Raw genomic sequence first — 144,179 nt, 5'->3', positions numbered from 1 at the left:
CTAAAATTACCACTCATAGTGGATATTTACACCTACATGCCTATCTAAACACACATGTCTGACTTGTATTCAAGTTTCAAGGAGAAATATTGAACGGTGGCTGAGTCATGCTACAGTAGCAAGAGTGACATACCATGTGTGAGGCTGGTAACAGGTGTAAAATACCAAGTGTGAGACCTTTTTAAGGTGCAAAAAACCAAGTGTGAGGCTGGTAATATGTGCAACAGGCCAAGTGTGAGGCTGGTAACATGTGCAACAAACCAACTGTGAGGCTGGTAACATGTGCAACAAACCAAATGTGAGACTGGTAACGTGCAAAAAAACAAGTGTGAGGCTGGTAACAAGCGCGCTATACCAAGTATGATACTGGTAAAATGCAACAAACCAAGTGTGAGGTTGATAATAAGTGTACTATACCAAGTATGAGTCTAGTGACAACTGAGCTATACCAAGTGTGAGGCTGGTAACAAGTGCACTATACCAAGTGTGAGGCTGGTATCAGGTGCGATATAGTAAGTGCATGGCTTTCAACAGGTGCAACAAACCAAGTGTGAGGCTGGTAACGTGCGCTATACCAAGTGTGAGGCTGGCAGCAGGTGTGACATACCAAGTGTATCGGGTGCAGTGGGAGCCAGGTGCCCCCACACAAGGGTCTTCTCCAGGATGTCCAGGTCATTCTCCAGGGTGCTGTATCGCCAGATATCTTGTACTGGCTGCCCTGAGGTCCCCAGAAATCTGTTGGGATACCCACAAGTTTACTTATGCTCACATTTTCTGCTGCCTGAACACCCTCATACTGAGATTGTCACATTTCAACCTCATGTGGTACCCATATATCGACATTCTCAGATTTTCAACCTCTTGTAATACACTCATACTGAGATTCTCACATTATCAAAGTCTTGGGATACCCTTCTGTCAACCCTCTGACATTTTCAAACAGGTAATAAAACAATGCCAAGAGGTCAATGAATGGGGAACGTCCATGGAGCAGCAATTACATCTACATAGTTGTCAGAACCACTGGACATACAAGGTGCCATGAGTTATCTCCCTTCTGGTGATTTCCACGTTATTGACTATGACATGAAACGTAGCAACACTTCCAACGTAGCAACACTTCCAACACGTAAAACAGGCAGCATCCAGTCTACTGATCATATGGCAGAACGTAAGTGGAAGCAATAAGAGAAGGCCACAAAGGGATAAAGAAAAACAGACGATAATTTGAGACCATAAACTTCAACATGAATATGCTATACCTTGAATCGATTTTGGTTCATAGATTGTTATGCTTGCATTCAAGAAGTTAGGGGAAGGTTATATGACAACAGCATCTTGTCCTGCAAACAAAATGCCACCATTATGAGAAGTCTATACCCGAAGAAATATTTTGAACCATAATGCTGGTGTGATGACCTTTTTTCTATATTTTTATACTTATACTTCTTTTCTTACACCTAAATATGTAATGAAAGCAAGCTGAACACACTAAAGAAACAAACAGTAACTATTTTAACATCCTCAGCATACCTGACACCGTCCACGCTGAGATCCACAGGGTTGGTCACAGAGTTCATAGTGGGGTATGCTGCGGACTGGGGAAACATACATCTGTGTAAGGGCTGTTGTGGCAGCACATGATTTGTAGGATCAGTTGCCCCAGGGAGAATGTCCACATCAACGCAGGACTGAAATAGCATATCACACACGTATGAAACTTATTGATGTTTGGCACATCTCAAATTACATTACCTCCGTGAAGATCCGAGTTAAAATTGATCTTCAGGAATCCATGCTTGTCGTAATGGTCAACCAACGGGATTGGGACTTGATTATTTAGTGACTGCTGCCATACAGGTGGAATATTGCTGAGGGCGGTGTAAAACTATCCTCACTCACTCATATTACATTACAGGTTCATAACATGCATCATACACAATTAAACGTCTGTCAGGTGCACTTGGCTTACAATGCCACTCACAATGGGCAAACTGAAACAATGGTGACTGCAGTAAAACACCAGACTGAATCAAATCATACAGAAATAAATGTGAACTGAATTTTGCAAATGTGAGTGTCAACAAATGGATTCTACTGCTTATTACTCACAGCGAGCTGTGTGACAATGTCGTCAAAACTTTTCATTGCCTCTACAGTTCCTGCTGTTGTTTTCTTGGTCAGATATTTTGCCTGAAATGTCCAACATGAGAGAATCAGCTTTCAGGGCTGCAGACCCAACTGAAAGTGATACACAGTGAACAAGTGAGCCTTCTTTCATGGTAATGACAGTTAGAAAGAATTTGCAGGGATGACAGTCAAGCTGCAGCTGGAAACATAATGCATGATAAGATGTTTTTTTAATCAATAACTCTCCAAAAAGTATGCAGGATAAATGTTGTGAGGTCAATGACATTTCAACCAAACATTTTAAAATACTAGTATCACTGTTTGATAAATGAGAGATGAAAGGTCAGAGTGATGACAATTGGAATTTGGAGTGATGTGATGAGTGATGACATTTACCACTAAGCAAATAAAGGATTAAGGCACACAAAGCAACAGTGATAATGGCACATTATGTACATCTTAAAACACTTGGAGTGGGACTCTTTCAAACCATGTGAAATATGCTACAGCTACACATCCTGAAGGGCAACCTGGGTTCCTGGGCAAGGAATATCCATGAGACATCACCGAAATACATCTCTGAATACCTTGTTCAAACTCTCCTTATCCTGTAGAGAGCCACTGAGACTGTTCCCAGCAAAGATGACGTGAACAATATTTGCTGATGCTTCTTGCTGCCCTTCATCCCCCAACTGCCCGGTCACCAGGTCAATAAACATCTGAAGCTGGAACAGCTTCTCCGACTTGGCCCCGATGTCCAAACCAGACAGTAGTGCCACGTAACTGCAAAATGCATCCAAGGTATTATATTTATTTTACTTGCTTAACTCATAAAACACAACCAAACCTTTTAAATAAAATGACTTCTGACAAGAGAGGAGCAGGGAGACTTACATCCTGCATCATTCACTCAAACTATACCTGTCTTTTGACAGTTTGGGCCTATCCACCTGAGCAGGCAGGAGCTGGAAGGTCCAGTCTTCCACATGGAACTTCCCCTTGTCATCTTCAGGCTCAATGCCATATACAGCCACGATCACACCTGTCACAGAGGAAGGGTTACTTGTTCTAAAATCGGACACTGACTACTCAAACAGTGATCGTATTAGTGGTAAATCTTACAACTGTATCACTTGAAACAGTTCAACATTCATACTCTGTTGTATCCAGTAGAATTAAAAGTGGACAGTATTGGCTTCATTCCTAAATTCATGCATACAGCCTGCAACAATGTTTCCAATAAAACCCTAAGGAGACAAGTTTCCTCCCTGACCTACTGATCAAGTCGAAAGACATCGTGAATACCTGTGACTGATGTGTCAACCTTCATGTTTCCAAGCAGATAAATTCTCTGTAGTTCATCCTCCAGAAGCAACTTGTCAGCTCCATCAGTGTAGCGGGAATGGACTGGCTGTGGCATCAAGTTATGCTGCAACATCAAGTTGACCATAACGTGAATAACATCCCAATCTGTACACAGACTCACTAGAGTTGACATTTTCCCTCTGATATCCGGTCTTTTATAATGTATTTTAGTCTATTTCCTGTTATGCTTATGTTCTAATGGAATCTAGCACAATACAAAACTACATTAGTATTTTAAATATTTATTCTTACCATAAATCAGGAGGGCCAAACAATATCAGGGAGTGCTGTAGATTATCCCTGATAGTAGATACAATAACCCTTTATTCATAACACTAAATGACACACTCTGCCCTATGGTCCTCACTGTACCTACATATCTGACTGGCTCACTTCTTGAAATATTACAAAAAATACCCAATACTACTAATATCCATCTCTACCATAGATGTGAAACGCAGATTAGATATGGAAACTAATGATCAACACAAATGGAGAAAGTAAACACTGACATACAAAATCATAATAAGAAAGCATAAAAATGTATTCGTCACTATCAGACTGATCACAATAAGAAGTCAGCCTATTGCCGAAGTGTATAGTTGTGGTGGTTCATGAGTGTACAGTATACCTCTTCACTAATTTCCTTGAGGATACTTGGCTTCAGTTCCATGTGTTTGAAGAGTGTTCCAATTACCACACACTTCTCGTCACTCTTCAGTTCATGGAGTTTCCTAATTTTGATGTCAGCACCTAGAAAAATACACAATATATATTTCAAACCCTGAACAATAGTGACGAGTGGTTTACATAAGACATGCTGTAAACAACATTAAAGCACTTTTACCCCATTTATCTTTAGCAGCTTCGATCAGTTTCGGTCGCATCGTCAACAGCCTTTCCGCGTACAGATGAGCATACTGCCGACCGAAGTTTCTATCTTTCACGCGAAACCTTTCGCTGTGATCTACCAATTTCGTAGCCGCTCTTACATACGAATGTGTCTCAGAAGGTTCGGACAGCAGCTTCCCAACACCTTCAGGTGTCGGATTCGTAGTATAAATCATGTCTCACAAACTATGATAAAAATATTCACTGTAGTTGTTTGTTCCTGGTTGAAAAAATATGAACTCCCGCCTTCATAACTCTTCTGTAGAAAAGTCACTTAAAATGTACTCTAGGGGAAGTAACTCTCACATTAGAGAATCATACCACTAGGAAACAAAGAAGTGATATGTTCAGGTGAATATTCTATCAACTTATGATCGACACGGCATTGTGCAATCCTCTCCATAAATCGCCACCTCCCATCAACACCCAACACACTCCCCCACTCCCCCTCAATATCATTGTCTAATAATCCAACCTTACGAGGGCAGTCTGTAAACAGTGGAATCTGGACCACATAACTCAGTGACAGCATTTACTGAATCTGTTGAACAAAGGTATCGAAGTTTGTAAGGTAACTGTCGAAGTGGGCACATATTCTTTCAACGTGAATTTCCTGTATGATGGAAATGTTATACACTTTTGAAATATTGCCGACATGCAAACCTGTCTGGTCTGTCACACTGAACACCTTCTACCGTCCCTGTCATGGGTAGAATACATGACGTTTGTACCTTGACCGTACTATTTTGGAGTGTTAAAATATGTCTTTAACACCAGTCACGCGTATGTACAGAAATCCTAACATAACGAGTGAGTGAGTGAGTGAGTGAGTGAGTATGGTTTTACGACGCTTTTGGCAATATCCCAGCAATATCACGGCTGCGGACACCAGAAATGGGCTTCACATTTGACGCTCGTGGGGAATCGAATCTGGATATTCAGCGTGACAAGCGGTTGATTTAACCAGCTTACAACCAAATATAATGAACTGGTGCAGATAACGCGGTGGAGTCGGTAGCAAGAGGCGGTTAAATTTATACCTTTCACCACAAATCTATCATGTTGACTTCGGTATAACTATAACTGCAGTGGAAGACGAACGGATGCCTTCGTAACTACTCGTGTCATTCCGGCAAGCCGGATGGCGTCTTCTTGTAGGTCACGGAAAGAGACGAGTAGTTACTAATGGAACGGATGATGTGGCTATCTAAATTGACTACATAATTATTATACGTCACTTGCAACCATTATCCTAATAATGAGGTTTAATCACCAGCCTAGTCTTTTACTAGTGCACGATTAATTGTCGCAGTATATGCCTGAGGCATAGGAGGTGTGTTGTCACTGACAGGTGAGAATGATCTGGTTACAGTCTGTGTCTTGTCTTGTTTTACCAGCAATAGCTTTGAACCGAGACCCAATCCTTGGGACAAGCAAGTATTCCGAGTAAAGCTGATGAATGATACTATTCCGACATAAGGCTATCAATGGCGAACACGTGTAAGTGAGTTTAGTTTTAAGTCAAACTCAGCAATATTCCATCATTATGGCAACCGTCTGTGAATAATCGTGTCTGGACCAAACAATTCAGTGATCAACAGTATGAGGCAACCACCCAACCAGGTTCGTCGCATCTTACAAGTATGGGTTATTGAAGATCATTTCTAGCCTGGATGTTCACGGGTGTGAATTCAAGTCATAAATAAGAGTCAAAACTTCAAAAGTTAAAATACACAGTCATAGTGTGTACATATAGCATAATATACACAACATTTTCTTATAATTCGTAAACATCATAATTATTTTGTGGACATTGTATTGTTTGATCAGCAGTCTAGAAGGTGCGTACATTTATAGCGAAGCCTACAAACCTATGAATAACACTTGCAACTTCGTGTTTATTGCATGGAGTTAAGAGTATATCACACCGTTTAAGCGACGATGCCGACCGCCCACGTCTCCATGCAGACGTCTTAATAACTGTTTGCGGCCTTTAGCCTGATAACGTTGTATGAAGCTGCTATCCATAAGGTCACGGAGATGGAATGTCGATGATGTTGCTATTATTCCGCCAGTGCTGGTGCTGCTGCGACGTATTAGTATAGAAGGGTGTATACATACTAAACACAGTGTTCCTCATAACAAAAAAAGTTGTAATTCATGGAACTCTCTTCCTTTTCAAAACAAGACGCCAAAAGTTAAAGTAAAAAATGCTAACATAATTTTCAATTCCAGTGTGATATGTATCGCCACCGAATAAGCATCAAATAAGACGCTTTGGCCCATGGCATCCAACTAAACACAAATCATTTATCTTCTTAGCAGAGATATTCTCGATAAACAGGTGATCGTGTTAACATGTACACGCGTTTTTACATGCGTCGTATACTTAAAGATTTCTGAACTGATAGCTTGGTAACAAGACTGTTTCAAATAATTGTTGATTACATGCAACATCTGCTTCCTGAACAACGTCAAGGTGTCACAGCCGATGGAATTAGAGAATCAGGAATTCCTATCAAAGAAAATCAAACTGCATGACATCCAAAACTTTTGTCGCATGCGTCGGTATTCAAGCAATAAATATTACGATTGGGACAGTATTAGTTGTCGAAGCACGTCGTATGATATATAGGGTATATCACAGTCAAGACAAGAGAGACAACAAATCTTTTGACCTCGGTGTCTGAGTGGGAAAGGTGGCTGACGGTGTTCTGGCGATTGGTACCTTAACCTCATAAAGGTACCAGAATTTGTCTTTGAATTTAAGTTTGTACTTATGATCCGAAATATTGACAACGTTTATCCACTTTCTTAAACAAATAATATATCCATTAAATTTAAGTTTTTTGAGCAATTTGGGAGAATCTTCATCATAACATTGCTTACACTTGGGCGGCGTATCTGCTGTAAGTTGTGCTGATCGTTGAAATTTACAGTCTCTGTTATCAGTAAATGGCCAGGTTTGCAAAGTATATTAAATCCTCAATCACAGGGTAATTATAGTTTGCTACGAGGACGTTTTGTTCCAGATGAATAAGATAACACTTTGAGAGGTATTGAGTTTTATTACCTTATACCTTTAGAAAACCACGTGTGATGCAACCATGCCAAGCATGGCGCATTTTGCCTAGGCGAGGTCGGGATACGAACCTGCCATCCGAATCCTGCCACAGCTAAGGAGTGTAACTACTAACTGTGACGCAATGAACACAAAGTATGCAGATCTATTAGTCCACCAACACGTTGGAAAATATTAGCATTATATATTCGGTATTCACTTAGTTCACAGACATTGCAAGGTTGCTAAAATGACGCCCACCAAACGTATGCAGCAACCATGTTAATTAATTCTATGTAAAGTGTGTCGTGTTATAAGCAGGATTCCAGTCTTTTGGGAATAAAACAGAATATATTATAAAGAATAAAAAAGAAATATTGCTGAAAATCTTTGGATATTGAAATGTTATTGTTGTCAGATATGCTAGCATGGCATATGCCTAACACTGTGTTGGAGCCAGCCGCTTGACGAATCAACTTACGATGAATACATGAACTTTGGACAATATTTGTATTGACATCCAATTAGTAAAATATACTCTTAAAAAGTAGAGGAACTTCATTTCTTTTTTATTTACGATTAAAAATATTTAGGATATTTATCGGCGTCAATCATATGATATTATTGAATGTTTTGAGAATACATCACCATTTGCACTTTCTTACAACCATAGTTATTTGGAATGTAGTCTCTTTTGAAAGATGACTGGTGCATGGCATGTAATTTGCATGTATACGATTTTCATTTTAAAACAAACGACTAGAAACAAACAATAAAAAATGTGTGATGAAAGATGAGTGTCAGAATTAATTTTCATTAAAGTGATTTCTCGACCTTCTTGAAAAAACGTCAAAATCAAGAATGGGACCCCATGCACGTGCATAGGTCTACTGCGTTGTACACATGCATATCATGCATAGTGTTAAGGGGTGATAATAGAGGGAAATAAAGATGCGTTCATAAGATGTCTGTCCTTGAAACGTTTGTTAACGTTTAGACTTCCTATCCCAATTGAAAGTTCAGGTTCCCCTACCTTTGTTGAAGCGTATACAACAATTTACAGGCAGTTTTGTGTATACATATTTGGAACTCTTCCAAGCAGCCCCTACATATACAGGCACTTTCACTAACGTCTACAATTGGCATTATCATATTTCAAAAAAGGGGAAACATCGAAAAACTTCGAGTCAAGTGGAAACTATTATTACGGATGAACAGTATGGTAATAGCAATGCCACTGGTCTAATAAACAGTCATTTGAACATGTCGCTGTATCCTCAACAATAAGAACTCAACGGTAGTATTAGCATTACACTTAAGTTTTATTGATAAAGTATGTTTTCTATTTTTCTAAATTATTACAATTATTAATACTATAAAATATCATGTGTCATATACATGAAATTTCTTTTTTTAAGTATTAGTTTCAGGCTGTACCGGCGCAAAGGACAAACACTTCTCATAAGTCACAGACTGCTGCACGTGTATCCTGTTTTCGGTCCGACTTTGTTTCCTTGTTATCAAATCGTAATAAAACCATTAGTTCTTGAAATCTCGGTTGTGACATTGCGGCCTGATCAGCGACATTCCATATTCCTTGACCACAACACAGAACTATCAACCATGTTTTGCTTTAAGTGATCCTTGGCGGTGTAGTCCCGGAGGGTGAAGCTTGATGCGCCATGTGCGGTTTCTCACTGGGTTGTGAAAACCACCAGGTGTGGTTGTGCAACCGGTTCTTGAGTGACAGTCTCTGTTGCAGTTGGTGCAGACGATGCAGGACGATTGCGAAGAAGCAGAGGTCGTTTGCTGTTTGCGGCGTGCTCGTTACTCCGACTCTCTGATTCCTCTCTGCACCATTTGACGCTAGCATTCACGTTGTCAGCAGCTGTTTCCCAGGCATCAGGATTCATGTTGCACACTTTCATGTCACGTTTGCACACAACCTTGGACCCGAGTGTGGGGTGTCCTAGAATAGTTTCCTGGACACCGTCCAGTGGGAATCATGCAGCTCTTAATGTTGCGAGCATCTTCTCACTTGGGGATTTCTTGTATGCCAGAAGAGCATTACGTTGCATGTATCTCTGAAGGCCTTCCACAAGCATCAGACTCCAGAAAGACTGCTAACATAGACAGGGAGCTTACAGTATTCAAAGTGAGCATTTTGACACTCCAGGAAATCCGGCAATCCTCTTGGATAAGAACCCAGTGAACTACGAATACATGGATTTGGCTTTGCAATAAAGAATAGTCTTTATGATTCAGTGGAACCCACCGACAGGCGGCACAGAAAGTATTCTGTCAATCCACTTGGCTAATTTGTCAACATCCTCAGCATCTATGCTCCTACTCTGAGTAGTTCAGAAGGCACCAAGGACCTTCTCTACGATGAGCTTGACACCAAGTTGGTAGGGTACTGAAATTTGAGCCGCTGTTCCCTCTTGGCGACTTCACCCCTACGGTTGGGGCTGGATCTGATCACCAGTCGTGGCCCTCATGCATCGGTCACCATAGCATCGGATAGACAAACGACAATGTACAGATGTTTCTGAAGCTATGCTGATAAAGCCTTTGCCTCCAGTCTAAGTCCCAACAATTCATGCTTGTATCGGTATGTGAACTATATAATTTCAAAGCTTGTAATTCAAGAGCATGTTTTATTCTTGGAGGTCAATGGCGGGTTCATCGACAATCCAAGTTACTTAAAGCCAAATCTTTGTGGAAGTTAATAAACTTGCATACCCCTTTTGTAATATGTAGTTATCTGTTCACTATACTATGTCACTCACATATTCATTCATTCATTCATTCATTCATTCATTCATTCATTTTACATTGACTGCAGATATGGTTTTGTGGTGTTTGTCATTTAATTACCCAGACACGAGTGACAGTATGGCCATTGTATTTCTATAGAGCACATATGTTCAAAGCGCACAAAAAGAGTTCTGGAATCACTATATACAAAAGAGGCAATGACGAAAGGTATAAGGTCGATGTAGTAAAAATATAACATCAATGTACATCACGACATATAACACATATGTGGGAAATAGTGTAAAACAAAAGCGATATTACACATATTTTAAAATGAACCTGATCTTAATTCTGCGACATGGGTGGTAACGCAGATTTAACAAATAACCCGTGTTTTATGCGAGTGTATAAAATCTTTCACTGGTATTGTAGCTACCATTTTTCTCAAATGTCACCAAAATGGATAAAAACAAACAAACAAGCAAACACAAAACAAACAAACAAACAACAAAAAACAAACACTAGCTTGGGAACAGTATCAACAATGGTGATCACAGTGTACCTATAATAGCTTTTTTCCGCCGGAGCGAATGACGAATAAGGCGCTGTCTGGGGTTCAGTTGTTTATTCTAGTGGATCCAGTTGGATACTGATAGTTTCAAGTTTCAACTATTTATTGCCCTGAAACATTTAGGCAATTATGACATTTCAACGTATCACATGTCAGCCTTTACATTATGTGAAATAAAAGTTACACTTAGTACATTATGTCAAATACACTGGATTTAGACTGAAACTACAACGAATTTCATTTCATTGCCTTGTTGTACAAATGCCCTCTAAAATATCACATACTAGTATACATATTCTCACAGTACATAGAAAGATAAAACCAAGAGTAATACAGCTTAATATCATGAAACAAAATACTCAGACATGCACTCACATATATATGGTATACAGCCTATCGAGCACATGGCGCCGTCCTCCCCAACCACATGGCAATCGCTACAGTCTGTAGTACACAAACAGTACAGAAATTCAGTCACAAATCGCCTTTTGGGCAATGATAATGTGCAAAGAATTGTATCATGAAGTAGAACAATTTAGTCTGAAAAGTAACTACAAGTTTGTAAAGATAATGTTACGTTTATATAAATATTACAGATTTATTAATGCTAATTCAACTACAATTAGAACACAATTACAGTTAAAAAGTGCTACAATGTTTCACTATGAATTAGATGATAATTCCCGCCTCACCCATACCAACAAGCACTGTAAAAATGCCACGCCAACGAGAAAATGGCTCACCTGTCTATCTCTGTATCCCAATGTGAAGTGAAGGTTAATTGCTCAGGTGCAACATGTGGAACCCACTGTTTGCCAATCAACCAATCATAAATCAGCATACGTGCTCACATGATAAACAATTGCTAGTGTCATGACCTGACATGACCTGACATGACACAACCCCTTGAACTATGAGCCTTGTCTGACATCCTTGACTTATATAAGAAATCTCAGAATAAAAGCATTTCTCATGAAATGCTACCTGTGCCATCAAGATACTTTATGAACTCTTTTACCACAAATAAACTGAATAATCTAAAAAAATACTACCACCTAAAACCTTTTTATGAACTGTTTTCTTTTATCTATATATAATTTTTTTATTTGCATTTTATAACTTATATTAAAATGACCACAACCATAACATAATGACATCCTTAAAACACAAGTGGGAAATTGATTCAAGCGTTTGTTAAATAAGTACATGATATATAGAGAATTATAACTCTACTATTTCATCACTGCTACACACTACCCCCGGCAATGAAAATGTCGTCCTCGACATTAACCATGACCTTGAATGACTGATAACAGTACATCAGACACTTTAGTGGGAAGATGTGCAAAAGTGCCCTTCGTTGCTAAATCTTCCAAATATCTTGCCTTCTCAAGCCACTCTGGCGGACGCACAGCATGTGCCATCACAAAGTCGCCACTTGTATGCCATGCTGGTTTGCGTCTCTGTCGTCCAGAACAACGTGGGTCGTTATTAGCAGTGTGAATCTGTACTTCACTGGATACAACAGCACTGTTCTCATCCAACTCTATAGTATCTTCTTCAGCATTTTCTTGAGATAATGTCACAGTTTCTGACTCGATAGCTTCATCAGTAGACTCTGATCTAGAATCTTCACCATCGGACACAGAATCACTCAGGTCTTCATTATGGCCATTACCTGGTTCTGATACTACCACGTCATTAGTCTCTGTTGAAGTTCCTGGAATTGAGGCACCTTCTGACTGTTCTGTGGCATCCGTTAAGTTCAAAACACATGTCTCATCATACTGAGAATATTCACTTGTTGGATTAGCAGTACCCTGGGTCTTTAACACCTTCCTTGGCTTAGGTGTCGGACGCTGCTTCTGGTCAATGTCAACACTGCTAATAGGAAGAAGATGATTTCTGTGCATTGTTTTTGACTTTCCTTCTCCAGCTTCTGAAGTGACCACATACACTGGAATGTCTAAATTTGGCTGTTCTTCAACAACATATGCTTCATTTTCCCATTTATCAGCCAGTTTATGTTTGCCTTCAAACGCAAGCTTTCTTACCAACACTCTGTCACCAACTATGACTTTTGCTCCTCGTGCCCGTTGATCATAACTTTGTTTTTGCCTGTGCTTAGATTTCCTGGAAAGTTTTGCTGCAAGGTCGTAGGACTTCTGTAATCGCTCCTTCAGTGCTTTTGTATAAGACTGTTGTGGTTCTTTCGCATGTCTCTCAATACCAAATGCCAAATCAATTGGTAGTCTGGGATGTCGACCGTACATCAAATAGAATGGTGAAAACCCAGTCGTCTCATGACGAGTACAATTGTAGGCATGAACCAAAGGTGCGACATGTGCTTTCCAGTCTGCCTTCTTATCTGGCTCTAGAGTACCTAACATGCTGAGAAGAGTACGATTAAACCTTTCACATTGCCCATTACCCATGGGGTGATATGGCGTTGTTCGTGACTTCTTCATACCTGTAATTGCACACAATTCTTGAATTAGTCGTCCCTCAAAATTTGCACCCTGATCAGAATGAATTCTTGCCGGGTAACCAAACTGATAAACAAAGTTGTTCAAAAATACTTCCGCAGTCGTACGTGCAGTCATGTTCTTGGTAGGAACAGCTAATGAGTACTTGGTAAAGTGATCTGTAATCACTAAGATGTACTGGAAGTTATTTTTGGAAGGTTCCAATGTCAAGAAATCCATGGCAACCAGTTCTAATGGATATGATGTTTGTACAGTCACTAATGGTGCTTTAGAACTTGTTCTCGATTTCCTGCGTAAACAACGTGCACATCCCTTAATCCAACTCTCAGTCTCTTTTGCCATTCCGGGCCAAAAGAATCTCTCCCTAATCAGTGACAGTGTTTTGTCTCTGCCCAAGTGTCCCATATCATTGTGTAAGCTTTGTAGTACCTGTTTCCTCAAATGAGAGGGAATAACTAGCTGTTCACTAGTGCCTTCAGAACTTTCTGTAATTCTGTAAAGAACACCTTGTCGTAGTTTCAGATTCTCAAATGTCCGTAAATAAGAGTTAAATTCACCGGTGACATGACCTTTCTTTGGCGCTTTCGCCAATCTAATCCATGTTATGACTTCAGCCAAAGTCTGATCCTGAAGTTGTTCCTTTCTCCAGTCCCTTGGAGTCATTGCCTTCAGATCTTGACCTGCCTCATTATCAAGTACCGAATCAGGTGACATGCTCAAACACTCAACATAGTTAAATGCTGATACAGACTGACAAATGGCCTTTATAGATTCTGAGGAAATCGTTTCACTTGCCTCTGTTGCATATCCTGGAATCCTAGATAACACATCTGCATCCACATTGGATTTTCCAGGCCGGTACTTAATGTCAAAATTGTAAGCTGCTAACTCCGCCAACCATCTATGGCCAGTCGCGTCAAGCTTAGCTGTGGTTAAAATGTAGGTCAAAGGATTATTGTCTGTAAAGACGGTGAATTCATTTTGATACAAGTACTCATGAAATTTCTCAGTGATTGACCATTTCAAAGCAAGAAATTCTAACTTGTGGGCTGAATAGTTTTTTTCTGGCTTCGATAATCCTCTACTGGCATAAGATATAACTCTCTTGTGTCCATTTTGGGTTTGATACAGAACGGCACCTAACCCACTTTGACTTGCATCCGTGTGCAATTCGAATGGAAGTGAGTAATCACAAAATCCCAATACAGGTGGTGATGAGAGTCTATCCTTAAGTTCCATGAATGCTTGTTCTTGCGCATCCCCCCAAATCCAATCCACTTTTGATTTACCCTTCTTATCAGTTGGTTTCGGCATTACAGTAGACAATGGTTTGGATATCTGTGAAAAGTTATGAACAAACTTCCTATAATACCCTGCGAAACCTAGAAATTTTCTGACTTCCTCTGGGTTTGATGGTCTTGGCCAGTTTCTAATGGTTTCAATTTTGGAAGGATCGGGTTCGATACCATCCTTGGATATGACATGTCCAATGTAAGTACATTTTTCCTTAAAGAACTCACACTTATCCGAGGCTAGTTTTAGATTGCATTCTCTCAATCGCTGCAGTACTTTGGTCAGTCTACGGAGATGTTCCTCAAAACTCTCAGCAAAGATGATCAGGTCATCTATGTAGATTACGCAAATAGATAGATGTAAGTCCCCTAGACAATCTTGCATCAATCGCTGAAATGTCGCAGGACTATTGCAGAGGCCAAATGGAAGTCTATTGTACTCAAAAAATCCAAGCGGACCTACAGTAAATGCAGTGCGCTCCTTGTGCTCCTCTGAAATCTCGACCTGGTGATATCCCGATTTCATATCCAACTTAGAATAGTAAGAACTTCCAGCCAAACAATCAAGTACTTCATCTATTCTAGGTAAAGCAAAGCTGTCCTTAATCGTGGCTTTATTGAGCTGTCTGAAGTCTACACAAATCCTAAGTTTTCCATTTTTCTTGCGACATAGGACAATATTCGAAGCCCAGGGGCTATGGGATTTTCGAATGACACCACATGCCATCAACTGTTTCAAATGTTCTCTTACCTCCTCAAATAATGATGGGGGAATTCTGCGATAGCGCTGTTTAAAGGGTGTGTTGTCCACTAATTCGATTCTATGTTGAACCGCAGCTGAATGGCCAAGATCTAAGTCTCCATGAAAAAAAACATCAATATGATCTTTGATAACCTTAAGTCCTGCTGATAATTGATCTTCAGATAAATTATCCTTGTGGACTTCTATTTTACTAAGTACACTTTCCATGTCAAATGTGGGATCTAAGTTGATGTCTTCAACAGAAACCGGTTGAAGTTCACAAAGTACCGCTCTAGGTTGTATGACTACAGTACGAGTTGTAACATTGGACACATGAACCTCAACGGGATCTTGCTCCTGATACTTGTAGTACATAAGAGAAGGTGATACATCCAGATCAGCAGGTATTGTTGAGGTACAACTTGCCTGAAAAGTAGCAAGTACTTTTGGATAACAAATCTCCTTGTCTACAGATCCCCGAAGAACAACTTGTGAATTGGCAGGCACAACAATACTTCTACCTTCTGCATTCCTTACAAGTCCTAATCTCCAATTTCTTTTAACCAGTTCCTTCTCTCTGATAACCATATTTCGAAAAGTGAAATACCATGGGCTATGAAGTTTAGCATGTTGAAGAAACCTTGGACCATGCTCAGATTTGCATCTATTCAGGAGAGTGGAAAGGACATTTGTTCCTAATAAGATAGGTACAGAATAGTTATAGCGACTGTCAGGCACGACCAGTAACAAACATTGCAAGATAGTTTCCGACGCAACCCCTGAGACTGATAAGTCAACAGCTATGAATCCTAGATATGGCAAAGTACCACCATCTGCACATTCAATGTCTATCAGTGTTTGAAGAGTATGGAGTGGAAGATGTGAGAGATGCTGCTTGTAAAAGGACTCACTAATGGTAGAAACTGTGGAACCTGTGTCAAGTAGAGCTACGCATGGCTTATTGCAAACTACTACTGATGTCTCATTGGATTCCCCAACTAATCCTTCTGGGAAATGTTTGTTACTTGAGAAAGTGGTGAACTGACCCATGAGTTGCCCATGTCCATGGGTCCCTGTCCGTTTAAAGGCTGATGATGATCCATATTAATCCTACATCCACGCCAAATATGACCGAGCTGTCCACATTTCCAACAAACTGGTAATGAACTCCCTTCAGGTGAAGTCTGACCTTTGTATGGTAGGTAAGGGGTATCATAAGTTGTTTTGCCACGAACATTCAGGTCTTTGTCTACATTGGGGTTATATCTGCCTTTCCTTGAGTTGCCACCACCTATATTACCTCGAACAGGAGGGCTACTATGGGGTTTTGTCATCTGTTTCTTGATATTGGTTAACTCTGCAGACAATTCCTTAACCATATCTTTTAATTCTTGCATCTCAGAGGGTTTTTGATAAGCCATCTTAGCCGGATGAGGTTTCTTAGAACCGTCAGGGGGATTCCTTTGACTCAACTCATGTTCCAACCTCCGTATTGCAACCCGAAACTTGTCAAAGTCTTGAATGGAATCATACTTGTGACCAGAAATATCCTTAAGAGCTGGCTTAAGTCCTTGCCAAAAGACACTTTTGAGGGCTTGATTGATTTCATCTATTGAAGGATTACTATTCTGAGTAGCCTTGGCATAAAGATCCTCTAGCCTACAGCCCCATGTGGTTACATCTTCATCTGGTAATTGCTTAGCACTGTAGAAGCTTGCCATAAGGGATTCACTTTCCTCACATGTCCCATAAACACTCTGTAACTTGTTCAACACGGTCTCTAAACTGGCACGTGATCCTAAGAGTGAAGCCACTTTGCCGGCCTTGCCCTTCAGTGAACGCCGAACAGCCTCAAATATGATATTCTTAGGGTAAGTTTTCTCTGCTAGAAGACAATTGACTTCGTATACCCACAGATCATAGGAAGCTTCTCCTTTACCTGATTCACCAAAGAACAATGACAGACGAGGAATGGGACCTGGCATGGCAGGGAACTGACTAGGACCTTGATGACTCTGAAAGTTAACACCCTTATTCCATGACACAGAATCCGTTGGTATACCACTGGGAACATTCCCTGGAACACCTTCCGGCTCCTTACTTGACAATTTACCGACTGATTGCAAATAAGACACCATCAAATCCTGCAACTCCTCAGCACTATTCACCTTTGATGTTACACCCATTGACTTAAGAGCCTGACCTAAAAGTAGAACATTAGATTCACCTTCATCCCCATCCTCGAAAGGCGGTATATCTTTTGACTCTAACTCCTCTATCAACTTATGATCCTGTTCTATCTTATGAGCCATATCAGCACCACTAGAACCACCAGTTCCACAAGACAAGAAAACCCAACTACAAAGAGGATAAGTCTATCAGCAATGCAACTACAGGGGTGAAAGGTGAAGGAGTAAACTTGGGGTGCAACAAAGAAGACCCAGAGACAGACAGGCAAGCAATCCTGACATGAAACTTCCACAGTCCAAACCAATACCAGAAAGGCAAGGATACCAACTATATACGATAGATGTTATTACTTTGACAAATTGACCTAGCTTACGCAAATTGACCTAGCTTATGTCAGGTGTGTGTGCATGTGGATAGTAGATTTCATCACACAAACTCAATAATTGCCCATCACTGCATGCCTTCACTGCACTGTCAAATATTCATTCACATAAACAGGTACATAAAGTATAAAAAATTGCTAAAATATTTATATCATTGGGCAAATGTACCTATGAAAATAGGTGAACCCCAAAAAAGGTAAAATTATAAACAGTGGATGTAAATATCCAATATGTTAAATAAAAGTAATTCACAATTCGTGTATATACTTCACATGATTAAAACTTCAAAAGTTCATGTAGCCATCAAGGCCTGGGACACAGTTTCCTCTGACACTTCAGACTGGTGGATCGTCTTATGCACAAATGTAGTGTTTACAGTTCTATTCAGGTGCACAAAAGTATGAGAAAGTTCTCACCCAAATCTTCTACAGACGATCACATGTTGCGCAGACAGACGACATGTGGTGGCTAGTGGACTGCTTAGCCATGTCACTGGATCCTCACTGGGGGCTCCAAGTTATAATAGCTTTTTTCCGCCGGAGCGAATGACGAATAAGGCGCTGTCTGGGGTTCAGTTGTTTATTCTAGTGGATCCAGTTGGATACTGATAGTTTCAAGTTTCAACTATTTATTGCCCTGAAACATTTAGGCAATTATGACATTTCAACGTATCACATGTCAGCCTTTACATTATGTGAAATAAAAGTTACACTTAGTACATTATGTCAAATACACTGGATTTAGACTGAAACTACAACGAATTTCATTTCATTGCCTTGTTGTACAAATGCCCTCTAAAATATCACATACTAGTATACATATTCTCACAGTACATAGAAAGATAAAACCAAGAGTAATACAGCTTAATATCATGAAACAAAATACTCAGACATGCACTCACATATATATGGTATACAGCCTATCGAGCACATGGCGCCGTCCTCCCCAACCACATGGCAATCGCTACAGTCTGTAGTACACAAACAGTACAGAAATTCAGTCACAAATCGCCTTTTGGGCAATGATAATGTGCAAAGAATTGTATCATGAAGTAGAACAATTTAGTCTGAAAAGTAACTACAAGTTTGTAAAGATAATGTTACGTTTATATAAATATTACAGATTTATTAATGCTAATTCAACTACAATTAGAACACAATTACAGTTAAAAAGTGCTACAATGTTTCACTATGAATTAGATGATAATTCCCGCCTCACCCATACCAACAAGCACTGTAAAAATGCCACGCCAACGAGAAAATGGCTCACCTGTCTATCTCTGTATCCCAATGTGAAGTGAAGGTTAATTGCTCAGGTGCAACATGTGGAACCCACTGTTTGCCAATCAACCAATCATAAATCAGCATACGTGCTCACATGATAAACAATTGCTAGTGTCATGACCTGACATGACCTGACATGACACAACCCCTTGAACTATGAGCCTTGTCTGACATCCTTGACTTATATAAGAAATCTCAGAATAAAAGCATTTCTCATGAAATGCTACCTGTGCCATCAAGATACTTTATGAACTCTTTTACCACAAATAAACTGAATAATCTAAAAAAATACTACCACCTAAAACCTTTTTATGAACTGTTTTCTTTTATCTATATATAATTTTTTTATTTGCATTTTATAACTTATATTAAAATGACCACAACCATAACATAATGACATCCTTAAAACACAAGTGGGAAATTGATTCAAGCGTTTGTTAAATAAGTACATGATATATAGAGAATTATAACTCTACTATTTCATCACTGCTACACACTACCCCCGGCAATGAAAATGTCGTCCTCGACATTAACCATGACCTTGAATGACTGATAACAGTACATCAGACACTTTAGTGGGAAGATGTGCAAAAGTGCCCTTCGTTGCTAAATCTTCCAAATATCTTGCCTTCTCAAGCCACTCTGGCGGACGCACAGCATGTGCCATCACAAAGTCGCCACTTGTATGCCATGCTGGTTTGCGTCTCTGTCGTCCAGAACAACGTGGGTCGTTATTAGCAGTGTGAATCTGTACTTCACTGGATACAACAGCACTGTTCTCATCCAACTCTATAGTATCTTCTTCAGCATTTTCTTGAGATAATGTCACAGTTTCTGACTCGATAGCTTCATCAGTAGACTCTGATCTAGAATCTTCACCATCGGACACAGAATCACTCAGGTCTTCATTATGGCCATTACCTGGTTCTGATACTACCACGTCATTAGTCTCTGTTGAAGTTCCTGGAATTGAGGCACCTTCTGACTGTTCTGTGGCATCCGTTAAGTTCAAAACACATGTCTCATCATACTGAGAATATTCACTTGTTGGATTAGCAGTACCCTGGGTCTTTAACACCTTCCTTGGCTTAGGTGTCGGACGCTGCTTCTGGTCAATGTCAACACTGCTAATAGGAAGAAGATGATTTCTGTGCATTGTTTTTGACTTTCCTTCTCCAGCTTCTGAAGTGACCACATACACTGGAATGTCTAAATTTGGCTGTTCTTCAACAACATATGCTTCATTTTCCCATTTATCAGCCAGTTTATGTTTGCCTTCAAACGCAAGCTTTCTTACCAACACTCTGTCACCAACTATGACTTTTGCTCCTCGTGCCCGTTGATCATAACTTTGTTTTTGCCTGTGCTTAGATTTCCTGGAAAGTTTTGCTGCAAGGTCGTAGGACTTCTGTAATCGCTCCTTCAGTGCTTTTGTATAAGACTGTTGTGGTTCTTTCGCATGTCTCTCAATACCAAATGCCAAATCAATTGGTAGTCTGGGATGTCGACCGTACATCAAATAGAATGGTGAAAACCCAGTCGTCTCATGACGAGTACAATTGTAGGCATGAACCAAAGGTGCGACATGTGCTTTCCAGTCTGCCTTCTTATCTGGCTCTAGAGTACCTAACATGCTGAGAAGAGTACGATTAAACCTTTCACATTGCCCATTACCCATGGGGTGATATGGCGTTGTTCGTGACTTCTTCATACCTGTAATTGCACACAATTCTTGAATTAGTCGTCCCTCAAAATTTGCACCCTGATCAGAATGAATTCTTGCCGGGTAACCAAACTGATAAACAAAGTTGTTCAAAAATACTTCCGCAGTCGTACGTGCAGTCATGTTCTTGGTAGGAACAGCTAATGAGTACTTGGTAAAGTGATCTGTAATCACTAAGATGTACTGGAAGTTATTTTTGGAAGGTTCCAATGTCAAGAAATCCATGGCAACCAGTTCTAATGGATATGATGTTTGTACAGTCACTAATGGTGCTTTAGAACTTGTTCTCGATTTCCTGCGTAAACAACGTGCACATCCCTTAATCCAACTCTCAGTCTCTTTTGCCATTCCGGGCCAAAAGAATCTCTCCCTAATCAGTGACAGTGTTTTGTCTCTGCCCAAGTGTCCCATATCATTGTGTAAGCTTTGTAGTACCTGTTTCCTCAAATGAGAGGGAATAACTAGCTGTTCACTAGTGCCTTCAGAACTTTCTGTAATTCTGTAAAGAACACCTTGTCGTAGTTTCAGATTCTCAAATGTCCGTAAATAAGAGTTAAATTCACCGGTGACATGACCTTTCTTTGGCGCTTTCGCCAATCTAATCCATGTTATGACTTCAGCCAAAGTCTGATCCTGAAGTTGTTCCTTTCTCCAGTCCCTTGGAGTCATTGCCTTCAGATCTTGACCTGCCTCATTATCAAGTACCGAATCAGGTGACATGCTCAAACACTCAACATAGTTAAATGCTGATACAGACTGACAAATGGCCTTTATAGATTCTGAGGAAATCGTTTCACTTGCCTCTGTTGCATATCCTGGAATCCTAGATAACACATCTGCATCCACATTGGATTTTCCAGGCCGGTACTTAATGTCAAAATTGTAAGCTGCTAACTCCGCCAACCATCTATGGCCAGTCGCGTCAAGCTTAGCTGTGGTTAAAATGTAGGTCAAAGGATTATTGTCTGTAAAGACGGTGAATTCATTTTGATACAAGTACTCATGAAATTTCTCAGTGATTGACCATTTCAAAGCAAGAAATTCTAACTTGTGGGCTGAATAGTTTTTTTCTGGCTTCGATAATCCTCTACTGGCATAAGATATAACTCTCTTGTGTCCATTTTGGGTTTGATACAGAACGGCACCTAACCCACTTTGACTTGCATCCGTGTGCAATTCGAATGGAAGTGAGTAATCACAAAATCCCAATACAGGTGGTGATGAGAGTCTATCCTTAAGTTCCATGAATGCTTGTTCTTGCGCATCCCCCCAAATCCAATCCACTTTTGATTTACCCTTCTTATCAGTTGGTTTCGGCATTACAGTAGACAATGGTTTGGATATCTGTGAAAAGTTATGAACAAACTTCCTATAATACCCTGCGAAACCTAGAAATTTTCTGACTTCCTCTGGGTTTGATGGTCTTGGCCAGTTTCTAATGGTTTCAATTTTGGAAGGATCGGGTTCGATACCATCCTTGGATATGACATGTCCAATGTAAGTACATTTTTCCTTAAAGAACTCACACTTATCCGAGGCTAGTTTTAGATTGCATTCTCTCAATCGCTGCAGTACTTTGGTCAGTCTACGGAGATGTTCCTCAAAACTCTCAGCAAAGATGATCAGGTCATCTATGTAGATTACGCAAATAGATAGATGTAAGTCCCCTAGACAATCTTGCATCAATCGCTGAAATGTCGCAGGACTATTGCAGAGGCCAAATGGAAGTCTATTGTACTCAAAAAATCCAAGCGGACCTACAGTAAATGCAGTGCGCTCCTTGTGCTCCTCTGAAATCTCGACCTGGTGATATCCCGATTTCATATCCAACTTAGAATAGTAAGAACTTCCAGCCAAACAATCAAGTACTTCATCTATTCTAGGTAAAGCAAAGCTGTCCTTAATCGTGGCTTTATTGAGCTGTCTGAAGTCTACACAAATCCTAAGTTTTCCATTTTTCTTGCGACATAGGACAATATTCGAAGCCCAGGGGCTATGGGATTTTCGAATGACACCACATGCCATCAACTGTTTCAAATGTTCTCTTACCTCCTCAAATAATGATGGGGGAATTCTGCGATAGCGCTGTTTAAAGGGTGTGTTGTCCACTAATTCGATTCTATGTTGAACCGCAGCTGAATGGCCAAGATCTAAGTCTCCATGAAAAAAAACATCAATATGATCTTTGATAACCTTAAGTCCTGCTGATAATTGATCTTCAGATAAATTATCCTTGTGGACTTCTATTTTACTAAGTACACTTTCCATGTCAAATGTGGGATCTAAGTTGATGTCTTCAACAGAAACCGGTTGAAGTTCACAAAGTACCGCTCTAGGTTGTATGACTACAGTACGAGTTGTAACATTGGACACATGAACCTCAACGGGATCTTGCTCCTGATACTTGTAGTACATAAGAGAAGGTGATACATCCAGATCAGCAGGTATTGTTGAGGTACAACTTGCCTGAAAAGTAGCAAGTACTTTTGGATAACAAATCTCCTTGTCTACAGATCCCCGAAGAACAACTTGTGAATTGGCAGGCACAACAATACTTCTACCTTCTGCATTCCTTACAAGTCCTAATCTCCAATTTCTTTTAACCAGTTCCTTCTCTCTGATAACCATATTTCGAAAAGTGAAATACCATGGGCTATGAAGTTTAGCATGTTGAAGAAACCTTGGACCATGCTCAGATTTGCATCTATTCAGGAGAGTGGAAAGGACATTTGTTCCTAATAAGATAGGTACAGAATAGTTATAGCGACTGTCAGGCACGACCAGTAACAAACATTGCAAGATAGTTTCCGACGCAACCCCTGAGACTGATAAGTCAACAGCTATGAATCCTAGATATGGCAAAGTACCACCATCTGCACATTCAATGTCTATCAGTGTTTGAAGAGTATGGAGTGGAAGATGTGAGAGATGCTGCTTGTAAAAGGACTCACTAATGGTAGAAACTGTGGAACCTGTGTCAAGTAGAGCTACGCATGGCTTATTGCAAACTACTACTGATGTCTCATTGGATTCCCCAACTAATCCTTCTGGGAAATGTTTGTTACTTGAGAAAGTGGTGAACTGACCCATGAGTTGCCCATGTCCATGGGTCCCTGTCCGTTTAAAGGCTGATGATGATCCATATTAATCCTACATCCACGCCAAATATGACCGAGCTGTCCACATTTCCAACAAACTGGTAATGAACTCCCTTCAGGTGAAGTCTGACCTTTGTATGGTAGGTAAGGGGTATCATAAGTTGTTTTGCCACGAACATTCAGGTCTTTGTCTACATTGGGGTTATATCTGCCTTTCCTTGAGTTGCCACCACCTATATTACCTCGAACAGGAGGGCTACTATGGGGTTTTGTCATCTGTTTCTTGATATTGGTTAACTCTGCAGACAATTCCTTAACCATATCTTTTAATTCTTGCATCTCAGAGGGTTTTTGATAAGCCATCTTAGCCGGATGAGGTTTCTTAGAACCGTCAGGGGGATTCCTTTGACTCAACTCATGTTCCAACCTCCGTATTGCAACCCGAAACTTGTCAAAGTCTTGAATGGAATCATACTTGTGACCAGAAATATCCTTAAGAGCTGGCTTAAGTCCTTGCCAAAAGACACTTTTGAGGGCTTGATTGATTTCATCTATTGAAGGATTACTATTCTGAGTAGCCTTGGCATAAAGATCCTCTAGCCTACAGCCCCATGTGGTTACATCTTCATCTGGTAATTGCTTAGCACTGTAGAAGCTTGCCATAAGGGATTCACTTTCCTCACATGTCCCATAAACACTCTGTAACTTGTTCAACACGGTCTCTAAACTGGCACGTGATCCTAAGAGTGAAGCCACTTTGCCGGCCTTGCCCTTCAGTGAACGCCGAACAGCCTCAAATATGATATTCTTAGGGTAAGTTTTCTCTGCTAGAAGACAATTGACTTCGTATACCCACAGATCATAGGAAGCTTCTCCTTTACCTGATTCACCAAAGAACAATGACAGACGAGGAATGGGACCTGGCATGGCAGGGAACTGACTAGGACCTTGATGACTCTGAAAGTTAACACCCTTATTCCATGACACAGAATCCGTTGGTATACCACTGGGAACATTCCCTGGAACACCTTCCGGCTCCTTACTTGACAATTTACCGACTGATTGCAAATAAGACACCATCAAATCCTGCAACTCCTCAGCACTATTCACCTTTGATGTTACACCCATTGACTTAAGAGCCTGACCTAAAAGTAGAACATTAGATTCACCTTCATCCCCATCCTCGAAAGGCGGTATATCTTTTGACTCTAACTCCTCTATCAACTTATGATCCTGTTCTATCTTATGAGCCATATCGGCACCACTAGAACCACCAGTTCCACAAGACAAGAAAACCCAACTACAAAGAGGATAAGTCTATCAGCAATGCAACTACAGGGGTGAAAGGTGAAGGAGTAAACTTGGGGTGCAACAAAGAAGACCCAGAGACAGACAGGCAAGCAATCCTGACATGAAACTTCCACAGTCCAAACCAATACCAGAAAGGCAAGGATACCAACTATATACGATAGATGTTATTACTTTGACAAATTGACCTAGCTTACGCAAATTGACCTAGCTTATGTCAGGTGTGTGTGCATGTGGATAGTAGATTTCATCACACAAACTCAATAATTGCCCATCACTGCATGCCTTCACTGCACTGTCAAATATTCATTCACATAAACAGGTACATAAAGTATAAAAAATTGCTAAAATATTTATATCATTGGGCAAATGTACCTATGAAAATAGGTGAACCCCAAAAAAGGTAAAATTATAAACAGTGGATGTAAATATCCAATATGTTAAATAAAAGTAATTCACAATTCGTGTATATACTTCACATGATTAAAACTTCAAAAGTTCATGTAGCCATCAAGGCCTGGGACACAGTTTCCTCTGACACTTCAGACTGGTGGATCGTCTTATGCACAAATGTAGTGTTTACAGTTCTATTCAGGTGCACAAAAGTATGAGAAAGTTCTCACCCAAATCTTCTACAGACGATCACATGTTGCGCAGACAGACGACATGTGGTGGCTAGTGGACTGCTTAGCCATGTCACTGGATCCTCACTGGGGGCTCCAAGTTATAATAGCTTTTTTCCGCCGGAGCGAATGACGAATAAGGCGCTGTCTGGGGTTCAGTTGTTTATTCTAGTGGATCCAGTTGGATACTGATAGTTTCAAGTTTCAACTATTTATTGCCCTGAAACATTTAGGCAATTATGACATTTCAACGTATCACATGTCAGCCTTTACATTATGTGAAATAAAAGTTACACTTAGTACATTATGTCAAATACACTGGATTTAGACTGAAACTACAACGAATTTCATTTCATTGCCTTGTTGTACAAATGCCCTCTAAAATATCACATACTAGTATACATATTCTCACAGTACATAGAAAGATAAAACCAAGAGTAATACAGCTTAATATCATGAAACAAAATACTCAGACATGCACTCACATATATATGGTATACAGCCTATCGAGCACATGGCGCCGTCCTCCCCAACCACATGGCAATCGCTACAGTCTGTAGTACACAAACAGTACAGAAATTCAGTCACAAATCGCCTTTTGGGCAATGATAATGTGCAAAGAATTGTATCATGAAGTAGAACAATTTAGTCTGAAAAGTAACTACAAGTTTGTAAAGATAATGTTACGTTTATATAAATATTACAGATTTATTAATGCTAATTCAACTACAATTAGAACACAATTACAGTTAAAAAGTGCTACAATGTTTCACTATGAATTAGATGATAATTCCCGCCTCACCCATACCAACAAGCACTGTAAAAATGCCACGCCAACGAGAAAATGGCTCACCTGTCTATCTCTGTATCCCAATGTGAAGTGAAGGTTAATTGCTCAGGTGCAACATGTGGAACCCACTGTTTGCCAATCAACCAATCATAAATCAGCATACGTGCTCACATGATAAACAATTGCTAGTGTCATGACCTGACATGACCTGACATGACACAACCCCTTGAACTATGAGCCTTGTCTGACATCCTTGACTTATATAAGAAATCTCAGAATAAAAGCATTTCTCATGAAATGCTACCTGTGCCATCAAGATACTTTATGAACTCTTTTACCACAAATAAACTGAATAATCTAAAAAAATACTACCACCTAAAACCTTTTTATGAACTGTTTTCTTTTATCTATATATAATTTTTTTATTTGCATTTTATAACTTATATTAAAATGACCACAACCATAACATAATGACATCCTTAAAACACAAGTGGGAAATTGATTCAAGCGTTTGTTAAATAAGTACATGATATATAGAGAATTATAACTCTACTATTTCATCACTGCTACATACCTATTACAACATCTACACCGAGACATGGCAGTTATTGCCATAAAGAAATTGTATGACCATAGAACTATTCCCATACCTACGTCTAAAAGGTACTAGAAGACATTGTGCTTATAGGAAACCAATCTCTTAATCATAATGACTGCATCGTGCAAACAATACAGGGACACGATAACTTTGTGAGCACATATGCCCTTCTTGTCACGGTAGCTGTAAACTCAGCAATACAACACTCGTGTGGTATACAACTTTTTATCAGTCATGTTGAACATGACATGTTGGTAATTGACGATTACATGATTGCAATTTAATTACAAACACAACACACGTGGCAAGAATTGCTACTTACAAATGAGAGTTATCTCTCCTAGACTTGAGACTACAATACAACACACCTGTGGTATACAGCTTCCAGTCCGTGATGCTGAACATAATTATTCATGATTACTATTTAATTAAAAACACAAAACATCTGGCAAGATTTGCTACTTACAAATGAGAGTTATCTACCGTAGTCATGAGACTACAATACAACACACCTGTGGTATACAGCTTCCAGTCCGTGATGTTGAGCATAATTATTCATGATTATAATTTAATTAAAAACACAAAACATCTGGCAAGATTTGCTACTTACAAATGAGAGTTATCTACCGTAGTCATGAGACTACAATACAACACACCTGTGGTATACAGCTTCCAGTCCGTGATGTTGAGCATAATTATTCATGATTATAATTTAATTAAAAACACAAAACATCTGGCAAGATTTGCTACTTACAAATGAGAGTTATCTACCGTAGTCATGAGACTACAATACAACACACCTGTGGTATACAGCTTCCAGTCCGTGATGTTGAACATGATTATTCATGATTACAATGTAATTAAAAACACAAAACATCTGGCAAGAATTGCTACTTACAAATGAGAGTTATCTACTCTAGACTAGCGACTACAATACAACACACCTGTGGTATACACCTTCTAATCGGTGATGCTGAACGTGACTATTCATGATTACAAATTTATTACAAACACAACAAACCTTGCAAGAACTGACAAAAATGAGTGTTATCTTCTCTACAAGACTACAATACAACTTAGTGGTATATTGCTTCTAATTAGTCATATTGAACATGGTAATTCATGACTGCAATTTAATTAGAACACCTAGTAACAACTGACACAGATGACACAGACGAGACTACAATACATGACGATTTGAGTACGAAAACAGTACACCTAAGAATAGCTTAACACAAATGAGAGTTATCTTCCCCGACTACAATACAAGACATCAGCGGTATACAGCGTCTAATCAGTTATGTTGAACATGGTAATTGACGAAATTACAAAAATAGAGCACATCGGGCAAGAATTATCACACATGAGAGTTATCTCACCTAAACTTGTGATTACAGTACAATATAGTGGCACATGGCTTCTATTCAGTCATGCTGAGCTTGGTAACTGACGATACGCATTCAGTTACGAAATAAAACCCAGCAACCTGGCAAGAATTAACACAAATGAGAGTTATCTCATTGACTACAATCCAACACATTATTGGTATACTGCTTCTACTCAGTCATGTTGAACATGGTAAATGACGATTACTATTCTTTTACAAACCAGCACACCTGACAAGAATTAAAACAAATGAGACTTCTTGTGACATGCAAATGCATACGACAGAATGGGGACACTCATCTCCAATATGTGATATATATTCTAAAGGATATCAAAGATTATGAACTGTTAGGCTGCACATAAAATTAAATGTTTCTCAGGTCCATTTGTTTCAACAAAAGTTTTGACAGCCAAAATAATTGACAAGGGAGGAACACGTTTCTTTCTCTCAGAACTACAGCTTGGAAAGTTTAGCACGTGTTAATGAGTTGCAGATTCAGTCATACTCGTTCTTATAGTAGACAAATAGATGATCGAGACACGGCAAATCCAAACTTATTTTTTTCAGTGACAATAAAAAAATGTTACGCTCACAAAAAAGTGACGCACCGATGCCCTAAAAACATTTCACTTTTGTATTTAGCCTTTAGTTACCATTTTCTGTCCAGGTTTATCCTATGTAGGTTTTATATTAAACCTTTCAGATCATGTATATGTGTGTGCTGTTGATCATGCATATGTGTGTGCTGTTGATCATGCATATGTGTCAACGCTGATACGGTGAACCTGGGCGGTCGGGAACAAGGTGGGTCCTGGACAATGTCTGTTTCCGATACTTTGCGCTTAACCTGGGGATGGAAGTAGATGCATGGCATCCTAGAAACTTCACGAAGGTTCATCTGGCCGATAGCATTGGAAGCCAAAATACCCAAGCATTTTTACTGATAAATAATAATCAATACAAATACATCAATGCCTCCATATCCATGCATCATATACATGTATCTTGATAAGTTCACAGTCTTGTTTCGTATTTATTTACAAAACAAAAAAGTGCTTACAATCATGCCAGACTCAGATAACCTTTTGGGGGTGTACTTACACCTCATATTGCAAGTGGAGTTGTATTGGGAATTTTGAAGGAGTACTGACATATTTTTGTGTCAGCAAGCTAGTGAATGCTTTCCAGCTATTAAACTATATACATGTTGGACGTAGAAAGGTATTTGTGTGCGTACATGAGACGCTTGAAATCTTATATCATGCACGTCATTGAGTTTTAAGCGTACATTACCCCTGTTGGTTGCATTGTCTGTACCCTTGCCGTGCCGTACCTTTGCGTAGGAAGGACTGGACTTATTTGCCTTATTTAACATGAAAACAAAGACAATATCGACAGGAGTGGAGAATGCGTCTTCATAATATTACTCAGCTCACTTGAAATCATAACATCTCACTTGAAATCATTGTTGGAATCAACACTGATATAAAACAAACTATAACAGGACATGTGTAATAGAAAAGAAGTTATCATCTAAATTACAGCATATAACTTATGTTTCACAGCAGAGTATGTGTCATACATTATATGCACATAGTATGTATCGAGTGTATATTTTACTGGCGTGATGATGGCATTAGCTACGGTCAAACTACCTTGTGTGCTGGTTTCAACACGAGTTTTGCAGCATAATCTCATTGTTAATTCACTCTTTCGTGCAAGTATAGTTCAGCATTTGCTTTCTCGAATTCATCCAGATTCATGTCACCTTTCCTTCTATGTTCGACTGTCAGCATTTCTGTTTCTTCTTCACTTGGATAATATTCCATTCCCATGTCGTCATCAGAACACACTTCCGAATCAGTTCCATAGGAATACATGTACGTATAGTATTCTGTAACAAATGTAATGTTTCATGTGATTTACTCTCTCACTGATCAGAAGAAATATTATTTCTTAACAACGGTCGTTCAGTCATGATGTATGGCATCGGTTTCCATGCAACGTCTCATCCCGGTGTAAGTAAAATCCCCCAAATTCCATAGCGACAAAACAACGCAACACTTATTTTCTCCCGTCTTTTTATCCAATTGGAGTGTGTGTGTGTGTGCGTGCGTGCGTGCGTGCGTGCGTGCGTGACCCGTTCATTTTCACCGGTTTCACTGGTTTAATAATGGGTCCGCCAATGATATTTCTTTCCAACACTTGGTCAACTTGACTAATACAAGCAAATGTGGGGCCACGAATATCTCTCATCTGCCGGAGACATTGAATAGTTAGCTTGCCTCTTGTCATCGAGGGCGCTGGAGACGCTATTGGTCCGCCATTACACCACTGAATTTTGTCTAAAAAACTAGACGAAACGTTTGCGCCTCAGGCAGCAGAAAATGTTAATGTTTTCCCAAAGTAAAGGGAAATTGCCGATGCTTTACGAATCGTCAGATCTGAAACAACGTCGCTGATTGCACAACCAATCACAAATACTGAACACTGGCACCACGATCAGAGCTAGAACTGAGGTACTTGGGAAGATATGACTTGAGCAACGAGACGAGAATGTCAGATCACTTACCTATCGTGAATGTTCTAAACAAAGGCAGACATGCCACTTTTTATTGTGAATATTCTATCAATGATCGCAATGAGTACTTCTCAACATCATTCCTTCCTCCCGTCTATCCTTCCTTCCTTCTTTAATTCATCTGCATACATAGTTAGACTTTTTAAAAACAGAATTAGTTTTGACAAGGGGATGACGTATTAAAGCAGAGAAAGTAAATTCCTATTTTTCTCCAAAATAGCATTGATACATTCCTGTGTACCTGTAAAATTCGAGGTTCAATAAACTGCGATAATAACTAATGATATATTCGTCACTCGTTCAACGCGAGTTTATGAACGTACTCTACTGTAGTATGATGAGTTTCATTATAGCAGATTTGATTGATATTTTCAATCGACTGCATCCTTACCTACCTTCGTCAGAGATATCATCTGTCAGAGCCTCTGAGTTGTGTTTGTAGATATCTGGATCTTCCTGTTGAGCTTCCAGACCTTTGCCCGTGTCTGCTGATTCAGCTGTTTCTGCACCTGTGTGGTATTGTCCAATAGTTTATTACCTTGACCATCACGTCACTTAAAATTTCAAAAATTCAAAATTGCAATTTTCACATTTCATGTTGATCTACATTTATCACTACTTTTACGTTTATCTAAAACAGTACTCATCTTTGTTTCGCCTCCACGAACATTCAAGCTGAAGAAGGGGTGGAAAAACCCCAAAGAGCAAGTACTCATTATGCTCTCATGATCCCATCCAACAGCTTTGAACATCAGATTTGTCTATGAATAAGCTTTAAGGATGAACAATTTCTTTATTCAGGCGATGCTATGTTTTGTTACCGATTCTTGTATCCTTGTCGAGCTGGAATCTGAATGGAAACGTCGCATCATAAAAAGCTGTTCATCCATAAAGCTTGTCAATATGTTACTCTGCTACGTCTAAATAATGCTACTCAAGGAAGTTATCAAATTTGTCGCAGCTTACAGAATCCTATATGGTGTCATGGAATGCCTTTTTGATCAGTTTTATCATTTGGTACCCTGGTGGAATCTAACCATTATCATCACTGTGTTCGGGTTCCTGGGTCTCCACTGTCTGCTGGCGGTAGTCTTCATCATCCAGCTGAGTATCCCCATCTTGAATTGCTCCGTCAGTTTCATTAACTTCTAAAAGTTAATCAAGACACTGGTTGTTCACATGCTGTGGATGGGCCGGTTATATCAAAACGTATTGCTCAAATTGATAACTTAATGCATGAATACATTTTAGCCATGCCAATTTCTTCATGGACTAAGGGAGCTGTACCAATGTACTCATGTAAGAGATCAAGTTGGTACACAAAGTACACGCTTAGACTAACGGACATCTATTTTACTGGGATAGTACCCTTGGTTCAATGAATGAGTACCTTTTGGTACTAATTTTTAAGTAACAGAGCCCACGTGCCTTTCTTTGAGATTACTACGAGGCGATGAGCAGTGTGAACTATACTGTAATGAGGGCGGTACATCGCGGGGTGTCTGCTTGCTGTGGAAGGAACGCTGCCTGGTTATGCAGGTTTAAGATATATCCCGCTTTAGTGTTAAATGAACTGAGCTTGTCTGACAAGGGACACAACTCTGCAAAAGATTCCCTTTCGCTGCAAATAGGGTATCCATCAGCTTACAATGACATTAAGCTGAGGTGTGTTACAGATCACGCCGAGAGACAAAATCAAAGATTATGGATTCGACACGTTGTTCGACATGGTCATGTTTCCTGTTATGTCAGCGGCCAACCTAAGCTCGTGGGTCTCACGATAAACGTCAGAGAGCTGTTTTACTGTTTTCCAAATTTGCCTTTTATCTATAATACCTGTTTGCTGGTCGTTGCCGCCTTCCTCATCGATTGCACCTCCAGCCTCCAGGTCATCTTGACAACTACCATCTATATCAGATGGCGTTTCAGCTGTTACAATTAGAGTACTCATTTGAAAAATGTCTACGTTCCACTAAGTATTAGAAAAAAACAGGAAAGTCATCATAAAGTAAAACCTTTGGAGAAGGATAATTTTTTTTTTTTTATTAATGTGCGTTTTTTTCGACAAAACATTGCTGATACTTATGGAAAACAGTATGAAGATGTAGCGTTTCATCTGCAGTGTGATTATTGCTTCCAAGCTGCCTATGTTCATCGGAAGATGGAGAAGTAAGTCTCTCTGAAGAAGGTGCTGACCACTGTTCACATGGTCGACTTCAAGATATCCTTTGAGTATGACATTCCTATTTAGGCTACTTACACAGGTTGCACTGGCCAGGAAGTATTGTAACGGGTGGATTGCTCATCTCTTGGAAATCACCATAGTCTACGCTGGTCACCTCATCTGAACAGAAAGGTGATTTGGGTTTGACACATTCAGTCAACACCACGTTTCAGCTGGCAATTTCCAAATGAAATCGATCTATACTTTCCTAGGGATATCTCTTCTTCGTTGAGCCATAAACTTTGATATCAGTTGCGATATTGTTCGGAGAGGTAACCTAAATCTTGCCATAAACTAAATGTTTTAACATCTGAGACGGGAAGGTTTGCGTTAAACTAGATCATACATCTCTGACATGCAAAAAGGCGCACACCTAGTATTTCTGAGAAGTAGAAATATTTTCAGCTTCGAACAGTTGACCACTTTTTTACACTTGGTCGATACTCATATCGTTTAGTGTATTTTTTATGTTTCATATGTACACTGCAATAACAGTGGCATGATTAATATTTAATGGATGTTTCCTTTACCATTGTATCTTAGCCGCTGTGGTAAAGGTTGCATGTAGAATCAGGAATTACCATTGTGTAGAGAGTCCGAAACCCATTATGAAGAAGACTACGATACCCAATGCTGTCCCGATTAATCTAATCACGAATGATTTGAGTTTACAAGCAAAAGCATATTCATATTGTACCTCTGCCTGGAAAGTTTAAATCTGTCATCAGTGTATCACAGTTGTAGTTGTAATCGTCCTGCGAAGGTGTTTCAGCTACATCCGTCTTAGCGTCGCTTGGTTCTTGCTTCTTTTTCCTACCTGCAAAAACCAGGTTTATATATAGTAGCGGCATACTGTCGGGCTCCATGTTAGAATTTCGTTTCTGTAATTGGTATTAGCTGTTTGAAAGTCCAATGACACAGAGAGATAAGTATTCTTCTTGAAAGCTTTCTTGCCGCTGATTATTACACAACGCTACAAAATAATTTCGAATTTAAAGCTACGATTAGTAGATCTGCAACACGACCGAAAGACTACGGCGAATTGCCATGACCTAGTCATATTCTTGTTTAAAGCGTTGCTCGACATATAAATGCTGATATATAAAATGACAAACACTGACATTCCTTGTTTTTCGCTTGTTGCTTGTCATATTCCAATTCTGTTAGCGGTTTTGACAGAGTACGAGACCAGACTATCCAGTGATTTACAACATGAGTATCGATACTCGCAACTGGGATACGATGACATTTTTCAATGTTGTACAATAATATAGCATACACGTAAGGAAGACAATTCCATCCTTAATGGATGGGATATTTGGTAATAAACGCTGGACCCTGAACCGACCCTAAGCCGGTTCCTGAACTTTGTATAACAACTTCGATAGGAAACCAATAATTTTAGCAAAGATCACAGTGAAGACTGAAGACGTCAACAATATTTCAGCTATATGGCGACGGTCTCTAAATAATTGAGCCTGTATCCAAAGATGCAGTGATCAACAACATGAGCATCGATCTGGGATACGACGTGTGTCAACCAAGTCGGCGAGTCTGACCACCCGATCCCGTTAGTTGCCTCTTACGACACTGGGCTACTGAAAACCGTCAAACCTAAACCGGATATTTACGGGTCTTAGGATCAGGCATTGTCTTTATCTACAACACTGCCCTTTCTATTTCTTCTGCAATATTAGTAGCGATCGATGATATCGCTTAACAGCGACAATAAACTTTGGTCTCACAATTAGCATTGTGGATGACATAACAGTGTTTTAGAGTCAACTTACACTTGCTGTTGCACATGCACGAACAAAGGGTAGAAAATATTCTCCAAATAATTGAGAAGGGCATAGGCAGAGGCGGTTTACTTTCATATTCCAACATCAGGCTGCACCTCTGTCTTGCCCACACTTCGCCCGAGTTTCCTCTTACTTCGTCGAAAATGTGGCTGGATGAACGAAACAAAATACCGTAATATAGCAATAATTTAATAGGTATATGTTTGCACCAGAGTAAAGTGAACATGTGTTGATGGATATTCAGAAAATCTATTCTATTCCGATTTCCGAAATATCTACCCAACCTTATAGAGTTGTGTGTTAAAACAATTATTTCCGATTTGATGACGCAAAACAAAATAGTAAAGACAGATTATTGATTACACACATGACAGATTATTGATTACACACATGACAGATTATTGATTACACACATATATCATCCTACAGGAAGGTTTTCCGGATTAGCAGTAGGATTCTCAACTTATGAGTGAATTAGAAATCGATCTAACGGTAGATGAGTGACAACGCTTTGGTGACAGCAATGAATTAGGAGGCATTCTGTTTTCATTTTTGCGGTCCTTTATCTGTTGATTTAAGACCGGTAAATGTCATTTAAAGCCGAACGCGAGTGCTGTGTATTCATACGCAGGTGAAGCGGTCGACGTGTCCGGTCCTTTGACTTAAGTTTAAGGACGGTCACGTGCAGCAGTTAACCAATCAAAATCGAGTATCTCACAATGTCGTGCTAGAATATGGTTTTACGACGCTTTTAGCAATAATCCGGCAACATCACGGCTGAGGACACCAGAAATGGGTTGCACATATTGTACTCATTAGGGAATCGAACCGGGGTCGTCGGCGTGAGGATTGACCGCTTTAATGACTAGGTCACCCAACCGTGTCCACGTACCAACGAAGATATTGCATAACAATTATTGAATGTAAAGGCCAAAAATGCCTTCCGCATGCTGTAGTGAGGCTTCCACTACAATGTCTTGAGGTAAACGAAATACGCCTCAATTGTAAAGTTATGGGTAACATATTTTTATGACGATCGTTTTATGTTAAAATGTAACCTGTTTAATCTGTATATGAAACTAATCGCCAAATTTATATCCATAAAAGAATACAGTTGACATGGTTGTAAGCCTTTCACATCAATAGAACACAGCAATTCTTTAAATCATTCCTCCAGCTTTATGAACTGATACTCACTTGAATCGTGCAATCAAAAGGTTCAGCAACAAGACGTTGGTCATAATCATGTAGACTGCAGTGAAATATGGAACGAACGTTCTTCCAATGCTCGAGGGACATGTTGGGCCGGAACAGTCTGAACATAAGAGAAACTGACAGAAAGTTCCTTCATGATCAGGCCATAATCGGTTTTTTTTTCCATTTAATTATTAATTACTTCAGAGCATACTGTGAATCTTAGATTATTAATTACACTTTGTCATACACTTATGTTATCATACTTTCAAGTTCTGACAAAAAGCCCAGTTCTCCAAATATCAACCAGAACGCTGTTACGGGGATTCGAAGGACGAAGTCAAATGACCAAACTGAATTCGGATAAAGAATGGCTTCTGTGCTAACTGCATATGAAAACAGCGCCACGCACAAGATCACGAGGAACGGGAGGAGGTCTTTCACCTGAAACATGCATTGTTTTGGTGGATATTCAAGTAATATTTAGATTGAGAATACTTACGTATAACATTTCTATCAAATATTCGTTAAATGGATCATCTTGTCAACATTTCCATTTTAGTGTATGTAGATAGATCTTGGCCACGTTTAACACATAGTAGGCATGGAGAATAGGGGCAGATAGAAAACAGCGAGCGCGCACACACATACACACACATGTCCACACACACACACACACACACAGAGAGAGAGAGATCGAGAGAGAGAGAGAGAGAGAGATCGTCCCCCTATGAATGGTGTGTTCACGAAACTCCTACCATTTTGAACATCATGTATAGCATTGGACCGATCGTCTTGCTCAAGGTGAATGTTTGAAGGAATCGCCAGATGAAACACATGCAGTTAATGCTAAGGAACAGCCGCCCATGACTGTAGGTGGCAGGACTCCAGCGCAGAGAGTAGCCAATGATGAAACCAACGATACAACACATATCCAGAACGTTCCATTCATCTTGGAAGTACAGTAGGACATTCTTTTGCAGGTTGTGAAACCTGCGGCCAGATGATTTTCCCCTTTGTGTTTTTCTTGATTTGATCGCATGTTCCTTGTTGAACTGTGCTATCTGAGGACAATTATAATAGCAAACGTTCCAATATTGCAATCAACACTAGATGCAGATTGGTTGCTCAACAATGGCTGTATAGGTCCACATCTTACTGTTTTAATAACTTATTAACGTTCGGAAATATATGTACGCAGTAAAATCATGACGTAATACCTATTTAAAGCTATTGCATATACAATTGTCTGTATACTGACAATTGTAGTATGTATTTGACTATACAAAGTATTGGAGTGAGAGAGTGTTGAGAGTTTACGGCACATCGGCAATATTTCAGCCGTATCGTGACTAAACCAAGGCACAGATTCATAATTTTTTCAGCATCAGTATCGTTATATTGCATTCACCGAAATCACAAACTCGACATCAATATAGTTACGTTACATATTCCGACATCACAAACTCGACATCAATATAGTTACGTTACATATTCCGACATCACAAACTCGACATCAATATAGTTACGTTACATATTCCGACATCACAAACTCGACATCAAACATCGTTATATTGCACATTGCACATGAAACCTCTCTTGTGAAAGTTTTCTATCTTGTATCTTATATTACAGCGAGAAAGATTCATGTTATCATTATTAATGCAGGTTAACCATTATTCATCGTCGTAGATTGGAATAATTCGGAACTACACACGATTCAGTTTGGTATAACTTATAATCGTATGTTTGGTAACAAGCCCTATATTCAAGCCATTGTCTAGCGCGTGTATACTCAGCAAACACATTTGCATATAAATTCTACATAAAACAGGATACGCTTGGGTGTGACTCTCTCATCACAAGGGATACACACGTTTGTGAGTATTCAACATCTACCGCAATAGGGATACCATGACATGTGTCAACAAGTGAGCGAGGCTTATCATCCGATCCCTTTAGTCGCCTGCTACGACAAGAATCAGATCATTTATTGACAGGTTGTCAATTACAGAAAAATACACTCACGTTCAAAAGAAACGTCCCGATGTATACCATTCCCTCTCAACCAACAGTGACAGACACAATTAGCATGTTCAAGGCTTTATATCAATACAAAATCCCCCCAAAACAAAAACTATATTTTACAGTCACTGTGGCTAGCGCTGAGATCGGGTTTGATTCAGCATGTTTATTGGCTATGTTTACAAATGACGGATGATCGCTCGGTTTTCGGGCACATGTCAGCATACACATCGCAACATAAAAAGTTCCAGAAGACAAGAAAATCTCTAGTACCCGTGTGAACATCTCCGGCGTTAAGGTATGCCTCAACACACTGTCACACACTGCAGGACCTAAATCAAGCATTCCTGGTCAACAGAGGCGGTAAACGCTTTCGGGTGCGACGTTAGAGTTGGTACTACAGGTGCTCAGTCACATACCCGACCATCAGGTCTGCTAATTTAGAACTTGCTTTCATTTGTGAAAAATCTCGACCCCTATTTCGTTGCTTCTACTGATGAACATTCCAATCTACGACGTCGTTGTTCACGCGTCAACGTCATATCCTTGAACGTTCGGTAGGCACGGAAACCACGTGCACAAAGATGTCTGCTTACTTTCCATCTGCTGACTTGATGCCCTAGACTTCTCGCCGCTGATGACGTCACAATTACATTTTTTTCCCTCAGATGCAGCACCCGTAAATGGTGGTCTTCCTGCGGTGGTGACCCTTGGTCATCCGCTCCTTTGTTTGTCTGATGTCCTGCCAGTTTGTCTCAAGCTTGTGAACAATCCTCCAACTGTTCGTTTTGTGATGTACATGATTCTTAACACGAGAGTACTTCGCTCCCACCTCCAGCATACCAACTGCTCGTTCTCTGTTCTGCTGTTAACCGAGGCATACATTGTTGGTCATACGGGTATACGCGATGACAGAGAACAGTTCAGCTCGTTTTTTATGTACAGATTGCATACGGGTAAGTTTCTGAGTGGGTTTTGCTGCTAAAAGTCATTTTTACTGCTTGAGACATGTAACGGGTGCATTTCCTTCACATGTAATGTTAATATGTGTTTGGGAGGTGTTCTCCCACCCATAATTAACGTATATGGCCTCTTAGACTAATATTATAAAAATTCTTATGTTGGGGACGTTTCTTTTGCACGCGCGTGTATTGATGTACTGCTGAGTTTCTTTTAGCCTCATTTAGTTTTAGGCGTGTGAGAATATCGTACATGTCACATGACAGTGTGGTAAGTATACCTGTATTGTTTCTTCCACGAAGAAAGCTAGCATCCACACTATCAGCGGGATCTCCCAGTTCCACTTGAATTCCAACGTCAGGACGATCAACATGAAATGGGCATACAGACCAAGGAAAATACAGTAGACAAGCTGCAACACAAGCAATACAGAATGTGGATGGATTGATCAAAACCGATAACATCAGGTTAGAACGAGAAAGCTTGATAATGTTATGCATTATGAATGCAGTTTAACAACCATTGTTCATCGTCGCAGCTTGGAATAATTGGGAACTACACATGATTCAATATTGTATAACCTGTAATCGTATGTTTGGTGACAAGCTGTATATTCAAGCCATTGTCTAGCGTGTGTATACTCAGCAAATACATTTGCATATAAACTTTGAAATTGAAATACTTTAAAATAATCCGTAACGTGAGCCAATGCGCTTTGAGATACCGGTTTGAGTCTCCAGTTTTATTTATAGCTAATGCTGGTAGCTACTCAAGTTACATAGTCACCAGTGACAGACACCATTCCACAATGGTTATACTGTCTGCTGCAGACCGTCAAAGGGGGTTGAAGTACTGGAAAAGTATTGTCCTCCTGAGCGGGTACGTAATCGAAAAACGTTCAAAGTTAATTTTAAATTTACCAGATTTTTAAAATGTAGTACCTTTGTTCTTTCAGAGTTGGCTAAATATTTCTTACAATCGCCAGAGGCTAAAAGGATGTGTAAATCCAGCTAGGGTCTATGCAGGTAGCAGATGTACTGTAAGTCCCCATGGTCCGGTTTCAGTTGTTGGCGATCTACAGCCTATTTTTAATATTGTTTTGTCCCTCATAGTTAAAATATTTTAGATTTAAATACCAATGTTACATGTATATCTGTGTTGGTTTACTGCCGTTCGTTGCCAGGATTGGGTAATCTTTAATTATTGTTAATCTATATATTGTTTTAGTCATGACACATAGTCACGCTGAAACATTGCCAAAATGACTTTTAACTCACTCATACACTCACCCATCCACCCACTCTGAGTCAATTGAACGATTCAGCTGTCATAAGAACGCGATGAACTATTGTGAAATCTGATCATTCCAGGTTTCGGCGAGGGAGTGTGACACTTTCCTGACATGTGAAGAAAAATGGTATCGCCACCATATGCATCCAGATAGAGATATTCGTGCGGTGTCGGCATCATGCAGTAGCAACTGCTTCTGGTACGATGCCATGCATGTCAACTCTCTCTCTTTCTCTCTCTCTCTCTCTCTCCCACACACACACACACACATATGTACTTACGAGGTATGACGTGTACTTGATGACTGGGGTCGAATAGTATGTCCCGAGTCGAGAGCAGCAACCAGATGTTTTCTTTCTTGAAAGTGAAAAAGATGTTTCACATTATTCAGGATACAAGACAGTTCATTACTCTACAATCTAAAAGATGATTGTCCACTAAATGGTCTGGCAAAAAGCATGAAGATTTGAAAACACCACAATGTATATAATTCTTCACTACATTAATCTGGCGACGCCATAAGAGGAGTGTGTACTTATTTAATCTGATGGTGAGCTATATCGCAATTGAATAATTCGTCTGCAAATCTGAAGAGTGCCAGTCCTAAAGCCTTGAAATAAAACTTAATATAGATACCAGCGTTTGGGGATATTTGGTTCCAATACTGTACTCAGTATGACATTAAACGACTGTTTACCCTTGTCGCTTTGACAATAATGTACAGACGTACGTGCTGGTATTCATCTCTTGTCCTGCTTGAGGGCCTTTGTGGCTGTCAGATTTTCTGTTTGATCCTGACTTCTCCTTCAGAAACAACCAGATGAAGGGTGGACATAGGGTACACAAAAGCAGCTGCAATGTGATGACAGTTGAGAAATGGCATGAGTAATGGGATAGGAACAGTGCAGCTTTCTTTACACCGGAACAACAAGTATATTACACTTGGAATCAATCCATGAGATAACGTGGACTGACATAGGTACTGTACTGTCCATATCATTTCGTTATATGATTATATTGACCATTTTCTAAATGGCATTGAGTTTTCAAAACTTCGGCATGGAATCGGTGTCAATTTAACCTTGTTAAGGGGATACACAAAGTGCATGATATTGACTACCACTTCTCCGACTGCTACAGTGGGTTAAGTTGATGATTTTGCACGCTGGCAGGTACTTGACACTGAGAGTGAGGTTTCAACAATCTGTACTTTCTTGAGAAATGGTAATTTCAAGTATAGCATATGCTGAATTTGACCACATACCGTGTATTCACGCGATTGTGCAGTATAAACACTACAGATAAACCGACCTTTGCTAGACAGTGTGGAGCACACTGTTGTGTACTAAGAACCAGCTGATTCACTACTAAAATTCTATATCAAACAATCCAGAAATATCACGGCGGGGGACACCGGAAAAGGTCACCTTGTGCCCATGTGGAGGTGTATTATAACAACCAACTTTTATATCCACAGAACTGTCCCGGAAATGTTAGGTACTTTAATTTGCAAGACGACGGTGTTGAGAATCTATACCAAAACGTCGCATCATAATATAACAAGGAAATCGTCATCCATAAGGTATGATACCTTTCTTATTATTTGTCTAATTCTGAAATACCAATCAAACAGAACTATCCCAGTTGTCAAGCACCTAAATACCACATGCTCAGGGAGCTCGGGGATATAAGTGAAACCTACCGTCAACATAGACGTAGATTTGGGGATGTCGCCATACCACTTGGATAAGGTGTAGAACACCATGCCTTCACTGTTGAAAATACTCGAGTTTTTACTTTCGAAAGCCAACGCTAGAAAGTCGATACCCCAAGAGTTGTCTTTGATTCGTTTATCGATAAGCTTCACTGTCGTCTTCTTGTGGTCCCAGTAACACGCATCCATTGTCCCGATTGTCAGAGATCGATAGAAGCTATAAAATAGATGCATACGCATTAATATTCACAAGTGCATGGGACTACACTACGCCCGTGAACGTACACCACACACATGAACCTGTAAAACACGCACGAAACTACGCTACACAGGGAACCCTATACTACACGCATAGACACACATGAAACTACACTGCATACATGAAACTACACTGCACACAGGACCCTACACTACACACATAGACAAACACGAAACTACACTACATACATGAAACTACACTACACACATAGACAAACATGAAACTACACTATACACATGAAACTACACTACACACATAGACAAACATGAAACTACACTACATACATGAAACTACACTACACGTGTGAAAAATGGAACTGTTTCATCATGCTATATCATTTGTAGGCAACTAACCTTGCATTTGCCTTTCGTATCTCTTTCTTCCTGCTATTATACGTTTTGTCTGCAATGCTGTCCATAATGGTACCGGCTACCAGGGCAGACACAATGAGGTCCTTGATACGGGACAAAAACACGAGATACAAACACTGTCTTTGTAACAAAATGTGAGACACCTCGATGTTGAACTTCTTCAATCATAACTGCAAATGTACTTTTGTGAAGACATATTTTTTACTATCAAAACCAACGTCAACTGCCATATATGTTTTAACATGTGCGGGATCTGGTGAACATTGTATTGGAGAATCTAGAATCCACCTAAGGGATCGAATCACTGTAGAGTGGCAGCAAAGTCGAGATCTTAATTTGAGATGCATAAATGTAAGCCAACACATTGATGAATGCAGGAATAGCCAGTTTACTATCTTTCCGTTTTGTCAATTGTTTAACAATGATACAATTACAGATGGAAAGAGAACTAATGTTCATATGGCTGTTTAAAAATAAAGAAAAAGTAATTCGAAAGTATAATTGTAGCTTAGTCAGTGTAACTTCATTTGTGCACCGAAATCATACTGCGAACATGTTCACCACTATTAATTCTAACTATGACGTCAAAACATGATGACGTCAGAAACGTAACCTTACTGTCACCCTTGACTACGTTTGTGTCCTTTATTGTAAGTAACTGTAACGTGACATACACATGACGACATAGCTGTTACCGTTATCCGTCGCCTATGACGACACTTGGATTTCATCGTAAGCGCGATACATTAACATTACCTTCCGAGTGAAGAGAGCATCGAAAATCTAGGCCCCGAATACCCGCTGAACGGCGAAAGATCTTGTGCAGACATAAAGGGGATTTGGCAAGAAGAATTATTTGGACTCGTCATTCTCATATTTATTGCTTCTACTCCACCAGAAACCACTTTGTATGTACCTGTTTATGCGTCGACGTGTAGTTGTGACAATACTAACCTGTCCTCGTGTCCAAAAGTGTCGGGCCACGACGTTTCTGTTGGTCAAAACCGCCCACAAGAACAACTGTGTGAATATTTCACCTCCCATCGGTTTCTCTTCCGGTTCGACTGTTTCTCCTGTATTGTGACGGGTCTCACCCTCCTTTGCTCCTCGCTGAAGTGTGGTAAATAGTAGTATAACAGTAGGTAAACCATATCTACTACACTATTACTGTTTCTCCTGTATTGTGACGGGTCTCACCCTCCTTTGCTCCTCGCTGAAGCGTGGTAAATAGTAGTATAACAGTAGGTGAACCATATCTACTACACTATTACTGTTTCTAATAATCTGTTTTTTTCTCCCAAGGGTTGCTCCCCTTTTGTATCATCATTTTTGAGGCTATTATGTTTAACCGCAATGAAAATTTCTTTCAAAACAAACAGGAACCTTTGACGTGTTGGAGTGTGTTGATGGATCCCACATATAAAATGATTTACTATTCTATCTCTGCATAATGTTCCAAACCAAACACTGTATTTTGTTATTTTGACTGCGTTCTCAATATGATTATACATCCAAACTTCAAGTTTGTGTTTCTCAGTACACCCAGTAATCCCCACAAATACTCCCATTCAGCTCAAACAGCAAACAAAATTGACAAGTTTCATTTTAAATAGTTCTTTGTTTTTCAGATAAAACCATGTAAAAGCTTGTGTTAGAAATCAAGTAGCATGACATCTTTCAAACTATTTCTGCAAGTCATAAACATCTGATTCCAGTCGAAAGTATCATTAGCCAAAGATGCTTGCCATTTAAGACACGGCTCAGCTAGATCTTCATCAGAAACCAAAGCGTCATAAAAAATTCTAGAGCCTTTGCATGATTTCAATAAATTTAAATGACACTCGGTTATGAGTAAATAAAAAACTTGGATATAGTACATTCAAAACATGCATATAGTCCAGATACGTACCTTTATGGCCTTAACTGCATTTCCATCAGCGTGTCAAAACAATAACGTTTCGTCACACAGGTATTTAACTGTAAGAATGCCTTATCTTGTCTTGTTTTTATTGTAATGTTTTGTGATTTGGTAATCAGTGTTAAACCAAAGTGTCTTGGCAAGGATTTCCTAAATATTACCAGAATTCACATGACTGTTTTACACCATTTGTTCCAAGCTTTCAAAACATCCTTCCAATAAGGATTATCGATGTGCGATAATTGATCAACATTTGCACCAAATGTTTTAAATGAAATCAATAGGAATGTTACAGGAATTTTTGACTGTTGTTTTTCTACAATATTATCTCAGGTTAGCTAGTTGAAAAGCTTTACAAAAAAAATAGTGTCACCCATCCTTGAATCACCATTTTGTATACTCTAATCAAATAATTCCTTTTGATTTTATCAGATTTGTCATTCCATATCAATTTGAAAAGAGATGTTTTCTATTGAAGAAATGAAGTCTTATGGAGAATTAGAGAAGGGTATTGAATATATGAACAAGTTTTATCAAAACTGTAGTTTTCATGACAGTTATTTTGCCAATTATTATCAAGTGCCTTTTCCTCCATTGTGGAAATATTACTGACAAATCTAAAGATCCGCATTTTTAGTTCCTTCCAAAAGAATTCTAAAAATCAACTGTAAAGCTATCACTTCTGGAGCTTTCATTTTTTCATATTCTTAACAGCAAAGGAAATTTCATTCAGATCTCTTTTTCCAAACTGTTTCTTAATTCATCATTAAGGGTTGATGTTGCAAAGTGATCTAGGGCGGTAAAGTCTTCGTCTTGTTCATTCGCAGAATATGTTTTTATATGAGGATTTTTCTCCTGTCAGTATACATTAAATTCTCATTGTTGCTTGAACATTCTGTCTTCCCAAGTGACAAAACATTTTACTGGTTTTTCACCTTCTTCGTTCCAGAGCATTCTACCTCGCATTGATATTCCACTCATTTCTTCCTCTATTATATCTTTATCTCAGGTTCGTGTTTTGAGAGTTCACTAGTACATTTTCAATGATGTTTTGAAAACCATTAATCTTAGTGATTCTTCTTTTTCTTCATAACGTCCGACCGGTTGCCCTTCTGACTGGTATGTCGAATCATGCTTATCCGGTTGCGTTGAATACCTTTTGTATGCTGTCGGTGTTCTGTTCTTTGCTGACGAAGACACGTGGTCCAAACTGTTCGAGGATTCTATCCGTGAATAAGCGTATCACCGCCTAAACATTCAGAAAATAATATACGCATTATATTGCGGACTGCAATCAAAGAGAATTTAGACCAAGAGTTTTTGTTATGTGGCAGTGATACTCATTGTGTAAGAATGTAATAGGCAGTATGTGTGTAACGCCTTCTTCAGACGATTCGCCATCTCCCTAGGTCAGTCTAAAGACGCACAAGGTTTCAATGCCCAGACCTCTGACCAAACACAGCACATACTGAATATCCACATGTACATTGTGTTGCACTTGGAACATAGTTACACAATGTAGAACACTGCAATTATCGCACGTCCAACACCCCTTTTGGCTAACTGTTACATGGAAAATGTTACAATTCCTAATTTGACTAGTTTCTAAATGAAATCTAATTCAAATATTTTCATTTCAGTACAGAAATATATCTGCACGGGAACTGTGGGCTGTGTGTGAGAAGTAAAGGGGTCACTTAAAGGGGCAACAATCACTGGTACAAAACATTCCCTTGGTTCAGAACCAGTAGAAATTTAGGTCCAGATGAACCAAACCCTGGGGGCATAAATACTCTGTTAACTGCACCATTGCGACCCAAACTTTGGTTCCCGTTTACATATGATATTTTTGTCACATGATTGTTCGATCTTTTTGTTGGTGTAAAATATTCATAACCCGGTTTAAAGACACATTGTGCTTTGAATGCTCACGTTATGGTCCCTTTGTTTCTCGGTGTCTACGCTCATGGATCCCCTTGAGCCCTTGCAACAAAAAACGAAATTAGTTTGAAAGAAATTATAACCAAGTATAGTTCAGTTGGTTAGTGGTTACTGTCATACTCAGAAGAGGGGAAATTAGACTGTTGACATGATGTCAAAAAGTGGATAAAAGACATCGATCACATATTCCAGATCTATGAGTGTGTGACTGTCGTGGTACGCCGTTTTAAGCAAATTGGCTTCACACATTGTACCCATGTGGGGAATCGAACCCGACTCTTCGAACCACTAAGTTTATCGAGATCCACCCCGTTCATGGCTGCTTGGCAACTATCAACTCAACGTGACTCAAAGGCAATGTTCACTCTACTGGTTTAACGCTTGACCTTGAATACAAAGGTCAGCACAACCTAGGATATTTGGCTGCAATTACACCAGGATTTATTCATTGTATGTAAAACGGCAACGCCAAAGAACAATCACATTATCCCCCGACGCGGATTTCACTGTAGGTAAAAGGTAAAAAACAAATAATCTCCTTCAAGCTCACATAATCTGATTCTGTCTTCCCCTTGAATTCTGCGTATTGTTTGTGAAGGTTTCGATGTATCTCTGAAAGGTCAACCTCTTGCTGAAAGGAAAGTTTGCAAAATGTTTGGTTAAACATATATACTAAACAGCAAAGGAAACACAATTCTGTCATTTTTTTGGTCAAGATATTACACAGGAGATAAGAACACTTAATTTTATGAGGTTTTATTTTTTTAAATAGTTTCTTTTGCTGTTCAGTATATTTGAGAGTAAATATTTTTCTATCAGCCAAATGCGTTTTCACCTATAGGAACACATACTTAATCCAACGACATGACCCTCTTTATGATCATATCTCAACATTATATGTTCCCGACTCTTTAAGAGGCATGTGTGTATGAATGTCTATACACTGAATATTTCCACACTGCTGTCAAGGCTATTTTGACTGATATCGATATGAGTGTAAGGTCATTCTGCACCAAATTACCGTTTTCATCGCAGGGATGCCATATAAAACGATAGTAATGTACCAAACACAGCATACCCGAGAAGATCCGTGACAGAATAGGTCTTCAGCAAGCCCTAAGAAGCGATTATGCTTGCCGTAATAGGCGAGTAACGGAATCGGGTGGTCAGGCTCGCTGACTTGGTTGACACATGTCATCGAATCCCAATTGCTCAGATGGATGCTCATGCTGTTGATCACTTGATTGTCTGGTCCAGACACTATTATTTAAGGACCGCTGCCATATTGCCGGAATATTGCTGAGTGCGACGTAAAACTAAACCCATTCGTTTAGCAAACACAACACAAAAACAGTTTTTAAGTCAAATCTCCACATGTCACGTTACGTATTGGCAAAATTGCTGATTAATTCTCGGTAGTTTCCAGTATACGAGTAGATTTATAAGTGTTCATGTTACTAATACTGCCTTTAAGATTTATTTTCCTTGCAGATACTTATTTTGAAATGCTTTACAAATCTCATATTTGCGTTTCACTATACATCTCCTTTAATGTGGGAGAAAGCACAGATATGCTTGCACTGCACATCGTAAAGCGTGGACACATAAACATTATGACTACCTGGGCCAGTTCCAGTTGTGAAATGATCTCCTTCCTGTAGTCTCTCTTCTGTTGCTGTGGAAGAATTTGCTGTTCTCATTCACTGATAAATCACGTAAATGTATATGCAATATTCAACATTTGAGGAATAATTTATAAGCATTTTATGTCATTTGAGATTATGTACAGCTGCAATCAAGTCCATCGAGTGGTTCAAACACTGACTCGAAACATCAAAATAATATATGCAGTTAAGTAAGAAGTGTTTGATTACAGCCGACAAACAATTTCAATCGTACAACCCGACCCGAATTTAATAATTGTCACTTTTGCTCGATGCCGGCATCCTGGCTTTTATGTATAAGCTAGTCAGTTGCTCACCCTACAAATCACAGGAGCATGTGACACGGGCATACATGAGGCCTTTCATTGGACTTACTTGCAATCATTGCATCGTCAAACTGTGAAATGTCCTCCGACATATACTCCACCATAAGCCATAACAACTTTTGAGAGATTTACTAAAAGCTTTGTATATAGTAACTTTTGAATCTTCGTAGAAATATAATGCGAGAAGAAAGAGATGAGTATTTCTAAACGTCCTACCCATAGAGTTCACATACTGCTGTCTTTGTTTGGTCATTTTTCGCTAAATTCCCAGGACCTTTGAGAAGAGAGATGCAATGATATTTGTAGGGTGCCCATATCAAGTTCAACTGCTCAAAAGCACTTTGTTTCCCTTCGACCATTGGATGTCCACCACAACGGCGCGTCGTATTTTAATCTCAACTCCCGTGGGAGTACATACATACCTGTCCTGAAAATGCATCGGTATCCTGTTGCTCCTAGAAAATATGAAAAATTATTCCAATTAACAGAAATAATTTTTATACCCACATACGTCAAAATGCGGAGTAGGCTAAACAAAAACTAGTATGACATTGGTGATAGAGCGGCAACCCTGATGTGTAGACGTCGATTTGAACTTCGTCTCTCCTGTAAATTAAACTGAGTCAGTTCACAATCAGGACACGAAGACGAAGTACAATTAAAACAGAAGCTGTTTGGCATTTGTCTTGCTTTGAACCCTTACTGTTGACTGAATGAAAGATCAATTCATCATAGTAATCAATTAGAAATTCACACTGATCTTTCTATGCACATTAGACCTGTCGAGTCTTCAACCTGTAGAGATCAATTCAGATGTCTTGAAAGGAAATAACATAGTACCAAATGAACATTACATGATACATTGTTATACAATATTGAAGAGGCATCACAGTGTTGTATGCTAGTCAGTAAACTAAGAAAGAAGAACACATTTTTCACAGGATTAACAGGATGAACGTTCACGGGATTAACCAAATAGTTATTTATCCTGTATATTTATAACAAGATTACCTTGAAGAGATCCGTTTTGGTGTTCTTTCGGGTAGCTGCCTTCTGTAAAATAAGTAAAATGTACTCTTTAAACACATTTCTTACATAGATAAATGTACATAGTATCGTCAAAGAGAATCTATTGCCGGCCTTACAATGAGTGAGTATTATTAAGGAACGTGCTTTCATTTAACCACTATTGTCCATTTCCTCTTCATGCTCGAGATAGGGAAGTTAGTGCTCTCATCATGCTCTCTGTGTTACCTTACACAACTCTTTCACGAATTTGAACCTGTCCGGAGTATCCTGCAACATACCAAACCATTATACTGAGTAGTAAATCTGCAAATATGTAATAATGCTGCATTTGAAAGAAAATGATTTGGGACTTTAATTATCATATATTGTGAGTAAATGACACTCGACATAAACATCAATAGTTTACCTATTTACCTGTTTGTCTTCTGTGACGAAATCCAGTATTCGGTTGAGGTCATATTCTTTCTGCATAAATAAAAATAGCTATATTGAAAAATAGTGATTTAAGGGAATTAAGGTTCAAAACTTGCCGTTTTCCAGGAGTTTTTCTTTCTAAAAATGGCTATCCGAACTATAATTGTTTCCAGCTAGGAACCACAACGAATCATATTTTGGTTTGTATCTAAATCTATTTAAAGATATGGCTTTGAAATCTATGAGCGGTCTGACACGCACAAGAGAGACAATTTGGTTCAGCGAATAGCAAATAGCGATGTCTCACACAACTAGACAACTGGGATTTACACATATACGCTATGGACCGCTATGCATTCAGAAATAAAAAAGATCTTCCAAGTGGAGTCTGGGGTGGGGCGGTTGGTGATGGTGGTGTTCTAATGGCATGATAAATGCTAGATAATCTTATAATATTGAAAGTGGAAATAACCAAGACACGCAGTGTCGGGGTTTGTGTGTGTGTGTGTGTGTGTGTGTGTGTGTGTGTGTGTGTGTGTGTGTGTGTGTGTGTGTGTGTGATATTTGTGTGTGTGTGTATGTGTGTGTGTGGTTATATGTGATTAGCATTGATTCTGTTAGGCTTCAACCGACCTTGGTCTTATGCAGTATTTCTGACACCGTCTTCTGTAAGCCTTTGTCCGTCTGTAATCACATCAATATGTGTTGACACAGTCGATCAGGTGTAACTGACAACAAAGCTGAATGTTTGTCAAAACCATAACATGCAAACATCTAATTAAATTCCTCTGGTTAAAATGTTCTATCAACAGAGTATTTCGTAATGGTGGAACAACGAGGTCACAAAACCGGTATTAATTAGGTTCTTCTAATTCGAACACTTCTCTATTTATGAAAACGTCTCTCGATTAGTAAAACAAATCTTCAAACGGATGGGTTGGTATCGTTTCCTTGATCTGATTATGGATACAGGTTTCGTTCTACAGTGGATGTGTTTGTGCTTATGATAGCTGATCCTGATACAGATTCCGGATCACTGAAGTCAATGGCTTGTGATCAGTGGTAATTTTCCAGATCTGAATTTGCCATTTTTGTTTGATAATTTATCATCCAAAGACAACGTGTCAAACTATTCGTGTTGTGACTCTATAAACTTAACATGGTCAGAATAGACTGATTTCAGTTATCATTACGTAATCATAATGCGTTTCTGGTCAGTCCTTGAAAGTAAAAAATGTAATATATATGCAATACAAAACCGGTACAATGAGACAAATTGCGAATCTTACATGGGTGTCTTTTGATATGAAATATATTACTATGCCGAAGATATTGTTTTACTTTCATTAACGAGTGTTGATATATTTGATACCAGAAACCACGAGGTGAGATTCTATTTATCATAAAAAATATCATCATTCGTTTAACTTAGACACACACACAGACACAGACACACACACACACAGACACAGACACACACACACACACACACACACAGACACACAGACACAGACACACACACACACACAGACACAGACACACACACACACACACACAGACACACACACACACACACACACAGACACACAGACACACACACACAGACACAGACACACACACACACACACACAGACACAGACACAGACACACACACACACACACACACACAGACACACAGACACAGACACAGACACACACACACACACACACACACACACACACGTGCGTGCGTGCGTTAATTAGTTAATGGTACGCGATGTATGAACTCACTTTTTGGTACAGTTCCAACATGTCAACATCATCCACTGCAGAAACCCCCCAGTCAAGTAGGAATTCAACGCATTCCGATTTTTCTTGTAGAATTGCTTCTTTGAACACCATTTTCACGATGTTTTCAGCATCTATTTCAGAAACAGATTATATTTCAGAACACCGTCATCGCAAACATAAATATTCCACCAGTGTCGGTCTCATCACTACCTGACACCACTCTTTGGAAAGACACTTATCTCGTACAATAACTCGTGTAATCACCAGACAGCAGCGATGTGGTTTTATGGTTATTTTACCCAAAGATAAAAAGACACATACATGGACAACCAAACAACAACGAAACATCGACGAATATAGTAACAGCTTTGCCAGTCTTGAAACAGTACTTAAGTACATGTACATAATCCTGTTGTAGGCGTGAAGGTCCAATCACTGATCTAAAATATACATAAACTTCAATCAATTTCAAGGACTGAAATTGAAAATTGGTAACGATGTAAATTAGTTGCAATCTGGAATACACAAAATCGTGAACATCAGCAATGCTGGAGCGTATGACATCTATGACTTCACCACATTGATTGTCACACTGATTGTCACACAAATAATAACTGCAGTGATTATATGAACCACCACTGATAGTTACATCAGTAACTGTGGTAGAAACCGTTCTTACGGGACGTCAGGCGTCTGATTCACCTCTAATCCTCTTTCATTTCTAGAGAGCTTTCTACGTTCAAGATAGTCCCATAGATGTTCGATGGGGTTCACTTCGGGTCTAACTGCGCACCATTAGAATGTTTCGATGGCGATGATCTGCAAATGGAGAACGCTGAGATAGCCAAGGGGATGTCTATTGAAATTTAGCCTGAAGGTACTATCCAACTAGATCATAAAACCGCACACCATCATGGCTCCACAGTCAAAGGGTTTACCATCGTGGGCCATCTCTCCAATGCCACGGAGTGCAGTTCTTCGGTATGGCATTGCATCTTAACAGACGAATGAGGACTCGGTCACCACCCACGGTCTTCCATCTCATCACCCACGATCTTCCAGGTCACCACTTAAGGTCTTCCAGGTCACCACTTAAGGTCTTCCAGGTCATCATCCATGGATTTCCAGGTCATCATCCACGGCCTTGGAGGTCGTCATGCGCGGTCTCACAGGTCACCACTTACGATCTTCCACGTCATCATCAGCGGTCTTCCATGTCATCACCCACGGTATTCTAGGTCATCACCAAAGGTCTTACAAGTCATCATCCATGGTCTTCCAGGTCACATTCGATGATTTTCCAGGTCTTGGACGATCGTTCACTTCAGTGGTGGCCATGTGCTTCACCACAACTTGTTACCCGTGAGGGTAATGTTCAACTTAGAACCGATGTTGCGACAGGAAATCCATGCAATTTGCATGTCAATATCCATTTTTTAATTAAGTTCGTCTTGCCATGCCAATAAATTGTAATTACTAGTGCTGTATAATCGCCTGTTTTAAGCATTTCAAATTTTGAATAGTAAAATTTGACCTTGGATTCACGTGGTGCCCAACTATGTTCATCCGGATAATTAAGTAAACCCTCGAACGTCAGTGTTCATGAACTCACCTTCGAAATCTTTGTAGTTGTCAGCTCTCTTGTTTTCAATGTGTTTCTCTGCCTTTTCTTTTGTTTTTCTACTGTACACCGGTGTCGGTAGATATTCATCAACCATTGATATCAAATCAGTGCTTGTTTTTGCTGTAAATCAAATGATATTGGCTGTCTCAAACACGGAAACACAAGGTTTAGTTCGAAATATGGAATGCGTCAAACTTCGAATGTCCGCACATATCTGCCATAAGTGAATTAAAATTGCCGTTACTTCAGCCCAACAGAGGCCAAGTGTACAAATGTAGAGATGGCCATTACTAATACAAAGTCGTATCTAAAAGTAATATCTCTATGTGTATCTTCCATCATTAGAATATTAGGTTCAATTTTAAACACCACAATATCGCAAAATCCAAATATTTAGTAATATACATGCATTATGTACTTTATTATACAGACCAATTTCTTGAAACTGGTAATAATGAGATGCTTGATCACAGACAACAGACAAACAGACGGTTCAAATCTGTTGCTTGGTGATCATAAGAAATTTCAAAGTCTGATACAAATTGGCACTGGAGTGCGAAAAGGGCAAACTGACTCTGAAATGTATGTGAGTGGCTGATAGAACTAGCCTACAATGCTAAGGCCTTAAATGAATCTACCCTCATCAAAGAACGCTCTAGTACACAAGTCGCGGGACACCGTTTGAAATCTGAGTAGCAAGAAAATGAATCTACTTTCACCAAAAGATACTTGACGTTTCCGAGGCATAAAAAAGAATGTCGACGATGTAACGTTGCAGCTGTCTTGAAAAAGTTTTGTTTCTTTGAATGTTTAAGAAAAGATGTAAATACTAAACATAAAAAGGGGACCTCTTTTGTCTGATCTATTTGGGACGATTAGTGGAAGGGATTGTTTTTCTGTGCTTAATTCAAACTTTTCTCCAAACTATAAAATCTATATGGCAGCACTGATGTTACCAAAGGTACTTTAAATCACGTGTGCGGTGGCCAGAGACAATAAAAGATGTTGGTAAATTAGACAAGACCTCACCATTTGACTTACAACAAGATTGTTTGCAGATGGCCCTTTTCTTGTACTTAAAGGTAGAAACACTGCTAGAAAAGATTAATGTTAAGCATATAACACAAACAGGTTGAAATGTCATACTTCTGACAATTGCCGACATGATTCCTTGGAAAAGGGCTCCTTCTGTTGATAGGTCAACGACAGACAGGAGGTCACGTCTTTGGAGACATTGAAGAATCACCTGCACGTATTCGTCAACTTCTTCGTCATGAAACAGCGTTTTAAGCATATTACTTAACTCTTCCTTTGAGCGCTGACTGATGACTGTTCCGAAGCTGATGAAATATAAAAAAACAACGCAGTGGCTACATGGCTCTATGGCTCTAAAACAGCTATTCATCTTAAGTAGTAAATGGAAGAAACATATGGAGGTAAATATACAGACTGAGCTCCTGATTATATATGAGAGAACTAACTAACCGTTCATTTCTGTCTTCGTTCTTCCTTTGAGACACACCCTTCGATGTTTCCATTGCATAACAAAAAGCATTCGCCACACAGCCAGAATCCTGGAATATAAATTGTTGTCGGATGTTGTATGCCGTACTTTGAAACACTACCGAGAGACTGAGCCATAGAATCGTAAGTCCATCCAAATGTATTGAGCCAAAATATCTTCTTTTCACAAATATCGGAGGGTTAACACATGACATTAATCTGACATGAATTTATGTGATTCGAGTATTATGTTGTTCTTTATTACAATTATAGGACAATGGCCTATAAATATTAGCATTCGAATATGGAACAGCAAAGCAAAGGATTGGCATCAATGTATGTGGTTGGGATAACCTGACGTGCACCCGGTTAATGAAAACTGGCAAGATCGTATTTGTCTTATCTTGCAACATATGTCATATTTGGGATTTCACTTTCTTAGTAAAGTACAAATTCTAGTACTTTTTTGGTTGAACTCAACTGAAAAAGTACTAGAATTTATACTTTACTAAGAAAGTGAAATCCCAAATATGACGTATGTTGCATTTGACCACTTTCTAAATGGCATTGTGTAATCATTGTCTTACCTTGACAATAACGACTGGTATGTTCTCTCTCAGGTAGTTTCTAATGGTCTCTAATGTGTAGAGGTCGCCACAAAAAAGGATCGCAACTGCAGGAATGGCACGAGAGGCTGAGAAAACACCGAACGACCCATCAACTAAATCTCATTAGTATACTACAATAACAATAACATTTAAAGGCGGGTTACCATCACAGATCTTTCAAGCACAGCTACGCTTGTTTAGCTCCTATATACCTTTGGCCTGTACCTAAATTTATTTTAAAATGACATTTCGAAACAAGCCTCATATTTGAGTAGTAACTCAGACCTGTCTTTTCCTGGTTCCATTGAGTCAGAGTTCTACATGCGTCCAAGAGAGCGTTTTAACGACGCTTGCGATTTTCAACATCAATACATATAGCTTTAGAACAGAGCTGTAATGTCACGGACAATCACAATTTCCATAAGAGAACAAAACTTTTCAAGCTAAACTGTACGCTACTGGATCAGTTGTCGAGATCATGTTCTAATATTTGTATAAATGCCATGTAACGCACTTGAGACGCCAAAAAGTCACTCAAATCCAACAGATGGTTTCTCCAGGTCTCTCTCCGATGAGACCAAAAGACACCAGCGACTTGATCAGAAACTGTCGGTAACGCTAGCTCAACTGGGTCAATCCTCTACTTGTGTAGGCTGTTGCATGTATCAATAGTGACGTTGTTGATGATGAAGTCAGAACACCTCTTTCACACGATGTTTCCACTAGGTATGGTTTTGCTATGTTAAAATTACAATTACACAACTGATCAAATGCTCTTATTTTCACAATCATAAGTCATGATTACTGTATCTCCAGGGGCACATTACCCTTTTCTTTTTGGAAACAGTAAGGTACAAAGGAGTTCATTTATAATGGAAACAAGGTTTGAAGGAAATAGTCAGTTTACTTTTTGCTTCACATATATCTTACCATCTTCAGGCACTGATAATCCGGCAATAATCTTCGTTAAAAAGGAAGAGTTCGATAAGATGCAGAGATATTCGTCGACTGTTCCATTATCGACCAGCATCATATGGCTCATTGTTTTCCCTATGCTAAAGATCTCCCTTTCGGTCTTGTATTCAAAACAGCCTGACTCGTTTCCCTGTTCGTGAAGACAACATACATGTATGGTCAGAAAAAGAAGAAGAAGAAAAGTGGTATCTTTCATGAAATGTCCACTTGTCATTTTCAAGACAGATGATTACCCAGTATATTTGACGGTGCAAAGATGAAGCAAAAGAGAACAACCAGCGTGTTGCGCAGTCCAACATCTAGAGATTTACAGACCATGTGCAGCAGTACACTGAAATTATCACCAGAAAAAATCTACACCAATTACGGTTAAAGTGTTCATCTAACAAACATCAACCGCTACTGTCAAAATGTTTCCAGTTTAGGTGCAACATACCTTTTCCATGAGACCTTCTGTCCACGATGAACAGCCAATTGAGGTGATTCTGTCTTCATAGCTTGCTTCTGCCTTAGCTTCCAGTATATACTCGGATATTCCTTCTTCTAAGCCATCAGACAGAATCCACAAATCTGCGCAAAATTGACAGAAAAAGAATATCCAAAACAGTGAAATCCGGTGAGACGAGTTTGTACGTCTTTGTGTGTCTGTATGTGTTGTGTCTACTTTCAGTTCACGAACAACGTCAAGACAGGAACACTCGTACGCCCTACAGTACTACTGTAACACTACGCCCTACAGTACCACTGTAACACTACGCCCTACAGTACCACTGTAGCACTACGCCCTACAGTACCACTGTAGCACTACGCCCTGCAGTACCACTGTAGCACTACGCCCTACAGTACTACTGTAGCACTACGCCCTACAGTACTACTGTAACAAAAACGACGAAAACCATATCCACATATAGCACAGTGCACTGGTGATACGAGGTGGCCGCTGGAGCTTAACTCGTAACCAACGTCAACGTTTACTTTTCTGATTTAGGCATTTTAAGTTCAGATACAGTTATACGAGCGACAAAACCCTGTCTGGTTTTGGCTACATATATTTATTAAATAACGATCATTGTCACGAAACTGTGCAGATCACCCGATTCCTCATTTGTTTTATTATTATTTTGTGTCAAAGAAATTACATTAATTACCTGAAACTGACGACAGTTTTTGAAACAGAAACGAGATTTCTTCTTTCATCTGAGTCTCTATTTCAGGATCATCAGTTTGAGATCCGATCAATGGTAAAATCCATTTCGGCTCGTTGATATTCCATACTTCAATGAGTAGATGCTTGATATGTTTGAATGGTGTATCCTCATCTATTCTCACAAACTGCAAAGTATTAATCACACTGTAAAGTATTAATCCTTGAATTTCAAGCTTGACCAGAGTACTATTTGAACAGGTAAGTGTAAGTGTACAAGAAACACGACAGAATTATGATAGGAATGTCAGAACATTAAACATATACTTCTCACAAAAAATAAGCAACAAGCGTTTTCAGTGTACTATCTTTATCAATCTCGATAGCCATTTTGACCACATGTTACTGAAAGGTAAATGCTCAAAAATACATAGCGTTTAGTGACCGTTAAACATTACTCGAACAGAACCACCCTCAGAAACATCAGGCACAATGTGTGGCAGGAAGGTTCTCCAGTCTTCACATATGCACCCTGATCGGTGTAAACCTACCTGTAGTTATTCCACTGGTACAACAAGCGAATCTTAACTTCAGTTGTTATTGTTGTTTATGATGTTTGTTTAGATCAACAACATCACACATATGGACTGGCCGGCAAGACCACCTGAACTCATTGAACATGACTGAGGCATTATTGGAAGTCACGTTTATGGTCCCCATGTTCACCTCCAGACTCTTTATGACCTTGAGCCGGCGTTACAAAGCAAATGGCAGAACATTCCACAACAGTAACTTAAAAGCCTCCTGTAGTCATTGTAAAGGCATGTAGAAGCACGCATTTGTGCTTATGGTGGCCATGCACGTTACTGGAAACGGCTTATCTGTCCAAAACTGACTTGAGGCTTAATAGTAATATTTTGTCAGTATATGCACATCCAAATCACCGTGAAGATTAAACCCTATGAACTGCACGTCTCTCTCATGTTATCACACAATGTCGTTGATCTCTCATATTTTCGGGCGTAAATCAGTAGAAAGGAATTGCTTATTGGATGGTTAATGTACAATGTGAAAACAACCATATACAGGATGTTTAACTTTTTAGACAGATAACTATTTGTTATCAGTGTGAATTTATAGCCTCTCAAAAATTGTTTTCTCATCAAACTACACCTGGACATTGCTTTTGTTTTTGACAACGTGATATGAACTTGTTAATACTGATCTAACACCATCGATCAAGGAATTACGTTTCTTCCATAGCTGAAATCTCGGCGTCTTTATGATTTCAAGGAAATGGTTTTGTTTGTTTTAGGCGTTGACAACCACCAAGTATTACGTCCACTTGTTATTAATACTTTCTGTGAACATAAAGAAAGTCCGTCCTTGATTATATTAAGGATTATGGTAATCAGTGAGGCAGAGATTTGGTCGTATAACTGCTAGACAAAAATATGTCTCTCTGTAATGACAGTCGCATTTATTTTTTGACGTCAGCCAATATAATAACGTGTTCGTACTGAAACGTTATCCCGTATGGTAAAGCCCAAGCCTTAACACTTCGTTATCTTGACTGACAACAAAACCAGTTGCTAATGTTTTTACTAGATCGCTGTCTAGCTTCGCACCATGAGCCAACATTACAATCCCAGAGCACAAGGCACCAAATACGTACCTCAGTGCCATGTGTCTTTAGCTAGACTATCATACAAAGCTCAAGAAGAAAATACTTCCAAGGAATTTAAGTCTTTCACAATAGTAGGACATAGCACTGAGCACAAACTCAGTGGTTGAAATAACATTCTGTTGGGATTCAAAGGCATAACAGACGAAAATCGAAATCGAACATGATGAAGAGAAAATCCGTATATGTATAAGTTGATGTCTTAGAAATTTCACATTTGACATTTCCGTGGGGGGAAAAAGGTTCTAATCCATATTTTTTCTGCAAGTCATTGTTGAGGAAATGAAATGACGTAGCTGGAGCTGTAGTTATGGTTTATGAGGCTCAATACTGCATGTATTGCCACAGAAGAGTGAGTGGTTGAGTTTAGTGCTACGCCGCACTCCAGTGCAATATTCCAGCTTTATGGCGGCGGTCTGTAAATAATCGAATCTGGGCCTGACAATTCAGTAATCAACAGCATGAGCATCCATTTGTGCAATTTGGAACCAATGACGTGTCAACCAAGTCAGGGAGCCTAGTCACTGGATACCGTTAGTCGCCTCTTACAACTAGCATAATCGCATTTTGTGGCAAGCATGGGTTGCTAAAGACTTATTCTACCCCCGATCTTCAGACATCTCAGAAATAATTTGCATGTAGTTAGAATTGTTTAAACCTGCTGTAGGAATTTCAAGCTCACTAGGTTCTTGAAAGTTACTGTGATTGGTCATAATTTGCCATGTGAAGGTCAACCTACAGAAATCTGTGTATTCTACGTAGTGTAACGCCCACAGACGCCCATGGGAGTAAAGTTACCTGAAAATATGTATTTACCTGTATTTCATGTCTTTCTTCGTCCTCATCGTCTCCAATCTGTGTGGTTCCAAAAGCCGTTGTGACTGCTGTTTGTGTATTGACTTCTTTTTTCCATCTTCCTTTATCATGGGATTGTGCATGATCCTCTTTGGATTTACCACACACACAGTCTTCCCCATAAGCTTCGCTTTGTAAAACAGTTGAACCAAAGATAATAAACTCATGGTATGGAAATACATGGAGATTTATAATACAAACAAACAAATTTGGAAAATACCCAATATGTCATACATAATTGTGGCATGTTTATGTTTTTCCCTAACAAACTACATATACAAGCACATCTGTCCATATCTGTTATATCGTTACAAGATCTGTTATACAACAAAATGTTAAGTGCAAGACAAGATAATGTTACAAAAACCTGTATTCGTGTATCTAATAAATATACGTGCACATGTAGGCATCACTACTCAATCAAACACTATCTTTTGCTCCTGTTTGTCGTTGACGAATAATTTCATGTTCACTGACCTTTTGAAAATGTGACAATCCCGTTGCTTGATGTTTGCCTTAATCCAGGCCTCATGTTTTGAATACCAGCTATCATCACCCTGAGAGGCAAGTTGATAATGTTAGACTACAGTAACAGGAAGAGAGGCAAGTTGATAATGTTAGACTACAGCAATAGGGAGAGAGGCAAGTTGATAATGTTAGACTACAGCAATAGGAAGAGAGGCAAGTTGATAATGTTAGACTACAGCAATAGGAAGAGAAGCAGGTTGATAATGTTAGATTACGGGAATACGTATATTTGTTGGTTAACAGGTGCGCTGGGAGGAAAAACAACAAATAATAATGACTTTTCAACTTATTTTGATATAGCTTATTCTAAAGGAATGGAAACAGATGCATACAAATTTCGGTTAACATGATGTATCACTCCAAATTGTTGACGTTCAAAAGAAGGGTTACTAACACAAACTTTGAAGCAATGCAGGTTGTCAAGAGTTACGCCCCATCAATATGGTATATTGGAATGTGCATTCAGGAAAAATCTTCTTGCGCACTGCCTGGCAGTCTATGTTTAGATATAATGTATACGAGTTGCAAGATTACAGCTCCAGCAGCAATGTCACTCGCATCTACAGTCAATCTGACGGTTGTCGCATTTTAAACATGCTTGGGGAGTATGGAAATCACTCACGAGAATGGTTCAACCTTCTAAAATGCAGACAGATAATGCTGTCTACAATGCCGACAACGAAGTTTAATCTTTGGGGAACAAATTATAGAACAGGGCTACCATATGTGAGATACTTTGTCCACAATTTCTATGAAAGCAGCCACACAAAGACATCTCATTAGTTCTTTATTGTTTTGGGGAACTTGGAGGCGTGGCATTGGTTCCGTTTTACTTAAGCAAGCTGCACCTAATTTTGAGGTTTGACATCGTGCATTTGCCTTTGCCAATTCACATTTGGCAAAATTTACAGTGACATTTTGATGAAGAAACAGTAATCCTTTGCTGCAAGTATGGTTTGCTGAAGATCAGTTCTGACACGGAAGATCGTTTAAGTATGTGGGCACTAGAAATGGTTTCGGAAGTTATGTACCGGAAGTAATCAGATCATTTCGTGTATATATGACTGAGCACCAACTATTCGTAACAGGAAGGTACAATATGATCTCACTTGAAACTCCGTAATCACGTATGCAAGTGGAGAGCCGTCACGAGAGCACAATAATCCCTTTATCAGCCGATGTATTGTAACTGAAGGCACGTAGTGACAGAAAGAGCCACCACTAATAATACACCTCACATAATGACATGCTCACATGCTGAGGAATGCAGAACTGCTTTCTCGAGGGTGTTCAACTGATCACCAGAATACAAAAGTCAGATGAAAGTCAAAACACAAAACCGACACGCCGTACCTTTCAATGAGTAGACTAATCTAAAAATTACAGGAAACAACTATTTTCGAATTGTGATACCTTTTTATCATTATCAAAGCTTCGAGTTTCCTTTTAGTGGGTGAGTATGGCTTTGCGCCACTTTTAGCAACATTCCAGCAATATCAGCAGAAACAGGCTTCACACACTGTACCCATGTAGGGAATCGAAACTAGGTGTTCGATGTGACGGGCTAAGACTTGTTGGCTGTAGTGTCAAAATGAAGGCCGTCACTACTACAGTTTTGTTAAAATGGATCAATTACTTTTACATGTTGCATGTAATTGTGTCTTGTTTTAGTGACATGCTACAAATATTATTGGTCTGAAGTTTGGACTCACCTGTTGTTGAGTCGTAGTATCTGCTGCTGCCATTGCTTTACCCGTCATGACCAAGAGCCATACGTATCATGTGTCTAGATGGATCTGGAGTGAATGGTTATTGAAGACGTCCACAGTCTAACTTGGTGATTCTTCCTTCATTGAATAGTGATGTAATTCTCGTCTGTGCCCCAACATGTACAGACAATACTGACAGCTGTCGCATCATTGCGTAACATCCACGAATGTATGGCACTGACAATGGTAACACCACAGACCCATTCAAAACGTTTAAGATATGCACGAGGCAGAAATTCCACTAATTCTTGCTTTACTGGGTCATATTTCAGTGCACATATAGTCACGACTTTGGATCGGTGAAATCGATCTGAATTCAATCGCAGGGACTCTTTGTTACTGGTGTTACGCTTGACAACGCTATCGTATTGAGGACTTTGCATGCGCTCATAATCACTGCGTTTATGTGACACTGCAAATAGCAATAGACTCTATCAAGGCTACCACTCTGAACGATCGGTTCGTTCAAGCTGTTCAAGGTGTCGTGTAAGAAATATGTCTTGGCGGATATCCAGAATGATAATGGGATATTAGGAAGTTCGAATTATCGCCATGAATTTATTGAGAAAGCATGATCACAATTTGAACGTAAAATCAATGATTTTGACCTAGGTAATGGACCAAACACTATTCATTTTATTTTGTTCTCTCTTGTGCCAGTTGATGTTTATCCTAAACACGAGTAACCCCAAGTATGGAGAAGGTAGAGGCACGCTGTGTTATCAAGTTTTTGCCGGCAGATTCACGAGGAGGTTTTTCGAACCGAGTATTTGTCCATTACAGATGAGCCAAGACATGGAGGATATCAATGAGGTCATTCAAAACATGACGATGTTAGGGGCCGTTTGGTTAGTTGGTTTTCCATGAAACAAGAGGTTCTGTTCAGGCTGTCTGCGCATGTTCATGAGATGTCTGGAGGACTGTGTAACTCTGGATGGTGACTATGTAGACACCTTTTTTATTGTATCAGATTTGTTTCTGTTGCAACGGGTACAATTCTCCGTATTCACGTTTCTTATTTTCTTACCTTGCGGTGACCTTTCGTTGATTTTTGCCTTCATGTGCTGTGTCTATCTACGCATGAAGAATTAGAGTGACTTAACATATCTCCCAAATTGGTTTTATTTCATGCCGAGAAATATTTCAGCAACCCCTGCCTTTAGTGTTTACATTTTCCAAAGTATCAATATTTCCAAATTATTGTTCTATCGATGGAATGAATAAATGTTTAATGTAAGACATGTATCTCTATCAAATAATGATAGGAAGCATTCTTACAGGAATAGGACAGGATTTGACATAACTACACATCAACGCAAGATCATAACCGATGATCCACTGATCCCGGCTCAACTGGGAAGAGAGGGGACACAGCTAAATATTATGCATATGCACCAAAGATATCATTGTCCATATACAGAACGGTATTTCCAAGAACCGTCCGTCCAGGCGAGACTGCGGCTTTCTTCGAACAATCAGTGACGCAAGATTGTTCATGTCGCCTTACCCTTCGATCGGTGAAATACTCGCTGACTGTCTTTATTCCTGTATTTCTCCAGGTCCACGCCTGCCTTCTTTCAAGAACGGAATACGCTTACCAACTCTCCAATCAAACTGTTGACCATGTCAAATACGTAACACACTGTAACATTCCAGTTGCACTGGAATTGATTTTTTGGTAAATATTTCACTGACAGATCCGGAACGCGACATGCCTTTTGCATCTGTTTCAAGCAATGCTTCATGACTGCAGTGTCTCTGCCATGTCAGGATGACTCCGTTAACGGTTGGCATCCTCATCCGTCAATGTCGTCTTACGATGTAATCAACAAGCCATTGACCTGCCTGGCTAGCCAGTTTACAATGCAATGCATTACAATCACTATTATGTCCACGTAAAGCAATTCTGTATGAAACCAACCATCAAAGAAATATTAAATAATTTAATATTGCAATACCATCTATGCGCATCAGTAATTATCAAGCACAAACCATGTGCTAGCTATTATTTGACTCCTCTTTCTTAATGACGCCTAATATATTTTTAAAGAAATACTTAAACGCTACATATTGCTGTATAAACATTGTGAACCAAAATCCACTTATTGGAGAGGTATGTGTTACATGTTTACTCTGGCTGAAGCAATAACAAAAGTAAAGTTTAATTTTTTAATAATTTACTTGCAATCTGAGAGGAAAAAAGGTGATTATCACCAGTGCCGAAAAGTATAAGACGAACCACTGTACCAGAACATGGTTTATCCACTAACAATCCCTCAAAAGGATATCATCTGTTTCTTCTTTATATGACCAACATTTCCTAGTGTCCTAATACAATGCTACTCCTCCTGGATTGGATGCGTTAGTTCCTACAGATGTTGAACCTGCAGATCTATTGCTCGAACGATGACGTTGTTATGTATATGGGCGGTGACGGCTTGGGAACGGTGAAGTCAAGCGCTGTGTGAATATCGGACAACTGACAAAAGTGTCCTTGGTACAGTGATGAGATAAATAAGTGCCTCACCACTTGCATGGATCATCTGCTGATGATATGTCTCGTTACGTCTACGTACAAGCAACTGCTACTGGTGATGGCACAAGATCTTCATCGGATCAGTGAATCCTAAACCGTGTCCTCAAGTTGCGGTTCTTGGTTCCTGAAACATGCGAGATGTTCCGGCCAGTTCCTGATTGTGAGGAAGTGGCGTCTGACTTTCCTTTGAAGACCATTTCTTTAGCATGAGGGCATGTGATTGAATTCATCAGATGCTTCATCGTCGGCCAGTTGTTTCACCATTAATAAAAGTGTGGTCAATTTTTAAGTTTGCCCAGATGTTGCGACAGGACATCCTGCGTCACTCGTGCCAGTAAATTTGCCCCCGTTGCGTTAGCAGAAAATAACACACAAAAGAATATAATCTAAATAGGACAGAGACGTGGAATTTCATAGGTTCGTGATTTTTAAATGGTTAGTATTTGTGTCTACAGTGTCCATTTCATGCCTGTTGACATTGAACTGCATCCACAGGATATTGGTCAGCCCATCAAAAGCCCATATATCCGTATGGTTCTATCCTCTTTTGCCAGTCGGTCTAGTTGTTTATTTAAGGAGTCAAAGGATTATGAGACATGGTCAGCTGGGTTTGTTTGTTCAACTAATCACACATGCCCGGGGGTTTGGTGGGGGTTACAGGGGAGATGACCTAGCCAAGAAAGATATTTAGTACGGTTCTTATGTTTTCATGTTCAGCATATACATAAACCATAATACATATCATGTAGATAATACATAATAAAACCATAAACAACTGTACAGGATATTTAGCATCATGAAACGGCATAAATATAAGAAATTAATCTATTACTATCAACCACAATCATACATAACACAGAGCATACACAAATGTACACAGTGTGGGTTGATCTTTGGACCTGGATTTGTAGAGGCTTGTGTGGATGCTGTACAGCGTTGGAAATGATGCAGTGACAGAGGTGATTCCACTTAAAATTTTTTGACGTCTGCTTCAAAGTCAAATCAAACAATGTCCCATCAAACATTAAAACTCGTCAGTTCTGATCGCTTAGTTCCAAGTATATATGATAAAATATTTCTACATTGATCAGAAGACGTGTCTTGGTGATCCTAGGTGCCCCTTACGTTTTGTCAGAGTATATTTGACTTTGTTGGAAAATATTGGTTGATTTCACTATGTCACCTTTTTAGTCTACAGAATCCAAAATGTCAGACACCTACATTGCAGCCAAAGTTTCTAAAGCGTTTTGTCTATTGTTAACTGTCATTTATATTGCGATATTGTTGCGGATACGTTTGCACGATACGTTTGCTAAGTTCCATGAAATAATATATTGATTTTGTTGCGTAATAGCATGATTTACCCCCAACTGTCGTCTGAATGTACAGGTTTTCGGTTTTCGTTTGCGAGGACAGTACCCATTGGTGTAATGAGAATGGCTGCCGTAGGTCACGTTTCTGATTTTGATCAGTCTTGATCCTTTTCAGCAGACTGAGGCAAATAAGCGTCATTAGAAACTAATCTTTATGTAAAATATAATCGCCCCTTACAACTGTGAAAATGCTCTTGGTACAGTGATATTATTGATCTTCAGTTCGAACGATACCGCGCCATCAAACGAATCGTCTCATATGTTATTCACACGAATCTCCGAAAACTGAGATATTTCAATTTACCGAGCGGAACGCCACTGACATCGCGAAACAGACGACCATACATGTGATTTCAGAGGCATTTCCTGTAACAATTTTCCGATTATGTAAAAACAATAATATAGAAAATGTAAGGGACTGCTATGACATGTTGCAAATGGAAAAAAGTCGACGCATTTTATTCTTCTTTCGTGGTTTATCTCGACATATAAATGTGTATGCTTCTATTTTCAGTAACAATACATTATTTTAGTTTTAGTTGTATTAATTTAATAGTAGTGATTTACAAGGTGACATTTTCCTTGATAAACACAGGCTTCATCTATGTCTTTGGGAACTCTGTCAGTGTTGTGCATGACAGTAAATGCCCCTGGTTGACTGGTGTTGAAAAGGTAAATGTTCAACTGGTGACAACACGACAACGCCCCTAACGATATATTCCTTCGAAAGCAGTTAAATAGTTGTAGGGAATTAGTATTACTGAACCACGTTATAGCAATTCAGAATTCAAGTAATATTTTTGTGCCCAAGTCTAGTGGTAGTAACAGATGCTCTGCAGACAAGGAAAAACTCTTTCCTAGCATAGAGGGGAGGAGCCTAGTGGTTAAACTGTTTGCCCGTCACACGGACGACCCAGGTTCGAATCCCCACATGAGTACAATGTGTGAAGGCCATTTGTGGTGTTCCCTGCCGTGATATTACTGGAATACTGCTAAAAGCGGCGTAAAACCATACTCACTCACTCATATTGTAGGGAATCGATGACAGTATAAACACAATTAAGAGTAGTTCAAATAGGGCGCTATGGAGATGTGCCATATTAATATTTATTTATCAAATCAAGATAAGTTGTGTGAAGATCATATTTCACTCTGTATTCTGCCAGTGAATTTGTACTTTCAACCATTGTTTTACCTTATAGTATTTTACATTTATGTGTGCATTTGTAAAATATTTGAATGCAATTGTCAGTTGTGCAATATTTCTTTTGTGTTTGTTGGTATCGCAATATACTTTAGGAACAGATTTCTGGTTTCGTTTCTCATTAACACTTCACATGTAGCAACATTTACATCATATTTTCACATTACAAGTCCTTCTGATCCTTATGTGAAGGTATACATAAACACAAACAACCTGATATTGTAATTAAATACCGCTGAATAAAGACATTTTCAGTGCACTAATATTGCTTGTGAGAGTATTTTACTGGTCACGCAAGACCGGGACCCGTGAAGATAAGGGTTAGAGATGATCTTCAGTAACTCATGCTTGTCGTGGACAACGGGATCTGGTGGTCAGGCGTGCTGACTGGGCTGACTGATACATGTCATCGGATCCCATTTACCTACATCAATACTCATGGTGCCGATCGTTGGAGTGTCTGGTCCAGACTTAATTATATACAGGCCGCCGCCATATAGCTGAAGTGCGACGTAAAACTAAAAACTAAACTCACTCACTGACATATGACTGGTATGCGACATGTTCCGTTTTGTTGACATCCATTTACAGTTTAGTAAATGATACTACGCTTTGTTGAGTCCAGCATTGAGTGGGGTCTATACATCGTGACAGACACCCACGGTCTAGTCTGGCTTAACACGCACTTCGGAGTAGCTCAACCATACAACAGTTGCTTGAGGCAAGCGGTGGAGTCAGTGACAGAAAACCCGAATATGAATTTAAGAGATGACGTTAGCAGAGTCATTGGTAGTTGAAATACAAATGTATATTGATATTTTTCTATTTCCAACACACTAATCATAGAAGCATGGTGAACACCATATGTATAAAATACGTTTATGTTATGTAATAGCCATAATCAAAACAACATTATACGGCACGTGTTTGGCACAATGACTTTAATGTATACTTGTCAAATAGTCACATTCCCACTTGAACATGATGAACGAGTTCTGGAGGCTGTCTGTCCTGAATTGGCTGTTGGTGGCATACACGGAGATATCTTACTACCTGCGTTTTCTATGTCTTACATCCGAGCTGTATAACATTGATTTATGACTTCGACTCACGTAGAAGTTTTCATCATGTCCACATATTAAAGTGACTTGGATACCATAGGTTGAAACAATGTGAAATCTTATATACACTTGCACGGCCAATCTAAGTTATTCTAGACCATTATAACAATCGAACTCAAGTCGAACGTGAAATGGAGCGAGTCGCTATGAAAGGCGACATTGCCACGCCCAACATATGAATTCAACAGATCAGACCTGTGCATACATACCCCCTCTCACAGGATAATGGGGTCAGTAGACAATGCCGCATTCAAGCGTAAATAGCAGGTTGTGTGCGGGTTCAGGACAAGATTTTCAGTCTAACCATACACTTCTACCCGACCTACCAGTCCTTGATCAATAGAACACCGAACCGGATCTATCTAAGTGTTTCATTGAGACACCTTTACTGGGAATCTCACATAACACGTGTACATGTAGGTAAGTCGTTACGATTTCTTCCTCTGGACGATCTTTTGGCTTGTTCACGAGCGTAACAAATAATACACACGTCATTTTCATGTGCATTACCAGCTGACCGTGTTAAATTTCTTACAGTTCCCTTTAAGTTAAATCTGTTTTAGTTCTGTCCCGTTTCTCCCTCTACTTGGTCTTGAGCTCATTAGAGCCCTATGAGTGTGGTATACCAGGGTGTAGGTTTATTTACTTTATAACCCATCTGGACGCCCATTATAGGTTATAGCACATGTGTGGATAGGGTACATACAACATCGATGAATCTGATTTCAAACTTGTAACGAATGAGGAATTTTGTAAGCACTATAGATAATTCGGATGTCATAGCAACATTAGTAATTCGGAGTCAACTGGTGACAGGTACAGTTTATGTCATATGTCATATCAGTTACAAAATATAGTGCTCAGTGATGTCACCTAACAGGAAGTGTATGCAAACTCCTTACACTGAAACATCGTCTTTAACTGGGTGATTAAATCCTGTGATGTTTATTATTTTTCAAAGTAGGTTTTTTTTTTCAAATATTCCTTTTGTCAAAATCCCCAAATCAATTAATAGGTATATGTCTTCAGTTCGATTAGTGAACTACAAAAATCAAGCATTTCAATAATCATGGAAAATGTTAGAAAAGCAGTTTAGTGTTCCAGTCCGGCTGAGAGGCTTCACGGGTGATGACAATATGTATGTGATCTGCCCACGCTTTGTGGCTGCATGCGCTTTAAGCTGTTTTGAATTGAGTGAGAGAGAGTGTGTGTGTGTGTGTGTGAGAGAGATAAGAGAGACAGACAGAGACAGAGAGAGCTAAAGTGAAGAGATATCTAGAGAGAGAGGGAGACAGAGAGAGTGAGAGAGGGAGGGAGAGAGTAACAGTTTGTGTGAATGTGTGTTTGTGTGTGTCCAGTGTGTGTATTTGTATGTTATGTTTTAGTGTGTGTACGTGCATGTTTGTTAACGGGTGTGTGTGGTACCAGTGGTACATGTGGTACATGTAGACCTCTGAAAATCTTTTCAGATTCACCAACATACATTGTAGGAATACCAACCATCACGGCTACCGGCTTTGCACAGTTCCACGAAACAGCTTGCTTTATCACCGGTGACACATTTATTTGTTCACTGGTTGCAGACACATACAAAGTTTACTTTACACGCGACAACCTTACTGTACCAACCCTTAGTCACTTATCAATGAATCGATATCATCCACAATTGAACGCAGTGAAACACGTGTCCTAATAGTCCGTGAATGAATGTGTTCCCAATATCTAGTTGACACGTACAGTTCTCAAACCACAAAGATATATCTAGCGGTCTGATACGTACTAGTGCACTACACTGCCCACACTGCCGTCTGTATGTACATGTCGACCATGATATCGTTGAAGCTACCGCTGCGTGTTTCAGTGTCTGTGTTCATGTTTCATAGAATCATTCTAAGCTGTTCATAAACACGTACAATTGTACTGAGGGTGCATGTGCACACGGAATCTACCAATTTACATGACTGGAAGGAATAACAGTAAGGACCTCAAGTGAATAAATGTGGAATGTGTACGGACAATAAGACCATAAAACTGATGAAAATGAGGTGATTTACATTAAGTGTTGGTGTAGCCTCTTTAAATGACATTTTGGAAGGTAGAATGGTGAAGAGGAAGTTAAATGGACTGGCAAGTGCTTTAGTGCGTTACAATTCATTGGTATGTTGAACTGAAGCCACGACTGACCATTTAGTAAATATTTGAAGAGTTACTCTCTTACACTCTTCTTGTCCCGGTTGCTGACCATGACTCATTCACGTAGGTGTTGGTGGTACTGACGTTGGCAGTTCTTGTGATATATTTCTGTAATGCCTCCTTCCATAATCTAGACTTGTCATTAATGGCGTTTTTACCTACTGTTATGCTGTGCGTAATTTGATATGTTGTAACTTAGTTTATAAAGGTGAACGTTGTACAGAGTTGTTGAGTATGCCACCATGGTGGCTTTATACCTAGTCTTTCAAAAGTCTATCTACATACACTATCGAAAAACGTGTCAACTTCATGGGGAAAGTAAGCCCGAGGTGATGCAGGTTTTAGACAACCACAAGTTATGTTAAATCCACAAGAACGGCTTGGTTCACACCAAAAACATTATAAGGTAAAATCCGTGTTATCCTCACCCGCAATTATAGATTTCTAGCACACATTATGAAAACAACCGATATGGTTCGTGCATCCCACAAACCCCAAAGCCTGCGTAAAGATGTCATGAGTTACTACAACTCAACAGCAATCTTTTCAGTGGGCCTTAAGAGGCACATGGATGGATTGAAACCGCGTGACGCGATGATACTAAAGCGCCAATCACTGTATATACTTTGTTGTGTCACTGTAAGGGAATGTGCTCAGGCAGTGGAGCGTTATGACACAATGTGTTATCCAAGACTCATGTAAGCAAACTTCTTTGCACGATCCCTACCTAGACAATAAACACATATGGCATATGATCCTCTACGGTGTCTCTCAAAACACGAAATATGTCAGTTTCATTACATTTTTAACTTTCATTTTTTACTATAACTCGATGATATGTATCACGTTGTCAAGTTGTCAGGCACACAGATGTGTTCCAGCTTTGTAGAAAAAACAATGTAGCCTTCAAATAGAAATATCCGTGATTCAAGACTAAAATTTAATTGTGTTTATATTATTTAAAATGTCAATATATCCTTCTCATATGAAAAGCAGACTTGCTTAAGTGTCAGTGTAAAGGTCCTACAAATCTGGACATGTTGACATGTGGAGTTTCAAATGTTGTTAAAGTGAATAAAATATGACATGATATCGGATGCTCCAATTATGATGACATCGGATGATTCATTTTATGCAGATCCTTTAGGTCAAATGAGTTGCATATTGCCATTTGTATATGATACTATGCCAAGCTCTGTTCTGCATTAATTCAAATACGCATTCTTTGTTGACATGTGGGTCTGCTTGAACACAAGGACACCCTCAACTGTACCCAACGGGCTTGTATAACAACTGAGAATAGCTTTTAATATATCATGAACTGCCATTTGATTGTACTTTATACGAATTCAGTTGATCAGTGAGTAGACTTGCATTAAACCCTTCTCATCCTATCCCGGCTTCATGTATTGATGCTCATACTGTCTAATCTAGATTTGATTATTTACAGACAGACATTATGTAGCTGGTATTTTGTTAGTCAAACAACAAACTCACATAAGAACTGCACATATTTACTTATATACAATGTGTATATGGCCCCCAAAGTAAAATATGTATGTTACTGGAGTATGGAAAGGTATACCCCTTTTGCGAACCTCGGATGTCATCCCTGCTGAGTAATCGGTGCTTGGACTTTTCATAATACTTATACTCCCGCTGCAATCTGTTTTTACAAGTAATGGAGACTGGTCACTGACTGCTTGACGTAACATGTTCTTCCTACATGCAAACATGTAATCAGGATGACCAGCCTGTATGTATGTCATGTCATGTCACCGTAAATCAGTGGTCTCACGACTATTGTTATTGGCTGTGACCTTGCTGACTAAACATTCACTCACAAAATTGCTTTATCGTTTTAGATATCAGTCTTATCAAGTTTGTACGGACACGTTTCTGCATAGCGATGTTGACTACGTGGTCACAGATGAATGTCATCTTTGTTTTCCCCAGTACAATACCTGTGTAGCTGTGTTTGTCCTTACAGGTCTCCGATGAGGTTACTAAAATGACCACGCCGCCAGCTCAACAGCATGGGGGTAGGCGATCATGACATTGTGATCTTCTTCTTCTTCTTCTATCATTTCAAAATCAAACATATTCTCGTCACGACATGGCTGAAATATTGCCGATGTGACGTTAAATATTAACTCACTTACTCACTACTACTACTACTACTACTACTACTACTACTACTACTACTACTACTACTACTACTACTACTACTACTACTACTACTACTACTACTACTAGACCCGTGAAGGTCCCGGGGTAGAATAGGCCTTCAACAACCCATGCTTGCCATAAAGGCGACTATGCTTGTGGTAAGAGGCGACTAACGGGATCGGGTGGTCAGACTCGCTGACTTAGCTGACACATGTCATCGGTTCCCAATTGCGCAGATCGATGCTCATGTTGTTGGTCACTGGATTGCCTGGTTTAGACTCGATTATTTACAGATCGCCGCCATATAGCTGGAATATTGCCGAGTGCGGTGTACAACTAAACTCACTCACTTAATCACTACTACCACTACTACTATACTTTTACTACTTCTCAAACTATTTCTGCTACTTTTATTTCAACTACAACTTCTATTGCTACAACAACAACAACTACTACTACTACTACTACTACTTCTCTCCCTCCGTTTACTATTGCCACTACCACTACTACACCTTCTTCTGCTACAAACAGCTGCATAATTGCTGATGTGGCGTTAAGTAATACTCACTCACCGCTCCGACAACTACTACCACTACTGCTACTGTTGCATTTGTTCGATGCAGTTGTTCCGTATGTACTTGTTTCCTTTCGTTCAGCTGACGTATCTAAGCACATCTTAATGTGAATCAAACTGAAGACTGCTGTTCTTACAAGATGTTCATACCTGTCTTTCATGAGTCCATTTCTTTCAGGAGTTTCTCAGTGGGCCAAACGACCAGCTGATATGAACGGTACGACCAGCTTAATCAACACTGACAATGTATAAAACTTAAATATTTACAATCTCAACAATCTGTGTAACATCCAACGGCGATTTATTTGTTAGAATTTACATATATAGTAAACTGCAGCATATCGACATTCATATATTGTCATAGCACCGACACATGCCGCAATATTACCCAGTTTTTTTCTTTATGTATGCATTTTGTCACCTAAATACTCATTGTAATGAGAGTATATAAGATATTCGTTGCTGCCAGATTCTCCCACTGGTGACGACCCAAGCGAATCTGATACACCGGAAGTGGTATGTATGCCTGTATTTAACAATCATACTGCTATGGTTAGGATACGAGAATACAAAACATCGGAGGAGAAAACTAAAATGACGGATCTTTGGCTTCAAGAAGCTCTTTAGCATCCGAAGTATCATTTGGTAAAACTGTTGACTAATGCATATCATAGTATCCTGATTGTGTACATCGGTGCTCAGTCACTTGGTGGTCTGCGAAAATACAATATTCTTTAGTCGAACAATACATTATGACACAACGTATACTTCACACCAAATGTTTATACTCACTTAAAGCACTCACTATATGTTGTTTTCTCCACTAACGTGGGAGAACCAACTGCAAAGTTTATGTAAATGAATTACTTGAGGATCATACGTACATGAAAGGTATGTGAACAGCTGTGTCTAGATGTAAAGAATTCGCCAATTTTCATTGATTCTTATTATTTACTGAACTCATGAGAATAATCTTTTCAACGCTACGAAATTATGCTACAGTCCATCAGTTCATGTGTAAACAGTACCTTTTAACAGCATGCAATATTTAAAAAAAAATAGTTTATAACAGTTGCCTGAAGTAAGTGGGTCTGTTTGATATTAGAGGCTAAACTATTAATGAAAAGTATATGGTAAGGTGACGTAATTCCATTTCGTTTATACTGTCATGAACCTGACGTATAATCCTTCAACATTCACTATCACTTTACACCATACTGACAATGGTGTCTGGCCAGATTACTAGAGGGACATGGTGCACTCCTAGTTTCGCGAACGTATGATGTTACTCTTGGACAGTAATGCACATGATGTGGTAGATCCCATTGAATCGAGTGCGATCCATGACCTAATGCTGACAAACATACTTATGCACTGTGATGTACACACGTTTCAGGAACCATGGTACAAGAAACACGAAGACTGGATTCAAGAACACATTAAACAGAGAAAATGTTTTATGTTTTCCAGGTATGTGCTATTTATTGTTCAGATAAGGCCCCACGTCTGAAGCTTTAACATCATGTCATGTTGAAATGAAGACGAAAGCCAGGCTCATGTGTTCCGTCAAGCAAGAAATTAATATGATAACAGTATTGTCATGAGTGAGTGAGGTTAGGTTTAGGTCGCATTTAGCAATATTCCAGCAATATCATGACAGGTACACCAGAAATGGACACACGGTGCCCATATGGGTAATTGAACCCTGATCTTCGGCGTGCCGAGCGAACTCCTTAACCACTAGGCTACCCCACCGCCCAGTATTATCACATGTTCATTGTACATGGGTGGAAACACTGATATGCACGAATCTGAATGCTCAGACACTGTGTCACAATAAGGGCCGTTTAAGATGCATAAGTAATACGATGTGATAGATGACTTTCAGGGCCACATTTGTGTTAGATGTAGACTGCATGAGGACCGTAAGCGAGACTTCAAGTTGTTGTATGAAACCTCATCGGGTTGTTGTGTGAAACCTCATCGGGTTGTTGCATGAAACCACATCGGATGACTAAACTATGGAGCATGTGTTTGTTACCGAAGGCTATCTGACAACGTGTGTTTATGCGGCCATTACAAGGATGACCACACAGACAAGAATGACAGCCCGAAATGGAAGAAGGAAGTCAACACAAAAACAACCCCGACAGAAAACTACGGAACAATATATGTTAAAACGGACTCGGGTCAAGACATTATGAACGAACCCACTGACGAAGACTCAGAGCCAGAGGAGCCAGAGAAGCCACATGCGGTGCAGGTAAAGTAAACTTGAGAAGGGTTGATCTAAACATACTCACATAACCTTATTGCAGATCCCTCCTCTTTTGGCGTAAAGCGAATGGACATGTCAGCTTTTCATTGCAGTTTATACGCACTGATGACGACATTTCAATGGACTATGTAAAATATCTGCTGTTCGAAATATGGAACCTCACCCGACCAAAATGGGTTTTTGCTTTGTTTGGCTCTAAACCCGAAACAACGGATTTCAACATGGAGTATGAACTTGAAAGTGCTCTGGACACGGTACTAGGAGCATCAGGTTTGTAAACGGATTATATATTTGGAATTGGGTAACTATCATACCAGCTCTGTGATGTTTATCAGAATGACTGACTTTCTATTGAATCTATGAATGTGCATGTGTTTGTAAATGTACAAATTCCAATAGGAATATAGCCCCGTTATAGGAGATGACGCTATGTAGGTATAATGTAAATCTGTGAACCATGGACATAAAGCGGTTATCCTTCAGTTGCTCATACCTGGTGTCTGTTTTTCAGTGATTCATTCGTGTAAATTTCACAGCTACTTTGCCCTTTACATCCAACGAAGTATGTTCCTGAGGAGGGTGAAGACTAGGTATTATTTTGCACTGATGTTCTCCATTTCTAACATAGATATATGGATAATATCTGATGGGTTACATAATGGTGTCGCCGAATTCATCTCTGACTTAAATGAAGACAACGAGCGTGTTACCTCTATAGGATGTAATTCCTGGGGAAGTTTTGGAGACGTCTTGGGGGAGATGCAGGTATTGTCATACTGTATAGGTTCAAAGAATATGAAATACACACGTGTGACTCACCTTAATTTTGCAAACTGAATATGTAATAGTTTTAAAGCATTATCTTTTTGCGTTTTGAACATTTTCATTTTCTTAAACATAATTTTATCCGATTGGTCCAAGGAATAATAATGATAAAAATAAATGGATATTTCCTGTACGCCATAGTCCATTCAGATCATACTCAAAGCGCTACATATAAAAAGAATATTATGAGGAACATATGACAGGAAAATCAAGTCATTTGTCAGTATCTACTATTTTAATATGAAATTGTGTAAAGATTCTATTTTAGGTATTGGTTGCATTAGGCTGCAGTGGCTATACGGTAGATAGTTCTTCTGTCTTCTTCCAGTTGCTATAAAACTTGGTAATACCTGCCCGTTTTCCTCATATTCAAATACAAATCTGTATGTACTGGCATATTCCGTTCTATCTTCGTATGCTAGGTGGATGAGAAAGGTCAGAGACACGTTGGCTATTTGCTCAAAGATGATCTGGATGACCCCACAGGGGTGCCACAGTTCGGGAAGACCACAAGCCATTTCTTGCTGGCAGATAATGGAACAAGGGAAGCCCACCTTTGTGGTCTCTCTAACGTATCATTTCAAGCACGACTGATCGCTGATCTAGCAGCAGGAGGTAACGGTAAGGCGTATTACCACTGACGATATTCTTTTTGCACTACAAATACTGCCAAGGCAGATCCTCGTCTCTTGTCTTGTCCAGGCTATCCTGGGATGTACGAGTAAAACTGTACATAGCCAACTGAACTGTCCTTGTATGCTTGTTAAATGTATCGGTGTTTTCCAATTAGATTCCAGTGCGATACCTACAGTGGCAATCCTTCATGGTGGACACCTCATACATCTTGAAGGAGTACGAAATCTCATCAAAGACAACGTTCCAATTGTCATTCCGAAGGTATTCTGCGTTATTTGTGACGTCTGTTAGGTAATTATTGCAGCTTTATTCTCAGTAGTGCAAAACCCAGGAGGTGACCTTTGTACCGAAAGTGAACAAAAGGTTTGAAGATGTATTCCGACGGGCACAGGTCCCGTGAATATCAATAAGGTACATATGTAACTCAGGTTCTGATGAAAATTCTTATGAAAAATAGTAACGCCAATACAGAAAATCAGTTAAAGGGAGATAACTCTCTAAATGTGGCTTTTCAGGAAGATATGTAAATTGTTTTTCGATCTCAACAGATGTTAATTACACGTTTATAATGTGAATCTTCCCTTGAACGCCCCTTCCCCCCATGTAGAGACAGAATGCTCATTCTTCACATGACAAAATTTTCCAGAACTCAGGAGGATTAGCTGATGTGTTGTCATCTGCCTATGAAGAATCCAAAGCGGTGCACCATAGCAAAACAGAAAATCGCAAGCATGGAGGGTATATATACACTTTAAAGATCTTCAGACACAACTTGTGTAGTTCGATGTGTTATTAGACGTTTTGCGTTCTGGCATGTAAGTGGTTATATGATATTGTGGGAGAACTGCCAAGACAATGATGTCGATGACCAGTTACTTTGATCAGGCTTTTCTGGTTTTCTTTGCAGTATGACTAACTAAGTCTTGATATGGTCACAGTAAAAAGCAAAAACACGCAAATGAGTATATGTACAAGCAAAACAATATACCTGTATTCATTTAAACGCCAGCATCCATGACATGCATTCATATATATATATGATTTATTTTTAAGTCAAGGAACGGTGATTGATGAAAGAATTTTGAAGAAGATCAAAAAGGATCTTGATCGAAGATTCAAATCGGACTCGACAGACGAGCAGGTTCAAGATATCATTCAGTGTCTTCAGAGACGGGATCTCATAACTGTCATTGATCTGAACAAGGACAATGATTTCCTCAGAGGAATACTGTCTGCAGTTGTCAAAAGTATGTATCAAAACGATCCAAATTTACTATACACGGACGTAACTCTAAGATGGTGCTTGAGTGTATGGCAAAAGTGGATTTCAGATTATAGGATCTTCAAATGGCGTAGGTTTACAATCGGAGTACATCACATAATCGCCAGATTCTCTAAGTGGTGAAAGTGACATATGTAGTAAATATGTCAGAATTCTTATCTTACCATCTATTTAAGGTAAATCGGATACGGATCTGATTGCCCTAGTTGACGAGTACCTGCCATCTCCTGTCTTCAGTCGAAATACCGACGAAAGATGCGCAAAATATGTAGAAGCAAAGAAAAGATCGCCCGATGATACGGATGGTAAGTGGTGATATTCTGATTCATTGATTTGTTCCAGCCAGTCAAGGCATTTCACTCTCACATCTGTGCAAGTTGGGAAAACATGTATCATAAGATTTTGTATAAGGCTTTGAATATCGACCTTTTAAGTCTATACCCGCTGTATTTCACCTACAGTAGAAAGGAAAGAGTAGGACGCATGGTTAATCAAATGAATTGATATTTGACCCGAAACAAATGTTTGTCAGAGTCACTATGACATTTTAACACACGTTTGTCTTGTTTCCCTGATACATTTAGTGCCAGATGCAGATGCCATCATTGAGGGGATTCTTGCTGAAGCGTTAGTTCATGAAAAGACGGAATGCGTCGAGTTCATTTTGGACTATGGCTTGGTGGACCTGGAGAGCATCAGTCTCATCGACCAGTATATCGAGGTTTGGAATATGAATGTTTAGATAGCCTGAATGTGACTTCACCATTTTAACTCTTAAATCGCGAACATCACCAGTGTACAGAAAACCTCGGCATATCAAATACATTAAGACAATAAGTGTTGTATATCCTAGGCTTGCAGGAGATATTGTTACTTTTTACAAGAAGGCTTCGTATGTTTCATCTTTCAGTAATGACAAGGTGAGGCCGCATTTGTCATCCATTCTCGTAATCTTATCAATAGTACTACCAGGGCAAAATAAGCAATAGCAGTGATTATACATTCTCCACTAACGGGCGCGAATCCACTTTTGTAAACTTTCAAAAGTTCATATTTAATTTCATGCTAAGTATTAAATTCAAATTGGATAGTGCCTAGATGTGATGTTAAAACGGCTTCCCGTCGGAAATGATAGATATCGTATTACAGACACTCAAACATAGACCAAAGATTTTGTCAAGTGTCAGATGCGTTGTCGCCAGAATGCCAGTTTGGGGTCACGTTTTGGTATAATTATTTTTCCTGCAATTTTGAATGCATTCATTATAAAGTTTGAGCATCATAGTACTTAGGAAAGGGGAATGGGGTTTTCCCTTTGGTATCAACTCGTGAAGGTCCCGGGGTAGAATAGGCCTTCAGCAACCCATGCTTGCATAAAAGGCGACTGTGCTTGTCGTAAGAGGCGACTAACGAGATCGGGTGGTCAGACCCGCTGACATGGTTGACACATGTCATCGTACCCAATTGCGCAGATCGATGTTCATGTTGTTGATCACTGGATTGTCTGGTCCAGACTCGATTATTTACAGACCACCGCCATATAGCTAGAATACTGCTGTGTGCAGCGTAAAACTAAACTCGCTCCCTTGGAATCACAGAATATTCTATTTTCTTGTTTACTGATATTGCTCGAAATACTTTCCCATCCAAATGCACATGAACTAGTTTTTAAGTACTGGTACGTGTAGACTTGTTATTCCAGAGAAGGCTGATATACATATTCTCAAATCATAAGGCATATTATGAAACGTATGAGGCAAAAATAGTGTTTCTTGATACGAGTTGCAGAAGTAGCGTATCTGTCAAATTTTCACAGCAAGATAAATGCAGTCTGTATTTTGAAGAAAATATAGTCTAAGTTTCCTCAATGTGTCAAGGAATTTTATCAGTTAATATAGCAGTCAACAGATGTTCAATTAACATAGCAGTCAATGTTTCAGACAAATTGAGGAGTTGAGGACAATTCCGCTGAAGAAATTCAACTCACAGTGTGATGTACATGCTACTAGTTCGGTTCACTGATAGCAAATCAGCCATTGAAACACTAAGTGGTGATGTCAAGTAATTGTACAAATAATGTTTTTTATTGTCACAAACCAATTACTATGTGTCTAATTTCGCTCAGGACAAACGTGCAGCAACGAATCTATTTCGAAAACAGTCAAGCCTTCATTCCCGATGTATGAAAAACCACGACAACTTAAACTGCTGCAAGGAGCTAGAGTAACAATTTTAGAATTAACATTTTAACTTTGAATTTACTTTAGTACTACTGAACCAGCTTCATGTTTGTTACTTTGCACGGTAACAGTACGACGCGGAGTTATCCTGAACCGTCACCGGATAACCTACTGATCGAGTTCCTCTAAACAGAATATGTCCTTAACTGGAACCAAGTTTATCAGGCCATTTGAATTGTTTCGGACCTCTTGTTGGTGGACTGACAATGAAGGAATCTAAGCCAACTTCATTACCACCCAGAACTTTTTCAAACGTCATCATGCACTCCGGTAATGAATGATTTTACATGTGGTACCTGCACTACATTTCAAAAACTGTGAGCTTCCAGTGAGGGCTATAGATCTAGAAGATGGGAGATTCTCATTTGCAGATCCTTTTTCACCAAAGCTCCAGTCATGAGAACATCATTTTGGTTTTGTTAGTTACCATTGCAGATAAGATGTTTTGTTTAGGAATCACAAAGCTGGGCATGGGGTATATTGATGAATTTGGATGTTGCTTTAGACATGCTTGTATTTTTAATGTCCTCAACGATATACCATTCTCTTTTCATGCTGATGCACAGAAACAAGTGTTTCACAAACGTGAGCTTAATCAACAGATACGTTACTTTGAAAATCAAATCACGTAGCAAGCAGAATGATAAAAAAGATGTTTTTATCATTTCTATTTCATCTGCAAACATCAATGCACAACTACAAATCAAAGAGCCCCCAGTAAGCCAGAAATGTATTTATTACCTATTTTCAAAGTCACCGAAAATATATCTTGATAAACTAAAAAAAAATCTTCTTCCTGTATACATTTTACCTAGTAACGTAGAACCCCCACCGACTATGTAAATAACGCGCGATTTAAATGTAATTTCAGCGAATAATATAATATGTGTACCTATACAGATAACGAGTAACGAACCATGCTGGTGACGCATTTGTTTGCCAAAATCCAACGGAAAACATTAAAAAGAGCTGTTTTTATATAACACTGGTAAAGCAAAATATTATTGTACGTTATTTTGCCGGCCTTAAGCGTCAATGAAAAACAGTTTTTTTAGTACCAACAATCAGTTACACCTTTGACAGAGTATTTGTAGTAGCAGTAACGTATGTGTTTACCTATGGGGGACAGCGTCATTTGATGTCATTGGTAGACATCCTTCGGAGCAAAGACTTATTTTAGGCTTTTATACTTTACACTGACCTAGAGGGCAGCATATACGACAATTAACTGGCTCAAGCTGATCATAGATGCGATTTCAGACCGACTAAGCGTAACGAAAGGCGCTCTGGCGACATCTTTTTATGAATTTACCCTATTTTAGACAACTATAACATAACAAAATGTGGAAATATTGCCATTTGTACTCTATTAGAAGATAGATCTCACACTGCCAGTTGAAAATCGACCATAACTGGTATATTGTGTGGTCGTTTAAACTGTGAACGATACAAAATCATGGTGTCGGCGCCGGTTGGAGTTGAATGAATGTGATATGAGAGATGTCATTTGATTATAACATCATAGTAACGGCAGCTACACACGCGTTGTAGCAAGATTCCCTATGGAGGAATTTCATCCTTACTTTACTTTACCTGTTGCATCATTACCTGGTATTTCCAGATTCATATGCTGAATATGTGCTGAAACTAATTCCCGATATTGAATTTTCAGACACGTGGAGATCTTCAAAAGAATGTCGGCAGAATATTTAAGGAAACAAAGGTGTAATATTCTGAGATATTTTAATACTTTTGAACATGAACAGAATAATGTACCATTAAGTGCAGTAGGTCTTTGAAATGTATTTGAAACTTGGGACATGAAATGGATAACTGATGACTTTTGTGAATAGCATCGAGCGTGGGACAATTCAGTAGTTATGCCCATCTGTGCATGTTTCACTTAATCTATGTTCATATGACACCACGTTGTGTTGTATTGAGGATACGAGTCAACACATCTAATGAGTGGCATGTATGGATCAGTATGTTATCAGCATCTTAAAAATATGTTATGTATTATATATGTGAAGTAATCGTTCCGCAACAAGTGTTAAAACCAGCAGTTCATTCATCATACGTCCACTCTGTTGATAATCATGGCTTTTTGAGACTCGGCTCATGTTTACTACCAGGAAAGATATTGAACCAGTAATGTGTGACAATTTGTCTTTCAGATGGAGCTTGAGCTGAAATTCTTTCTTGACTATATACTAAAGGATTTTGAGGTAATTTTCGAAACGTAATGAACATACGAATAGTGCAAATTGTTGGCAACACTGTACTTGCAATATATTTCCTCTAATGTCATTACTTTGCTGATAGTGAGGGATGATAACCGTGCATGCGTATCAACAGCGAACTGATTTTTACAATCTTTCAATATTTCCACAATGGCCGGAATACGTGTGGCACGTGATACTCATCACTGATCGTGACGTGTTTATCTAAAGAATCTATGGCGCACCCGAAGGGTAAAAATAATCATACAAACGAACGTGATTATGCTAAAAATATATTATCATACATATATAGGGTTACATATATAGGTGATGCAATTCATTTGCTGTAATATGTTAAGTTAACTATGCTCGTGTCTCGACTTTTTATACAGCCTTCATATCATTAAGGACTTTTGTCTTACTTGTTACAGATAAAGGCAATCTTTGGAAGACTACACGCACTCCTGGAAAAGCTTCGTGAGGTTCGTAATAAAAGCTGTTAACTATTAGAATTACATGTGTAAATATAGCGACGACATTGTTCAGCTTGATACATCCAGTGTGTTCACGAGTGTAGAACTGTGCACATGACAAAGTTACAAGTTACAGTCTTCTATATGGTTTTCAAATACTTAAGCTAGAGTGTTCAACGTAAGGAGAACTGCAGTCGCATCTCTGCCAAAAAACAATACCATGTCTCATCTGTCACATCATGGTACGATTGACACACACAAGGTGTCTCTATTTCCGGAAAGTTGAAACAAATCAGGCTGTCATGAAAGAGAACACTTGATGTTTAGTTAATACGAACGTGTTCATCATTTTGTATTTAACTGTGCATTTGAGACTACGTTTTATTTACACCTGAAATGCACGCTGTTTGACTTCTGGGTACGTTATACTGACACATGATACGCATGCTGTTTGACTTCTGGGTACGTTATACTGACACATGATACGCATGCTGTTTGACTTCTGTTTACGTTATACGTACACGTGACATGCATGCTGTTTGATTTCTGTGTACGTTATCAAACACCAAACGCTGAAGATGACGAACTGACTGTTGCATGTGAATGTCATTACAGATGTTGGAAGAGGCTAAAAAGAAGAGCAACATCCATATACTGAAGGTACTGACAAATGTTATACCATACACAAAGTCCGTAAACGTTAAGGTATGTTTGGTAACTAACAATCAGTCAAGCAATATGTTGTATATTTTTGTAATGTAAACGTAATTCAGGAAAGGATTCCAGTGAAAAGGCATGATTACTGATTACTACCATATCGGTACACGAGAATGCATGTGAAATTGTTCTTGTGAAACAGGAGTGTGCAAAGTAATGATAGAGATATTTCTTGCACACATTTTCATGACAACCATCTCCTTCTTTCTGTATTAATACAAATATTATGTTGCAATTATGTCATCAAAGCATTTTAGTTTCAAAATAGGATCTTGCAAGTAACAACGTTTTTGTCATTGATTTGTTAAGCTTTGAACAGTCCTCCGCAATGTAATAAGGTTTGGATCCAAGCGACAGAACCATTACCATCCAGATACAATTGTACGAATCAGTCTGTAATGTCATGTAATATTGTAACTCATCACACCATGCGTATATTCGTAGTGCCCCGAGGATGAGATGAAGAAGATACTTGTGGCAACTGTCAAGGAGAGCAAGGTATGAACATCAGTAACGTATATTTTCATTGATAGAAATGTCTTCCTTAGACGCATGTGGAGAAACAGCTAGAAATAAAAAGTAAAACTAATTTGGCGTTAAAGGCAAGTTTGTAATTAAAAATGGATCCTAAAACGGTAAATCGTATTATTTTTCAGCATGTTTTAGATACTCCAACATTTTGTTTACAGAACAGGGAAGACATCAGGAAAAGAGTGACAACGATACTTAAATATTGCCAGGTGAGAAATAATAAAGTAATCTGTGGTAATAAAGGCGAACTGCACTCACGTATACCATACTTATTTTGAGATCTATTGTTTCAGGAATCTGATCAGATCGACATGCTAGAAGTGAACCCGGCCCATCTGGACTTGGAGGTAATGTACCTCTTAGCATAAAACCTGTGACTAGGTTATTGGGATGGAGCTCAACACTGTCACATTCATCTTTTTAGCATGCGCAACGAGTCCAGGTTTTAAGATATGTATTGTATATAATAATCAGGGTGGATCATGACTTGAGGGCGCTGCTGTTAGAACATCTGCCCCTAATACTGACATTGTTCATCCGTCGGTATTCGAATGTCATCTTACTTAATTATGTCTGATTCAGATGAAATATGCCGAGCCACCAGAAGCCACCAAGGAGTTTGAAACCGGAGCCTCAGAGGTAACATATGCATTGAAGACACAATGCTGGGCTTTACTGGGCTTTACATACATACATGCATACATACACGCATATCTGTAATGTACCCGTTAAAGTTCCTGATGCCTCAACTGCAATTATATATATAGTTACAATCTAATGATGATATAATGACTCTGAGAATCTCACACTATGTCTATTTTTAAATTAGCTTTGTTAGCCGAGTTTTCTTTTAATAATGTAATCGATGTATTGGGTATGAGACTTATCAGTCTGATGTAAGAACTGAAATTATCATTTAATCTGTAGTCGTATTTTAAAACATTGAATTCATTAGATCATTAGGTCCTAATATATCTAATTCCACACGGCCGCCATTTGTGCTATATATATACATATACTGTTGCAGGTGATTCTTTCAAAGAGTTCAGAAGAAGACAGAGATGGCGAGATTGGTACAGAAAAGGAGTTGCAGGACGTTTCGGGAGTGAGTAATTCAAACAAATGCAGGGGCTGTGTGTCAGACACTGAATTACCAGACGCTAAGTGATCCAAAATGATAATTTTCTAACAGTAAATCTTATCATTGTTATCGTTACTTATGTTTACTGTAGCAGAACGCCGCAATGCATCAAGTGTATTGTTGAACAGGTGTCCGACACCCGGAAGGAAATCCTCGCGACATTTTCTGACAAGATCGTACAGAGATTTGTTCCACGTAGCTGTCTCATGGGTGCTGGCGATGAAACAGATGAGCTAGCAGTAAGTACTTGTTATAGGTACATTCAATAATGCCATGGTAATGAAGCACATATACAAGAAGTAGGACTGGTACATTATATATGTACATACATCATCCAATACTGATACAACGATGAAACACATGGACAAGAAGTAGGTACATTCTATAGGTATGTCCAGCATTCAGTAATGGGATGTCAGTGAAGAACATAAAGAAGAAGTGGGTATATTTTTAGGTACATACATCATGCACTAATGCAAATGAAAATGTATAACGCTCATTCATAAAATCACACACAGCCATTAACCGACTACATCTCGCCACACCAAAACATATTAGTACAATGTAGATTTGTGGCTTTGTCAAAATGTTACAGACAAACAGACACACAGATAGACAATTTGTTTGAAGTATTCAAGGCCAATACAAAATACTTTTCACAAGTGTATTCAGGCTGGTCCTGTTACAGGTATCTTGTCACTGGACGATACAATGGAGTTCTCGTAAATAACAACAGAGATGCTGCACTAAACGATAAAACAATACTTGAACAGATATTCTAAATATGTAATTACACTTTGTTGCATTTCTTATTCTAAAAATGTTATATGAAAACCTTGTCACTGCATTTATATTAGTACCTGACGTAATTCTAACAATTGTCCATAGAAGGGATATCTCTTATACTATTATAAAGATATTATCTTCTGTTGGCTTCATAACACTGCCACATCATCAAGATATGAAATGCATCTTCAAACAAAAATACTGTTATGAAAATATGAGTAAAATCTTTCACTAGCAGAAAGAAAGCACTGCCTTCCTATTACAATGACTAGCCTAAACTTATTACACCTGAATTTACATATAACAGTTCATAAATGTAATGGAATGTCAACTCAAAGATAACATAAGATTCAACATGTAACAAGCATCTCTACACACATCATCAACATTTTTAGCAATAAATAGGACCGAAAAGGTAAACGATTATAATCGAACTGAATTATTGTACGCCAATATTGTATTAACTTTAACATATAATTATAATGAAGTGTCACTCTACCACATTTAGCAAGTGCCTTAATTATAACATCACACGTGTTCTTACGTAAACAATAGATTATTGCAGAAGCTAGTGTGTTCTCTTTCAATGCTTTTACAATAATGTTCACTTCTCTGATTGGTATTCTAGAAGTTGGGTAGATGAAGGGTGAGGACTATGTCGAAAAGTCGCCTATACAGCATAAAGAAGTTGTGCTTCCATAAAATACTCCTCATCCTTAATACTGCACACCCTAAACAGCAGCCCAAAATGAAAAAAAAATGGAACAATAAGTGCATTAAATATCGTGAAGGCATAAGTACAAGAGACACCATGCTTTCTTTCATAATCATATAATCAGATCAATGGCTTGTTAGCCTGGGCTGCTAAACTGTTTTGTGCCTTTGACTATAACAAAGTTGGTGTGAAAGAAACCCAAGATACCTTTAATTATTAACAACATAAATTTTGTTAAGGTACTATTTCTCATACGGAATAACATTCTCTTGGTTTTCTGTATATTTACTTTCATACCTGTTGCTTCACAAAATTGTTCTAAAACACATATTTTTCTGTAGATTGATAACAGAACCAGATATTTACTTTCATACCTGTTGCTTCACAAAATTGTTCTGAAACACATATTTTTGTAGATTGATAACAGAATCAGATATCCCTGATACATAATCCGCAAATAATAGTGTTACGACATTTGGATGTTCTCGTGAAATAAATATGCCATTACCTCCTCCTGATTACAGTCAAATTGTTAATAAAAATGACAAAAACACGAGAACTCGTTATACACCCCTGACGAGTTCTAATGTTACACCTAATGTACACTGCTAAACCTCCATTTGTTTTACACTGCATAATAATGATGAATGTATAGAGAAAATAAAATCGAGAAAGTTGCCTCAAACTCCAATTTTGTATAAACAAAACATTGTGATTTGCACAATCAAACGCTTACTACAATTTATAAATATACAATATAGTGCAGTAACAAGGCCTAAAACCTGCCAGGAACTCAGACATAATATGGTTCTCTTCACATCATACGCGGAACCTCTTGTTCGGGATAGCAGCTTGAGATTTACTTTGAGTATCAATTAGTGAACTTCTTATGTATTGATATTATCTGGTGTATGTCGTGGGCAAATTATACTTGTACCCCACACCGTAGGGAATATTCCATCATGAATCGTGTATCATATATTCATGTGTAAATATGTGATAGTAACAGATGGTGTGTCTATTATTTAGACTGACGAGACCTTGAAGATGCAACAGGTGTATCGCCAGTGGTTCTTGTGGGCGGTTCTAACCAACAGGAATGACGTGGCTCGTGTCTTGTGGAAACGTGGGAAGGTACGGAGTTATGTGCAGTAGCATGGGGTGAAACACACCGCATGCATGCATGCATCCATCCATCTATCCATCCATCCATCCATACACACATACATACATACATACATACATACATACATACATACATACATACATACATACATACATACATACATACATACATACATACATACATACATACATACATACAGGCAGACAGACAGACACACACACACACATAAAATAAATAATAACATGACAAGGATCGTTTCCTACATATTTCAATTGTATCTTCAGGGAGAAGTGATTACACTTAACATTGACAGGCTGAAAGGATAGGAAAACCAAGTATAATTCAAATACATTGCGTTACTGCTTTAACGATGGATACAATTCTTTACGCTGCATAACATCAGTAGTATTCACTTTATGAAAAGGGAATATTTTTGATTTTATTTCCTTTCCTGCTGCGCATTTGTCGATGTGAGCGCTTAAGGGGATGCACCTGGTTTTGGGTTCCTTATCTGCTGTTTATGGACGCACATTCTGTCCCTCAAGCACTCCTTTTGTCCAATGGCATCCTTGGCATAAAATAACACAAATAACATGTTTCGTGGAGCAGTCCTTGTTAGAGCGAACATGAAATAGTTTTTTACTGTTTTTGAACTTTCAAGTATATACTCACAAGTTCCGCAATTTCTCCGTTTACAACTTGGAGTTTCCTGAGCAAAGACTTCAAGCTCAGGAAACTCCAAGAAGCCATCCACATCAAAAGACTCCAGCCATCAATCAACCATGACCAAGGTTATTACATACCTCTTGCATATTATCAACTCATTAAAGATGCTCATTATTGAGAATCTCGCTCGTGTATACCACAGGCTTCACTACCCCTGTTAGTGTTTGCAGGCTTCGTTCGTCACCATCCGATGAAAGCCCATGTGTTGTTATTTTGCCTGGGTTCCTACCCCAATCAACCTGTACACACATATCCAGTAATCTGTGTGCCCCCTCCCCCCCCCCCCCTTTCCTGTTTATCACGTCCATGATAACGTCGCTCTCATAGCAATAAAGAAGTTGTTCATCCATATATTGTCATCCTTCCAGACGGACAATGTTATTTATTTGTCTATCCCGAACTTTCAAAAGTGTCTTTCTGTCTGTGTTCATTGCTTTCTTATTCCATCTAGCACAAGTAGAACTGGGTACCCACGGGACTGTAGATATGATGAAGATACAATGAAAACATGTAGGAGAAGATACCCGTGTCGTGTTATTATGTGAGAACTACGTGTTGTATATATATAGTGCAAACACCTTTACTGGTTCGACAGTTCTTAATTACCACTATGTTCTCAGGATAAGGGACAAAGGTATTTTATATTTTTGTACAGGACATCGTTGTGTCAGCATTAGTTGGAGGGACCATCTTATCTACAGTTGCACAAAAGACTTTCAACAACAGAAAGAGAGCAACGAGGGAAGAAAGCGCCAAGTAAGATACAAACGGCGTAATTTCTTACTATATACCTGTCAAAAATAAGCTTTGTCTTCTTTGAAGCCAGATTACTTCATATTCATTAAAATATAGTTCTTATGACATTTAAAAAACGTTTGGTGTGTTTTGGATTTTTTGCAGCCTGTTCAAGACACACACGATTGGAATAATGGATGCGTGTTATAGAAATGACAAAGATAAAACTGTGGAGTTAGTGGAGCGAAACACTAAGAAGAACATCTGGAATGTTGATTTCCTGGCCCTTGCCTTTGAGAAACAAAACCTCAGTGTCTTCCGGAGTGAAGGAATGACATACTACACCTTCTCAAAATGGATGGGAGATATTCCAAAGAAAACATCAAATTGGAGAGTTAGTTTTGCTTTTCCATTTCGAATTACAAAACATCTTTCAATAATACTATCTACCTTTTGTAAAAATTGCATGATTGATTTGGCACATTCTGTTGTACCTTTCGTCTCTGATCTGTTGACAAAATCAGTTACAAATGAACTTTTAGATCATAACAGTGTATCCTTCTCCTGAAAATCGAACTTTTGCTTTTATGTGTTTTATGACAACTTTTGTAGTGAAATAATAGCACGCGCATTTGCGCTTCATCAGACTATTCACATGCAATTGCGTTATTAATAATATATTCACGTGTGTCTAAACTACATACTATTGTGAGCAGAACCCTCAACACCATGTTTGAAACGTGTCTTTTCAGATTGTTTTATGTACAGTAATGCCACTCTTCATGTGGGTCCTCATTGGAGCGAATACAAAAACAGCTTCAAAACTAAACCAGCACAAGCACGGAACAGAGGACAAGGATTCAGAGTAGGAGATTTGTGTTTGTAGGATATATTAAACGTTTCAAGTTATTCAGAAAAGCCGACCTGCTACAGGTTGTGTCTATGAACACGTTATACCACTACGGTTAATTCAAGAAAACTTTATCCATTACAATGTAACGTGAAGTCACCTTTACATCAGCTTCTTCGGGTAGTATCTCCGGATTTACTCATTGCTACTTTTTTGCAACTATCAATGACTCACTGACGAACACATTAACTTTCAGGAGACAACCATGCTGCATGAGCTGCACAACAGCCTGTAAGAGACTTGGCAACTTTTATTCAACGCCAGTTGTGAAGTACATTTTGAGTCTGGTTTGTGCAATTATCCATTATTCATATAATCAGTGGAAATGTATTCGAAACATGCCGAAACGAATTTTCTCCTGTGTAGAACCATGATTTGAAAGAAGGCCTACAAGTCTGACGTGAGTAAATATTAACGATGTGTATTTCGACAGATCATATACTGTGTTTTCCTGGGACTATACGCTCACCTGCTGCTTGTTGTTCTGACGTTTGATGCACATTGGAACTGGGAAATTCCACTCTTGGTATGGATGGTGGCATTTACAATCGAGGAGGTTACACAGGTAAACACGCTTTTAATCTTTTGAATTTGTTAGGTCGAACTAAGGATAAGATTAATGGTATTCTTTATGTTATGCTTTCAAGTTTCAAGTCATTTCACTAAAACAATGTTATTTAAAATGTTATGTTATGGACAGTTAGTTTGTTGTTGTCATGAAGTTACATAACCTTTTCAGTTCGTTGTGACATGTCATGTTTTCGAATGTGGAACTAGTTGTGTAATGTTACCATATCGACTGTGACCTATTGGAGCCTTGTGTTGCAGATCCTACAATTCGCAGTGGAGTTTAGACAAATGAAAGGGAAAAAGAAACGTCAAAAGAAGAAAACGTGCCTCGAACGTTTATCTGCCGGTGTCCATTTGGTACGGAAATATGCAGGGATATATTTCCAGGACATATGGAACATACTGGACAGCTTGTGCATTTTGGGATTCATCCTTGGGTACACGCTTCGCTGGTTTGCAGCTACATACAGTTATGGACGCGTGTTCCTCAGCATCAACTTCATGTGCTTCTTCTGGAGACTTCTTCAAGCATGCACACCCAGCAAAACTATCGGGCCAATGATCTACATGGTCTTCAGAATGGTACGGCAGTTTAAGACGCTGTGTCATTTATCATTATGTTTTCATAAAGTGCATGGTCTTCAGAATGGTAATGCAGTTTAGCACACTATGTCATTTATCATTGTTTTCATAAAGTACATGGTCTTTAGAATGGTATTGCAGTTTAACACACTGTGTCATTTATCATTATGGTTTCATAAAGTACAAGGTCTTCAGAATGGTATGGTAGTGTAAAGCACTGTGCCATTTATCATTGTGTTTTCATAAAGTACATGGTCTTCAAAATGGTATGGCAGTTTAAAACACTGTGTCATTTATCATTATGTTTTCGAAAGCAAAAGGTATTTTTTCAACATTATCATTTCATAATACTCCTCACTGAAACAGTATGACATTCTGATTAAATCGTGTATTTTTGTACAGATGGCAGATTTAGTTCCATTCCTTGTTATCATCTTTGTGGCCATTGGTTCCTATGCTGTTGCTACAGAGGCCATACTCTACCCAAATGCGTCCTGGTCGATCGGATTTGTTCTGGCAATACCGAAAAAGGCATTTTGGCAGATATTTGGAGAGTTTTTCTTTGAAGAGATCGAAGGTAGAGTATAACAACGGAACGATCATGGCAAGTTTATTAATAATCGTGACACAGGGGTCTATGGTCATTACACATTTTAGGAGTACACCGTCCATGTAAGGACAGGATTCCTAAGCTAATTGAAAGAACTGCGGGCACTGACAATACCTGGCTTGTCATAGCCCGGTCACATAGCTGGAATATACACTAAAACACAAACAACAACTGAATCTTAGGTGTGAGGTTTAAATTGTATCTGAAGTCATTCGATGTTTTTTTCTCAGTTGCATCGCTCAAAATGTATTTTTAAAATAATACTGAAGTGTATAGTTTCGTACAGCTATTTTCTATAAATTTGTAAAGTATGGGAAAGCTTGAGATATTTCTAAATATTTCCATTGTAAAACGATAGGATTTTCAAAGAGTGAGTGAGTCTAGTTTTACGCCGTTTTTATCAATATTCCAGCAATATCCCGGCGTGGGACACCAGCAATGGGTTTCACACAGTGTGACCATGTTGGGAATCGAACCTGGGTCTTCAGCGTGACAACCGAACGCTTTAATCATTATGCTACCCCATCTCGCCGACTTTCAGTGAGGCAAAGGGTTGCATTTGTGATGTTTCTGATTTGTTTCTACTTTTTCTTTTTCACGTAACTGTTGTTTCGAGGCATCAAACTTTGATCGTTTAACGATGAATGAAAGAAAGCCATCGAAAAATATAATTCGTTCATTTTGTCTAGAGTACATAAGCGTATTTGCATGAATATATCCAGTTATGGTTGCTACGTTTATCTATTTTACAGGTGAAGGATGCGTTCCCCCAAACTGCCCAACGCACATGGGAAAGGTCCTGGTTCCATATTTCACGGCTATTTACATACTCATGACCAACGTCCTGTTGTTGAACATTCTTATTGCTTTATTCAAGTATGTTTTTTTCTTTGATTTTCTATTTCAGAAAAAAGCTTGTTGACATCCCCTTGCTAGACATATAATTCATTACAACCTACCCTATCTACGTACCTTCCTACCTACCTACCTACCCATACGTTGTTTACCTTTGTGTTCCCACTTAGTGGGATGTTACAGTAACCCATGCGCCATAGTCACTCTGCTTAATGGACATTAGGCAATGAATCGGATGCTATTACGGTAGCGTTAATGACCGTGGCCTGCAGTAATTAAAACATTTGGACATTTACATTCCATGTGTGTATACTGTACGTTTTCGCTATGTTTGTATACAGAAGTCTTTTTCAGCAACATTTATGAAGACGTGCGCCAGAAAGCCGATGAAATCTGGTCCTGGCAAAAATGTCGACTTATGGTGGAATATCAGAACAAACCGCCCTTCCCCCTCCCCTTTACCATCTTCTGGAGAATAGGGAATCTGTTCACACTTTGTGGATCCTGCAAGAGATGTCAGAGGAAGAAGGGTAGAGTTAAATGATCATCTTGTTATACGATAATAAATTAAATAAGAGTTGCAATTTTGTACTTTATCAATGATTAGAACAAAGGAAGTGACACTGTATTTAAATCATATTTGTTATCATTTGTAGTACCCGATATCAGACACGACGGCCCCACTCATAAAGAACCAACCAACACACTTGAACTTCCGACAGTGAACGGTGAGTGATAGTGAACGGTGAACGATGAGTGGTAGTAAGCGGTGAGCGGTAGTGAACGGTGGGTGGCAGTGAACGGTGGGTGGTAGTGAACAGTGAATGAATGGTAAGTGGTATTGAACGGAGAGTGTTAGTGAACAGTGAGTGGCAGTGAACTGTGTGTGGTAGTGAAGGGGGAGTGGTAGTGAAGAGTGACAGGTAGTGAAGAGTGAGTGGTAGTGATGAGTGAGTGAGTGAGTGGTAGTGAACAGTGAGTAGTAGTGAACGGAGAGTGGTAGTGAACACTGAATGGTAGTAAATGGTGAGTGAGTGAGTGAGTTAATATTTAACGTCACATCGGCAATATTTCAGCCATATCGTGACGAGAACAGATTTGAAATCGAAATGGGTTATGGCTATATGATAAAAACCTGTCATCAAAGGACAGTAAAACGACTAGACTATCACAGTTGCGGGTAAAACTAGTGTGGAACGATAAAACTGATATAACTATTTGGACAAGACAAGGTAAAACACGGGCTATATACGTTACCAGCAGCTGAAGGTAGATCACCATGCGAGGGTCCATGGGGGCTTACAGTACCTTTGCTACCTGCATGGACCCTAGTTGGATTTACACCATCCCTTCAGCCACTGGCGATGATATGGAGATTTAGCCAGAATTTAAAAGAACAAAAATACTACGACTAAAAAGTATGGCTGGGCAAAATTGACTTTGAAAGTTGTCGGGACTTACGTACCCTCTCGGGAGGACAATAATTTTACGCTACTTCAACCCCCTTTGAGGGTACAGCCACTAACGATCGCAGATGCTATTTTACAATACCATGATTAAAATATATATTATCTATGTACAATACATATTCAGAATTTATGTAGCAATTCTATTTCCTTTAAAAATTCAATTATTAAATGATGATTAACATTATAAAAAAGATCCTTTATAGTTTTCACATTGAAATATTTATCCCTTGTGATGACATGCTTGACCGTGATTCGTTCATCACAAGGGATACAAAACGGAGGATCCTCACCTTTTAACAAGTATTCGTGAGTATATCGCGTATGGCCAATGCGACATCGTCGCATAATAACCTCTTCAAATCTGGACTGACAACCCATGTAGGTATAACCGATATAGGGCTTTATACCATGTAATTTATTGATACCTACTTGGGTGTCCCACTTCTTTTGCATTAGATCTCGGATATATGATCTTATAACGGCTTTATAATCAGAATAAGGGAGCAGAAGCGGTGTCACAGATTTGTTGAGAGCGGCTTTGGCAGCAAGATCGGCCATTGTGTTACCAGAGATTCCAACATGGCTGGGTAACCAACAGAAGACGATGTCGAATTGGCCAGTAGCAAGATCATTATACAATTCAACGATGTCAGCTAAAAGTGGATGTTGAGAAGATACATTCTTAATAGCCTGGAGGCATGAAAGAGAGTCTGAATAAATGATATATTGTTTATACTTAGGGTGTTTTTTAATATATTTTAGGGCTGTTAATATGGCATGTGCTTCTGCTGTGAAAATGGAACTGTTATTTGGTAATCTAGAAGATATTGTTCTGGATCCAATGACAGTGGCACAAGCCACAGCGCCACCATCCTTGGACCCATCTGTAAATAAGGATTTATACGTACTATACCTATCTTTCAATTGATTATATTCCTGTTTGTATTGTAATTCATTAGTATCTGATTTTTTATATTTACTTAATGTAAGATCAACTTGTGGTCTAACCAGCTGCCACGGAGGAGAAGAAAACAAGCGAGAAGGAGCTACATTTTCTAGTTCAATGCCAGCAGCAGAAAGGAAAGGTTTCACTCTTAGCCCAAGAGGTGGAGCAAGAGAAGACTTCTTATTGTACAAATCCCCATACAAGGGATTGAAGACACAGTTATATGCAGGGTTGGACCTATTTGAAGACAGTTTAGCGAGATACTGTAAGGATAGTTTAATACGACGGTGGTCAAGAGAAGGTTCATCTGCTTCAACGTATAGACTGTCAACAGGAGAAGTTCGAAATGATCCAAGACAAAGCCTCAGACCTTGGTGATGGATAGAATCAAGTATTTTGAGGTTGCTTTTACAGGCTCCACCATAGACAATGGAGCCGTAATCCAGTTTAGATCTGATGAGTGACCGGTATAAATGTAGAAGGGTTGTTTGGTCTCCTCCCCACGTTGTATTTGAAACGACTTTCAACAGATCGAGCGCCTTCAGGCATTTGTTTTTTAGGTATTTAAGATGTGGCAGAAAGGTTAAGTGTGAGTCAAAGATGAGACCAAGAAACTTAGCTTCCTTGACAACTTTGATGGGTGCACCATTCAAAGATAAGTCAGGGTCTTTATGAGGTTTGTATTTTCGACAGAAGTGAATGCAGTTGGTTTTAGATTGAGAAAATTTAAACCCGTTCTCAAGGCACCATTTATGAATTTTGTTGAGACAGATTTGCAACTGTCTCTCAATGGTTCGCATGTTTGTGCCACGACAAGAAATATTAAAGTCATCCACGAAAAGGGAACCGTTGATTGAATCTGTTAACACTTTTGAAAGACTATTTATTTTAATACTAAACAAAGTGACAGACAAAATGCTGCCTTGTGGAACACCCTGATCCTGACTGTAATGATCAGACAGGGTAGAACCCACGCGGACTTGAAATTGCCTGTCATTTAGAAAGTTGGATATAAACTGGGGCAAGCGGCCTCGCAATCCAAAGTCATGTAAGTCTCTCAAAATCCCATGTTTCCAGGTTGTGTCGTATGCTTTTTCTAAATCGAAAAATATTGACACTGCATGTTGCTTATTAATGATGGCATTCTTCACAAACGATTCTAAACGCACTAAATGATCAACAGTACTTCTGTTTTTACGGAAACCACATTGAATATCTGTTATTAAGTTATTTGTTTCCAAGTACCAAACAAGTCGATTATTTATCATGCGTTCCATGGTCTTGCAAACGCAGCTAGTTAATGATATCGGCCTATAATTGGAAGGATCAGTGTGATCACGTCCAGGTTTAGGAATGGGCACAATTATAGCATCACGCCATGAAGAAGGAAAATTTCCAGACGTCCAAATACCATCGAAAATATGAAGAAGCGTCTCTAAAGATGATTCTGGTAAATGCTTCAGGAGTTGATAATGTATGTTATCAGCTCCTGAAGCAGTATCGTGAGCCTGGTCAAGAGCAGTATGGAGTTCATTAATCGAAAATACTTCATTATAATCTTCACCATTATCGGAAGTAAAATTAATAGGTTTTTTTTCCTGCTGATTTTGATACTTTTGAAATTGAGGTACATAGTTTGATGAAGAAGAATGTTTCGCCAGTGTTTCACCAAGTTTATTAGCAATATCGGATTTATTTGTCAGCAACTGGTTTCCGTCTTTAAGATGGTGAATGCTAGATCTAGAACCCTTACCCTTGATCTTCTGGATCATATTCCATACTTTAGAAATTGGTGTACGTGCATTGATTTTAGAGACATAGGTTCGCCAAGATTGGCGTTTATTTTGACTAAAGGTACGCCGTGCTTTTGCATTTAAAATTTTCAATTTGTTCAAGTTACGGACCATTGGATGGCGACGGAGATAATGCTCAGCTTTTCTCCGTGCCTTTCTGGCTTGTTTGCAGGTATCATTAAACCATGGTTTTCGAATGTGTTGATTTGTGGAGGACTTAGGAATACATTCATCGGCTATCTTCTTCAGTTCATCTGAAAATAGTTGTACAGGGTCGGCGATGTCAAGAAATAGATCAGGTTTAAATGTACTAGAAGCAAGCAGTTGAAATAAAGACCAGTTGGCCTTGGAAAAGTTCCATCTTATATTAGGAGGAACATCTGAAGGAGTCACAGTTTTCACAATAGTAGGGAAGTGGTCACTTCCACAGAGATCCTCGTGGACAGACCATTCAAATTCGTTTAATAATGCTGAATCTGTAATTGCTAAATCAATAGCAGAGTAAGTTCCTGTGCCGGGATGTAAATAGGTGTTTGAGCCATCATTAAGTATGCATAAGCTATTGTTAGAAATGAAATCTTCTAAGAGCTTCCCCTTAGTATTCGTCTGAGCACCACCCCAAAGGGGGTTGTGTCCGTTTAAGTCACCCGTAATAATGCAGGGCTTGGGGAGTTGGTTATAGAGATCTTGAAGTTCAGACTGTTATATACAAGCAGATGGTGGAAGGTACAGCGAACACAATGTAAACGCAATGTGCAAAGTTATACGGAGTGCTACAGCTTGAAGCGGAGTATTTAGATGGACAGGACTATGGATGATGCCATTTTTTAATAAGATGGTTGAACCTCCAGTCGCTTTAGGCCCACGAGGGGAAAAGACATTATAGGAAGTATAGCCTCTTACGTCAAATTTATCAGTGTTTTTGTAGTATGTCTCTTGTAAACAGATGGCCGATGGTTGAAAATCTTGAATTAAGAGTTGTAAATCATTTAAATTATTCCTAAGACCTCTACAGTTCCACTGGATTACTGGATTGGTGGTCATTTAAGGTGGAGTTATGGGAGACCGCTCACGATCTTTTTTCTTTGGAGAATGACTCCGGGAGCGGATGTTTTGAAGAGAGGACACGTCCATGTCCTCTAGCACCCCAAACTTGTTACACAGAAAAGTGGTGTTTTTCTGTGCTTTAGGAACACGATCTGATTGCGGTTTTTTCTTCGAATAATTAACATTGGCGTTAGTGTTCTTATCTCTGGAAACAGGAGTTGTCTGTGAAGCAGATGTCCTCTGACCGGGTTGAATCTGGATAGGTGGAGGCAGTAAAGTAGGAGCCGAAGAGTCAGTCCAAGTGTAGTCAGTCTGGCAACCAACGGAATTGCACGAAATGGCTCTAGAATCTGTGCTAGAAGTTCGAGTGGACGTGGAAACAGCAGCAGCATATGATGGCCCTGGTGATTCTTGGGCAAGAACAAGTTTCTTTGCATCAAGGAAAGATATGTTACGTTCATGCTTGATGTGTAAAATTTTAGATTGTACCTTCCAAGTTGGACAGTCTTTGGATGAAGAAGGGTGATTGCCAGAACAGTTTACACAAGAAGGAGATTTGTCACATATTGTGCTATTGTCACATTTCCCTCCACATCTATGACAGGCAGCTGGGTTTCGGCAAGATTTTGAGCCATGTCCATATTTCTGACAAGAGTAGCATCTAAGGGGATTTGGTATAAAAGCATCTACCCTTAAATTGCAATAGCCTGCTTTGAGTGAATCCGGGCGTGTTGGGACACCAAAGGTAAACAAATACGTATTGGTGTTCGTGACTTCATTGTCTTTTCTGGATGTGAATCGCTTTACATCAGTTACTCCTTGTGAGTGAAGTTCTGAAACAATGTCATACACATTCATGTCTGATAGGCATCGTCCAACATCGCGTACAATGCCTTTACTGTTGTTTAATGTTCTATGGGGTGAAATCTCAACAGGAACATTTGCCAGTGATTTGGTAGAGAGTACAATTTGAGACTGGATCTGTTTCTTACATTCTATCAGTAGAAGTCCAGATCGAAGCTTTTTGACCTCCTTTACGTCTCCAGCTAAGCCTTCAATGCCCTTAGCAATAGCAAAGGGATTTAACTTTAGAGGACTACCGTCGGGAGAAGACATAACGAGAAACCGTGCCCAATGATCAAGATTTTTTGGAAGTGTTATAACATCATCATCTGAAGAGCACGAATCATTCGATTCGTGTGAACGTTTTTTTTGCCATGGTTTTATTGGATAGAATTCATCCTCCTAGCTCCTCACCCACCACGGAGTGTCTACATGGACGATGTCTTATGTCTGTGGACCTCCAACAGACGACATCAAGGATACCCGGAGGGTATACTCAAGCAGGAATATATCTTTAAAAAAGATATGTCCTACCAGATTGGCCCATGAGCCACCGCCTTCTGGCATAGGACTCTAGGCAATGTAAGTATATGACATGGTTAGAACACACAAAGTGAAAATGGTCGAAAGTGTCCTAAACTTTTCTCAGTTATCAAAATTAACGTTCATGCGCAGGGCATGGCGTGACCAGCCGATTGATAGAATCGGGCCGATTCTACCACCCGTCTAGGTGAAGTAAGGGCCAAAGTGGTGTGTTAGGCGAAAGGAACACGGTCGCAGGCTCCCATTGCCCTCAACCACCAGACTACCGTCCTCCACCGACACGGGACGCAACCCACGGCAAACAGGTTGCCCAATTCGGTCGCTCCTTGCGACCAGCAATGGGGTGCTATGGACCTAGTTGACCCGGGTCCACACGGGGATTTGAACAGCTCTTAGCGTTACCCAGCACCCACCACGAGGAGGTGGCTGTTCACGGGTGCCGGTAGAGAATGGTGTGTGGTAGTGAACATTGAGTGGTAGTGACGATGTGTGGTAGAGAACGATGAGCGGTAGTGAACCATGTGTGATAGTGAACGATGAGTGGTAGTGAACAGTGAGCGGTAGTGAATGGAGTGTGGTAGTGAACACTGAGTGGTAGTGCACCGTGTGTGACAGTAAACAAAGAGCGGGAGTGAACTGTGAGTGGTAGTGGACAGTGAGTGATAGTGAACGGTGCGTAGTAGTGAAGGGTGTGTGGAAGTGAAAAATACAATGAGTGGTAGTGAAGGGTGTGTGGTAGTGAACAATGAGTGGTATGTGAACAGTGAGTGGCAGTGAACGGTGTGTGGTAGTGAAAGGTGTGTGGTAGTGAACCGTGTGTGTTAGTGAAAAATGAGTGGTAGTGAACGGTGACACACAAAACCTATATAAATCAAAACATGTGTCACGAATACGATTTTTCACATACACATATCTTGTAAAAAGAACTCACATAATTCACTTAACTGAAAGCGTTCGATTCCAGAAAAGGAATCAGTTCATAAAATCATAAAATCATAAAATGTATCTTATATCGATCGTACATGTACGGCTGATGAGAACTTGGGGAACTACTTCTTGGGTCATGCAGCGTCTTTATTTTGTATTCCGAGCGGTGGAGTAGCCGGTGGTCAAAACGTTCGATCGTCACGACGAAGACCCGGTTCGATTCCCCACATGGGTACAATGTGTGATGCCAATTTTCTGGTGTCCCCCGCCGTGGTATTGCTGGAATATTGCCATAAAGCAGCTTAAAACTAAACTCACGCACACACTCACTTTATTTTGTATTCATTCTAACAGCATGTCACATGTTCATAAACCTATCTTCGCCGTCCACCGTGACTGTCAAATGACACTTCAGAAGTTTTCTTATTAGCAAAACAACACTTTGCCTATGGTCTCGTTGTGTAATATTTCGTTATCCTTCCACACAGGTATAGACACTGACGATGTTTCTGTCCATGGGGACCAAGATGCTACTTCCAACGCTGACACAGAGCCGGGTGTGCCAACGTTGCAGGCTGTCGCTGAAGAGGCAGTTCGCGAGGGTGCTAATCATGTGGCAAACGATGAAGCAGATATGCCCAACGGTAACTACGTGTTATTGTCTAGTCTTAATTTTGCAAATTCAAATTACCCTCTGATATCATTAATATTCCACCTACAAAGGGGGCGGTGAGGTAGCCTACTGGTTTTCGGGTTTACTCGTCACGCCGAAGACCATGGTTCAGATCCTTCACATGGGCACAGTGTGTAAGGCCAGTTTCTGGTGTTCCCCGCCGTACTGGAATGAAAGCGGCGTAACACTAAACTCAGTCACTCCAACTACCATAATATTGTACAATTTCAGAATAATCGTTATATTATTTATGACATTTGGAATTATTAGATGAATTAATCTTTGAAACATTTTCAAAATACTCCTAAAACTTCACATAATGGACATCAGAAAAACGATCTCTCTTATTAAGAATGAGATAATTCAAGCATGCGTGTTTGGATGGCAACTCCAACACGTCAACGTGAGAACAACAGATCTCGACTATCCGTTCCCTTGGTCTTAAAAGGTAAAATAATGGTGGAAATTATATGAATGAGTGAAAGAAAATCTGTACTGACACCACACAAGGCTTTCAAAACACTCTCGTGTGGCTACCTCTCTGTATGATAATGTCTATTATACAAATCTGCATTTATCTTTCAGAAGAAGAGGACGACTGGAATATTTCTATTGACGGTAAATATGATTTACACTTACAGACGTTAAAGTACTGCTAAATTAATATGCGACTTGTTTTGAAAAAGGGACTTAGCAACTTAGATGACTCACTTCCATTTTGATTCCTAAAGTCGAGTGTAATACCTCAAAATCCCATGTTTTCGATTTAATGACAGAGGGTGATCGCACTGGCTGCTAAATGTTACGTGAATCTCGATGACTGTTTTTATAGCTAGTGTTTATAGGATAGATCCACTAGATGGATATAGGATGTGTTGGGTTACAGTGTAGACGATGCCGTTTCACGTTCTTGTCACCCATGCAATTACATATATCTTTGTTTTCTCATTCTTTTTAAAGATGACGGATTGTCACTGTCGTCGTTCAATTTCGATGATCTCGATTTGGACTTAACATCAAGTGATGATGACGACTATTTCGATGAAAGTGACCCCGAAGATCCATTGGATGAATTTGAGAGAACAAATGCTGAATTCTATATACAAACAGAAAACATCAAGAGTTAATTCTCACCATACAAACCTCTCTAAACCATCTCTGCGGGACTATATACATGTCCTTTGTCATCGGTCCGGGGTAGTGAGAATTACAGACATAGTTGAAGAACACTCTACACTTAAAATATACTGAACTCTCTGTAGTCCGAGCACCATCAACCCGGATCTTTAAAACTAGAGCGATTGCTTTCACCGAAGGTTAGACGTAAATGCAGGTGTTCGTTACCACGGAAATGTGTAAATTCTCCTTAGGTCTTGGAAATGCTACCATCTAAGGAATGTGTCACTATATCTAAGTTTATATCAAAAGTTTAGCAACTCAGGAGGTAAGTGAGAGATATCAAAGCCTATTAAGTGGTGTTATCTTTGTGCAGTCAGAATGATTGGGCTTCAGAATGATAGGAGCCATGTGTAAGTGTTTTGAGTGACTGAAGTTGTATGTTGAACTCATGGATGTTCATAGACATCCAACTTATTGCAGGCCTCTTGTTTTCGTTTGTAATGAACAAACGCTGCTAGAAGTACGCAATATGCAGTTTCAGATCAGTAGTCTGTTTCAATAAACTGTGTGTACGTCTGTGAAGAATGCGTAGTGTTCAGTCACCATTACCATTATTAGCATATATTAATATATTTTCACATTTAAAAATTGCGAATGTTTGGTCTTAAAGAGTAACACAGAATTCAATATAACTTAAAATGTTACTTTATGATGCAAGTTCAACTCGATAAGTCCAACTGTCCTTTTGTCCCGACGAGTTCGACACAACAGACTGTACTTGATTCCAGACTTTGGGATACGTCTTGATATTAACCTACGATTTTGTACAAAATAACGGTATCCATATTTTGCACGGAGTACTTTCGTACTCAAGTGGGTTATTTTCATATCATTGTTTTGTCAGTGTTTATTGTCGCTTTTAACACAGCCAGTGGGCCTATCCAGCATAGTGCACCATGCCGATGCACAGGAGGTATCTGTCTGGACATGCACACCAATGCGCCAACATGCACAACACAGAGCTTTCGTGTCACAGAAAACATTGTCTGCTGATGCCACGTGGCAACATGCTTAACACAGATCTTTCGTGTCACAGGATGCCTTGGTTGGTAATTACTGTTACAAAAACCCGTTATTGTTACTGTGATTGATCTGTCTCACTTAATACTCTCATATCACTTTAGCAATATCAGCCTTTGGAGATGAAGTTGATTTAATATTATACCAGATGCACTATTTACTTTTCATTTATACTTTTACATAATAAAATATAAAGTTCCCCCATATCAAGCATTGTGGTTTCTTTGTAATAGTGACTCGGTAACAACCGAGGACGTAAAATGAATTGCGCAATATTGCTGTCAGCTGTTTGTTTTCCCACTTAACGAGTGGTCGTGCTTTCATATGTTAAAGTATACATGAAGTACCTATGTACTTTCAAACGTCTTCAGTATGTTCGTCGAGGTTTGCATTTTTGTGGGGTTTTTTTTATAAATTTGAGATAATGTTTGTAAGCAGACAGTGGTTACTTTTTAGTGCTACAAATCACAGCCTCCGCGCAAACGTGCCTATGCATAAGGAAATGCTTGCAGAAGTCGCAGTGTAAAAGGATGGGAACAATTTGCTTTTTAATACTACTAATAACGACGATAACATTCTCAGCTACATACGCCTCTTGATTAAGTTAACTGCCTGGTGGTGTAGCAGTTACAGCGTCAGCCAGTATAATGGAAGGTCGGGGGTTCGCTACCTGGCCGCGAGCATGAGGAGCTGCCTATGCATATGAGTATTAACTTTATGTGAATGAAGCAAACCATTCTTCAGTATTATGCGGTTACTTTCATCATTCACATGTCAGAAGTATTTTAGGCTCAAAACGATTTATAGCTCCTTCTTCATGAACAGAATTAGTGACACCAATACACATACCAAGTTCAAGGTTTAGTCACAGTATAATAACCTTACAAAACAACAGTCACAGGTACCAGCTTCTATAATTTACCACCGAATGTATCATTCAGTTGCCACGTGCAGTCCTCTACCTGTTCTAAAATGGTTTTTTTCTTTATTTTAGAGAGAATGTCAATAAGTAAGTTTTCTTTGTGATTGATTCAAAATAATCTCAATGATAAGCACACATGTAGAGAACGCAACTCCAAGTGCACAAGCAACTGCAATAACCCACAGGTTCTGAATCTGGATTGAGTTCTCGTGTTCTTGTTGAAGACAACGTTTTCTCTTCGGTGTCCATTTTTCCAGAAGTCTGGCCACCGTTCCACTCTCGACCAGATACATTAATCTGCAAACAGAGCACATCTGCTATGTATGTACTTTATGAAGAATTGGCAAGATACACATACTTAAGTAAATGAAATTTACACTAAAGTTAGCGAGCAACTTCTTACTTAATTACGTCTGATGTCTATCTGGAGTTTGTGTCAAGCGATTCTGAGAAGTGTCGAAGTCTCGATTCAGACACCTTGCCTTCGGTGAGTCTCCAACTCATAGTGCTGACACATGGCTGTTCCGTGACATTTTCAATGGTCCCGAAATTGTCTCCAATCAGTAGGGCACTTCAATATTTGATTGAAAATGATGTAAAGCTGCATTATTTTTCAGATGAAGAAATGTGAAAGTGGCATACTTACTCATTGCTGAATAAATCCGTTAATGGAGAATTTCGAGGTAAGAGGAAAGACAGGTAATCTGAGAGAAATACTTCTTTGATTTTCACAACCTGGCACGTGTCCGATATGATGGTGTCCCACACCCAGGCATTGGTAATGAGGATGTAGTTGCCATGAGAAATTTGTTCTTTCTGAAATTCTATACTTTGAGCCAGTGCTTCGTCTTGTCCTTGTAACGTTTCCTCTATCCGTTTAGACAATGTTTGAAACACGTGATCCTTGGAATGCTATGAATAAAATAAACCTAACTCATGACATCAAAACTAAATCCGTTTCACACAACAATGACCACATGCCCTTTTTTGATTAACATGTATGTTTGGACCTCTGTAAAAATAATTACATGAAATGTTGTGTGCTTTCCCCATGGGTAGAAATTGTTCTGCTGAAAGATCTTTTATATGAGCTTTCTGGACTGACATTATTGCAGAAAATATGATGCTGAGCTACAGAACCTTGTGAGGTGATCCACACTAAGATCTATTTTGATATAATCTTCCTGGTAGCGTCATTAATTAACATTAAAATTTCCATTGTTGGTTATGGTGAAAAATGGACTGTGTTCAAGTCCATCACAATACTTGCCACCTTAAAAATATCCCCATCGATTACACGGACATTCTGATTATATTGTTCATTTACTGAAACATTTTCGTATAGGTGTAATTAGTGGCCATCATTCTATGAGCAGTTTCACACAATAGTTTGCATTACCTTGAACGCGATTTGGGAATAGCTTCCTGGGATAGAAGCAACTTTGAAGTCAACTTGTTGCACTAATTCCGATAGAGTATCGAAAGGAACTGTTTCCTTGGAAACTGAAACCAGTGCAACCAGGTTGCCCGTGTATACAGCTGTCATCATCACACAGAATATACACCAGAAGCTGAACAGAAGGCGGCTTGATTGGTATCGAGGCAAGTGGTGCAATCCTGAAGTCAAATATCATGATTTTTGTCAATGAGTAAACATACAGTGTCTGTTGAGTAAGTGATAGCTCACGAGTATATGCCCGGTACGGAAGTATTAGTGCTCAATAAACAAATACAAGAACGATGTTTTTTTCTGTTTGTGTCTGAACTGGATGAAGATCGGGATACATCTGAGGCACACATATTCTAGGTACCACATCCTAGGTCTAGGAATTTATAGAATTACTAAATGTAATGTGTAATGTGAGTTCTTGGAGTAGATTGTGTACAAATAAATCTCGTCTTTCTCTGCAATGAAATGAGTCCAGGATGCAAGGTAAAACAAAGGAAGGCTGGACCAGACAGTCCAGCGATTGTCCCGTTGCGAAACGATGACAGAGAATGTGTTTATGAATCATTATGAAATGGTGATGATATTAGGTGTTCGCGGAAAGGTTCCACCGGCAACCGCCTTAAACACATGCAAAGTCAAGTCAATTGTTCACCTAGAATATTGAGTGAGTGGGTTCAGTTTTACGCCACATTCAGCAATATTTCAGCTATATGGCGGCGGTCTGTAAATAATCGAGTCTAAACCAACCCAGTGATCAACAGCATAAACACTAGTCTGCGCAATTGGGAACCGATGACATGTGTCAACCAACTCAGCCATCCTAGCCCTCCCACCCCCTTATTCGCAAGTATAGTCGCATTTTGTGGCAAGCATGGGTGCTGCAGGCCTACTCTATCCCGGACCTTCACGGGAAGTTCACCTAAATTAATTCATGAACGTATGGCGTAAATCAAAATAGAGAATGACGTCAGACATAACTTTTCAGTAATACATCAAAATGTCCTCCACGTAAGTCATGAATATACATCATAACGAAGGTTACATGGACATATTCATAACTTTCTAGATTAATCAGATATATCAAAAGTGAATACGTAGGCTTGCTGTTACCTTGACGTAGTGGTACATGAACTCCGATTTCAATTGCTGCCGTTGCTGCTTTCCTGAAGGACCATTTCGTCCTCTTGTAAGCATATTCCATTACATAGATGAGCATACTTATTGATGGTATTGCTAAACACCAGCAAAGGTACACCTCCCACCTAAAACTTAGTAACACTGATTTCCATTCAGACTTTTCATTGTTTAAGTTCTTGTATATGGCAACACCGTTACTTGTTGTAATCGGAAATGAAAAGTCTACAACAAGTCCTCTCCTGTAGTTGATGAAGTAAGGGACAGGGCACATATCTGCAATCTGTGTGAACAATAAAATAGCAATGTCATATGTGTGTTCATAAAAAAACACAAGACATAATTCTGTCAAAAGCGAGTGAAAAAGTTGATATCAATATTTCTTAAAAAACTTTGTCACTAACTGCTGTGAAGATAAAGTGTTAATGTAGTCGGCTGAAGATACAGTGTTAATATAATTGGAATTTCACAGTCGATAAAGCTATCAGCAAATGTTTTCTGACAAACATGGAAAGGGTTTTGACGCTCTTATTTTCGCATCAAATCATTAAAGATTGCTAACGTCTATGTTTACAGGTTGGTGCATTCGATCAAACGAAACGAAGGAGGGAGTGTAAACGCAAAGATATTCAGCGTCACTGGAGACAATTAGCGATGTATTTGATTTTGAGGTCATTGTAACGATCGTGCACCATTGTCATAACAGCGATATCTTTTGAGAGGTCTCATCTAACTCATACCTCATGCTGAAACCAGCTGTAAAAGGTGTAACATTATCACCCTCGACAGTTTAATCAGTTCAACTCACAACCAGCACGAAAGAAGGAACTGTCATGTGTGCTAACTGCCATTGCGCCATAAAGGTCGGTGGAGTGCATTACCTACCAGATTCCCTGTGTTACCTGTCTCTGAAGCATTCCGATTATTCCAGTCCAGGTTTCATTTGGCAGTTCAGTTCCCCACAGCTGATCCTCAGGTTCCACAATTTCGTAACTGAAGATGAAATGATGGCAAGACAGCATTTATTGTAATCAGCCAGGTAATCCCATAAGCCACCGAGTAGTATATACAATGACAGTTCTAAAACACTTTCAAGAAAAGTCTCTATAAAGCCTTATTTACTAAATAAGGCTTTGGTTGGGACCTTAGTTCTTGCTACTATTACCCCTACTACAAAAAAGTTGGCGTGCCTATGTCACGTTTATATCGATGAAACAGTTTAACGTGAACCACCTATGATCTCTTTGGTGTTCGTAATAAAGGCTTGCTGGGCTTTTTGTATCCCCTGTTCTATGTACTTTTTTTTCTCGTCCTCGCTGATAGCAGACTTACGAGACTTGGACCGAATATCTTGTTTCATTCCGTTATATTTTGTGAGTTCAGAGAGGATTGAACGAAACTCCTCTTCTGAGATCTTACTATCAGAGAGTGCCGTGGAAATACGCTCACTCACTGTGTTGAGCTTTGCTTCGGCCAGAACCCTGATCTCGTCGTGTTTCAATGCCTTACGATGCAGTCTGCGTGATAATAACTTAAGCGCCAACCCTGCTAACCCTGCCACCCCTGCCGTTATTTCAATACCTAGCACTATAGGTGCAGCCACGATGGTAGCCAACAACCCAACGCCTGCCGCCCCTAGTCCCATGCTGGTTGCCATAAGGGTAGTGTCAGCCCCGTCCACGATATTGAAAGCTCTATTGTACTTCTTACATAGTGCTTTCCGCGTGTCACGGTCTTGTTCTAGTTGACGTTTCACATCACATAACTGCCTCAAGCGGAACCCATCTAGGGTTTCCAACGTCTTCGCTACTTCCTCTACGACTGGGTACAGACCCATCCTATAATATATATTATGAAAGATATTTTAATTGGGTTTCAGTTAATAGTCCATAAGTGAATTTGAATTCTATAAGGTCTATACCACTATTCAGGGTAATAGGTGAGAGGTTAATAGACTTTCCTGTTGTAATAAAAACCCCACTGAGACTTATTAAGCGGTTTATATGACCCGGGGTATCCCGTTGTATAACAATACGACAATGTTGACCTATGTGTTCGTCATACCAGTGTATTGACACCCCGGGTACAATTTGTTGTACTCTTGAGTTGTTTTCAGTGCTTAAATAAAAGAAGACTTCTATGATGAGCGTGGAAGGGGAGAATATATCAAGAATATTTATATTACTCAAACTATTGCTAAATGTTAATTTATTTTTTCCTACAGACATTAACCTATTTCCGGAATTAATAGATATCATGAATCCCCTCTCCGGAATGATGAAATCCCCGATCCAGCTACCGTTGTTACTAATCTTAGAGATCCACTGATTTTTGTCCATTGTGATATAAGGTGAGGCGAGTGTTAAGTTGATCTTCCATTTAGGCTCTTTAAAATCTGATAACGACACCCGTCTGTACACGTTGTCTTTAAAGTGCAGGATGTATAATTCATCTTCCTCACCAGGCTGATCGAATCCCTCCGTATCTCCTAGGTCGTTAAGCGTAGTGTTGGGTTGATGACTGGTCATTATTAAACTATTACGATATAATTTCCAACTGGTTTTTTGATAATAGTTCAGGGGTGAACTTCATACCCATGAAGTGTATGTTGGCAGGTAGGAAGATATTGGTTAGTGATATATTGTTTTCCACGATAACGTTGACCCCCTGCAGACTGGTGTTGGAGTCGGCACCCACCCGCACGTAAACGTTGCAAACTTGATACTGGTGTCGTTTCACCCACCCGAGTTTGATCCCCTTCACTATCTCGACATCATTCCCCGATGGTTCCCCAAGGTAGACTTTGATGATCAGTGTTGAGTTTGCCGGTAGACTCTCTAGTATAGTGACCACGCCTTCGAATTCAGACACCAACTGCAATTTCACGTTTTGTATGGTCGGTTTACTCGATAGCATGTGGGCTGCAATAGTGTCGACTGGGCTGACGACTATGCTACGTCTCTGAGTTGGGACGTAAGCCACGAGCAGGGTTCCATTGTTCACGACTTTGTTTAGGTGGTTGTCTTTATTATCCGTGAACACGTAGGGAGAGACGAGTCTAATATTGAGAAACCAGTCGTCGTTATCGGGTAACAACACCCACTTGTCATCTTCGGTGAAGACGAGCATATATGGTTTGTTTTGGACGACGGTAGTGCTCTCAACATCGTCTAAGTCGAACAGTTTACCCCCGAACGATGGGTATATTATCCAGTTATTATTACCGGTGTTGACAAGGGCGTACTTAGTGTTGACTGTTGCTCTTGCGGTATCTACTATATCACTTAGGGCTCCACCGGAGGTGACTTCAACGCGTTTGTAAATGTTGTTTTTCAGTTGCAAGGCGTACGTTTTACCATCTACTCCGGGAGCGTCGAAACCGCGCGTGTCTCCGAGGTCGGAGATCCCTATATTGACGCATTTTTTCACTCCGGGCCCTTGTGCGCTGGTCATTTTACATGAAGCGTTAAGCTGAGGTATCCTATATTTACAGGATTATGATTTATATCTAACACCGATATTGTCAGCTCAGGTATGTTGCCCTGGGTTAATCTCTTATACTGCCGTGGTGAAAACGACTCGGTTCTACCGTCGTTGTATTTCTCAGTTTTCACCGGCACTGCTCTCAGTATAGTGGAAGGGTGACCTCCTTGAATGTTGTACGTTGTGCTCACCTGGCCGAGATGAATGTACAGCTCTCGGTACGGTACTAGATCGGGTAACTTCGTGCCTGTGACGGTTGTTGTTGGTTTTATCTCGTCAGGAGGCATACCGAGTATCCTCGCTAATGGTCGGCCTAGCCTCAAGGGGTTTCTTCCGTTGTTGATTAACACCACTGTACCGTTTGAGTCGTTCATCTTGAGTTCGGCTCCCAGGGGTTTGAAGACCTCGTCGTTTAGAGAGCACACGCTGTAGTAGCCGTCAGTTATCTGACTGCGAGTTCCACTGACGAACAGCTTATTGTTGCTGACGTTGATGTTAGTCCATTGCGGTAGGTAGGTGATATCGCAGAGTGCGACTTCGAGTTGGCCTGACGTGTTATCGATCGCGTGCGTCAGCTGAACGGCCTCACCGGTCATTATTCCTGGAAGTGTTATGTACATATTATAATATATAATTTATATATTATAATATGGACTTAGCACACTTGAAAATCGTGGTGGTAGGTAATACGGGGTTTAAAACAACCTTTATTAATATCTTTGAAAACTATGTCGTGTCCGTTAATAACGCGCAGGCGGTGGTAAACTGGAATCAAAACCCAATGCAGTTTTGGCAGAACCAACTCAACTTTGCTGTGTGGTGTGCGACGACAGGGTCGGGTGTGACACTAGACTACGGTATAGACGAACTGAGTAAGGCAGTCATTTTGTTTCATATTTATTATCAAACGAGACGAATATTGAAGGAAATAAGTGCTCCTCTTCCCCAAGATAAAGCGTGGAGTATGACGAATAACCCCTATGATAAACGCGCTTATGAACGTGTTTGTGGGGAGTTTGAGATTCCAACGAATAAAGACTTTCGCGGTCCAAGTCTTGTAAGTCTGCTATCAGCGAGGACGAGAAAAAAAAGTACATAGAACAGGGGATACAAAAAGCCCAGCAAGCCTTTATTACGAACACCAAAGAGATCATAGGCGGTTCACGTTAAACTGTTTCATCGATATAAACGTGACATAGGCACGCCAACTTTTTTGTAGTAGGGGTAATAGTAGCAAGAACTAAGGTCCCAACCAAAGCCTTATTTAGTAAATAAGGCTTTGTAGAGACTTTTCTTGAAAGTGTTTTAGAACTGTCATTGTATATACTACTCCGATCCTATATGGTCAGTCAAAACTTACAACATAGATAAAGTGGATATGAAAGCCGACGAACCTAACTTGTACTACTTGAGGGATGGGCCGGGTAGGGGTTTTGTAAGAGAAGAATTATTGATCGTACCGTACGGCACAGTGTTACCTCCTACCAACACACGGTAATAGTAGCAAGTAGGCACGCCAACTTTTTTGTAGTAGGGGTAATAGTAGCAAGAGCTAAGGGCCCAACCAAAGCCTTATTTAGTAAATAAGGCTTTGTAGAGACTTTTCTTGAAAGTGTTTTAGAACTGTCATTGTATATACTACTCACCGTTTAACGGAACAGCGTTATACCATTTGCAAAAGTGTTTCAGCTGTATATATACAATGTATCTTTGGGTAGGGCACATTATTGTGCTGCACTGAGACATCTTGTCGTGTACCATCCTTTCACGTTGTACTGCAGTTGTGTTTTGTACTGTCATAGTGATATCTCTGCGATTTGTAATCCTAATGATGTGGGATCCAGAATTGTTAATTACAGCACATTTGTAGACTGCTTACTGGTTCCACACTAAGCTGTTTCACCGACTCTTGTCAACTTTTTAGTTTCAGTCGCAGGGTAGTTCGGAATAGTCATTTTCAACGTGAACGTTCCTTGTAACATATGTTGTATTTGGGATTACACTTTCTTAGTAAATTACAAATTCTAGTACTTTTTGAGTTGATATGCTTATGCATTCCTATGTTACATTTGACCACTTTCTAAATTACATTGTGTAATCATTGAATGTTCCTTGTCTGATCAGATGTAAGAGAATGCCTAGTTTCAGGGCCTGTTTGTATCTTTTTCTGTCACACGTATGTTCATGGAAACCTTTGTCATAAATGTTTGTGACACGAGTAATAGCTTTATATTGAAACAAAATGCAAGTACCTGAAATTGAAAATGCCAGCAAGGTGATCCACAATGTCAATTCCAAATCCAACGTATCTTGGTCTCCCATCCACTATCTCCTTCTTGATCGTTGACAGCCACTGAAGAATTCGCAGTAGAACACTAATATATGTCAGTAGGTAATGACCTCTAGCAGTGGTCACTCTGGAGGACTGGCAAGACTATTTGATCCTACCATGATGGCTTGGGACTCTGTTCATAATTTTAATCATAGGTTTATTGTGTCCAAACTCAATTATGTAGGAAACCATCGTGTTGATCAAATATTGTTTATTACGATCAAAGATCATTCTCGGCCTCCTTGATTATAAATGAACGTCGGCACGCTCTGAAATACCGATGAATAGGATTGTGAAAGAACGGTGAAGAAACGTTGTTTCTGTTTCCGAAAGGAAGATTCAATAACTTACCTCCAATGTAGCTATTGTCAGCTTTCTTCCGTTGAGACCTTTGGCAGTGTTGGGGAAAATAGCTGATGACCAACTGCTTAGACGAAGGTCTGACAAGTTAACAGAACTCCATGCACGTCTTTCTGTGTGCCAGAGTAGGGTCGATATTTCTGTGTCCCGCAAGAGCAGCTGTTGGGGTAAGGTTTTCGCCCGAAAAGACTGGCAAGTCAGCTTCACCATGGGTTGTGAAAATATATATCACAAAGCGTAAGGTAACATGTGTATGTTCTATTCGACACTAATTTCCTGAAAGTTTCAAAATGATTTAGGACATACTTAGCTTTTGTACGATCGAAACGATTTTAGAATTGCCATTGACTGGAGTACTTTATTCGACCAACACACAATAATATTGACATACATATTTTGTTAGTAGGATCTGTTAATGACAGTCTAGGCCAAGCTTAGCCTTTTTACGATGGAATTAGATGGAGAAACAAGCTACATACGTCATGTCTAGATCTGGTGTATGTACTTGCCTGTATATGAGACCCTGTGCGGTTATCACGGGTCCTCATTGTTACTCGGGCGACGTTGTCAAATGTCACATTCATCGTAGGAATCACGCCATCATCTACTGACATGATCAACCATTTGGTAAAATGGCGAAAAGTTGCCCTCGCTCCAACTGTGTTGTCGAGATGACTAACCTGATTCACGGAGGATACAAAATGTGACTAATTACATCAAATACCTTATCAGCTCGTATAGATCTGTTTCAATTACGACATGGGTGTCCGTAAACAACCGAATCTCACCCAGGCAAGTGATCAAGGCAATGATGTCACACAAGTCGCTAAGCATTAACCCTGGTCATTTACTACCACCGGTTTCTATATTTCTGTTCGCTCAGTCCGTTGTAAAATAGTATAGCATGTCTATGTATGTTAAGTATATGTGTATTATGTTGTTTTAAATGCTTAAAGAAGTCATCTGTTTCATAACAAGTTCTGTGTTTCAAACCATACATCTCAAACGTGTCACTTGAATTTCTTGTCCGTCCCCTTATTGTCGGGTGTTTAATAATTTGCCGTGACAAAAGGTATACGAAATCGCCTCAGAACCTGCGAAATATAGTCTTAAATATTCAATATTATGTATTGAGCAGACCAATACCAAGATAGAACGATTCACAATAGTGGTTTCTAATTCAATGCAACTGAGTCAAATCTAAAGCAATGGGTCACAAATATAGTATCAACTCACCAAAGTCTTGGTTTTCAGTGAAACAGTGATACTAAATGTTACAGCGAGCTTTCTTGAATGTCGGTTGAACGTTGAGGAAGAGGCAGACAGATGTAGATACGAATAATGACACGACTCCAGTATTACTCTGATTGCAAGTCGCTGTGTGCGTGTGTCGTCAACACAAGAACTAGCCATAAATATACACATTCTTGAACGTTCGAGCACAGTGCCACCACATCGCCACTGACAGAACTTTTTCGGTCTGTCTCGTGTTGACCAACAGTCAAAACACACTTTCACAGACAGAAGATCTCCTAAAGAAAGGCAACTCTAAAGCACTACCTTAAAAGGCGTGCCGCTAAAATACGATTACCGATGATACGAAATGTGATCCATTACAACAATCACTCAAACCTGTAAACATTGTGACCCAATAATAACTATCACTTAATCTATAATAATACAAAAAATAATACAAATTACAGAAAACACATTCTCGTAACACTGATTCTTTCATGCTTTTGTAGGATTTACAGTATTGTTTAGAAGACAGAAATACTACTGAGGCATTAGGACAAACTCTCTCCATGTGATTTGTGTTAGCTTAGGTTTTACTGGTAACGTCTCACACGCTCTGTCATCATCCTTTCAAACATTTTAATTCATTCTCCCTTAAAATGTTCACCATTGTCTTCACACCAAATTGAAACTGTTTCGGCAGGTAACCATGACTGAGTATTCTTATGCGTCGACCTTACCTACTGACGATACGCAACTGGTGGTCATGTAGTTAGATCCTTATATCGAGTAATTACGTGTATACAATAAACGTACATGAAATACTTACATATGAAAGTATCTGTTGGGCATGATAGCTGTTGCATAACAAAAAGAAGGAATACTTGAGGGCTTCGCGATGTGCTTTACTTTTGATTTCGGTGATATGTTCCTCAATAAGGGCATAGAAAGTCTTGATATCCCACTGCAGAACCGGAAACTTCTGATAAGCCATTTCCTTCAGTAATTCATTTCCCAGTGTATCTGGAATAAAACGTCAGAAGCACTTGTCTCATGTATGTAAATGATCTAGCGTGGGCCGGGCCATCCTGTGACTGACATCATGAGCATCGATCTGCTCAATCAGGATGCGATGACATGATATAACTAAGTCACCAAGCATGACCGCCGGTCCTTACAGTCGTCGGGGTGGTGAGGTAGCCCAGGGGTTAAAGCATTCGCTCTTCACGTACGAGTACCCTCACGTTCGAGCAGGGGTACAATGTCTCATGCCCATTTCTGGTGAACTCCAGCGTAATATTGGAGAAATACAGCTAAAACAGAACTCACTCACTCATTTCCAACCGCCTCTAACCAAGATCTTGATGGGTATATAAAGGAGAGGATCAACTCTAACCCAGATCTTGTTGGATATCTAAAGTACAGACCCGTGAAGGCCCGGGCAGAATAGGCCTTCAGCAACCCATACTTGTCGTAAGAGGCAGCTAACGGGATCGGGTGGTCAGTCTCGTTGACTTGGTTGACACATGTCATCGGTTCCCGATTGTGCAGATCAAAGCTTATGTTGTTGATCACTGGATTGTCTGATCCAGGGTCGAATATTTACAGACCGCCTCCATATAGCTGGAATATTGCAGAATACCGCGTAATACTAAACGCACTCACTTTAAAGTAGAGGATCAACTCCAACCCAATCTTGACCAGTATCTAAAGCAGAGGATCAACTCAAACCCGGATCTTGACCAGTATCTAAAGTAGAGGATCAACTCCAACCCAATCTTGACCAGTATCTAAAGTAGAGGATCAACTCAAACCCAAATCTTGACCAGTATCTAAAGTAGAGGATCAACTCAAACCCAAATCTTGACCAGTATCTAAAGTAGAGGATCAACTCCAACCCAGATCTTGAAGGGTATCTGAAACTGCTTGATTCATCAGAGCAACTATTTAGTGGGTATATTGCTCAGGGTGGTGGCTTAAGTGATTCGAATGAAAGTTGTAACTACTATATAAAAATGTGGCATTGCATTCAGTAAATGCTGTGAGACACAGTGGTAAATATCTAGGCTTGGAAATCTTGTTGCTTGCATCTAATCGTTTCTACAGATGTGTCTGTGTTCTAACAGGCTTCTCTTTGCCGACCTCCGTAAACAGGAGTGGAATACAACAATAATAATAATAAGAAGAAGCAGTTGTATTTGTGTTTCAATGTGATGTAGTTACCATAGACTTCATCGTATATTATCAGCCTGTGATATGAATCCCTTGACAGCGACACAAGGTGTGGCAGACGTTGTTCTTCAAGTGGGTCATGTAGTTCATCTGAAACACAAGATGGTTACGTCAGGTGAAGGTTAAAAGGTTATAAAGGTTATATACGAGTCAGTGACCAGTCTTGACTGCCCTCAGAAACAGATGTCATCAGGTATAAAGGGAAAGTGTATCTGTTAAAGACTATATGAATGGATCACTACAAATCAGTGATCACACCAGGTGTTATTAGAAGAACCCACCATTCTCTATAAGCCAGGATTTACAGCTCGATACTGCTCAATAGCTTTACTGCCATGAGACGAAGGCCAGTCAACAAACCAGACAGTCAAGTGAACCATGAACCATAAACAATCCGGTTTCGCTTGGAATTATATCCACTGTGCAGAAATTCTTCGGCTCATGTGTTACAGTTAAAAATTTGTAGTGACAAAAGGTATATGCAGTCCCCTCAGAACCAGCAAAATACAACATTGAGAAGTCTGATATTTTCAATATTGTATTCAGCAAACAAAAGCAAAAATATACAGATTCACAAGAGAGGTTTCATGTACGATACAAAGGAGTCAATTCTAAAATAGTGCCTAATGGATCACAAATATAATGTCAACTTACCGAAGTCTTGATATGAGAGTGAGAAACAGTTATGCAGAATGTAACACGGCGAGCGTTCAAACCAGCAGTTATGTAGATTAGCCGTTCACGGAGACTGATGATGTATATACTCCAGTAATCTGTGTGTATTTCCGTTTTGACAACATGGCAACTAGCCTTTTTATATAAATTCAGCTATTTCCTGAAAGTTCGAGCACATACGACCATCGCCACCAACGTGGAATGCTCTAGAATGCCAATATTTACTTTGCTTGGTCTGTGAGTGAAATCTGCCAGAAGCCCTTCAGTAAGTGCACTAACTTATATATTTAGTTTGACCAGTGTGATCAATGCAATCGTCCACTCTCGGAATAGTAAAAGAATCAGTTCGTGAGAGTGCATTGACAGCTTTCATGCCAGCACAGACAACCACATACACTACTCTTCAGCACAAGAATACATGGTGAACTCCACGGACTCTCACTGGGTTCAATAATGTCATTGTCCAGCATGTATTTCACTTCCTTCCGCAGAAATTTTCACTGGACTCATCATGTTGACACGACACAACCTCTTTTGTTTACGATGGCCAGGCGTCAGGACAATATAGTCTGTGTCGCTAACCTTTTTGTCAACAACATATGGGCCTTGATATCTTGCTCTCAATGGTTGACCAGGAATGGGAAGCAAAACTAACGCTTTCTCGTCACAAGTAAAATTTCTCTCTTTTGACTTTCTGTCATAGTTTTGCTTTATTTTTGCTTTTTTTTGCCAACTCACTTGCTTTTGAAAATGTGTCCTGAAATGCAGACACATAGTCTAACAGACTGATCTTAGGACTGTCATTGAGCCACTGTTCTTTTAAATATTTCAGTGGCCCAGACACACTGTGACTAAATACAAGTTCAAAGGGGATAAACCCTAAGCTTTCCTGAACTGACTCTCTGACCACAAACAACAGAAAATGCAGACCCTCATCCCAATCTTTCTCCGTCTCGATTATATTCATCAAATAAAGATGCAACCTCTCTAAAGCTCCCTGTGACTCTGGGTGATAAGTTCTAGACTTGCTTAATATCTAAGTGGTACACAGCCTGTTGAAACACCTTCCACATAAAATCTGAGCCCTGATCAGACTGAACAAAAGCTGGCAAACCAACTAAGGTGAAAAACTTTATCAAAACCTTGACAATCACGGGAGCAACAAGCCTACGAAGTGGAATTGCTTCAGGAAATCTGGTAGAAGCACACATGATAGTGAATAAATACTGATTACCAGACTTAGTCTTAGGTAGTGGACCAACACAGTCAATAATAACTCTTCTGAAAGGTTCCTCAAAAGCCGGTATAGGTTTCAAGGGAGCGGAAGGAATGTTCTGAGTTGGTTTTCCAACAATTTAGCATGCATGACAGGTCTTACAAAATTCAGCCACATCTTGTCTCAAACTAGGACAAAAGGATTTACAAGTGCCAATGAAAGTACACGCTTTCGAAATACTTTTCGTACGACGATTTGATGATACAATTTCCATTCATCCTCCACAAGAACATCCGGCGACCTATATTTTCTCATCAGAACACCATCCTTGTAGTAATAACAAACTGGAACCTTGCAAACTTCCTCAAAAGAAACAGCCTTACAAGCCAACTTCTGCACTTCAACATCCTCACCCTGTGCACTAATAAGCTGCTCTCTGGAAAGAATGTGATCACCACCTGACAAATTACTACTCTTTGAAGATAAGGCATCAGTCTCTACCTCACACAAAGAATGATCCATGAATGTACCTGATAAATCTTTCAGCAAAGAAGTCTTGGAAGAACTACCTTTCGACACTGAAATGCCTTTCGTCACCGCACAAGAAGGAAAAATACCCGGAAATTCATCCTCCAACTTTTCTGTACTAACTGAACTATCCGGCAAAACAATGACAATTGGATCAGCACCAACTTTGGCCCCTATAAGATCATTACTGATCAACAAATCGACACCCGGAAATGGGAGTCAAGAACACCGACTTTCACCTCACCTTAAATCAGATCTGAAGTCAAATTCACAAAATGGAGAGGAGCAGAATTGCCACCTATACCCTGAAGCAAAACATCTGAGTTCGATGAAGACTCATCAGAAAAAGGCAAAATATCCTTCAAAATTAGAGATTGAATAGCTCCAGTATCCCTCAAGATAGTAACATGTCGTGGGGTAGAATTATCTCCCATTAGTGACACAGAACCATTAGAAACAAAGGGCAAAGACTCCTTCCAAACTACAGAATCTGGGGACTTACTCTCACAAACAAAACACTCCTCAGAGTTACCTGGAAAGAAAGGCTTAGGTGCGATGGACACATAAGCATTTCGGGAACCTATAACCTGATTTCTAAACTAGAGTTTGTAACATGCAGAAATCAAATGACCTGGCTTCTTACAATATGCACAAACAGGATCAGAACCACTGGTAGTCTTAGGCTCGGTCCGAAAAGTATGTGACTGCTTGCCACTAGGATTTGAACCTGTTCTAGCACTACTGTGACCTGCATGTCCTAATAATCTGCCAACATTGCTGCCTTATGTATGTCATCAACCTTTTGTTCATCCAAATAAGTCTTCAGGTCAGAATGAACACTCTGCTTGAAATCTTCCATCAAAACTAACCATCAAAATTGTGACTTCCTTAGACACACACCACCTACAAACAATGTCTCCTTTTCTCTAGCAAACTCAATAAAAGTCTCATTGTCCCTTTTGTGAGCATTCCTGAACTTCTGACGATAAGCCTCAGGCACTAACTCATGAATTTTCAAGAGTGTACTCTTGACAAGACTGAATAAGCATCCTGAACTTTACCCTAACAGTTTGCAATAGCATAGCCCATGACTCCCTAGGCCACTTGAGATTTTTAGCAACCTTTTCAAAATGTAGAAAATATTTGTCTACTTCTTCCTCATTAAAAGGGGGTACCAATCTAGCATGCTTTGCAATGTCAAAAGTGGAAGGTAGAAAAGGGTTTTCAAGCTTTTTCAGTACAATTTCTCAGTCAAGTCAAATTCTAATTCCTTTCCATTTCTGTTTGTATTTCCTTCTCCATCTTAAACCTTTTCATTTCCATTTCATTCCTTTTCATTCCTTCCAGGCAGCGGTTATGTAGATCAACCGTTGGCAGACATTGATGATGTATATAATCTGTGTGTATTTCAGTCCCGATACGACAACTAGCCTTTATATATACATTCAGCCATTTCCTGAAAGTTCGAGCACATACGACCATCACCACTAACGTGGAATGCTCTAGAACAATAGTAGTCTCGTGGTTACCTTCTTTAAAGGGAGTTAACTCTAGAGAACTACCTTCAAGGCCTGCCGATAAAATACTAATGGCACTGAACATTTATGATACGAAATGTGACCCATAATAATTATCATTCAAAACACTAAACGTTGTGACCCAACAATAATTATTACTTAATCAATAAAACAATTTACAGAAAATAGACTCTCATAACACATGTGATGTTGGTAAGAAAACATATGTTTGGAACATAAAACATCGCGTCTCCTAAGCGCCACCTTCCCGTTTGAACGTCATATGGAACCGTGTGCACAATGTTAGAAACTTGGACCTATCTGGTCACCCCAACCAAATAGCATGTGACGAACCGTTAATTCTATAATCATGTTAATACATTTAATAAATGTGAATCAATCTGAAAATATAGTGTAAGTGAGAAGACTAAGGGTTTTTTCTGGGAAAGTAAATGGGTTTGTGTGCGGATAGTGCCACTAAGGAGCCATTGTTATTTACGATATCACATTACGCCTTTGTTAATTTGCATACAACAGTGAACAAACAGGTGTCTTAGACACGCACCTCACTTATGACATGTGGGTCAATGATACCTCATGTATGTATATATATATACAACACAGTAGTTGTGGACACACTCAGACTGTGGATGAATAAAAATCGAACAGTAGTGCAAAGCAAATTGTTCTATCTGGTGTCGGCAGAATTAATGACCTGGGTCGAACGTCGTGGAACTGACGTACTCTCTTCTAACCGACATATTTCTCAGACTGTGTCACACTGGCTTGAAGTTATGAGCTCTATATTATCTTTCTTCTTTTCTTTCGTTATTAGGTGGGATTTAGTTTTGGACTGCTTTAAAATGATTGAAAGAGCTGAGTTGTAAGCTGCTTTTAGCAATATTCTAGTGTCCAAGGCACAACATTTGGACCCCAGCTGGCCCTCGTTCATTAAGTTCATGTACTTTTCAAACTCTCGGTTAGAGGAGTTTGGATAGTAATATACACACTGGTCAGTGACATGCCATTGCCCACGAGTAATACCCGGCATAACTACAGGCGGTCAATAGGTGACCAGCCGGCCCCCCAACTAAGCATGCACGTGCTGGCCGTTAAAAGTAATACTAATAAAGGAACCAAATCATTACAGGCATTTACTACCTCGGTAATGAAGGCACATTCTGGCCAGTTGCTTCGCATGTTCAACAAAGATAACGAGGGGCCTTCATTACTGATGACCCATCGCTGACCGTGACCCATCACTGACCGGGACGTAAGGGGGAAGAGCTAAAACAAAGACTTAGACTGACCAACCCTGGGTATATATAACGGCTCAAACAATAGAGCCAGGAGAGAAGAGAGCGAGACGCTGTAGTCTACACGTGTGTATAACTGAGAATAAAGAGTTGTGGACCCGAGACAGACTTGTGTCGTTCATGTCCTGGACATCCACGGAGAGACACAGCACCACCACACCTAAGTACAACCATCCTAACCCCCAGTGTGGTACTGGAGGACTAGGTGCAAACCTTCAATTTCTCCGTGCGATACTAGCAACATTACCAGAAATGAGCTTCACACATTGTACTCATGTGGGGAGTCGAACACGGGTCTTCGGAGTGACGAACAAACGTTTTAACCAATAGTCTACCTCATCCGACCGGATGCTTTAAAGATGTTATGATCTGTTGATTGCATACCGTTGAATATCTCTCGTACTAGTGGGTATTGTCCGCTTTTCTGTCTGAAGAACTAAGCACATTACTGACCACTGATTGCTGGTCGATTACCCTCGTTCCTCTCTTAATCGTTTATATATGCCAATCAATTCAGGACATCGGGGTTTGATTAATGTGGAGGCTCTTCATGATAGAATTTTGTTGTACACTTTTGCACATATTTATTTATCGGATGATCCACTGGTGATGCACGTCAAGACTCACGATGAAAGCAAGGACTTCCACAGCTATTTTAAGCGTGCCACTTTGTTGGACAGAATCTGAAATTTGAGGTTGATTTTTGTGGTGATGGTGATGTACTGCTGGACGGTACAGTGATGGGAGTAAACCAGGTAAAGTCCTTTACCAAGTCTGCCCAGAGTCGGTACTTTATGGAGAAGCAGTCTGAGAAGCCATTGCATCGTGTGTACATGCAGTGTGTGCAACAGAACGGCAATCCAACCGACTCCTTCGCCAGGATGAAGTCGGCTGGTCTCAAATGTGAAACTGAGGGCTTCCTTTTTGCAGCTCAGGACAAGTCACTTCCCACTCGCAATCGTCATAATGTGATTCTTAATCCAAATGCGAACATGAAATGTTCTTTACAATGAATTTACAGAGACTGTCCAACACCTGGTCAGTGGATGCCCTTCCTTGGCAGAAACAGCATACCTTAAAAGACATGATGGCATGGCTCGCTGCTTTTACTATCGTTTCCACCATGCCTGTGGCTTTGACCCCGAGGTCCATCCATGGTACGACCCTGAACATGTCCAGGGCGTCCTGGAAAATGATGCTTTCAAACTTCTCTGGAATAGGCCAATATACAGCCTGAGACGAATTCCAGTCAACAAACCTGATCTTGTCCTTTTTGATAAAGCCAATGAAATTATTTATATCATTGAATTTTCTGTCCCTTTTGACTGCAATGTGATTGGCAAGATTCAGGAAAAGCATAATAAATATGCGGACCTCACCTTTGAAATGTCTCGCTTGCATCCCAAGTACACCATTGTTCTCGGTGCCCTTGGTTTGGTACCTCCTGATATTTTGGTGCAGATCAGGATAGTGCCCGGGTTCTCCACCCGAGAACAGCCCTTCTGACAATCTGGGTAATACAGAAGGGGGCAGTGTTGGGGAAGTCCCATTTACTTTCTGGGCTGTGTGTAAAGGGGGCGAGGGCCTAGAGCTGATGATGAGCCTTACCAGCCTGACTGTGCCAGGATCACCCAGACCCTCTCTGCTGCATTTCTATATCAATCTGTAAAGTAATAATAGTAATAAGAAGTTGTCTTTTATAGCTCACAGTGTCCAACACCAAGTGATTGCTTGCGGCGCTCTTCAGAAGACCGCTAGTCTAGACATCAGGGTAATACTTTCGGAAGAGGAAAGTTTTCAGCTTTAACTGGAAGGTAGACAGTGTTACAGTGTTTTTAATAAAGACAGGCAGATCGTTCCAGAGAAAGGCGGATGTGAACGAGAAGCGTCTATGTCCAAAAGTTTTCAGTTTGGCTGTGGGAATTTTGAGCAGTGAGTTGTTGGTTGATCTGAGACAGCGAGATGGAACATACTCTTTCACTAGGTTGCACAGGTAGGTTGGAGCCGAACCATTTATGCACCAGCATGTGATGCACAATATCTTATATTCGATCCATGCTTTGATTGGCAGCCAGGGTAGTTTGACAAGGACTGGTGTGATATGTGACCGCTTCCCGCTTCTGGTGATGCAGCTGCATTCTGAACGCGCTATAATTTAGTGACAAGATCCTGACGTACATTACCCAGTAGACTGTTACAGTAATCCAACCGTGAGAGGATAGTGGATCTGACCAAATGGCGTAACACATCATATGGCAACAGGTGACGGATGTTGGCAATGTTCTCATGTAGTAGTAGCATGTGCGACAAACGGTATTTACCTAGTCCTCCATAGAAAGGTTTGAGTCCATAATGATTATTAACTGTTGTACTGGAAGGTAGCACGGAATTACCAATCTTGATCGAGTCCACTTTAACCTAGGCCCGATTCATGGTTGACCCGGTCAGCAAGATGTCAGTTTTGTTGTCATTCAATTTCAGCTTATTGGTTGACATCCAGGATTTCACATACGAAATGCACTGTGAAACATGAGCTATCTGAGTTTTGGACTGATTAGGAAAAAAATGTCTCTGAAGCTAAGTGTCATCGGCAAAGCAATGTGATTTACAGAATTCTGGTTGATCAGCTTACCGAGGCTACGTGTGTAAAGGGCCCCAGGAGTGACCCTGGTGAAACATGGTGAATCTATCGGCAACTTTCGGTTGCCATTGGTAGTATTAGCAATGGCTCCAATGGCCCCTTCAGCGATTGTATAATTACCAGCTGAACCACGAGCATTTCAATCCCGTCCTGCGTTTTACTATCTAAATTGTTATTATATCCCCAGTTCTGGTTATCATGGCTGAAGGACTATTGTAAGCCTGTCTTACAGTCCCCGAACCACATTATTTTACCTACAGACTAGCCTTCTCTGCAGAGCTTAATTCCTAAATAAAGCAAGTGTGGAATCTCCCAACTCACTGGGGCTCCCTTTCAATTTACATGGGTTGATTTGTTACTATCAGAATTATAAATATATTTAGGGATTAAACGCGTACATTGTGAATCAGGTATAGACAAGAACTGCACTTTGGCGATTCAAATATCTTCTGACAACCCTGATCGAAAGGGCAAGAATAATCAGCAATTAAAAGGGTGATTAAAGATGGCAGATTGAATCATTTCGAACCGAGGAACGAACAGGGCCACGTTCCTCAAGGCGATAGCACTACGGTATTCTTAAGTCAGTGTTAAAGTATGGGTAGTTACGACTGTCATAGCGCTACAGTCGCCCTGAGGAACAGGGCCCAGATTTAGATCTTGCCACTGATGTTTTCCTCTAATTACATGTGATCCGTATTTACGTTTACATCATGTATGAAGTCCTAACTGACTGTATGTTTATAATCTGAGACTAAAATTGACATTTCCTGTGGGACAAACCTGAGTCGTTATCCTGGCTCGTCCTTTCTTATTTGCTAGAAAAATAACGCTCTTGACAGTCGTTCGCAACAGCCGTTAACGAGAACATAAATTTATTTTTGTTTGCAATTTATTTGCTTCACAAAATATAGTCACGTTAACAACCAATTAGTGGTACGTTACGGCACGTCTAAAGGTGTGCTTCAATTGTAATCAGCGCAGGCTACTCGCTTGAAATACTCTAGAACAAAAACATAAAACATATAACATAAAAAATAAATGAAAACATTATCAATTATACGAAGTTGGCCAATCTAAAAAAGGGATCTAACATTTTTAGTTTTGCAATGGTAATTACAGTTATTGTACCAGGTACTCAACAACAAACGTTTTTGACATGACAACATGCAAACAACGGCATGTTAAACTGATCCATACTGAACAGACAGCACATGTGAAAAACGCGGGGTGAAACGTGAATAAAGATTATGTCGTGCAAAATCATTACTCAAGACACAACGATGTCACAAATATGAAAGCTTTCCCTTAACAAGGAAAGGGTACCCTATATGACCCGCCAGTCTGTAAATAATACAGCCTGGACCAGACAATCCACGGATCAACAGCATGAGCATCGATCTACTCATTTTGGATACGATGGTTGTTCATGGGTTTCTCTATGGTTTAAGAAGTGGTGTTACACATTTGTCGAAAGCTGAATTTACTGAAACATTGGATATTGCGTTACTCACTGTGCCAACCCACTTCAAAGATCTATCGACTTGCAAGATCACCAAGTGGTCCTAAAATACGCGGAGGGAAAAGTATGAAAGCGTGTACCTTTTTTCCAGGTTTCCTCACAAGTTATGCGATACAAAGTTTGTGAAGAAACCTTGGGAAAAATAAGGGAACAATTGTACTTTCATGTGATCCTTTATTTCTTCCCTCAGTATATCAAAAGTGGATGGATCGAAGACAAATTATTCACCACCTGAAGAGAAGAAAGACTATTAGAACAGAAAATAAACAGTGTGTACCTAAGATTAAGTATATTCTTGGTTCAACAAACGTTATGGAGCGATTGCGTATTCCGGATACTATATGGGTTTTTTATGACCTCATACAGGCGTGAACAATAGCACCATCGTCCAAATTGTGCTAATTCTGGTTTTGGCTGATTTCTCCCGCGTTTTATACCGGACATTCAGGTAGCGTTTGGAACAGATTTGCTCGCGGTCCAACAAATCAGCACATGGCCAGAAAGTCAGGAAAGGCAGTATAAATTAGTAGAGCAGCATTTCCTATGCCACCACCATAAGTCCCTCCGGAGCACCTTTATGCATGTGAGCAGGCCAGTTGGTGTACCACGCAAAACAGTGACAGTCAAATAACACGTGAGTTCTCAAGATATGAGCATATGACAACGTGGCTATAAAATACACAGACAGTTACCAAAATGATGTTTTCTGTAATTCCGTTTGTGCAGCTAAAGGAAACAGATCTTGAAGTCTGATTTTCATGTTATGGATAAACCTGAATCGAGCATGACTTCAATAAATACTGGACTGTGATCGTTTAATAAAGGTCATTCAGGGGTAAATAATCACAGTCTGCATTACTTCAATCGTAGAAACGCGGTTTTTGGTAGAACGGAGATAAATATACTGTGTTGGAAAATTAGAGGTATATATAGGTATTGATATATAATATAACGACATATATCATAGCTCTGGGATCATGAAAGTGACTCAATGTGTCTTTTGATCTTAAGTCCAAAATATTGTCTTCAATCGAAGATCACGTCACATTTTTAGTCTTAAATGTTAAGACTAAGATAATTTTTTGTCTTCAATTCTTAGACTGCTACCTTCTAGTTTTCGGTCAGTTTTCCTCCTCGCAAACACGGTGGATGTCATATGCTTTTTGCGACATGTAAGACAACGTAAAAGGAAAGAGCGAATGCCAAGAAATGTTAGGGCTGAATTCATCCATTTTGATAGCTATGGGAAGAAGAAACTTTTCCAGCGCTATCGTTTTGGACGATCAACAATATTTGTTTTAGTAAACCTTCTCAATGAACACGAGTAGATCGCTGAGCCTCTCACCTCTGCTGCGTGTCTTAAACTTTTTATAGTTGGCAGCATTGCTTAACAAACATGAAATAATCCCTTTTCTGTGACATTTGAGAATAATAAAAGTAGCAAGTAAACAAATAAAAGCGAGACAAAATGACTTTAACACCTGGACCTATATTTGGAACATCTTGGACATGCTTGAGAATTTATTTGCAATGTTGAAAATGTATATAATAAAATCTTTGTTAAATGTATGGCGATAGCACCATATTTTAGGTCACAAAGAAAATATTTAGAAAATAGAAATATTATCGTTATCAATACATCTAACTGTAAATTTGGATCCAACTCTTTGTATCTTTGATTACGTACACTAACAAATGCATCTTGTGCACTAAAAGTATGCATGAATTTAGTTTACTTTTCATATTTGTCATTTAAGATACAGATACAAATAAACCTGCTCGTCTGGCCTTTACACTTTTTACCAAACATAAGTTCGTGGTTAAAAGTATCTTAATAATGTAGAAATATAATTGAACGCGGCATGGCTAAAAGCGTCCGTTGACTTGTTTGGGACAGCTGATTGCTATTAACATATTCTCCTCAATGAATGAATGAATAGTGTCCTGAGAAAGGTTTAAGGTTTCATCAAGGCAGATAAATAATTAGAAAGGTCGGGGAGGGGGGAGGGCAGTGGCGAAGTTGATAGCATGTCATCCCACCCCGATTGCATAGATCGTTGCTCATAATATCAGTCACCGGATTGTCTGGTCCAAAATCAGTTATTTACAGACCACCGTCCTGGAATATTACCGAATGCAACTTCATCAAACAGTTAGAGAAGGATGGATATGTTACCTTGAACTACGATAATCATCACAGTGATCTTGAAAACTCACGTCCTTGTCCAGCGAGACTTACCTGCAGCTTTACATACAACACAACGAGCCATCCATATCCCCACGATACAGACGGTGATAATGCTGTGTGCCATCATCTTCTGTAGTCAGACAAGTAACTAGAAACTGAGAAAATTCTGTTTGTTCCGACCGGACGTAATATTTACACCAACCAGAACGTCTCGTTAAGGCAATCTGTAGGCAAGGTAAATAGAATGAACATATTGATCACCAAGGGCTGAAGAAAATGTATTTGAATGTTAGTGAAAGTAAACAGCCTAATGGCAAATCACTGTTTATTTCTGTTTCCACATATTGTTTTAGCAGTACAATAACTATAGTTTCAAGGGACTAGTAGAATGACAACAAATGATGTTTACAGTTCTTCCAGTTGTAAATCGTATGTATTTGCAGTAAATATGCCATAAAGCGAATTATCCCTAGTAAACAAAGATTACATATCATTATCGTTTCCATACCGTAATAAAATATGTATGCGTCCAGCTTTCATAGGTATTCATGACAAAATATTACGATATCGACATAGATAAATGTTCCTTTCGCAAAGGTCAAATACTTAATCCCCGTTTTTGCCATTACAAGGACAGATCATTCCTTGATAACTTCCTTTAAACAAACAGGTTTTACAGTGTAAACATAACTTCCATTCCTACAAAATATTTTCACAGCCATGACAGTAAGTAAATCTCGTTTGAAGAGGCCTCTAACGGGATAGGTTGGTCAGGCTCGGTGATTTGCTTGACACGTGTAATGGTATCCCAAGTAAGCACATCTGTGTTCATGATGTTGGTCGCTGGAGTATATTGTCCAGACTTCATTCCATATAGCTGGAATGACGCTGTGTACGGTTTTAAAACAGCAAGCAAACAGAAATTGAATAACTGAATTTTAGTTTGACAAAGAACTGCCACGGTTCGTAACATCTCAAGTTTAATTAGGTGCATACTTATTTATGCTTTCAAATAAACTCTTTAAAAAAAGAAACGCAACATGAAATTCAAAAATGATACTTAAAATTTTGTACACATATGTAAACTCAAACATTTTTGAGGATTGCACATTGTTTCTAGAATGTCTTAGAAGATCATGCTAGACCAAACGCAACCAAAAAATGATTATGAACGGTTCTATCACTCAGGATTGTCATGATGTGCGTGGATGTCATGCAGCAGGAATATCAGGCACAACGATTGTTTCTCAGGTGCAAAGTGTGAGTACAGCATGCGACTATAAAACACCCAAATAGAGCTCACAATTTCATCCATGATCTTTGCAAGTACTGTACATGAAAATGGGACGTCTCAACGCTGCCGATCGAAATCAGGCAATTTCACGATTGCAAGCTGGCGAATCAAAGAGTGAGGTGGCAAGGTTCTTCAACGTTCATCCCATCACAATACCTCGATTGTGGCATCGATTTCGCCAAACAAAATTCGACAAATGACTGTCCAAGATCAGGAAGAAGCAGAGTTACCACACCTGCCCAAGATCGGTACATCCAGGTAACCCACCTACGTGACCTCCATCGTACCGCCCGGGACACAGCGCAAGAACAGTTTGGAGCCCGAAGACCGTTCCATTAAACAATGAGGAACCGTCTCCGAGAAGTAGGAATACGTACAAAACGTCCAAAAGTTGCCCCCTCCTTGACACGACTACATCGACGTCGCCGAGTGAGATGGTGTAACACGGTGCTGCCATAGAACCCGGCAAACTGGATGCGCATATGGTTTAGCGATGAATCTCGTTATCTCCTTAGGCGACGTGATGGTAGAGACCGTGTCTGCAGACGACGTCATGAACGTTTTGCTCCTAACTGCATCAGACAAGTGAACAGATTCGGTAGAGAAAGTGTTATGGTGTTGGGGTACATCTCATACACCCGCAGATCGGAACTTGTGCCTGTCATAGGCAATCTGATAGAATCAATACATCGGCCATATTCTCCGTCCGCACGTCCTTCATCTCGTTGATCGTCAAGGACAGCTCCTCCAACAGAACAACGCCAGGACCCACATAGCCACCGTGGACTACGTGACCAATAAGAACATCAGTACCCTCCCCTGGCCCTCCAGATCCCCGGATCTAAACTCAATCGAACACTTTTCGGATCAGATCGATAGACTGGTACGTCGACGTCGTAATCCACCTCAGAATCGTCAACAGTTGTTCCACATGCTGCGGGAGGTATGGAGAAGGATTCCACAACAAAACATCCAACGACTGATTCGATCTGTACCAAGGAGGTGTCGGGCAGTGGTAGCAGCTGGGGGTGGCCATACGAGGTACTGACTTCAATACCACCTAGTGGAGAGTTGTAATGACTGTGATGACCGTTATTCTCATGAAATATGGACACGATAGCAATGCACTGCATTGTATCATTCATGTATCTTTTGTTTTCCGCTGAACCACACGTCCTTGAATAACACCCAATTTTCACTGGCCAGCAGGTATGCTGGTTGAAAGATGGATCTCGACTGACTGTCTCGGTTTCGGATGTGTCGGCTCGCTGTCTTAGATGACATATTTCATGGCGTATCCGTTTTCACAAGATAGATGATCGATTGTCCAGCCACGGGTTCAAGAAGCAGGAATATATTACCCTCCTAAGTTAAAGAAGATACACGCAAAGAAATATTTTATGAATTTCGTGAGAAACTCTGCGCAAAGTTATAAGATAACTGTATGAAATTCTGATTGGTGTCTTTGACCTACGAGTGTTACTTTGGTTTATTTTATATGAGCTTTTGTTCTAAAATAGTACGCATTTACAAGAGTAGGTACATAAATGGAAAGTACATGTATGAGATTGTACTCATATAATATCAGTACACAAATTCATGATTATGGACAGGGTTTTGTCACGTTTATCTATAGGAATAGGATTTCTCAGCGGACAATCGAAAATGTTATTCTCTAGCTTTGACTTCAGACAAAGATTGCATGACTCCAGTTTCATTTGGTCCACACATAAATGCCAAAACACGTGAAATATGCAAGTACAATCATAGTTGATGTCATGAATTGCTGGCGTTTGCTCCAGAAACTCTCTGTTATCCTCTGTTGCAATTATCTACGAAGACGAATAATGTAAATATCGATTAATCCTCCACTTTGAACTAATGATTTGTCTCTCATCTCTGATTGTTCGTGATAGGAAGATGTGTGTCCACAATACGGTTGAATGCCGCATGAGAATGTACAAGATGGTAAGGTGTTTGACTTTGTTTATCAGTGTTTTCTTTCGACAGTTTCGTCCCAATCAGTACTCATCAGTACTCATTTCCTCGTGATACCGAGATATGTACCGGCGATGAAAAATAAACACTCCCGGCTTCTATACTCTCAGACTATTCCAGTCACGTAAGCAACCTTCAATTAAAGTCTTGTGGACTGTGTAAACCCTCGATCGACCCGTGGCATCTATCACAGAACGTTCTGGCTGCTACACATATTTTTTACACTGTGACAACACAGAAATTGACATAAGTAAACAAAACTGCTTATAACCTGTGGTTGATAAGTTTGTTTTTGTGACACATCCTTACAACGGTAGCGATGTCTTTCCGATTTCGTAAACGATCTCACCCGATGTTTAGAGTGTATTATATACTCCGCTAAGTCATGTACGCTGTCCAGAGAGGAAGTTGGCGGCCACGGTATATTTTAAGATTTGAAATAAAAGCAGTAAATATATAATAATGATGACATGACAAAAGCTTAAGTTTTCTATAGAAACTAGGCAAAATACGTTGAACAAAATGAATGAATAATCTACTTCGAGTAAAGAATAGCACATCGTCTACAGAATACAAAGCCGGCAATGACAGCTGTGTGCCGCTGTGTGCCGCTGTGTGCCGCTGTGTGCCGCTTTGATTTCAGCTCAGATACCGGTGGCTTTTGACCTTGCAAAAAACACTAGTGATTATGAAAAGTTCCTAAAATCATAGCAAAGCGAGTGTCCATGACATGACTTCAGATTACTGTTCCTAGTTACCAAAGTTTGCTTTCAAAATTAATTTACCTGTAACATCTTTTTTAAATACGAAACTGTCTGTAACTTTATACATAAAACGTTTCAGGACAACAACTTCTTTTCTGTTCTTCACACGACGTTTCAGGGCTAATCATAGCTCCTTCATCAGGTGAATGCCTTTCAAAAACTTCAACTGTCTTTAAACATCGCCCTCGTCTCTTTTGAAAAAAACGTGCCAGAGAAACATTTAATTATTTTTATGCAGCCTAATCCATCTGAGAGAACAAGGGTAGGGCTCTGATTTAAACTGAAACCAGCAAGTTATTTGGCAAAGAGGTACTGGGTCTAGAGCAGATATATGTTGATGTTGCAGACAAAGCGTGTTGCTGCTTCTGATACTAAGTGCGCTGAATTACTGTAAACAATTGTTTACAAGGTTCAAAGTGAGAAAAGGAATGACTCGGATGAATGAAGGTATATTTCATTCGAACTGAATGGCACTACCGACTGCTCTGTTGAAGACGTTGAACCAGTTGTTGTAAGGTATGTCAGAGGTATGTGTACGTAACGTGTCAATAAGGATGCGAAACGGATGACAACCTCTATATGATGCGTCGCTTTGGTACAGATTCTCAGACCATTGGCAAACACGTGTGAAATGCAACAGTACAAAAGTGACTCATATATTTGCATCTAACAGGTGTTATGAGACTGTGTTTTCTGTAATTTGTATTATTATTGATTAAAGGATAGTTATTAGTGGGTCACAATGTTTAGAGTGTTGAGTGATAGTTATTATGGGTTACATTTCGTATCACGGTAATCGTATTTTAGCGTGACGTTTTTCAAGGTAGCGTTTTTAGAGTTGCTTCCCTTTAGGCGCTCTTCAGCATGTGCGCTCTTCAGAATATGTGTTTTGGCAAACTAACTGTTGGCAAAAACGAGGCCGATCGCAAAGGTTCCATACTTCGCTGATATGCTCAAGAATCAGTGGCTTGCTATGTAAAGCAGTAAATAAATGCTGGTTGTGTTGACGACACACACGGACTTACGGAGTAATACTGGAGTTGTGTCATCATTCGACCTACCTACATTTGCCTGCCTCTTCGTCAACGTTCAATCGACATTCAAGACCGCTTGCTGCGTATCATTTAGTATAACTGTTTCACTGAAAACCAAGATTTTGGTATATTTGTGACCCATTAGTTTAGAATTGACTCAGTTGCAAGAAACTCTATTGTGAATCATTGTATCTTGCTCTTTGGTCAATATAGTTTATTGAATGTTTTAGACTTGTCAGTGCATATTAACCGTAACACAGGGTATAACCAAGTTTCAGTTCTCATATCGAGCCAGACGAGGAGTAGAGAACACTACGACAACACTACTGAATGCTGTGTATAAACATACTCACATGCCCAAGTCGTACGTTCGTGTTCTGTTCGTGGACTTTAGTTCCGCCTTCAACACGATTCAGCCCCATCTTCTCATACAGAAACAGTTAGATATGGATGTACGTCGAAATACCATTCTGTGGATGAAATGGAGCGCAGTGTGTGTTAGGGCAAATGGGACTGTGTCTTCTCAGAAAAATACCAGTACAGGTGCACCACAAGGCTGTGTTATATCTCCGGTTTTATTCACTTTATACACCAATGACTGCAGGAGTACAGAGGTTGGGACACTGTTAGTTAAATTTACTGACAATGCTGCTATTGCTGGACTTATCTGTGACTGTGATGAAACGCCCTACAAACGAACATTGCTGTTCTGTTCCACACACTGCATGTACACACGATGCAATGGCTTCTCAGACAGCTTCTCCACAAAGGACCGACTCTGAGCAGACTTGGTGAAGGACTTCACCTGGTTTACTCCCATCACTGTACCGTCCAGCAGTACATCGCAGTACATAACAAAATCAACTTCAAATTTCAGATTGTGTCCAACAACCTTGGCACGCTTAAAATAGCTGTGGAATTCCTTGCTTTCATCGTATGTCTTGATGTGTATAAATGATTAAGAGAGGAACGAGGGTGGTGTGCTCTGTTATCAGACATGATCCTTCTGGTCAGGCGGTCAAGACCCTGGATGTCTTGTTTTGTCCAATCAACTACTCCATAGGAATAGGAGAGGACTGGCACAGCAAAGGTATTGGTGACTTTGATCTTGTTTCGAGCATTTAACTCTGAGCTCCAGATTTTCTTTAAACGAGATTTATACTCGGCCCGAAGTTTATCTTGAATCTGGGCATTCTGGAGCTTGTCTCGAACTTGCATTCCAAGATAGGTGTAGGCCTGATCTTCCACGAGATGCTCAATACCTCCCTCTTGTAACTTGACCGATCCATCATTAGTTACCTTCCCACGTTTCAGATGAAGAGTATTACATTTGTCGAGCCCACAAGTCATGCCAATATCATTAGAAAAGGACTCGACAAGGAGAACCTGTTCTTTCAAATTGGTCTCTCCTTTGGCAAGGAGCTCGATGTCATCCTATTATTAGTATTATGATTATTTAATCTGCATTCTTAATTGGTATCATACCACAGCATACAGTGTCTTGTCAGCTACCTTGTTTCGCTTTTTCAGTTCCATTAACTACTGTATATGAAATTTATGGCCTTTATTGGTCATCCCCCTGGGCTGTGTCTGTGATCACATCAACTGTGGGAAGAAGTGCTCTTGTTTCTTTATCTGTCCAAAGGCCCAGAGGTTGAGCTAGAAGTCCGCTCACCTCATTCATGTATGCTTGTTTGTCATGTCTTTGGGAACCAACTAAAGAAGTTTAAACTCAGCATATTCGTTTGTTTTTGCCAACGTAATGTTGGTCTTGATCATGAGCTAATTCTTCAGTGACCGTATCCACGCGTTGACAGTATTTACGTAGGTCTCCTCAACTTCAATACAACCGTGTCTCCCCGTAAACGGAAAACTTGCATCCTAACATAAAACAGAAGTTGTCATCCTTAAAGTAGTTTTGGTATTCACCATATTCTAAAATTCCAAAACTCAGATTAGACACGCATATGTATCTGGGAGGACCATTAATGCCGAATGTGGAATCGACAAGACTCCAAGTAGCACATTGGGGGCAGATAGTGCTTAAGTTAGTCATTGGTCATAGTCATTAAGCACGTGGTGGAATAATTGGCGTTCTCATGCGATGTCCATCCAATGTTTGGGTATAAGATAGGTAAAGGCAATTCGATAAAATTGGTTTACTATGTTTGATTGGATGTACGCTGGTATGGAAGATCACACTCTTTAATTCTTTATGTCTTACTAAAAAATGAACAAATATATTTAGCATGGCTTATATGGCGTTTGCTTTTGTATAAACAATGTGCGCTCTCACACACGGTCACAAATTGCTCTTTGGTGCATGCGTAGTCGCCCGGTGAGTTCGAATCTAGCTCCCACACGCCAATGGTATGGGTACCTGTGTCCACAAGCAGAGAAGTGACCCATGAGTTCTATGGCCGATGTTAGCAAAGTGGTTCCACTTCAGCTTATCATAATAGATTAGGTTCATAGGCCAGCAACACATGTAAGTAATCAGGACACCATACAATTCAAGAAGACCATGGACAAATATAAGGTCCAATCAAGATTATACAAGTTTATACAGGAAAGCGAATGCATGAGAGGTTCTTAAACACGTAACTTACTTAAGGATCAGCTTTCACCGCCTGAGAGAATGAAAGCACTTAAGCAATCATCACCTTAAACTCGCCTTCGCTTACGCCGGCAGTGTCCATTGTTGAGGACATAAGGGTGTCGGTACTGTGACTCTATAAATACCGTAACCTCTCATACAGACAATACCTTTTTCTGCATAGTCATGGTTTGCCTATGTATTTCGGTGTTTAAGATACACTTCAACCCGACTGAAAATTTAAGCTTGGTCATGATCATGACCAGACATTACCTTAAGAAATGGAATGATTTGTTTTACTTATGTGGAGGCTGGCACTTTGTTAAGCCATGTTCACCAGCTCTTAAAAACATTTTCAGCTCACAGCAGGCACCATATACCTAGCAACCACAGCATGCCTCGGCAACGTTATGTGATTTTACCCACCAATGACGACAGACGTTCATGAAGAGGTTGTTATCCGATTCTATGTGAAAAAAAAACACATTTTGTCGAAATTACATTTCATGTTTGCATACTCTTTTTTCTTTCTGTCGATTTTGGAATGTATGTCACGTCTCAGAAGCTATCACAAGGTGACAGAAGTCTTCGTTCAGTGGTTGTCTTTGTTTATGAACCACATTTGCAGGCGACCTAATATACTGGTGTTTATGCATTTGAAATGTATAACATAAGAAAGAATAGTTTAGTATAGGAATATTTTTGGTTGGATATTGACATAAAACAAAGAAATACTTATGAAAGTGTTCATTAGCACCTCGATGGGAAATGGCTGCTTTTCCCTCCTTATACGTATTGCCATCCTCAACTTGAAACATGGGATGAGTTGATGAAGTCAGTAGTGTGTCGTCATCGGATCCTACGGTGGATATGGTGCTCACGACGTCACCCCAAAATAATCCGATTCACCATGCATAGACAATCTTTGCAGCAATATGAGCATGTTGTGAAAGTGCTCAGAAGCCTCTTTTTCAATACTGTAGATACGCAAAATAATCTCAACACATTCAATGTCATTCTTTATTGGAAATACAAACCAGAATATTATTTGTTCTCATCCTAACTGTTCTTTTCGGGGAGACTCTAGCTGCTTATGTTGAATCAGCTCAAGACATGATCTTTCAAAATAAATACCGTTGTCATGGATGATCATTATAAAAGTGACACAAACCTTTTACATCATCCATGAAACGTCTTCTAATACGAGGAACAGGATGGTGAACGTGCCGTAGGCAAGAGCTTGATGCTTTATGATTCTGTAGATTGGGCCTCAAAGACAGCTCTAGTCAATATGGTGCGAATCGTTTTGACACTAGGACACTGCCAGCCAAGTTTCACTGACAGGTGAAGGGTATTGACGTATATGACACCACTAGCATACATGTATATCGCTCCTGTTTGACATGTATTCTATTCTTTGCTCAATATTGATTTTTCTTTTGTTCATTGTAACATTGCTGCCAATTTGCCAATTCGTGTTACAATGGACATAAAAATGAACATCAGTATAAACACATATGTTTGATAAATCATTCTTAATTTGACGAGTGAAAAAATCAACTCTGGTAAAAGTTCCATGAGAATTTCGCAATGTGAATATATACATACACTGTCTTTTTGCGCGTTGAACCTGCATCGTGTATTCATAATCTGTGATGATGAGTATTCCCACACCTTTATGGGTTTTCTCATATCGACGCTGCATCCGTCGCCGAACTGATAGAGCATTCACAGAGAATGAAAAGTCAATATCAACCACAACAGGCTGTAAACGAACGAGGCGTTAAAATATGATTATGTTGTAAAGAAGCTACATCTGTTCAGTGACCGAGTGAGTGAATTATACGCCGCTTTTAACAATATTCCAGCAATATCACAAAGGCTGACACCAGATCGCAACTGTTCAACCATGAACTGTTTTCTGATAAGAAACAATATGAATTAGCTGTTATCGGGTCGAAGACTGTATAATGATTACGGCCTGTCTATATCTGTGTTTGTCAATGTTCTGTCAGGTGTTAGCTGAAACCTCGTTAATCCAGGCACGTTTTCTTTCATGATGACATTAAAAATATGACAACGTGGCGACGATTCGTTAGCCCAGACATTTAGATGAGTTAGTTCGAATGGATTCGATTAAAGTCCGGATGTGCAAAGTTTCGCTGTGTGAAGAAGTCGTTATTGTCGAATGCGCTGTAAGGGTGAGGAATATCAGTATAAGTAGAGACTTCGGATTAGCCCACGATGTATGTTCCTTTACAGCTGTTTGAGTACACTGATGACAGATTCAGCGGTGGATGTGGCAGAAGCTGGGTTCTGGCCTGTCACTATTCTTCCGCTCACCTAAAAAGTGTAAATATCGTCAATATAATTAGGATTAACATTGTGAATGCACATATAAACAAAACTGAGGGTAAGAAAAGCCCTTAGCCATCTCTGCTGGTCGTATGCGGCACACCAACCAATCGAGTGGTCAGGCTTGTAGGCTTGTTTGAAGGCGTTTCACCGTTTACTGACATCATCCATCAATGTTCACAATATCAATCACTAAAGGTTCGGGTCTTGTGTGCCAGGGACCCGTTCCTCACAGCGATCGTAGCGCTAAGATGATTGCATCTGACATACTTTAATACAGACTTACGACTGCAGTACCACAACGATCGCCTTGAGAACGAGGTCCTGGTTGAAGCACGAATGTCCACGTGCCTGTGGTATATCAATGAGTGCGGGGAAACAATAACGCCCAGCGTATCTATGACAGGGTACCAAGCGACCAATCTTTCATGTATATCATTCCCTTGTAGAAGTGAACAAGCAATTATTGTCGGAACTTCAAAGGAGCACGGGCATGGCCCGTGAGTCGGTGGTGCTGTTTCATAAAGTTTAATCAATAGCATCATCTTAGAGAAGAAACCCATGTGTACCTGGACGTTTGGAGCGAAATTATCCACTCCAACAAACACAGCTCCATATTCCTTCAATTTTGTCTCCAGTGGGAACGGCATTGCCTCCATCAAATCGACCGCTATCTCCTCAGCGTCGGTGAAGCTGGTCACCCTCTGGCCCTTCAAGATATTCTCCCCATTGTCCAGTTGTATTCGGATTAGGCCTGAAGAGAGAGCGGCAACATTATAGTGGCACAGTGTATCAAGTACACGGAACCTGGGTAGACGAAGATGGAGAGTGAAAGTGACTGAGGACACTACGACTTTAGCAATTACTACTTTCAGGACTTATTTCATAATTATCTTGGCGGTTGAATAAAGAATGAAGATTTAAAACATAAAAAAACATGTCTCTATAACATTCACTGAAATTTACATTCTGGGTCGTGAAAAAATAATTTAACATGCACCGCTGCTGGTGATGGCACAATGAACACAGGTATAGTTGTGACAGATCCACTTTCTGGAACTCGAAGACCAGCAGGTCCGGGCGTGACTACCAATCGTATTATTTCACTGGGCTGTGGCTGTGGCTGTGGTTGTATCTACTTAGCCTCCTGTCTTAAACGGGTCTATAGCAACCACATAACACCCAATCACCAAGACTGTAACCGTGATGTACATATATAGAACGTCATACTAGTGCATTTGGATGCTTTGTACTCAACGAGAAGATGTCACAGGAACAGAGAAACGAGTTCGAAGTAGTATGACTTCTATATTTTATATTTCTTAGATACCCTCTTATCTTGCTTTACTATGTTACTTAATGAAACAAATCATAGCGTAGCGATACATATTTTCTCCCCTCTCGATACTTCCACATTCAGGTTAGCTTAACATTATGTATCACTCCGCGCAAGGGCGGATCACGCAAGTGTCATAGATCATACATTCCTCCGTGCGACGTCATGAATCAAGTCCCACTTTCACAAATTGCCAGAGGCAAAATAATGGCACTATTCTAATGAAATTCATTCATATTTTCACAAATACAAACGTATGAAGGAAGGAACAAGCTATTCGACTTTCCGATCTGTCAAGCAATAAACATTTCATCAAATCCCGGAATTTAGTGGTACGGAAAATCCCGGAAAGGGCGAAACTTTGGAGAAAGTAGTACTTGTTCAATACGGAATCTGAAATGCAATACAGAATTTGACCATGTCATCCGTATTGCACCCCTGTATTACTATCCTACGATTACATGGGTATACAATAATGTGTACAGTGTACAGGGACATAGTCAACTCACCGACGGTGCCGTGGCACACTGCACTGACAATGCCTCCATTCTGATAGATCCGTGCACCCAGCTTCCCGATAGCGTCACATTGCGGTAAGTCAAACATTGGGCCGTGACCACCAGCGTAAAATATCACCTTGAATTCACTGCAAACACAAAATACTAGAAATTTGTCATTCCAAATCGTTATAACGTCCGCTTTCTGGAGAATTACTAACTGCTGGAAGCGATTTATGTCGCAGAAAGTGCAGAGACTTGTTAATCCAGACAGTTGTTTATACTGAATACTTCCATAATCGTTCGAGTTGAAGGGATTTTCCGATAGAAATGGGCATTAGAATAGAATAGAATAGAATAGAACAGGTATAGAATTGGGTGTAGTTAAATTGTGAATTAATCAAACGTCCGTTATAAACAAACGCATGAACACCTACGACATAGAACTCATGGCTTCTGATCTGAGACGAAATTACATGCAGATCTATTTGGCACTACATGTCAACGTTCAGGACGTCGTACCTTCGTGACCCAGATCGTCGCACTCTGACATTCGCCATATACAATCCGAAAACTTACTGTCAATAACACATTTGAGAACGCCTCAACAGTTACCTTGCATTGATCTGGGAGGGAGATTTAGTATTATCCAGCTGGGACGCGACATTTGTATCTTCCAGAAAAAGCTTGCAGATGGGGTCATCTTTATAAGCTTCATAACTGCTGGGGTCCTACAACCACAAAGACAAAGGATCCTTCACGTGCATTCCACGTATTGTCATATCAAATTGCCTAAATTTGCAAGGGCTTTCCTAGAGACGTATACGTTATGTGAAGAAAAAGCGATCCGTGATTATGGGTAGCCAAAAAGGCCTGGGTTATAAAGTTAATGACTGGTTAACACCTCGGAATTTGACTCTCCGCACTGTTTCCACTCTCTGTCAAGGGATATGGGTTGTTATGTATATGTGCTAAGGACAAACAAAATGAATGTTTGCATGTTTGGAGGTAGTAAATAAAAAGTGTTTCTCGCCCATGGGCGAGAATATTTGCTTTCACGTAAAATGCATGTTTTGACTTAATTTAACTGATTTAGAGATGTTGAAAAAAAGTCTTTAGAAACAGTTTCGCCCATGGGCGAGAAAAATTTCTTTTGTCATTCATTCCCATCAATCAGAGGTGTTTGGTCTCTATTTGGTCCGACTTGGGCCAGGCTATTATAACAACCTAAAATCGCAGCTCTAGCTTGAATGTTGTTAATACATATAGAATAAGTTAAATATGTAGCTAAATATCACTGTAAAGAGTCTCATATTCCGAACACAGTCTTTATGCCACAGGTTTTCGGTCCCTCTTGACCAGGGATTACACAAATTACTTCACCTTCATAGATATATCTTGAATTTTGTCAGTATTTATAGAAACCCGAATATCTAATTATCCAGACCAGGTGTGAGGTGAAATGGGGTTTAACGTCGGACTTAAGAACATTTCGCGCATATGAGGACGTGTATGCGTGTGTATGAGTGGCTGCTTGAACCCTCCCAGACTTAACCTGGTCTTATAGTGCCCGCTCACTGAGATACCATGGTGCAGATAAGCATGTATGAAACACAGACACATCTTACTGACTCCGAGCCAACCAGTCCTTGTTGAACCCGTTAATGTCGAGCGCCAGACAGTGGCCAAAAAGTATGGTATTTTTCTTTTGTATAATACGGCCGGTAGTTGAACCCGCGACCTTCGCTCTCCGGGTGGAAGCTCTAACCACTACACCACGAAGACGGTTGTCCTAGTCAGACAAGACCAGAATCAGTTACTAATAGGTCATCGTCACATGAAATAATACTGAGTGCATTACCAAACAACATGAGCACATCATAACAAACATTTCAACTCATTATTTCAAATGTGTAAATCTGTTTCACGTAAGACTCAGCTAGACTCACCATGGGCGCCTTTCCACCCGTTGGACTGACAAATACGATGTCATGTCCAGCCCTCTTGAAAATGTCATACGGATGAGCCACTTCCGGTAGATACCACCCGGTCTTCTTTCCGGTGTCTCCCAGCTGGTCGTGGTTAGTGACAACAAACAACACCTTCATGCTGGAACAAGCATCATTGTCAAAAGGCCATTTAAATCAGAGAACGCATCACTTTAACGTGTTCATTCACACAAATTTAAAACGTCAGCGCCTGATAATAGCCATTCTTGGACCCGTAGAACGATACTAATGATATCAGTTACTGGGCAGACTCTTTCAATTATTTGCAGACTGACGCCGTATAGCTGACTATTGAGGAGTAAGGCGTTAACAACAAACAAACAAAACAACCAGTCTTGATTGTGTAACAAAATGATCGGTGGAATTTGTTTTGATGAAATGCTGATCATCAACGATGACGCTGTAACCTGTCCGCTTGGGTCGTTACTGAGGCTACCTGTCAATGTTGTGGTCTGACTGCAAGGACCATTATTGAGGCTTCCACTCACCGATGTGGTCTGACTGCTTGGGTCGTTACTGAGGCTACCTGTCAATGTTGTGGTCTGACTGCAAGGACCATTATTGAGGCTTCCACTCACCGATGTGGTCTGACTGCTTGGGTCGTTACTGAGGCTACCTGTCAATGTTGTGGTCTGACTGCAAGGACCATTATTGAGGCTTCCACTCACCGATGTGGTCTGACTGCTTGGGTCGTTACTGAGGCTACCAGTCAATGTTGTGGTCTGACTGCAAGGACCATTATTGAGGCTTCCACTCACCGATGTGGTCTGACTGCTTGGTTCGTTATTGAAGCTACCTGTCAATGTTGTGGTCTGACTGCAAGGACCATTATTGAGGCTTCCACTCACCGATGTGGTCTGACTGCTTGGTTCGTTATTGAAGCTACCTGTCAATGTTGTGGTCTGACTGCAAGGACCATTATTGAGGCTTCCACTCACCGATGTGGTCTGACTGCTTGGTTCGTTATTGAAGCTACCTGTCAATGTTGTGGTCTGACTGCAAGGACCATTATTGAGGCTTCCACTCACCGATGTGGTCTGACTGCTTGGTTCGTTAATGAGGCTACCTGTCCCTGTTGAGGTCTGATTGCAAGAGCCGTTATAGAGACTGCCAGTCACTGCTAT

The 144,179-nt window shown here is 39.7% G+C and overlaps 6 protein-coding genes across 9 annotated transcripts in view; 1 reads left to right on the top strand and 5 right to left on the bottom strand.

Moving 5' to 3' along the window:
- The window catches only part of LOC137284104 (DNA polymerase delta subunit 2-like), a 9,677-nt gene extending 5,005 nt beyond the window's left edge, over positions 1-4,672 (bottom strand). Inside the window, exons 1-8 of the mRNA XM_067815785.1 lie at positions 4,343-4,672; positions 4,127-4,248; positions 3,436-3,559; positions 3,052-3,172; positions 2,718-2,913; positions 2,113-2,193; positions 1,534-1,691; positions 608-735 (exon numbers count right to left, since the gene is read on the bottom strand). Coding sequence (XP_067671886.1) covers positions 608-735; positions 1,534-1,691; positions 2,113-2,193; positions 2,718-2,913; positions 3,052-3,172; positions 3,436-3,559; positions 4,127-4,248; positions 4,343-4,562 — 1,150 coding nt within the window. The 5' untranslated portion in view covers positions 4,563-4,672. The remainder of the gene's footprint in view (positions 1-607; positions 736-1,533; positions 1,692-2,112; positions 2,194-2,717; positions 2,914-3,051; positions 3,173-3,435; positions 3,560-4,126; positions 4,249-4,342) is intronic.
- Positions 4,673-23,110: 18,438 nt separating this feature from the next.
- On the bottom strand, positions 23,111-27,243 carry LOC137285119 (uncharacterized). Its single transcript, XM_067817338.1, has 3 exons — positions 26,757-27,243; positions 26,389-26,457; positions 23,111-26,123 (listed from the first exon to the last, which is right to left on the bottom strand). Exon 3 carries the CDS (start codon positions 25,224-25,226, stop codon positions 23,913-23,915), a length of 1,314 nt encoding a protein of 437 aa, XP_067673439.1. The 5' UTR covers positions 25,227-26,123; positions 26,389-26,457; positions 26,757-27,243; the 3' UTR covers positions 23,111-23,912.
- Positions 27,244-30,367: 3,124 nt separating this feature from the next.
- LOC137283997 (transient receptor potential cation channel subfamily M member 2-like) lies at positions 30,368-64,671 on the bottom strand. The gene is made up of 31 exons (XM_067815661.1): positions 62,794-64,671; positions 61,031-61,110; positions 60,515-60,683; positions 58,019-58,202; positions 57,307-57,440; positions 56,826-57,000; positions 55,875-55,981; positions 55,270-55,358; positions 54,931-55,124; positions 53,773-53,904; positions 52,161-52,291; positions 51,024-51,074; positions 50,391-50,441; positions 50,202-50,243; positions 48,579-48,632; positions 46,173-46,265; positions 44,053-44,193; positions 43,081-43,181; positions 42,457-42,685; positions 41,485-41,606; positions 41,036-41,111; positions 39,745-39,876; positions 37,238-37,543; positions 36,746-36,923; positions 36,483-36,600; positions 35,274-35,434; positions 34,178-34,300; positions 33,520-33,603; positions 33,096-33,188; positions 32,297-32,407; positions 30,368-30,572 (listed from the first exon to the last, which is right to left on the bottom strand). The coding sequence occupies exons 1-31, from the start codon at positions 62,839-62,841 to the stop codon at positions 30,379-30,381; spliced, it is 3,903 nt and encodes a 1,300-aa protein (XP_067671762.1). The 5' UTR covers positions 62,842-64,671; the 3' UTR covers positions 30,368-30,378.
- Positions 64,672-69,332: 4,661 nt separating this feature from the next.
- LOC137285115 (transient receptor potential cation channel subfamily M member 8-like) lies at positions 69,333-104,626 on the top strand. Of its 2 annotated transcripts, XM_067817329.1 has the most exons (38): positions 69,333-69,504; positions 73,268-73,319; positions 74,199-74,237; positions 74,490-74,536; positions 75,417-75,490; positions 76,067-76,283; positions 76,391-76,568; positions 76,927-77,063; positions 77,546-77,744; positions 77,914-78,020; positions 78,406-78,497; positions 78,813-79,006; positions 79,218-79,346; positions 79,626-79,762; positions 82,954-83,004; positions 83,459-83,509; positions 83,935-83,985; positions 84,592-84,636; positions 85,138-85,191; positions 85,383-85,433; positions 85,518-85,571; positions 85,807-85,863; positions 86,252-86,329; positions 86,494-86,604; positions 88,896-89,000; positions 90,374-90,474; positions 90,619-90,847; positions 91,206-91,318; positions 91,560-91,650; positions 91,797-91,928; positions 92,192-92,515; positions 92,918-93,092; positions 93,878-94,001; positions 94,335-94,510; positions 94,637-94,708; positions 102,037-102,192; positions 102,807-102,839; positions 103,182-104,626. In XM_067817329.1, the coding sequence occupies exons 2-38, from the start codon at positions 73,289-73,291 to the stop codon at positions 103,346-103,348; spliced, it is 4,182 nt and encodes a 1,393-aa protein (XP_067673430.1). In that variant the 5' UTR covers positions 69,333-69,504; positions 73,268-73,288; the 3' UTR covers positions 103,349-104,626. The 2 variants fall into 2 exon arrangements, with proteins under 2 accessions (XP_067673430.1, XP_067673429.1); XM_067817328.1 differs by lacking the exon at positions 69,333-69,504 and having other exon boundaries at positions 73,171-73,319.
- Positions 104,627-106,390: 1,764 nt separating this feature from the next.
- LOC137283996 (probable glutamate receptor) lies at positions 106,391-122,765 on the bottom strand. Its single transcript, XM_067815660.1, has 10 exons — positions 122,667-122,765; positions 120,491-120,520; positions 118,983-119,001; positions 117,561-117,659; positions 116,247-116,360; positions 114,093-114,181; positions 113,662-113,762; positions 108,829-108,919; positions 108,128-108,209; positions 106,391-106,959 (listed from the first exon to the last, which is right to left on the bottom strand). The coding sequence occupies exons 1-10, from the start codon at positions 122,763-122,765 to the stop codon at positions 106,721-106,723; spliced, it is 963 nt and encodes a 320-aa protein (XP_067671761.1). The 3' UTR covers positions 106,391-106,720.
- A 15,099-nt stretch (positions 122,766-137,864) lies between these two features.
- The window catches only part of LOC137284103 (uncharacterized), a 9,181-nt gene continuing 2,866 nt past the window's right edge, over positions 137,865-144,179 (bottom strand). For all 3 annotated transcript variants that reach the window (XM_067815782.1, XM_067815783.1, XM_067815784.1), the window contains exons 2-6: positions 142,996-143,155; positions 141,662-141,777; positions 141,059-141,195; positions 139,783-139,967; positions 137,865-139,201 (exon numbers count right to left, since the gene is read on the bottom strand). In XM_067815782.1, the coding sequence (XP_067671883.1) occupies positions 139,115-139,201; positions 139,783-139,967; positions 141,059-141,195; positions 141,662-141,777; positions 142,996-143,154 (684 nt within the window). In that variant the 5' untranslated portion in view covers position 143,155 and the 3' untranslated portion in view covers positions 137,865-139,114. The remainder of the gene's footprint in view (positions 139,202-139,782; positions 139,968-141,058; positions 141,196-141,661; positions 141,778-142,995; positions 143,156-144,179) is intronic.

This window comes from Haliotis asinina, chromosome 5 (genome assembly GCF_037392515.1).
Source record: "Haliotis asinina isolate JCU_RB_2024 chromosome 5, JCU_Hal_asi_v2, whole genome shotgun sequence".
NCBI lineage: Eukaryota > Metazoa > Mollusca > Gastropoda > Lepetellida > Haliotidae > Haliotis > Haliotis asinina.
The sequence above is the reverse complement of the archived record's forward strand: the minus strand, read 5'-3'. Positions and strand labels throughout refer to the sequence as shown.

Coding starts and splice junctions, on each gene's coding strand:
- LOC137285119 (XM_067817338.1), bottom strand. CDS start 25,226: ATGGCTCATAAGATAGAACAGGATCATAAGTTGATAGAGGAGTTAGAG.
- LOC137283997 (XM_067815661.1), bottom strand. CDS start 62,841: ATGACGGGTAAAGCAATGGCAGCAGCAGATACTACGACTCAACAACAG. Junction 61,111..62,793: donor ATACTACGACTCAACAACAG/GTGAGTCCAAAC, acceptor CTTGCCTCTCAG/GGTGATGATAGCTGGTATTC. Junction 50,442..51,023: donor AAATACTGCATAAGACCAAG/GTCGGTTGAAGC, acceptor TTATTTATGCAG/AAAGAATATGACCTCAACCG.
- LOC137285115 (XM_067817329.1), top strand. CDS start 73,289: ATGACCACGCCGCCAGCTCAACAGCATGGGG. Junction 74,238..74,489: donor ACGACCAGCTGATATGAACG/GTACGACCAGCT, acceptor CGTTGCTGCCAG/ATTCTCCCACTGGTGACGAC. Junction 83,986..84,591: donor TCCTGGAAAAGCTTCGTGAG/GTTCGTAATAAA, acceptor ATGTCATTACAG/ATGTTGGAAGAGGCTAAAAA.
- LOC137283996 (XM_067815660.1), bottom strand. CDS start 122,765: ATGGGTCACGGTCAGCGATGGGTCATCAGTAATGAAGGCCCCTCGTTA. Junction 116,361..117,560: donor AATATACGATGAAGTCTATG/GTAACTACATCA, acceptor GTTTTATTCCAG/ATACACTGGGAAATGAATTA. Junction 106,960..108,127: donor TTCATTTCCGATTACAACAA/GTAACGGTGTTG, acceptor ATTTGACTTCAG/GATTGCACCACTTGCCTCGA.